This window comes from Oncorhynchus masou, chromosome 11 (genome assembly GCF_036934945.1).
Source record: "Oncorhynchus masou masou isolate Uvic2021 chromosome 11, UVic_Omas_1.1, whole genome shotgun sequence".
In the NCBI taxonomy this organism is placed as follows: Eukaryota; Metazoa; Chordata; class Actinopteri; order Salmoniformes; family Salmonidae; genus Oncorhynchus; species Oncorhynchus masou.
In genome coordinates this window covers 18,009,707-18,145,690 of record NC_088222.1, presented here as the reverse complement: position 1 = coordinate 18,145,690, position 135,984 = coordinate 18,009,707, and the positions used below count along the sequence as shown (strand labels likewise).

The following is a 135,984-nucleotide window of genomic DNA, read 5'->3' as shown; positions in this document are numbered from 1 at the left end:
AGCGAGTAAACTCCCACTGCCATCCGTTCTTCTTGCTAACGTGCAATCATTGACCTACAATTAAGATTATCCTACCAACGGGACATTAAAAACTGCAATATCTTATGTTTCACCGAGATGTGGCTGAACAATGATACGGATAATATAGACCTGGCAGGATTTTCAATGCACCGACAGGACCGAGAAGCTACGTCTGGTAAGACAAAGGGCGGGGGGTGTCTATTTGTCAGTAACAGCTGGTGCGCAATGTCTAATATTAAAGAAGTCTTGAGGTATTGCTCGCCTGAGGTAGAGTACCTTATGATAAGCTGTAGACCACACTATCTACCGAGAGAGTTCTCATCTATATTATTCATAGCCGTCTATTTAACACTACAGAACGAAGCTGGCACTAAGATCGCTCTCAACCAACTCTATAAGGCCATAAGCAAAGAAGAAAATGCTCACTCAGAAGTGGTGCTCCTAGTGGCCGGGGACATTAATGTAGGCAAACTTAAATCCATTTTCCCACATTTTTACCAGCATGTCACATGTGCAACCAGAGGGGGAAAAAATCCTAGACCACCTTTACTCCACACACAGAGATGCATACAAAGCTCTCCCCCGCCCTCCATTTGGCTAATCTGATCATAATTCTATCCTCCTGATTCCTGCTTACAAACAAAAACTAAAGCAGGAAGTACCAGTGACTCGCTCAATACGGAAGTGGTCAGATGTCGTGGCTGCTACACTATAGGACTGTTTTGCTAGCACAGACTGGAATATGTTCCGGGATTCATCCAATAGCATTGAAGAGTATACCACCTCAGTCATCGGCTTCGTCAATAAGTGCATCGATGACGTTGTCCCCAGAGTGACTGTATCCCAACCAGAAACCAAGGATTACAGGCAACATCCGCATCGAGCTAAAGGCTAGAGCTGTCGCTTTCAAGGAGTGGGAGACTAATCCGGATGCTTATAAGAAATCCTGCTATGCCCTCAGACGAACCATTAAACAAGCAAAGCATCAATACAGGATTAAGATTGAATCCTACTATACCGGCTCTGACGCTCGTCGGATGTGGCAGGGCTTAAACTATTATGGACTGCAAAGGGAAACCCAGATGCGAGCTGTCCAGTGACGCAAGCTTATCAGACAAGCTAAATGCCTTTTATGCTTGCATTCGAGGCTAGCAACACTGAAGCATGCACAAGAGCACCAGCTGTTCTGGATGACTGTGTGATAACGCTCTCGGTAGCGGATGTGAACAAAACCTTTAAACAGGTCAACATTCACAAAGCTGCGGAGCCAGAAGGATTACCAGGACTTGTACTCAAAGCATGTGCGGACCAACTGTCAAGTGTCTTCACTGACATTTTCCACCTCCCCCTGACCGAGTCAGTAATACCTACATGTTTCAAGCAGACCACCATAGTACCTGTGCCCAAGGAAGCGAAGGTTATCTGCCTAAATGATTACTGCCTGTAGCACTCACGGCGGTAGCCATGAAGTGCTTTGAAGGCTGGTCATGGCTCACATCAACAGCATCCTCCCAGACACCCTAGACCTACTCCACTTCGCATACCACCCCAACAGACGACGCAATCTCAATCACACTCCACACTGCCCTTTCCCACCTGGACAAAAGGAACACCTACGTAGCCTCGTTATTGTTATTCTTATTGTGTTACTTTTTATTATTATTTTTTACTTCAGTCTATTTGGTAAATATTTCCTTTACTCTTCTTGAACTGCACTGTTGGTTAAGGGCTTGTAAGTAAGCATTTCACGGTAAGGTCTACACTTGTTGTATTTGGTGCATGTGACAAATAAAGTTTGATTTGATTTGACTGTTCAGGATGGACCTGAACTCTGGATATTACAGTAGACTGTTCAGACTGGCTGGCTGATTGGGTTAACCAGGCTCTGCTCTGCCAATGGCTGGATAAACAATGAATGACTGTGTGTGTGTGTTTATGTGTGTGTGTGTGTGTGTGTGCTTATGTGTGTGTTAATGTGTTTATGTGTGTGTGTGTATCCATTTGGTGGAGGACCTGTCAGCAAGCCATTTCATTTTGAGAGCGCGTCTATCCATCACCACAACCTTGTGGTCCTGTATGACTCAATTGGTAGCGCATGGCGCTTGCAATGCAAGGATTGTGAGTTTGATTCCCAGGGCCACCCAAACATAAAATGTATGCATGACCTTAAATCACTTTGGATTGAAGTGTCTGCTAAATGGAGAGAGAGAGAGAGAGATCCAACAGTTGGCTGCTGTTATGAATGAAAAGTCTGTTCTCCAATCTCTGGTTTCCTTCTTCCCTCCTAGCCAGGTTGCCAGATCTGGTTGTTCTTTAGCCAACTCGTCTGTCAGTCCTTTCTTGACATGTCGTGTCTGACACGAAAAACAGACATATACATTCAAACATCTGATACATTGAGACATTAGAATTCCATTAAAACATTTATAATCATCTATACACATTTGAAATCATGATAATAAGCATTTCTAAAACAGCATTTACATTGTCTAGGGTGGGATCATTGGGGGTTGTTTGGTGTGACTTGTGAAAATGAATGCATGGATCAGTGATTTGGTAGTCAAAGTGAAAGACCCATGTTGTGATTCAAGGCAGGCTCATTCAAACCCCAGTATGCAATACAACACCCTTGGCCAGGGACACATAATGTTATAGGTACAGTACATTTTTTTTTATAACACCCTGCAGGTAGGAAGTCATTTGGTACTGTGTACTTAGGCTACAGTATGTTTTGCATGTCTTCACCCTATTCCAAACTGACCTCTGCAGTCATGAATAGGTTTTTGAAAGCCTGTACAGTGTGCCTCTGTTTTTTTTAGGAATTCTAGCTTGCTTTTGTTTTACGTGTAGATCGCTGTGTGTGCGTGCTAGTGCGTGTGTGTGTGTGTGTGTGTGAGACTGTGACTGTGGCACTTGAATCAGTCAAGGATTTGAATCAGTTAAAGATTTGAATCAGTAATGGATTTGGATCAGTAAAGGATTTGAATCAGTAAAGGATTTGAATCAGTAAAGGATTTAAATCAGTAAAGGATTTAAATCAGTTTAGATCAGCAAACAACACATATATCCTGTCCTATGAATACCATTACCATGTAACAAATATGGAGAGCAGGCAAGAGATAAACATTCACAGTGAAGAGAGGATGGATGAGAGGGAGAAAAGGGAGAAATGGGGTGAGAAAGATAGAGAAAGAAAGAGGGAGAGAGGAATGAAGGAGTGCAGTAGCGTTGATTAACCAGTGGGCCGTCCCTCGGACTCGATGCATCATAACAACACCGACCAATCACATCACAGCCTCGTGCGTCTCCATGGTAACTGGGCTTCCTAGCTCCAGTTTAGGTGGAGACAAAGGGAGGAATGGAGAAAAAGGGGGAAGGTGAAAAGATGAAGAGCGAGCGAATCGATGTCTTCTGTTTTTTTTCTTTCTCTGATGGCTGTTTTCACACCAAACACTCCTCTCATGCTGCCTTAGTCACCTCACAGCTGATGAGACCACAGACGAACACAACAACAATAACAACAACATCATAACCAGACTACGGCCAGTCGTTGATGGTGATACTGTAGGGATGTCAGTGTAGCAGGCTTTCTGGCTGATGGAGCTGTCGAGAGCTGGGAGATGAGATGACCCTTCAGTCACTGTAGATTGGATCTGCTGGTTATGACAAGCTGTCTAAGTGCCGTCCTGCTTCTGAAAGGTAAAACGCCTTGTTTTGAGAACGCTCTTCTATATCAGCATTAGACCTGCTTTTGTTCTGGACTGTGTCAGTGTATGTGTGTGTATGTTATTGTATCTCTGATGCAGATGAAGGAGAGGATGCCTGTGTTGACTGTTGGGATGAAGCCCTGGAGTATAGCTGGTTTAGGGGAAGCAGGTGGAGTGAGTGGAGTACTAGTCATAGTGCGTAGCCATACACCATATTATCACATTCATTCTTCATCCTAGAACCTCGACTTGTGATGCTAGACTTGGAGGCTGGATGTCGGCTTCAGGTTAGCTACTGTATTGTATGTTTTACTGAACCTGAATTTGTTGAATCTGAATGTGTGCACTGTGCTCTGCAGTAGTTGTTGTTATTGTTGTTGTTGATCCTGTTGTTGTTATTTATGCTGTTGTTGTTGATCCTGTTGTTGTTGTTTATGCTGTTGTTGTTGATCCTGCCACTGAAGCCTGTATTGATTGTATGCTGTTAAAAAACAACATATTGATAAAAGCCTGGCATGTGTGTCTGCCTGTGTGTCTGCCTGTGTGTCTGCCTGTGTGTCTGCCTGTGTGTCTGCCTGCCTGCAGGGCTTCAGGAGGGCAGCAGCCATGTGATTCGGTGGAATGGAGGCTTGTGATGGTAATCATAGAGACCATCACTGGTCCCTACTAGACTGAATACCAGATTTAGATTCTTCATTCTTTTATTAGATTTGGATGTTTAGATTTTTTGACATTATATTATGGCAGTATGGTTCTGCACCCTGACTGCCATCCTAGCATGTGTCCACAGGATGGAATAATAGACTCAGTCTTGTGAAGTGGTGCTCTCACTACGGAAAAGCCATTCTAATAAGTTACAATAGACACATCGTCTGAGTAGAATGGATGGGAGCTGTCCGGTACATTTAGCTGATATAACTTGCCCCCGTGTGAAAGACAAACCCCCATTCATTCAATCAAATGTATTTATAAATCCCTTTTTACATTAGCCAATTTCACAAAGTGCTATACAGTAACCCAGCCTAAAACCCCAAACAGGGCCTCCCGGGTGGCGCAGTGGTTAAGGGCGCTGTACTGCAGCGCCAGCTGTGACATCAGAGACTCTGGGGTCGCGCCCAGGCTCTGTCGTAACCGGCCGCAACCGGGAGGTCCGTGGGGCGACGCACAATTGGCCTAGCGTCGTCTGGGTTAGGGAGGGCTTGGCGGTCAGGATGTCCTTGTCTCATCGCGCACCAGCGACTCCTGTGGCGGGACTGGCGCAGTGCGCGCTAACCAAGGTTGCTAGGTACACGGTGTTTCCTCCGGCACATTGGTGCGGCTGGCTTCCGGGTTGGATGTGCGCTGTGTTAAGAAGCAGTGCGACTGGTTGGGTTGTGTATCGGAGGACGCATGACTTTCAACCTTCGTCTCTCCCGAGCCCGTACAGGAGTTGTAGCGATGAGACAAGATAGTAGCTACTACAACAGTTGGATACCACGAAATTGGGGAGAAAAAGGGGTAAAAAATTTAAAACAACAACAAAAAAACAGCAAGCAAAGCAGATGTAGAAGCAGGCCCCTAGGAAAGGTTTTATTGTTCAGACTGGGCAGCAGCACTCTCAGCTGGACCAAGTAGTGGACATCCCCAAAGTAATCACCAGTCTGGAGCTCTGCCACCTCAGACCCCACGGGGGGTCAAATACAGGGAGAGGACTGGACAGACAGTTGCTGAGGGAACCAGCTGACGACAAAGTCCCTCCGACATTGGTTGGAATAGAGGATGGAATGGAACTGGCCCGGAACACACCCTGACACAATACACACACACGCGCACGCACACTGACTGTGGTGTTAGATATAATTGATGTGGCCTGCTCCCTGCCAAGTTAGACCCTAGCAGTTGGAATGTGTTTGTCTCAAGCCTAAGTGCTCCAACTAATTACTGCAGCCTGACTATAATACATCACAGCTTGGCTTTTCCTGCCTTTGGTCCAGTAATATCAAATCAAATTGTATTTGCCACATGCGCCGAATACAACAGGTGTAGACCTTACCGTGAAATGCTTACTAACAAGCCCTTAACCAACAATGCAGTTCAAGAAATAGTTAAGAAAATATTTAGTAAATAAACTAAAGTAAAAAAGAAATAAAAAATAAAACAATAAAATAACAATAACGAGGCTTTATACAGGGGGGCATCAATGTGCAGGGTAGTCGACGTAGGGGTAAAGTGATAATAAACAGCAAGTAGCAGCAGTGTACAAACGGGGGGGGAGAACAGTCTATGACTTGGGTGACTGGATCTTTTACTTTTTTTGGGCCTTCCTCTGACACTGCCGAGTATAGAGGTCCTGGATGGCAGGAAGCTTGGCCCCAGTGATGTACTGGGCTGTACGCACTAGAGGTCAACCAATTATGATTTTTCAACGCCGAATCTGATTATTGGAGGACCAAAAAAGCCGATACCGGTTAATCGGACAATTGTTTTATTTTTTATGTATTAATTTGTAATAATGACAATTACAACAATACTGAATGAATACTTTTATTTTAACTTAATATAATACATAAAATATATTTAGCCTCCAATAAATAATGAAACATGTTCAATTTGGTTTAAATAATGTAAAAACAAAGGGTTGGAGAAGAAAGTAAAAGTGCAATATGTGCCATGTAAAAAAGCTAACGTTTAAGTGCCTTGCTCAGAACATGAGAACATATGAAAGCTGGGGGTTCCTTTTAACATGAGTCTTCAATATTCCCAGGTAAGAAGTTTTAGGTTATTATAGGAATTATAGGACTATTTCTCTCTATACCATTTGTATTTCATATACCTTTGACTATTGGATGTTCTTATAGGCACTTTAGTATTGCCAGTGTAACAGTATAGCTTCCCTCCCTCTCCTACCTGGGCTCGAACCAGGAACACATTGACAACAGCCTCCCTCGAAGCATCTTTACCCACCGCTCCACAAAAGCCGCGGCCCTTGCAGAGCAAGGAAAACAACCACTCCAAGTCTCAGAGCGAGTGACGTTTGAAACGCTATTAGCGCGCCCCCCACTAACTAGTTATCCATTTCACATCGGTTACACCAGCCTAATCTCGGGAGTTGATAGGCTTGAAGTCATAAACAACGCTGTGCTTCAAGTATTGCGAAGAGCTGCTTGCAAACGCACAAAAGTGCTGTTTGAATGAATGCTTACTAGCCTGCTGCTGCCTACCACCGCTCAGTCAGACTGCTCTATCAAATCAGACTTAATTATAACATAATAACTCACAGAAATACGAGCCTTAGGTCATTAATATGGTCAAATCCGGAAACTATCATCACAAAAATAAAAAGTTTATTCTTTAAGTGAAATACGGAACCTTTTCGTATTGTATCTATCGGGTGGCATCCCTAAGTCTAAATATTCCTGTTACAGTGCACAACCTTCAATGTTATGTCATAATTACGTAAAATTCTGGCAAATTAGTTCGCAACGAGCCAGGCGGCCCAAACTGTTGCATATACCCTGACTCTGCGTGCAATGAACGCAAGAGAAGTGACAAAATTTACCTAGTTTAATATTGCCTGCTAACATTAATTTCTTTAACTAAATATGCAGGTTTAAAGATACATACTTCTGTGTATTGATTTTAAGAAAGGCATTCATGTTTATGGTTAGCTATAGTCGTGCAACGATTATGCTTTTTTCGCAAATGAGCTTTTGTTAAATCATCCCCCGTTTGGCGAAGTTGGCTGTCTTTGTTAGGGAGAAATGGTCAACACAGTTCGCAATGAGTCAGGTGGCCCAAACTGCTGCATATATCCCGACTCTGTTGCACAGAATGCAAGAGAAGTGACACAATTTCCCTAGTTAAAAGAATTTCATGTTTGCAGGCAATATTAACTAAATATGCAGGTGTAAAAATGTTTACTTGTGTATTGATTTTAAGAAAGGCGTTGATGTTTATGGTTAGGTACACATTGGTGCAACGACAGTGCTTTTTTTGAGAATGCGCTTGTTAAATCGCCCGTTTGGCGAAGTAGGCTGTAATTCAATGATAAATTAACAGGCACCGCATCGATTATATTCAGCGCAGAACAAGCTAGATAAACTAGCAATATCATCAACCATGTGTAGTTAACTAGTGATTATTTTTAGATTGATTGTTTTTTATAAGATATGTTTAATGCTAGATAGCACCTTACCTTGGCTCCTTGCTGCACTTGCATAACAGGCAGTCAGCCTGCCACGCAATCTTCTCGCGGAGTGCAATGTAATCGGCCATGATCGGTGTCCAAAAAATGCCGATTACCGATTGTTATGAAAACTTGAAATCGGCCCTAATTAATCAGCCATTCCGATTAATCGGTCGACCTCTAGTACGCACTACCCTCTGTAGCACCTTACGATCAGATGCAGAGCAGTTGCCATACCAGGCAATACCATGCAACGGGTCAGGATGCTCTCGGTGGTGCAGCTGTAGAACTTTGAGGATCTGGGGACCCATGCCAAATCTTTCCAGTCTTCTGAGGTGGGAAAGGTGTTGTCCCCTCTTCATGACTGTCTTGGTGTTTTGGACCATAGTTTGATAGTTTGTTGGTGATGTGATCACCAAGGAACATGAAACTCTCGACCTGCTCCAATATACAGTGCCTTGCGAAAGTATTCGGCCCCCTTGAACTTTGCGACCTTTTGCCACATTTCAGGCTTCAAACATAAAGATATAAAACTGTATTTTTTGTGAAGAATCAACAACAAGTGGGACACAATCATGAAGTGGAATGACATTTATTGGATATTTCAAACTTTTTTAACAAATCAAAAACTGAAAAATTGGGCGTGCAAAATTATTCAGCCCCTTTACTTTCAGTGCAGCAAACTCTCTCCAGGAGTTCAGTGAGGATCTCTGAATGATCCAATGTTGACCTAAATGACTAATGATGATAAATACAATCCACCTGTGTGTAATCAAGTCGCCGTATAAATGCACCTGCACTGTGATAGTCTCAGAGGTCCGTTAAAAGCGCAGAGAGCATCATGAAGAACAAGGAACACACCAGGCAGGTCCGAGATACTGTTGTGAAGAAGTTTAAAGCAGGATTTGGATACAAAAAGATTTCCCAAGCTTTAAACAAGGAGCACTGTGCACGCGATAATATTGAAATGGAAGGAGTATCAGACCACTGCAAATCTACCAAGACCTGGCCGTCCCTCTAAACTTTCAGCTCATATGTTTGAAGCCTGAAATGTGGCAAAAGGTCGCAAAGTTCAAGGGGGCCGAATACTTTCGCAAGGCACTGTAGCTCCATAGATGTTAATGGGGGCCTGTTCGGCCCACCTTTTCCTGTAGTCCATGATCAGCTCTTTTGTCTTGCTCACATTGAGGGAGAGGTTGTTGTTCTGGCACCACACTGCCAGAACAATATAGGCTGTCTCATCGTTGTCAGTGATCAGGCCCACCGCTGTTGTGTCGTCAGCAAACTTAATGATGGTGTTGGAGTTTTGTTTAGGGTTGCAATTTTTGGGGAATATTCAGAGGTGGAAACTTTGTGGGAATCAACAGGAATATATGGGAAAAAACGGAAATATATGCAAATTAATATAAATACCATTTAAATGTAGATGTTTTTTTGTATGGGATATATTTACCATATCATATGGAGACAGAAACATAAACATTTTACCTTATCATAAGTAGACATAATTGCAAATGATTAAATCCTTCCAATAGAAATTTTAAAAAACAATTTAGTTACGAATTGAACTTTAAGTAAGTGAGTTGACTCTTCACACTGAACATCAAAAGAAAGGGAATATTGAATGATCCCCAGTGATCCATCGCATCTCCCAAAAACGTTTTCAACATACATCTGTAAAATGATGGTCTATAAACTAAAGCTTTGGTTGTCTTCCTCTGTCTTCCATGTCTTCTCCCCGGGCCTCCTCAATGTCCACCTCTTGAACATCAGACTCTGAGGCCTCATCTTCAGTCACTTTCCAACCTTGTTGAGGATAGCTCCTTGTCAGGCTCAAAAAGCCTCAAATTTGCCCGGATGGCCACCGATTTTTTAACCCTTGTATTGGTTAGCCTGTTGCGTGCTTTGGTGTGTCTTCCCAAAAAAGGACCAGTTGCGCTCTTACGAGCCTGATGGTGGAATTTGAAGGATGATGGAGGCAACAGTGAAAAGAGCCTCAGATCCACGAAGTCCATTTCCAACAGGTGGCTGATGAGATATGTTGGCACGACTGCCATATTGCATCTTCATCCCAAAGTCCTTGCTTGGAAGTGTACTTCGCCAGACTGCCAAGAACCTTGCCCTCATCCAGGCCAAGGTGGCAACACACTGTAGTGATGACACCATAGGCCTTGTTGATCTCTGCACCAGACAGGATGCTCTTGCCAGCATACTTGGGGTCCAACATGTACCCTGGGGTGTGTATGGGCGTCAGGCAGAAGTCTTCACACTTTTTGATGTATTTCAGAACTGCAGTTTCCTCTACTTGGAGCAACAGTGAAGTGGGCAGGGCATTATGGATTTATTCTCTCAAGCAGAGTCTGAACATTAGACAGGATGGCATTGTCTCCCTCAATCCGTGCAATGGCTACTGCTATAGGTTTCAGGAGTTTCAGGCTGCTTCCCACTCTCTCTCAAAATACATCATCCAGGAGGATCCTCTTGATGGGGCTGCCCATATCGGCAGACTGTGAAATGGACATTTCTTGGAGAGACTCTTTCCCCTCCAGGAGGCTGTCAAACATGATGACAACACCACCCTAACGGGTGTTGCTGGGCAGCTTCAATGTGGTGCGGTGTGTCTATTGTCCCTTGTGTCTGTGCTCTTGTAGAATACTGGTTGAGGGGTGGAGATGTATTTAATTATTCCTTGCCCGCAAACATTCGACCACCCATCAGAGATTATTGCAATACAGTCTTCTTTCTCTATGATTTGCTTGACCTTCACTTGAACTCCATTGTACTTTGCATCCAGCAAATGAGTAGGTAAAGCAAGTCTGTTCGGAGGGGTGTATGCTGGGTGAAGAACATTCAGAAATCTCTTCCAATACACATTGCCTGTGAGCATGAGATGAACCAGTTTCATTCTTTGACTACGTTCCTCCATTGGGTCAAAAAAAACTTCTGGTCCAGCAGGACCATGAGCTGTTGCTATCGATAAGGTGTCTAATTCATAATTTTCACCTCAAATAGAAGTAGAGGGACTTTGGTCAGAGGTTTAACCTTTATTGTTGTGCGTGCTGAGGGAACTTTATGCACTTGGCCAGATGATTCTGCATCTTTGTTGCATTCTTCACATATGATTTGGCACAGTATTTGCAAATGTACACAGCTTTTCCTTCTACATTAGCTGCAGTGAAATGTCTCCACACATCAAATAGTACCCGTGGCATTTTCCTGTAAAGATTAGATAAAAGGAGTAAAAAAAACAAATACAATTCCATGTACAGATAAATAGTTAAGCAGTTAGATTAAACAACTCCTTCGTAAGATAAATGTTTTCAAATGAAACATGTATGTAAACAGGTGAATTAACACTCCTCAGTTAGCAGGCTCAAGCAAGCAAAATCCCACATGGTTGCAAAAACTAACTAGCAGAAAATGTTAACAAGTTAAATAATTTCTAACACTTTTCCATAGGCTATCATACAAAAAAATAATGTATGTCATATAATATATATTCACCCCACCCAGTATCAGGGTGGCAGGTAGCCTAGTGGTTAGAGCATTGGGTCAGTAATTGAGAGGCAGGGAGCTCGAATCCCTGAGCTAACAAGGTAAAAATCTGTTCTTCTGCCCCTGAACAAGTCTGTTAAACCGCTGTTCCTAGGCTGTCATTTGTTTTTAACTGACTTGCCTAGTGAAAGAAAGGTTAAAATAAAAAAAATACACATTTGTAATTAAAACTTACCAGAAAGCATGTAGTCCTTGGCTCAGGCAGTGTAGTAGTGTGAGCTCAATAGCATCTCCATTAGTGTGTAAGATCTTGAGAATCAGCTGTACATGTGATGGAAGAGTGCACTGCACATGTGATGGAAGAATACACTGCACATGTGATGGAAGAATACACTGTGCATGCAGAGGGTTGCAATTCCATTGGATTGGGGATAATTTAACCAAAATATGCCACAAGACCTGGAATTGAATTATGTGTATCCCACAAAAAAGGTTCACTGTTATAAGCCAATAAGCCTTTTATAAGCCTTTTTTGATGAATTTAAACAAAATTCCCAGGCTTAACTGGTGTGGCAGATGTGTTGTTGCCTACCCTTACTACCTGGGGTGGCCCGTCAGGAAGTCCAGGATCCAGTTGCAGAGGGAGGTGTTAAGTCACGGGTTCCTTAGCTTAGTGATGAGCTTTGTGGGCACTATGATGTTGAACGTTGAGCTGTAGTCAATAAACTGCATTCTCACATAGGTGTTCCTTTTGTCCAGGTTGGAAAAGGCAGTGTTGAGATCGATTGAGTTTGCGTCATCTGTGGATCTGTTGGGGTGGTATGCGAATTGGAGTAGGTCTAGATTTTCCAGGATGATGCTGTTGATGTTAGCCATGACCAGCCTTTCAACGCACTTCATGGCTGCCGACGTGAGTACTACGGGGCGGTAATCATTTAGTCAGGTTACTTTCACTTCCTTGGGCACAGGGACTATGGTGGTCTGCTTGAAACATGTAGGTATTACAGACTCGGTCAGGGAGAGGTTGAAATGTAAGTGAAGACACTTGCAAGTCGGTCTACGCATCCTTTGAGTACACGTCCTGGTAATCCGTCTGACTCTGCAGCTTTGTGAATGTTGACATGTTTAAAGGTCTTGCTCACATCGGCTATGGAGAGCGTGATCACACAGTCATCCGGAACAGCTGGTGCTCTCATGCATGCTTCAGTGTTGCTTGCCTCGAAGCTAGCATAAAAGGCAATTTGCTCGTCTGGTAGGCTCCTGTCCCTGGGCAGCTCACGGTTGGGTTTCCCTTTGTAGTCCGTAATAGTTGGCAAGCCCTGCCACATCTGATGAGCATCAGAGCCGGTGTAGGAGGATTCAATCTTAGTCCTGTATTGATGCTTTTCCTGTTTGATGGTTCGTCTGAGGGCATAGTAGGATTTCTTATAAGCGTCCAGATTAGTGTTCTCTCCTTGAAAGTGGCAGCTCTAGCCTTTAGCACACTGTGGATTTTGCCTGTAATCCATGGCTTCTGGTTGGGATATGTACGTACAGTCACTGTGGGGACGACGTCATCGATGCACAGATTGATGAAGCTGGTGACTGAGGTGGTATGCCATTGGATAAATCCCAGAACATATTCCAGTCTGTGCTAGCAAAACAGTCCTGTGGCGTAGCATCCGCATCATCGGACCACTTCCCTATTGCGCGAGTCCTTGGTACTTTCTGCTTTCGTTTTTGCTTGTAAGCAGGAATCGGGAGGATAGAATTATGGTCAGGTTTACCAAAAAGGGCGAGGGATAGCTTTCTATGTGTCTCTGTGTGTGGAGATAAGGTGGTCTCGAGTTTTTTTCCCCTGTGGTTGCACGTGTGACATGTTGGTAGAAATTAGGTAAAACAGATTGAAGTTTGCCTGCATTAAAGTCCCCGGCCACGAGGAGCGCCGCTTCTGGATGAACATTTTCTTGTTTGCTTATCGCCTTATACAGCTCATTGAGTGCAGTCTTAGGCCCAGCATCGGTGTGGTGTTAGACAGCTACGAATAATATAGACGAGAACTCTTGGAAAAGGCTAGTGATAGTGTGGTCTACAGCTTATCTTGACGTACTCTACCTCAGGCGAACAATACCTTGAGACTTTTTTTAAATATTAGACATTGTTACGAATCCCTTTTGGCCCGACAGTCTAGGTGGGATGGTAATGAGACCCATAACATAACTCATGCAAATTATAATTGTGACAAAGTAAAAGTGAGAACGAAATAACCAAGACAACTGAAATCTACCGTCAAACTCAAGGTTTATTTGAAAACACACGGTAATGGGGGGAGCAGGAAAAGGAGCTGAGCTGGACCCAAGGAAAGAAACAATAAGTATTAAAAAAAACCTAAGCTAGACTAGCCTACTTTAACAACAGCTAACTAACTAACCAAAAATACAGTGGGTGGTCCGCCCAGTTCTAACTAGTGTATTTAACAAAGTTTACCTACGGGTAGTGTATGCCCATGGGCGACTTGTCTTGGTTTCCCCTTTTCCCACCAGTAATCAAACACAAACACCATAACCAAAACAATACTCACTGGTGATGACAAAGTGCTATGGAGGTGCTCAAACAAAAGAGGTTAATACACACCGAGAGAGTGAACCACAGAGACCTACAGACATGGCATTTACAGAGAGATTGAGCTCAAGAGCAAACAACTGACAGGGTTTTTAAACCAAGGGAGAGAAACTGTGATAGGGTAGTAAAACAGGAGGAGGTGTGTCTTCTGATTGATGATTGATTGGTGACTGATTGGGGAGTGATGATTATCACCTGTGAGGGGAGAAGGAGAGCAAACACGGGTTACATACACACAAACACACACACACACAGGATACCTGTATCCGTAACAGACATCATGCACCAACTGTTATTGACAAATTATAATAGTGTGTGTGTGTGTGTGTGTGTGTGTTTGTGTTTGTGTGTGTGTGTGTGTGTGTGTGTGAAGCTGTGTGTTATCAAATGTAACCTACGTTATAGCAGCAGCTCTCATAATTAACTGTAATAGGAATCATTTTAAACCAATGACGTATCACATTGTTGGGCCGTGGAATCGTTTTAAACCAATGACATGAAACAATCATGGGGAGAGGCGAATCCTGTTAAGCAAACGACAATAGCTGATGCATTCTTTGGACGGCAATCATTTTAAGCCATTGACGTACTCTATCACATTCTTAGCATCCAGAATGCTCTATACACCCAGCCTTAATCCCAGACCACCTGTTTAACTCTACTCTCTTTCTTTCTTTCTTTCTTTCTTTCTTTCTTTCTTTCTTTCTTTCTTTCTTTCTTTCTTTCTTTCTTTCTTTCTTTCTTTCTTTCTTTTTCTCTCTCCCTATCTCTAGTTCTATACCTCTCTCTCTCCCTCCCTATCTATCTCTATCTCTCTAGCTCTCTCTCTCTGTCTGTCTAGGTCCTCCCATACATGCTCTCCCCCTCGGGCAGCCTTCCACCCCCTCTCTCCCATCTCTCCCTCTTATTCCCTCCCTCCCTCTTATTCCCTCCCTCCTTTCTCTCTCTTACACACACACAAATAACACCTAATTCTGGGTGTAGTGGAGAAAAGCATTGCCACGCTGTTGTTGTGGACAATATGAATGTAACGGAACTCTGTTACTGTTACTACTCCTCAAGAGCAAATCTCACCTAGGACAGTGATTTGACCCCAGGACATAATCCTAGAGGATTATGGGTGATTAGGTCTCCTGGTGGCCCCTAACGGAGTAAACACAGTCTGCTAGACCAACACTTGATGCAGCTCCTACCAAAAGGTCGCCGTTTTGAATAACCAAGCCAGCAAGATGAAAAATCTGTTGATATGCCCCTGAGCAACACACTTAATCCTAACTTGCTCCAGGGGCACCGTGCTACTATGGCTGACCCTGTAAAACAACACTGCACCTATCTGGTGTCTGTGACAATAAAAAACATACAGTATATACTTTGTTAATGTAAACGTAGTAAACCTTACCCACACACACTCCGTCTCTCTATCCATCAGGGTAGCGTCACAGCTGAGCTGCCGATGTCATCAACAGCAGCATGGCAGTCTCTGCCATCAATTGATTGTAGCGAGAAATACTGACTTGGGAGAGAGGGGAGAGTTGGGGGAAGGAGATAGAAGGGGTGGAAGCAGAGGGAAGCGAAAGAGAGACAGAGAGACAGAGAAATATTTTATTTTGTATTGTTTTTAGAGAGTATTTGTATTTGCATTGTGGCTGTAGTCCCTGGGCAGCACTTACCTGCCCAGGGACTACAGGTGCAAATGAGCTCTTGGGTAACCCTGACACATTTACATGGATGTTGCATTACTGTAATATTAATGTTGATTAATGTGCACTCTCCCTGTAAAATAAAAATAAGACAGAGTTGTGTGATGCTGCGTATTTAATCCCTCTTACACTAAGCTCCCTCAGTCATGTGACGTACTAAACTCGTCCCTGTGAGTCTCTCTTTCTGTCTGTGTGTGTGTGTGTGTGTGTGTGTTGTCATGCTGCCTTGTCGCTTGATCAGACTTGTACTGTCTACTGGAGGAAACATTGTTTGGACTTTGTTTGGGCATTACTTTGATTTGATTGGTTGGATGTTGACTGGATGTTTATGCTTGATGCCTGGGACTTGTCGATGGTGGAATCACGTTGTTAGCAGACTGACATTACCTCTACAGTGAATAGGGACTTTGACTATTGGGATTTAGTTTGGACGTTACTGGGAAGTTGCTGGAATGTTTGATGTACCTGGATATAGCGTGTAATAACTTGTAATAAATCACATATTAAATGTAAGTAAAGGTGTTGATATATCTGGTGCAGGGCTGAACGTTGACTGAGGACATACACACACACAGGATTTGGAGAAGAAGTGTTGTCTTCGTTAGAGCGTTGGACTAGGAACCAAAAGGTTGCCTGAGCTGACAAGGTAAAAATCTGTTGTTCTGCCCCTGAACAAGGCAATGTCTTTTCCGAAGCAGTCATTGAAATTAAGAATTTGTTTTGACTTGAGTAAAATATGTCATTCAGTTTTGTATTCACTTTAGATGTAAGTCTCTCTTGTCAAGATTAGCAGTACAGTTTTTTTTTTTACATTTTATTCATTTAGCAGATGCTCTTATCCAGAGAGACTTACTGTTAGTGCATTCAACTTAAGGTAGCTAGGTGGAACAGCTACATATCACAGGCATAGTGAATACACTTTCCTCAATAATGTAGCTATCAGCAAAGTCAGATCTTTAAAAGGGGGAGTCAAGAGCAAGTGTTGGTTCAGAGAAGGTTCGTGTGTCATCACACATCTTCTCACCACATTGACTTGACCCAATCAAGTATTACATGATACGTGTTTCCTCTCACCCAGTGTCAACTCAGGTACGTGTCTCTTCTGTTCACCTACAGGTCTGAACCGTAATGTGTTCCATCCCGTCTGTTTGATGATGCTGCTGCTTGGGTAGAGCGGCTCGTTGAGACGACCCTCTGCCCCCCCCCCCCCCCTGTGCCACCCCATCACCTAGCTACCATGCTGATCAAGGAGTACCGGATCCCCATGCCTATGAGCGTGGAAGAGTACCGCATCGCCCAGCTCTACATGATCCAGGTGGGTGGCTACTGGCTAGCATACATACTGAAATACAACACACGGAATACATGTATGTAGCATAGCATTGCATGGCTAACATGCATCATACAGAATACAGTACCTAGCATAGCATGGCTAACACACAGCAGGCAGAATACATTACCTAGCATAGCATGGCTAACACACAGCAGGCAGAATACATTACCTAGCGTAGCATGGCTAACATACAGCATGCAATACAACTTATGAAGAGTTTATTTCCGAAACACTACAGTGTATATCCACACATTTTTCACATTTGTGTCTTTTCATCAGAAATGATTGCTTAGGAGCACCTTCATGTGTGTGTAAAATATATCTGTTCTCAGATTTTTAAGTAATAGATTTTAGATGTGTATGAAAATGTTGTTTTTTACAAAACGCTATATATCCATTGTTTGGCTGGAATGGAATGTTGGTATCCTGTGTATTTGACTGTGACATGTGATCGTCTCACCTAGCTATCTTAAGATGAATGCACTTACTGTAAGTTTCTCTAGGTAAGAGCATCTGCTAAATGACTAAAATGTCAAATATAAAAGTTTCACATACAGATCTCAAATTACTGTATTGAATTACAAAATATATATACATTACCATTCAAAAGTTTGGACACACCTACTCATTCCAGGGTTTTACTTTATTTTTACTATTTTCTACATTGTAGAATAATAATGAAGACATCAAAAACAGGAAATAACACATGGAATCATATAGTAACTAAAAAAGTGTTAAACAAATCAAAATATATTTTATATTTGAGATTCTTCAAATTAGCCACCCTTTGCCTTGATGACAGCTTTGCACACTCTTAGGATTCTCTCAACCAGCTTCATGTGGTAGTCACCTACAATGCATTTAAATTATTAACAGGTGTGCCTTGTTAAAAGTTAATTTGTGGAATTTTTTTCCTCCTTTATGCGTTTGAGAAAATCAGTTGTGTTGTGACAAGGTAGGGGTGTATACAGTAGATAACCCTATTTTGTAAAAGACCAAGTCCATATTATGGTTAGAACAGCTTCACTTACTTAAGACATGACGGTCAGTCAATCTGGAAAATGTCAAGAACTTTAAAAGTTTCAAAGTGCAGTCGCAAAAACCACCAAGCGCTATGATGAAACTGGCTCTCATGAGGACCACCACAGGAAAGGAAGACGACCCAGAGTTACCTCTGCTGCAGATGATAACTTCAGTAGAGTTAACTGCACCTCAGATTGCAGCCCAAATAAATGCTTCACAGAGTTCAAGTTGCAGACACATCTCAACATCAACTATTCAGAGGAGACTGGGTGAATCAGGCCTTCATGGTCGAATTTCTGCAAAGAAACCACTACTAAAGGACACCAATAAGAATAAAAGACTTGCTTGGGCCAAGAAACATGAGCAATGGGCATTAAACCGGTGTCCTTTGGTCTGATGAGTCCAAATGTGAGATGTTTGGTTCCAACAGCTGTGTCTTTGTGAGGCGCAGAGTAGGTGAACGGATTGTCTCTGCATGTGTGGTTTCCACCATGAAGCATGGAGGAGGAAGTGTGATGGTGTGGGGGTGCTTTGCTGGTGACACTGTGAGTGATTTATACAGAATTCAAGGCACACTTAACCAGCATGGCTACCACCGCATTCAGCAACAATACAACATCCCATCTGGTTTGCGCTTAGTGGGACTATCATTTGTTTTTCAACAGGACAATGACCCAAAACACACCTCCAGCCTGTGTAAGGGCTATTTGAACAAGAAGGAGAGTGATGGAGTGCTGCATCAGATGACCTGGCCACAGTCACGTGACCTCAACCCAATTGAGATTGTTTGGACCGCAGACTGAAGGAAACGCAGCCAACAAGTGCTCAGCATATGTGGGAATTCCTTCAAGACTATTGGAAAAGCATTCCTTATGATGCTGGTTGAGAGAATGTCAAGAGTGTGCAAAGCTGTCATTAAGGCAAAGGTTGGCTACTTTGAAGAATCTAAAATATATTTTGATTTGTTTAACACTTTTTTGGTTACTACATGATCCCATATGTGTTATTTCATAGTGTTGATGTCTTCACTATTATTCTACAATGTAGAAAATAGTAAAAATAAAGAAAAACCCTTGAATGAGTAGGTGTGTCCAAACTTTTCTGGTACAGTATACACAATTAAATATTAATGTCACAAATGTGTCATCTGTAGAACTCTTTGTTAAAAATTGAATTATTTGTTAGATTTGACTGTGTAAAACCTAGCAATACTTCTTATTCCTCTGAGAGTTAGGTGGATATATAGCATTTTGCAAAAAAAAACTGATTATTTGTCTCTCTGAAATGAACAAATAAACAAATACATGTCTGTCATTGAACAGTCCCATGCCATGATTAGATAGTGAAAAAACACACCCATCTCTTTCCTCATTTCTTTTAACAGTAAAAGCTCATTTACCAACATTTCTGAAAATGGATAAATAGCATTTTGAAATAAAATTCTTCATATTGCACACAGTGCATCACGTAGCATATATGGGATATAACATCATCCTAAAACAGCGGTCTAGGTCAGAGTCAGCAGATTGTACCCGTGACCCAAGAGCCCTACTGACCCTGGATTATAGGTGGTGAGTTGAGCTGTGTGTGTGTTTGTGCGTTCTTGCTTGTTTGTGTGTATGTGTGTGTGTGTGTGTGTGTGTGTAACATGGTGTCAGGTTGAGTTCATGTCTTATAGTTCAGGTCACTAGGTTAATGTGAGCTGTCTCAGGCCAGCTGACTCTCCATATGCTTATGGACCATGTTTTATTGAGACTAAACACACACAAATAACACCTAATTCTGGGTGTAGTGGAGAAAAGCATTGCCACGCTGTTGTTGTGGACAATATGAATGTAACGGAACTCTGTTACTGTTACTACTCCTCAAGAGCAAATCTCACCTAGGACAGTGATTTGACCCCAGGACATAATCCTAGAGGATTATGGGTGATTAGGTCTCCTGATGGCCCCTAACGGAGTAAACACAGTCTGCTAGACCAACACTTGATGCAGGTCCTACCAAAAGGTCGCCGTTTTGAATAACCAAGCCAGCAAGATGAAAAATCTGTTGATATGCCCCTGAGCAACACACTTAATCCTAACTTGCTCCAGGGGCACCGTGCTACTATGGCTGACCCTGTAAAACAACACTGCACCTATCTGGTGTCTGTGACAATAAAAAACATACAGTATATACTTTGTTAATGTAAACGTAGTAAACCTTACCCACACACACTCCGTCTCTCTATCCATCAGGGTAGCGTCACAGCTGAGCTGCCGATGTCATCAACAGCAGCATGGCAGTGTCTGTCATCAATTGATTGTAGTGAGAAATACTGACTTGGGAGAGTTGGGGGAAGGAGATGGAGAGGGGAGCAGATAGAGAGGGAGGAGGAGGATTGGGGGAGTAGGTAGAGAGGGAGGAGGATGGGGGAGCAGGTAGAGAGGGATGAGGATGGGGGAGCAGGTAGAGAGGGAGGAGGAGGATTGGGGGAGCGGGTAGAGAGGGAGGAGGATGGAGGAGCAGGTAGAGAGAGAGGAGGGTTGGGGGAGCAGATAGAGAGGGAGGAGGAGGATTGGGGGAGCAGGTAGAGAGGGAGAAGGGTTGGGGGAGTAGGTAGAGAGGGAGGACGGTTGGGGGAGCAGGTAGAGAGGGAGGAGGGTTGGGGGAGCAGGTAGAGAGGGAGGAGGATGGGGTAGCAGGTAGAGAGGGAGGAGGGTTGGGGGAGCAGATAGAGAGGGAGGAGGAGGATTGGGGGAGCAGGTAGAGATGGAGGAGGATTAGGGGAGTAGGTAGAGAGGGAGGAGGGTTGGGGGAGCAGATAGAGAGGGAGTAGGAGGATTGAGGGAGCAGGTAGAGAGGGAGGAGGATTAGGGGAGCAGATAGAGAGGGAGGAGGGTTGGGGGAGCAGATAGAGAGGGAGGAGGGTTGGGGGAAGACAATCAGAAAGAGAGAATGGCAGAGAGACAGAGAAATATACTGATGGAAAGAGACACACAGAGGAAGAAAGAGTCAGAGAAGGAGAGAAAGACAGAATAAGAGAGAGGCAGAGGAAGGCATTGAGATGGAGGGAAACGGAGAATGAGGAGAAGTCACGATGATACAGTCAGTGTTTCCATGACAACGTTATGCTGCTGATTTTGTTATCCTTTCGATTGGATAGGGTGTCTTCCTGTGTGTATGCTATACTGAAACATCATAACACCAAATTAGAGACAAAACACTGGGAGAAAAGCTTGGACAAATGATGCAGCTGGAAGGAGAGCCACCTCATGCTGATCCTATTCAGTATGTCTATGTGAAAGACTGCAGGGCTGCAATGTGGACTGTGCTTCATATACTGTATACTTCATTTACGTACGTATTCATACATTACTGCCACTTATTGGTCACATACTAGGCCCAAACACCCCTGGTTTCCTTGGGCTGAAGTAGGCTGGAAGAGGCTGGAAGAGACTCTGCAGGGTAAACCTTGATAACCAACAGAGTTTTTGCTGTGTGTGTGTGTGTATGTTTTTGTGTCGGTGTGTGTGTGTTTGCTAATCTTGGCGTATCATATAAATGATTCAGGCCAATACATTACTATTTCTGTGACGGTCTGAGTCTCTGCTGCCCTCTCAGCTCTCAGCCCTACATCAGGCCTCAGCCCTCACAGCTTCCAGCCCCACATCAGACCTCTCAGCTTCTAGCCCTACATCAGACCTCAGACCTCTCAGCTTCCAGCCCTACATCAGACCTCAGACCTCTCATCTTCCAGCCCTACATCAGACCTCAGACCTCTCATCTTCCAGCCCTACATCAGACCTCTCAGCTCTCAGCCCTACATCAGACCTCAGACCTCTCAGCTCCCAGTCCTACATCAGACCTCAGACCTCTCAGCTCTCAGCCCTACATCAGACCTCAGACCTCTCAGCTCACAGCCCTACATCAGACCTCAGACCTCTCAGCTCCCAGCACAGCATGCTGCCAAGATTACTTGCACACATTAATTTCTCTTCCCATTTTCTTTCTTTATTTCTATCTTTCTTTTCCATTCAGTCGTTTTAGTTATAATTTCTTTTCTTTCTGCTTTTAGTTATAATTTCTTTTCGTTCTGCCCCCGGGCTGACACTCCCTGCCCCTCCATGCATGTCCCCAGGCTCAGATTCTGTAACCAAGGAACTCTCTTTTGTCTCCCTCGACTTTTTTCTTTTTGTTATTGATCTCTTATTTTTCTAGTTGTCTTCTGGTCCTTGGTGACTGGGCTTCACTCTTCCTCTCAGCACAAAACATTCAATCTTTGAGCTGAGATTCTCTGTTCAATGTTTTCTCTCTTTCAACACTTCTCTGGCTTTCTTTACTCTTACAAGCACTATTTAATAGACTTGGTGCATCTCAGTAGTTTACAGCGGCTTCCTCTTCTCAACTCTCTTTCTTCCCTTTAGATTTATCTATCATGAATGTCCTATTTTTTTAATTGCTGTATGAAATGTTTTTAGTTGTTTCGGAGTGAACTGATATGACGTGGGCAGAGGACAGTTTGAAAGGATTGTTTCTGTTTCATAAGTTGTCAAACTGCAGGACAGGTGGAAGCAGATTCCTAGTAGGCTTCCAACATGGAGCTTTTTTCCACCTATCCTCCTTTTTCAAAGAGAAGACAAGGAGAGAAGACGAGAGGAGCAAACTTGGATCAAATACATGCGTATTTAATTATTTGTTATTAAAATACTTTTTTTCTGTGTAGTTTAATTTTTTTAATATAATGGGACCAAATCTTTAAGTACTACTTTAAGTATTTTAATGTATTTTCCAAAAACCTCATATAAATGGCCGAAACTATTTAAAAAAACATAATTTCAAATACCCCTATAGGACCAAACCTGGGTTAGGGTTAGACCTGGGATCAGATGCATGTAGTATTTCAAAATTCAATATCTGTATTTTAGTATTTTCAAATATATGCCAATAGATGTACCCCGCCTAGACACACCCTTAGTTCCTTGGGCTCTTCATCAATCTCTCACTTTCTGTCCAGTTTTCCCTGGAAGCACTCCTCAGGTCCAGATCTCTCACTCTCTCTCTCTCTCTCTCTGTCTCTCTGTCTCTCTCTCTCTCTCTCTCTCTCTGTCTCTCTGTCTCTCTGTCTCTCTCTCTCTCTCTCTCTGTCTCTCTCTCTCTCTCTCTGTCTCTCTCTCTCTCTCTCTCTCTCTCTCTCTGTCTCTCTCTCTCTCTCTCTCTCTCTCTCTCTCTCTCTCTCTCTCTCTCTCTCTCTCTCTCTCTCTCTCTCTTCCTCTCAGGGTGTGTGTATGTTTGTGGGTAGGTGTGAGTGGGGGTGATTGTGTGTGTCAGGGCAGGCGTGATGTCACCTGGTGTGCTGCTCCTGCAGTAAGAGCAGACAGCGCCGCAGACGTTGTGTGTGTGTGTGTGTGTGTGTGTGTGTTCCAGCATTACAGTTTTTCTCAATTGCTAAAACACAATTTCTGAAACCTTGTTCCATTTCCTGAAAACATTAAACACAAAACCTCATCTTCAAGCAGTATTTACATAACCTCTGACTCCTCTTGCAAAATGAAACATTCGCCTCAAAACAATTTTACCTGTGTTCAAAATCAAACACTGCTCTCAAATCATAAACAAAGTGATCAAAATTATGTACACTCAAGCAGTCAGTGAACAATACACCGAAAAATAGAAAACACATTGTTCAAAACATACAATTCTCAGGGAGAAGTACATTTTTAATCTAAAAAAATATTCATATTTTTCCGACATTGTCTTTTGATGAACGAAAACATGTTCTATCATAGTAGCTCAAAATTGATCAGAAATTACTGCTTTGCTCTTTGCAATTTTGTTTTTTGTTCTTCCTCCTCCTTGTACCCCTATTTTTACAGTACTGTACCCTGCATCTCACAAACTTGTCCTTTGTCTCTGTGATACTGTAATTCTTGTTCTTTGTTGATATGAACCTGCAACCAGTCAAAATCTATTGAGCAGTCAGTACTGTTAATAAATGGAAAGCACAATGTTCAGGGCCATACAATTTGTCCATTGTACAGTATACAGCCTACAATGCACTGTACTACAGTATACAACCTACAATGCACTGTACTACAGTATCCATTCTCAGACTTTCTCCTTCCCACCTTCAACAACCTGTTTGCTCTCTGAACTGGCTTATATTGGTTGTGTCGCATCATTTGAAACAGGTTAAATCTATTTTGAGTGGTTGTGTTCAATCAATGACCTATGTTCTCTATTTGTATTTGATTGTTGCCACTTGTGTTTGCCAGTATGGATGACATGTGCATTAGAGGGCAGAATGGGTTTTGAGAATGTGTTTAGAGTTGAAAAGTCTAAGTGAGATCTGCAAATTGTGTTTTACCATGTGAAATGGTTTAAGGTATTGACAACAGACTGTGTTTTACCATGTGAAATGGTTTAAGGTATTGACAACAGACTGTGTTTTACCATGTGAAATGGTTTAAGGTATTGACAACAGACTGTGTTTTACCATGTGAAATGGTTTAAGGTATTGACAACAGACTGTGTTTTACCATGTGAAATGGTTTAAGGTATTGACAACAGACTGTGTTTTACCATGTGAAATGGTTGAAGGTATTGACAACAGACTGTGTTTTACCATGTGAAATGGTTTAAGGTATTGACAACAGACTGTGTTTTACCATGTGAAATGGTTTAAGGTATTGACAACAGACTGTGTTTTACCATGTGAAATGGTTGAAGGCATAATTAGCTAACTGAGTCCAGGCAACTGAGAACTTTGTTCAGCCAAATGGGTTTTAGTGTTTTAGCAATTGAGAACAACTGTAAACGTCTCCCTTTGAGCTGTCTTAATAGTATCTAACATTTCCTTGTTAAGGTGCCTTTACGCTGTACAGTATAATGACTTACTGACTCCCAAACCGAGCCTTGATGCTCTCTGAGTTTATCATATTAAGCAGCTAATGCTCTCTGTTCCCTGTAGCAGAGCCCTTCAGAGGGGTGGGGAGGATAATGTAAGACCTCTGCTCCTAAACTAGATTACCTGCTAAATTACTGCAATTTCCACTGCCTCTTACGAACTTCACTTCTCACCACTCCCTAAAACCCATCTCATATCTACAGAATGAGAGAAAGGATTCGTCCGAAATGGCACCCTATTCCCTATACAGAGCACTACATTTACAAAAATAGTGCACGATTTAGGAAATAGGGTGCCATTTGGGAAACCTGGCGGCTACATGGTAATAGTGAGACTTATGTGGACCCTCATTCTGCAGTGTGTCTCTGTTACACTCTATTTCTATTCTACTCTATTTCTATACTATTTCTTATAATGATGAATATTTTTAATAGTGCTTTTCTTATGCTCAAGGTATTGTATCAAGTAAGGGTCACAGAAGTGGTTCAGCTGAATATGACCGCGTGACGGGTAACCCAGCTTCAGTTGGATTAATCAGACATGAAAAGGATCCGTCTGCTACAGTTTCCCAAGTTGACCGCGGTATCGTGCCTTCTCACTTCTGGTGCTTTGTCAGACCCCTGTGTCTCCCAAATGGCACCCTATTCCCTACATAGTGCACTACTTCTGTCCAGGGCCTATCAAAAGCAATGCACTAGATATGGAGAGGGTGCCATTTCAGAAGCAGCCCTGTGGTCTCAGAGAAAGCCTTTTTGGTAAGAGTGGCGTGTTACTGTGTATCTAATCCTCTATACCTCCCCCACAGGAGCATAATAATACCATGGACTTATTTACAGGGTCCGCCATCTGTCTCCTAGTCTACCAGAGACCGCTCTTCTCTGTGTCACAGAGGCTCTCCGCACTGCCAAAGCTGACTCTCTCCTCTGTTCTCATCCTCCTAGATCTATCCGCTGCCTTCAACACCGTGAACCATCAGATCTGGTGACATGGAGAGGATCTGTGTCTGCACCACGTACTCCCTAGAACTCGGTTCTAGGCCCTTTCCTCTTTTCTCTATAAGTCACTCGGCTCCGTCATATCATCACATGGTCTCTCCTATCATTGCTATGCAGACACCCCTTCTGACACCCAGGTGGTGACATGCATCTCTGCGTGCCTGGCAGATATCTCAGCTTGGATGTCGGCCCACCACCTCAAGCTCAACCTCGACAAGACCTCGACAAGGCCTGCCCGCTACAAGACCTCTACATCACGGTTGACAACTCCATGGCGTCTCTGGAGTGGCGTGGCGTCCCTGTTGTTCTCTGCAAATGTCAAAGCAGTGACCCGCTCTGACAAATTACTTCCGGCGCCGACAGAGATGGCCGCCTCGCTTTGCGTTCCTAGGAAACTATGCAGTATTTTGTTTTTTTTATGTGTTATTTCTTACATTGTTACCTCAGGTAATCTTAGGTTTTATTACATACAGTCGGGAGGAACTATTGGATATAAGAGCAACGTCAACTCACCAACAATACGACCAGGAATACAACTTTCCCGAAGCGGATCCTCTGTTCGGTCCACCACCCAGGACAATGGATCGGATCCCAGCCGGCGACCCAAAACAACAGCGCCGTCGAATGGAGCGGTCTTCTGGTCAGGCTCCGTAGACGGGCACATCGCGCACCGCTCCCGAGCATACTACTCGCCAATGTCCAGTCTCTTGACAACAAGGTAGACGAAATCCAAGCAAGGGTAGCATTCCAGAGTGACATCAGAGACTGTAAAGTCTTTGTTTCACGGAAACATGGCTCACTCGAGACACTCTATCGGAGTCGGTACAGCCACCTGTTTTTTTTCATGCATCGCGCCGACAGAAACAAGCATCTCTCTGGTAAGGAGAAGGGCAGGGGTGTATGCCTTATGATTAACGAGACGTGGTGTGATCATAACAACATACAGGAACTCAAGTCCTTTTGTTCCCCTGACGTAGAATTCCTCACGATCAAATGCAGACCGCATTATCTACCAAGATAATTATCTTCGATCATAATCGCAGTCGTGTATATTCCCCCCCAAGCAGACACATCGACGGCCCTGAAAGAACTTCATTGGACTCTATGTAAACTGGAAACCACATATTCTGAGGCTGCATTTATTGTAGCCGGGGATTTTAACAAGGCTAATCTGAAAACAAGGCTCCCCAAATTCTATGAGCATATCGATTGTGCTACCAGGGCTGGCAAAACCCTAGACCACTGTTATTCTAACCTCCGTGATGCATATAAGGCCCTCCCCCGCCCTCCCTTAGGAAAAGTTGACCACTACTCCATTTTGTTGCTCCCTGTCTATAGACAGAAACTAAAACAGGAAGCTCCCGCGCTCAGGTCTGTTCAATGCTGGTCAGACCAATCGGATTCCACGCTTCAAGATTGCTTCGATCACGTGGACTGGGATATGTTCCGCATTGCAGCGAACAATAACATTGATGAATACGCTGATTCGGTGTGCGAGTTTAATAACAAGTGCATCGGTGATGTTGTACCCACAGCGTCTATTAAAACATTCCCCAACCAGAAACCGTGGATTGATGGCAGCATTCGGGCAAAACTGAACGTGCGAACCACTGCTTTTAATCAGTGCAAGGAGACCGGAAACATGACCGAATACAAACAGTGTAGCTATTCCCTCCGCAAGGCAATCAAACAAGCTAAGCGTCAGTACAGAGACAAAGTGGAGTCGCAATTCAACGGCTCAGACATGTGGCAGGGTCTACAGTCAATCTCAGACTACAAAAGAAAAACCAGCCCCGTCGCGGACCACGATGTCTTGCTCCCAGACAGACTAAACAACTTTTTTGCTCGCTTTGTGGACAATACAGTGTCACTGACACGGCCCGCTACCAAAACCTGCAGACTCTCCTTCACTATAGCCAACGTGAGTAAAACATTTAAACGTGTTTACCCTCGCAAGGCTGCAGGCCCAGACGGCATCCCCGACCGCGTCCTCGGAGCATGCGCAGACCAGTTGGCTGGTGTGTTTACAGACATATTCAATCAATCCTTATCCCCGTCTGCTGTCCCCACATGCTTCAAGAGGGCCACCATTGTTCCTGTTCCCAAGAAATCAAAGGTAACTGAGCTAAATGACTACCGCCCTGTAGCACTCACTTCCATCATCATGAAGTGCTTTGAGAGACTAGTCAAGGACCATATCACCTCCACCTTACCTGACACCCTAGACCCACTCCAATTTGCTTACCGCCCCAATAGGTCCACAGATGACGCAATCGTCATCACATTGCACACTGCCCTATCCCATCTGGACAAGAGGAATACCTATGTAAGAATGCTGTTCATCGATTACAGCTCAGCATTTAACACCATAGTACCCTCCAAACTCGTCATTAAACTCGAGACCCTGGGTCTTGACCCCGCCCTGTGCAACTGGGTCCTGGACTTCCTGACGGGGCGCCCCCAGGTGGTGAGGGTAGGTAACAACATCTCCACCCCGCTGATCCTCAACACTGGGTCCACACAAGGGTGCGTTCTCAGCCCTCTCCTGTACTCCCTGTTCACCCACAACTGCGTGGCGATGCACGCCTCCATCTCTATCATCAAGTTTGCAGACGACACTACAGTGGTAGGCTTAATTACCAACAACTACAGCGAGGAGGTGAGGGCCCTCGACGTGTGGTGTCAGGAAAATAACCTCACACTCAATGTCAACAAAACAAAGGAGATGATCGTGGACTTCAGGAAACAGCAGAGGGAGCAGCCCCCTATCCACATCGACGGGACAGTAGTGGAGAGGGTGGAGAGTTTTAAGTTCCTCGGCGTACACATCACAGACAAACTGAAATGGTCCACCCACACAGACAGCGTGGTGAAGAAGGCGCAGCAGCACCTCTTCAACCTCAGGAGGCTGAAGAAATTCAGCTTGTCACCAAAAACACTCACAAACTTTTACAGATGCACAATCGAGAGCATCCTGTCGGGCTGTATCACCGCCTGGTACGGCAACTGCTCCGCCCATAACCGGAAGACTCTCCAGAGCGTAGTGAGGTCTGCACAACGCATCACCGGGTGCCAACTACCTGCCCTCCAGGACACCTACACCACCCGATGTCACAGGAAGGCCAAAAAGATAATCAAGGACAACAACCACCCGAGCCACTGCCTGTTCACCCCGCTATCATCCAGAAGGCGAGGTCAGTACAGGTGCATCAAAGCGGGGATCGAGAGACTGAAAAACAGCTTCTATCTCATGGCCATCAGACTGTTAAACATTGACATTAACATTGAGTGGCTGCTGCCAACATACTGACTCAACTCCAGCCACTTTAATAATGGAAACATTTATGTAATCAACTTATCACTAGCCACTTTATATATAATGTTTACATACCCTACATTACTCATCTCATATGTATATACTGTACTCTATACCATCTGCTGCATCTGCCATCTTGATGTAATGTATCACTAGCCACTTTAAATTAATGCCACTTTATATAATGTTTTCATACCCTACATTACTCATCTCATATGTATATACTGTACTCTATACCATAGATCTTGCCTATGCCGTTCGGCCATCACTCATTTATATATTTTTATGTACATATTCATATTCATTCCTTTACACTTGTGTGTATAAGATAGTTGTTGTGGAATTGTTAGGTTATATTACTTGTTAGATATTACTGCATGGTCGGAACTAGAAGCACAAGCATTTCGCTACACTCGCATTAACATTTGCTAACCATGTGGATGTGACAAATACATTTTATTTTATTTTATTTTGACTTTAATTGAGGAAAAAATAAATGTACTTATGACCGTGATATGTGGTTGTCTCACCTAGCTATCTTAAGATGAATGCACTGTAAGTCGCTTTGGATATGAGTGCCATAGGGAATGAGAGGAACGGTGTTAAAATCTACTTACACACACACATACCCACACGCACACGCACGCACGCACTCACACACGAACGCACGCACACACACACACACACACACACACACACACACACACACACACACACACACACACACACACACACACACACACACACACACACACACACACACACACACACACACACACACACACATGCGTGGCCTGGTAGCAGCTGAGACATGTACCAGTGCTAGTAGGTAGTGGAAGAGAATGGTGCATGATAATCAATGTGCAGCCTATTGATTACTGCAGTAGCAGTCAGTACACTGCAGCAGTAGACTAGGACTTCCACCATCCCTCTCTCCTCCTTTCTCTCTTTCTCCCTCCCTCTCTCCTCCTCCTTATCTATGGGAAAAGATAAAAGGTAATACATCACCAGAATGCCAGGACTGCTTAGCGAGTGGAAGAGGAGGAGGGAGGGAGGGAGGGAGGGAGGGAGGGAGGGAGGGAGGGAGGGAGGGAGGGAGGGAGGGAGGGAGGGAGGGAGGGAGGGAGGGAGGGAGGGAGGGAGGTATACATTCGAAGAGAGGAATATTTGGTAGAGGGGAATTTTTTTAAATTGTTCTCCTAACTGAGCACTTTGGTCACCTTTGTGATTATACTACGTTAAACTTTGAGCTGAGGCTAAAGTCTCGAACCCTAACTGTTTGTATGTCTGTGTGTGTTAGTGTGTGTGTTTGTGCGTGCATGTGTGCATGTGTGTGTTTGTGCATATGTGTACGCTGCAAACTGTTCAGCTGAAAAGCAGGCCCTGACTCTCCCCCTTCTTCCTCTCTCCCCTCCTCTTGCAGAAGAAGAGCCGAGAGGAGAGTTGTGGTGAGGGTAGTGGGGTGGAGATCCTAGAGAACAAGCCGTATGAGGATGGTCCAGGCGGGTCGGGTCAGTACACACACAAGGTGTACCACATCGGGAAACACATCCCCTCATGGTTCTGCTCCATCCTGCCTCAGGCTGCTCTACGCGTGGAGGAGGAGTCCTGGAACGCCTACCCATACACACGCACACGGTGAGAGGGAAGACACCCACATAGTAATACAGTATGCATCAACACACACCCTTGCATCAACACACCCTGACATCAATACATCTTTACATCAACACACCTTTACATCAGTACACCCTAACATCAATACACCTTTACATCAACACACCCTTACGTCAATACACCCTTACATCAACACACCCTTACATCAACACACCCTTACATCAATACACCTTTACATCAACACATCCTTACATCAATACTCCCTTACATCAATACACCTTTACATCAACACACCCTTACATCAATACACCTTTACATCAACACACCTTTACATCAATACACCTTTACATCAACACACCTTTACATCAACACACCTTTACATCAATACACCTTTACATCAACACACCTTTACATCAGTACACCCTAACATCAATACACCTTTACATCAGCACACCTTTACATCAACACACCTTTACATCAATACACCCTTACATCAATACACCCTTACATCAGTACACTCTAACATCAATAAACCCTTACATCAGTACACCCTTACATCAATACAGCCTTTCATCAGCACACCCTTACATCAACACGCCCTAACATCAACACACCCTTACATCAACACACCCTTACATCAACACACCCTTAAATCAACACACTCTTACATCAATACACCTTTACATCAACACACCTTTACATCAACACACCCTTACATCAACACACCCTTAAATCAACACACTCTTACATCAACACACCCTAACATCAACACACCCTTACATCAACACACCCTTACATCAGTACACTCTAACATCAATAAACCCTTACATCAGTACACCCTAACATCAACACACCCTTACATCAACACACCCTTACATCAGTACACTCTAACATCAATAAACCCTTACATCAGTACACCCTAACATCAACACACCCTTACATCAACACACCCTTACATCAGTACACTCTAACATCAATAAACCCTTACATCAACACACCTTTACATCAACACACCCTAACATCAACACACCCTTACATCAACACACCCTTACATCAGTACACCCAAACATCAGTACACCCTTACATCAGTACACCCTTATATCAGTGAACACACCCTTACATCAACACACCTGTACATCAATACACCCTTACATCAACACACCCTTACATCAACACACCCTTACATCAGTACACCCTTACATCAACACACCCTTACATCAGTACACCCAAACATCAGTACACCCTTACATCAGTACACCCAAACATCAGTACACCCTTACATCAGTACACCCTTACATCAACACACCCTAACATCAACACACCCTTAAATCAACACACCCTTACATCAACACACCCTTAAATCAACACACCCTTACATCAGTACACCATTACATCAACACACCCTTACATCAACACACCCTTAAATCAACACACCCTTACATCAGTACACCATTACATCAACACACCCTTACATCAACACACTCTTACATCAACACACCCTTATCATCAGTACACCCTTACATCAGTACACCCTTACATCAGTACACCCTTATCATCAGTACACCCTTACATCAGTACACCCTTACATCAGTACACCCTTATCATCAGTACACCCTTACATCAGTACACCCTTATATCAGTGAACACACCCTTACATCAACACACCTGTACATCAATACACCCTTACATCAGTATACCCTTACATCAACACACCCTTACATCAACACACCCTTACATCAACACACTCTTACATCAACACACCCTTACATCAACACACCCTTACATCAACACACTCTTACATCAACACACCCTTATCATCAGTACACCCTTATCATCAGTACACCCTTATCATCAGTACACCCTTACATCAGTACACCCTTACATCAGTACACCCTTACATCAGTACACCCTTACATCAGTACACCCATCAATACATCAGTACACCCTGTGCATCCCTATCAGTACACCCCTACCCTACATCAACCCTACACCCCTACCCTACATCAACACAACCTTATACCCCGACCCTACATCAACACACCCCTAACCTCATCCCTACCCTACACCCCTACCCTCATCAGTACACCCCATCATCAGTACAGCCCTAACATCAGTACACCCCCTAACCTACATCAGTACACCCCAACCTTATCAGTACAGCCCTAACCTACATCAACCTACACCCTACCCTACATCAACACACCTTACATCAACCTTATACCCTTATCATCAGTACACCCTTATCATCAGTACACCCTTATCATCAGTACACCCTAACCTTATACATCAGCCCTTACATCAACACACCCTTACATCAACACACTCTTACATCAACACACCCTTATCATCAGTACACCCTTATCATCAGTACACCCTTACATCAGTATACCCTTACATCAACACACCCTTACATCAATACACATATCACTTTGTGGCCCTGACGCCGGGAGTTGTGCATCCCTATCCTACTCCCCTACCCTACAGCCCTACCCTACACCCCTACCCTACACTCCTACCTTACACCCCAACCTTATACCCCGACCCTACAGCCCTAACCTACACCCCTAACCTACACCCCTACCCTACAGCACTAACCTACACCCCTATCCTGCACCCTTACCTTGCACCCCTACCCCACACCCTTACCTTACACCCCTACCCTGCTCCCCTACCTTGCGCCCCTACCCTCCACCTCTACCTTACACCCCTACCCTACACCCCTACACCACATCCCTGCCCTACAACCCTACTCCACACCCCTACCTTACACCCCTACCTTACACCCTTAACCCACACGCCTACCCCACATCCCTACCCTACACACCTACCTCACACCCCTACACAAGGACAAGATGTGAAAGAGACATGCTCCTAACCCCCCAACCTCCTTCTCCCCTCTTACTACTTTGCTTACTCTCCCTCTCTCCCGCTCTCCCTCTCTCCCGCTCTCCCTCTCTCCCTCTCTCCCGCTCTCCCTCTCTCCCGCTCTCCCTCTCTCCCACTCTCCCTCTCTCCCGCTCTCCCGCTCTCCCTCTCTCCCTCTCTCCTGCTCTCCCTCTCTCTCTCTCCTTCTCTCCCGCTCTCCCTCACTCCCGCTCTCCCTCTCTCTCTCTCTCTGTCTTTCCAGGTATACCTGTCCATTCGTAGAGAAGTTCTCCATAGACATTGAGACGTATTATAAACCTGACACAGGGACCCAAGAGTGCTTCAATCTGTCATCTGCAGACAAAAGAGCGAGGACTGTAGGTATGGTACACACACACACACACACACAAACACACAAACAAACACACACACACACACACACCTCACCTTCTCAAGCATACTGTTCTCAGTCTGTCTGTCTTGGCTTCATGGATTTCGGAGAGCAGTCAGTGATTCACTGTTTCACACACACACACACACACACACACACACACACACACACACACACACACACACACACACACACACACACACACACACACACACACACACACACACACACACACACACACACACACACAGTGACACACTCACAGACTGGGCAGCTGTATACAGCAGGGACTTCTAGTGGCTTCTAAGCCACCTCTAGTGGCTCCTAGCCAGCTGTATACAGCTAGGACCTCTAGTGGCTTCAAAGCCACGTCTAGTGGCTCTAGCGGCTTCTAGCCAGCTGTATACAGCAGGGACCTCTAGTGGCTTCTAGCCAGCTGTATACAGCAGGGACCTCTAGTGGCTCCTAGCCAGCTGTATACAGCAGGGACCTCTAGTGGCTCCTAGCCAGCTGTATACAGCAGGGACCTCTAGTGGCACCTAGCCAGCTGTATACAGCAGGGACCTCTAGTGGCACCTAGCCAGCTGTATACAGCAGGGACCTCTAGTGGCTCCTAGCCATGGTTTTAAAGGTCTATGCTTTTTTTAGTTCTATTCTGGTTCCCTCCAAACCCATTCACTCCAAAAAGTAACCATCCAGAATTCACTACATGGCTCATTGTGGTCTGTGCCCTGTACTGACAGTGTGATTGTGTGTTCATCCCCCAGACCCCATTGATATTGTGAAGGATTACATTGCGCCCCATGAGTACCTGGTTGAGGAGGACCCTAAGCTGTATGTATCGGTGAAAACCCAGCGAGGACCACTGACTGACGACTGGATCGAAATGATCAACCAGAACCCCACCCAGAACCCGGTCATGTGTGCCTACAAGCTCTGCAAGGTGGAGTTCAGATACTGGGGCATGCAGTCCAAGATAGAACGCTTCATACACGATGTTGGTAGGTACTGTGTGTGTGTGTGTGCGTGCGTGCGTGTGCGTGCGTGCGTGTGTGTGTTTTCCTGTACAGTAGCCCATTTAGAGTTAGTTGATTATTGCTGGAGACACCTGGCTAACTTTCCATCTCCTTACGCTCTGCTGCTGGTGTGAGATTTCAAGCCTGACTGATCACTGTTGACTTAGTAGAAGTACATGTTGTGTGTGTGTGTGTGTGTGTGTGTGTGTGTGTGTGTGTGTGTGTGTGTGTGTGTGTGTGTGTGTGTGTGTGTGTGTGTGTGTGTGTGTGTGTGTGTGTGTGTGTGTGTGTGTGTGTGTGTGTACTGTATTGAGTGTGTGACTGATCTGTGTGTTGTTCCTGCATGGTGCTTGATCAGTACATTAGGATTGACAGGTTCATTAGTGTATTTCTAATGATGCATGATTGATGGGTACTGAGAGAAAGAGAGAGGTGAATCATTGAATTGTTTGGAATTGAGAGAAATGTCTGTGATAATGTTATTAATGTCCTGCCCTTCCCTTTCCCCTCCTCCCCCCAGGCCTGTGTAAGGTGATGGATGATTAGTTAGTTAATTAGTTAGTTAGTTATGATACTAACTTGTCCTCTCCTCCCCCCAGGCCTGTGTAAGGTGATGGATGATTAGTTAGTTAATTAGTTAGTTAGTTATGATACTAACTTGTCCTCTCCTCCCCCCAGGCCTGTGTAAGGTGATGGATGATTAGTTAGTTAATTAGCTAGTTAGTTAGTTAGTTATGATACTAACTTGTCCTCCCCTCCCCCCAGGCCTGTGTAAGGTGATGGATGATTAGTTAGTTAATTAGTTAGTTAGTTAGTTAGTTAGTTATGATACTAACTTGTCCTCTCCTCCCCCCAGGCCTGTGTAAGGTGATGGATGATTAGTTAGTTAATTAGTTAGTTAGTTAGTTATGATACTAACTTGTCCTCTCCTCCCCCCAGGCCTGTGTAAGGTGATGGATGATTAGTTAGTTAATTAGCTAGTTAGTTAGTTAGTTATGATACTAACTTGTCCTCTCCTCCCCCCAGGCCTGTGTAAGGTGATGGATGATTAGTTAGTTAATTAGTTAGTTAGTTAGTTATGATACTAACTTGTCCTCTCCTCCCCCCAGGCCTGTGTAAGGTGATGGATGATTAGTTAGTTAATTAGCTAGTTAGTTAGTTAGTTATGATACTAACTTGTCCTCTCCTCCCCCCAGGCCTGTGTAAGGTGATGGATGATTAGTTAGTTAATTAGTTAGTTAGTTAGTTAGTTAGTTATGATACTAACTTGTCCTCTCCTCCCCCCAGGCCTGTGTAAGGTGATGGATGATTAGTTAGTTAATTAGTTAGTTAGTTAGTTATGATACTAACTTGTCCTAGGCCTGTGTAAGGTGATGGATGATTAGTTAGTTAATTAGCTAGTTAGTTAGTTAGTTATGATACTAACTTGTCCTCTCCTCCCCCCAGGCCTGTGTAAGGTGATGGATGATTAGTTAGTTAATTAGTTAGTTAGTTAGTTAGTTAGTTAGTTATGATACTAACTTGTCCTCTCCTCCCCCCAGGCCTGTGTAAGGTGATGGATGATTAGTTAGTTAATTAGTTAGTTAGTTAGTTAGTTAGTTAGTTAGTTAGTTAGTTAGTTAGTTAGTATCATAACTAACTTGTCCTCTCCTCCCTCAGGCCTGTGTAAGGTGATGGATGATTAGTTAGTTAATTAGTTAGTTAGTTAGTTAGTTATGATACTAACTTGTCCTCTCCTGCCCCCAGGCCTGTGTAAGGTGATGGATGATTAGTTAGTTAGTTAGTTTGTTAATTAATTAGTTAGTTATGATACTAACTTGTCCTCTCCTCCCTGCAGGCCTGTGTAAGGTGATGGATGATTATTTAGTTAGTTAGTTAGCTAGTTAGTTAATTAGTTCGTTATGATACTAACCTGTCCTCTCCTCTCTGCAGGCCTGTGTAAGGTGATGGATGATTAGTTAGTTAGTTAGCTAGTTAGTTAATTAGTTCGTTATGATACTAACCTGTCTTCTCCTCTCCCCAGGCCTGCGTAAGGTGATGGTGCGTGCCCACCGGCAGGCGTGGTGCTGGCAGGATGAATGGTACGGTCTGACCATAGAGGACATCAGACAGTTGGAGCTGGAGACCCAGCTAGCCCTGGCCACGAAGATGGCCCAGTACAGCCTCAGTGACATCGAGGAGGGGGTAACAGAGTCCAACAGGACCCCCGTCACACCTGACCAGGACTTGGAGGGGGCCCTGCGGGACGGGGGCGAGGTGGAGGGAGGAGGGGCAGGGCTGGGAGATGCGTTACATACGCGTGGAGAGCTCACCAAGCAGTGGTCAACTTCGTCCAGGTCGTCTAATAGATCCTCGAAGAGAGGAGGTGAGTGGGAAAAGCCTTTAACTTTACAAATCTCAAATCAACCCCTAGACCCGAGTCACTTTTTAAGTGGACAAGGTGGAGCTTATAAACATCACTGCTACTCTACAAGACGTTTCCCTAGCAGGAGTTTCACTTGACCCAACAAACATGAGAGAATAGTGCCCTCACCATAGAGAATGATAGAGGCCTCTAGTGGCCAAAAGGCTGTGTTAGCATGGGCAGCGACATTGAGGGCTTCCACCATTTTAATGTAATCAACTGGGTGGGACTACCAACTTCTTCGGATGATCCCTCCTGGTGACCCTGTTGGAGTCATGTCCAACCAGGTCATCAGGAGGGATCAGCTAATCATGAAGAAGATAATTGACTACTTCAAAATAGAGATTTCCTCAATGGTGCTGCCCATGCTGTCACAGACACTTTAATCTATAATGGCACAGATACAAAGATTAGTCCTCTCTCGCTCCCCCCCTCACACACACACAGGAAGTCCTGTGAACCAGAACATCTCAGAGTGGCGGATGCAGAGTATCGCTCGTGACTCAGAGGACAGCACTGACGACGAGTTCTTCGATGCTCCCGGTATGCTATTACATGTTATTACAAACAGTTATTACAGTGGCTACAGTAACTACTATCAGCTCATACTGATGTTATATCTATCTCATCAGAAGATTTGTCTGACAACAATATGTTATTCCATTATTAAATGTTATTCCATGTGATTAAATGTTGTTATATTACTGTTATTACAACTACAATAGTTACTGATGTTATACTGATGTTATGCTGATATGCTAATGTTGAACTGATGTTGAACTGATGTTATGCTAATGTTCAACTGCTGTTATGCTGATGTTATACTGATGTTGTGCTGATGTTAATTATACTGATGTTATACTGATGTTGTGCTGCTGTTATGCTGATGTTATACTGATGTTATGCTGATGTTATACTGATGTTATGCTGATGTTATACTGATGTTGTGCTGATGTTATACTGATGTTAAGCTGATGTTATACTGATGTTATGCTGATGTTATACTGATGTTATGCTGATGTTATGCTGATGTTAAGCTGATGTTATACTGATGTTATGCTGATGTTATACTGATGATATACTGATGTTATACTGATGATATACTGATGTTGTGCTGATGTTATGCTGATGTTATACTGATGTTATATTGATGTTATGCTGATGTTATACTGATGTTGTGCTGATGTTATGCTGATGTTATACTGATGTTATATTGATGTTATGCTGATGTTATACTGATGTTATGCTGATGTTATACTGATGTTATGCTGATGTTATGCTGATGTTAAGCTGATGTTATACTGATGTTAATGCAATGTTATACTGATGTTGTGCTGATGTTATACTGATGTTGTGCTGATGTTATGCTGATGTTATACTGATGGTATGCTGACGTAATACTGATGTTATACTGATGTTATACTGATGTTAATGCAATGTTATACTGATGTTGTGCTGATGTTATACTGATGTTGTGCTGATGTTATGCGGATGGTATGCTGACGTAATACTGATTTTATAGTGATGTTATACTGATGTTGTGCTGATGTTATACTGATGGTATGCTGATGTTATGCTGATGTTAAGCTGATGTTATACTGATGATGTTCTGATATTATATTGATGTTATACTGATGTTATACTGATGTTAAGCTGATGTTATACTGATGTTATGCTGATGTTATGCTGATGTTAAGCTAATGTTATACTGATGTTGTGCTGATGTTATACTGATGTTGTGCTGATGTTATACTGATGTTATGCTGATGTTATACTGATGTTAAGCTGATGTTATACTGATGTTATGCTGATGTTATACTGATGTTATGCTGATGTTATGCTGATGTTAAGCTGATGTTATACTGATGATGTTCTGATATTATATTGATGTTATACTGATGTTATACTGATGTTATACTGATGTTATACTGATGTTGTGCCGATGTTATACTGATGATGTAGATGATATACTGATGTTATGCTGATGTTGTGCTGATGTTATACTGATGATGTAGACGATATACTGATGTTATACTGATGTTGTGCTGATGTTATACTGATGATGTAGACGATATACTGATGTTATACTGATGTTATACTGATGGTATGCTGATGTTATACTGATGTTATACTGATGTTGTGCTGATGTTATACTGATGTTATACTGATGTTGTGCTGATGTTATACTGATGTTATACTGATGTTGTGCTGATGTTATACTGATGGTATGCTGACGTAATACTAATTTTATAGCGATGTTATACTAATGTTATGCTGATGTTATGCTGTGTCTGTCTCTTCAGAGGACTTCTCTGGAGATGAGGAGATGTCATTACATGCCAAGGAGATGAACAAGTGGAGTTCCAACGACCTGATGGACAAGATAGAGACTACAGAGACAGACGAAGGCCAGGGTAGGAGCACACACACACGCACACACACGTTCCGTTCCTCATTTATATTTCAGATCTTCATATCCAATCTCGTCCTTCAGGAAGTTAATTTGTTTAATAAAAGTTAATTGTGTGTGTGTGTGTTTTCACATGTGTTTGTCTTCGTGTCTGTCTGTGTGTGTGTGTCTGTCTGTCTGTGTGTGTCTGTCTGTCTGTGTGTGTGTGTCTGTCTGTCTGTGTGTGTATGTGTATTTACAGAGAGCCTGTATCAGGAGTCGGGTGAAGACTATATAGTAACCAGTAGTGAGGAACGACTGATTGAGGTATGCTTCCACTGTAGCTACAGTATGAAGACTGTATGAGAGTATTCATGAGGTTCTCACAGACCTGGTAAACAACGACATGAGGTTCTCACAGACCAGGTAAACAACGACATGAGGTTCTCACAGACCTGGTAAACAATGACATGAGGTTCTCACAGACCTGGTAAACAACGACATGAGGTTCTCATAGACCTGGTAAACAACGACATGAGGTTCTCACAGACCAGGTAAACAACGACATGAGGTTCTCACAGACCTGGTAAACAATGACATGAGGTTCTCACAGACCTGGTAAACAACGACATGAGGTTCTCACAGACCTGGTAAACAACGACATGAGGTTCTCACAGAACTGGTAAACAACGACATGAGGTTCTCACAGACCTGGTAAACAACGACATGAGGTTCTCACAGATGTTAGATTCTAATTATTAGAGTAAGAACTCAACGGACACTGTGAAAGCTTAAACCAAGTTTATTCTTCCCAAAGGATCGAACAGCTGAATCGACAAAGACATGGTTACAATAATGGTGGTAAATGTACCCCACTTTGGGTGGAGTCTCCTCCTCGCTAATTGCTAGGCAGGAAAATACTTGATACGGGCAATACACTTTTTCTTCTCCCTTAACGTGACCTGACCTGACCTCGACCCCCTTCATCACTAATCCATGGCTCTCTCCCTTTATCAATGCCTGCCACATGTGATCGCTTTCCCTGCACTCGTTTAAGAGTTAGTACCCAGAATCCATCACAGACAAGAGTAAACATCATTGTGAGGTTCTCACAGACCTGGTAAACAACGACATGAGATTCTCACAGAGGATTACTTACTATAGAATCACAAGTTCTTAACAACATTTCATAACAATACATGAACAGCAATGTTTGCAGTTGAACTGTACGTCTTTGGTACTGGAACAGTTGACTTGGTAAAGTTGTCTGAAGCTGATCCCAGGGGGAGAGAGAACGTCACAGTGTCTCTGGGATCACACACACACATATTAAATGAATGTTTGTTGTTGCGCTTTGTGTTCAGCGGCACGTCTCTCTGATACAGACACGTAGACACCACACAGGCACACACACAAGTACACACAGACACACACAAATACACACAGACACACAGGCACACACAAGTACACACAGACACACACAAATACACACAGACACAAAGGCACACACAAATACACACAGACACACACAAATACACACAGGCACACACACAGGCACACACGCACACACACAGACACACACACACATACACAAACAGGCACACACATCATCTCAGTGTGTTATCCACTCTGTGTCCAGCGTCACGTCTCTAGTAAACGGAGACGTCGTTCCACTGTCAGGTCCCACAGACGACCAGCTGTAAGTCTGACCTTTAACCTCTGAGGTTCAGAGGTAGCCTTTAGAACTCCAATGCCCTGTGGTGTGAGTAGGTTCCCAGTAGTACAAGGTAAAACAAATCCTGTTGTGTTTATGGTAACTTACTGGAATCCAGTTACTTGTAAGTTATTGTCAACTGTTAAACCAAAGTTTCTTTGGAAATTACAGTAACATTCTGTACTTTTTATACAGAAAATTGCAGGTAAATGGCTGCCAGTAAGTTACCGGAAAAACAACTGGATATTTTTGTTCGTGTAGGGTGTTGTGTTAGGTCACTCAGATCATACTGTAGGCCAATGTTCCCTCTAACCTGCGCCCGTGTGCGGGTGCTCAGTAGCCCAGAGACTGGTGTGCAGGGCGCAGAAGAAATATCAGCCAACAGAGACAAGCCCAAGATTGAACTTCACTTAACTTTGTAGAGTTTTCCCAGTTTTTTAAAACTATCAACCTTTCCCTTTACTGTGGCAGACTGTTAAACAGCCACCACTAACATTGAGTGGCTGCTGCCAACACACTGACACTGACTCAACTCCAGCCACTTTAATGGGAACTGATGGGAAATGATGTAAATATATCACTAGCCACTTTAAACAATGCTACCTTATATAATGTTACTTACCCTACATTATTCATCTCATATGCATACGTATATACTGTACTCTATATCATCGACTGCATCCTTATGTAATACATGTATCACTAGCCACTTTAACTATGCCACTTTGTTTACATACTCATCTCATATGTATATACTGTACTCGATACCATCTACTGTATCTTGCCTTGCTGCTCTGTACCATCACTCATTCATATATCCTTATGTACATATTCTTTATCCCCTTACACTGTGTATAAGACAGTAGTTTAGGAATTGTTAGTTAGATTACTTGTTGGTTATTACTGCATTGTCGGAACTAGAAGCACAAGCATTTCGCTACACTCGCATTAACATCTGCTAACCATGTGTATGTGACAAATAACATTTGATTTGATTTGATTTGAAAGACAAGGTCCTGAAAAGGGGATGTTTCTTTTTTTGCTGAGTTTATATAATTTGTAGTGAGCAATATGGGAGTGCTTTTTTTAGTAACATTTATTTAACTAGGCAAGTCAGTTAAGAACACATTCTTATTTACAATGATAGCCTAGGAACAGTGGGTTAACTGCCTTGTTCAGGGGCAGAATGACAGATTTTTACCTTGTCAGCTCAGGGATTCAATCTTGCAACCTTTCGGTTACTGGACCAACACTCTAACCACTAGGCCACCTGCCGCCCCAGCTGATTGCTTCCTACAGGAGCACAAAACGGGTACAGTGCATTTGGAAAGTGTTCAGACCCCTTGACTTTTTCCACATTTTATTACGTTACAATTTTATTCTAAAATCGATTAAATCGTTTTTTCTCTCATCATTCTACACACAATACCCCATAATGACAAAACGAAAACAGGCTTTTAGAAATGTTTAGAAATGTATTAAAATTAATAAATGGAAATATCACATTTACATAAATACACATAAGTACACAGACCATTTACTCAGTACTATGTTGAAGCACATTTACATTTTACATTTAAGTCATTTAGCAGACGCTCTTATCCAGAGCGACTTACAAATTGGTGAATTCACCTTCTGACATCCAGTGGAACAGCCACTTTACAATAGTGCATCTAAATCATCAAGGGGGGGGGTGAGAAGGATTACTTATCCTATCCTAGGTATTCCTTGAAGAGGTGGGGTTTCAGGTGTCTCCGGAAGGTGGTGATTGACTCCGCTGTCCTGGCGTCGTGAGGGAGTTTGTTCCACCATTGGGGGGCCAGAGCAGCGAACAGTTTTGACTGGGCTGAGCGGGAACTGTACTTCCTCAGTGGTAGGGAGGCGAGCAGGCCAGAGGTGGATGAACGCAGTGCCCTTGCTTGGGTGTAGGGCCTGATCAGAGCCTGGAGGTACTGCGTGCCGTTCCCCTCACAGCTCCGTAGGCAAGCACCATGGTCTTGTAGCGGATGCGAGCTTCAACTGGAAGCCAGTGGAGAGAGCGGAGGAGCGGGGTGACGTGAGAGAACTTGGGAAGGTTGAACACCAGACGGGCTGCGGCGTTCTGGATGAGTTGTAGGGGTTTAATGGCACAGGCAGGGAGCCCAGCCAACAGCGAGTTGCAGTAATCCAGACGGGAGATGACAAGTGCCTGGATTAGGACCTGCGCCGCTTCCTGTGTGAGGCAGGGTCGTACTCTGCGGATGTTGTAGAGCATGAACCTACAGGAACGGGCCACCGCCATGATGTTGGTTGAGAACGACAGGGTGTTGTCCAGGATCACGCCAAGGTTCTTAGCGCTCTGGGAGGAGGACACAATGGAGTTGTCAACCGTGATGGCGAGATCATGGAACGGGCAGTCCTTCCCGGGAGGAAGAGCAGCTCCGTCTTGCCGAGGTTCAGCTTGAGGTGGTGATCCGTCATCCACACTGATATGTCTGCCAGACATGCAGAGATGCGATTCGCCACCTGGTCATCAGAAGGGGGAAAGGAGAAGATTAATTGTGTGTCGTCTGCATAGCAATGATAGGAGAGACCATGTGAGGTTATGACAGAGCCAAGTGACTTGGTGTATAGCGAGAATAGGAGAGGGCCTAGAACAGAGCCCTGGGGGACACCAGTGGTGAGAGCGCGTGGCGAGGAGACAGATTCTCGCCACGCCACCTGGTAGGAGCGACCTGTCAGGTAGGACGCAATCCAAGCGTGGGCCGCGCGGAGATGCCCAACTCGGAGAGGGTGGAGAGGAGGATCTGATGGTTCACAGTATCGAAGGCAGCCGATAGGTCTAGAAGGATGAGAGCAGAGGAGAGAGAGTTAGCTTTAGCAGTGCGGAGCGCCTCCGTGATACAGAGAAGAGCAGTCTCAGTTGAATGACTAGTCTTGAAACCTGACTGATTTGGATCAAGAAGGTCATTCTGAGAGAGATAGCGGGAGAGCTGGCCAAGGACGGCACGTTCAAGAGTTTTGGAGAGAAAGAAAGAAGGGATACTGGTCTGTAGTTGTTGACATCGGAGGGATCGAGTGTAGGTTTTTTCAGAAGGGGTGCAACTCTCGCTCTCTTGAAGACGGAAGGGACGTAGCCAGCGGTCAGGGATGAGTTGATGAGCGAGGTGAGGTAAGGGAGAAGGTCTCCGGAAATGGTCTGGAGAAGAGAGGAGGGGATAGGGTCGAGCGGGCAGGTTGTTGGGCGGCCGGCCGTCACAAGAAGCGAGATTTCATCTGGAGAGAGAGGGGAGAAAGAGGTCAGAGCACAGGGTAGGGCAGTGTGAGCAGAACCAGTGGTGTCGTTTGACTTAGCAACGAGGATCGGATGTCGTCGACCTTCTTTTCAAAATGGTTGACGAAGTCATCTGCAGAGAGGGAGGAGGGGGGGGAGGATTCAGGAGGGAGGAGAAGGTGGCAAAGAGCTTCCTAGGGTTAGAGGCAGATGCTTGGAATTTAGAGTGGTAAAAAGTGGCTTTAGCAGCAGAGACAGAGGAGGAAAATGTAGAGAGGAGGGAGTGAAAGGATGCCAGGTCCGCAGGGAGGCGAGTTTTCCTCCATTTCCGCTCGGCTGCCCGGAGCTCTGTTCTGTGAGCTCGCAATGAGTCATCGAGCCACGGAGCGGGAGGGGAGGACCGAGCCGGCCTGGAGGATAGGGGACATAGAGAGTCAAAGGATGCAGAAAGGGAAGAGAGGAGGGTTGAGGAGGCAGAATCAGGAGATAGGTTGGAGAAGGTATGAGCAGTGGGAAGAGATGATAGGATGGAAGAGGAGAGTGTAGCGGGGGAGAGAGAGCGAAGGTTGGGACGGCGCGATACCATCCGAGTAGGGGCAGTGTGGGAAGTGTTGGATGAGAGCGAGAGGGAAAAGGATACAAGGTAGTGGTCGGAGACTTGGAGGGTTAGTGGAAGAACAGCATCTAGTAAAGATGAGGTTGAGCGTATTGCCTGCCTTGTGAGTAGGGGGGGAAGGTGAGAGGGTGAGGTCAAAAGAGGAGAGGAGTGGAAAGAAGGAGGCAGAGAGGAATGAGTCAAAGGTAGACGTGGGGAGGTTAAAGTCGCCCAGGACTGTGAGAGGTGAGCCGTCCTCAGGAAAGGAGCTTATCAAGGCATCAAGCTCATTGATGAACTCTCCGAGGGAACCTGGAGGGCGATAAATGATAAGGATGTTAAGCTTGAAAGGGCTGGTAACTGTGACAGCATGGAATTCAAAGGAGGCGATAGACAGATGGGTAAGGGGAGAGAGAGAGAATGACCACTTGGGAGAGATGAGGATCCCGGTGCCACCACCCCGCTGACCAGAAGCTCTCGGGTGTGCGAGAACACGTGGGCGGACGAAGAGAGAGCAGTAGGAGTAGCAGTGTTATCTGTGGTGATCCATGTTTCCGTCAGTGCCAAGAAGTCGAGGACTGGAGGGAGGCATAGGCTGAGATGAACTCTGCCTTGTTGGCCGCAGATCGGCAGTTCCAGAGGCTACCGGAGACCTGGAACTCCACGTGGGTCGTGCGCGCTGGGACCACCAGATTAGGGTGGCCGCGGCCACGCGGTGTGGAGCGTTTGTATGGTCTGTGCAGAGAGGAGAGAACAGGGATAGATAGACACATAGTTGACAGGCTACAGAAGAGGCTACGCTAATGCAAAGGAGATTGGAATGACAAGTGGACTACACGTCTCGAATGTTCAGAAAGTTAAGCTTACGTAGCAAGAATCTTATTGACTAAAATGATTGAAATGCTACAGTACTGCTGGAGTAGGCTAGCTGGCAGTGGCTGCGTTGTTGACTTTGTAGGCTAGCTGGTAGTGGCTGCGATGTTGACACTACACTAATCAAGTCGTTCCGTCGAGTGTAATAGTTTCTACAGTGCTGCTATTCGGGGGCTAGCTGGCTAGCTAGCAGGTTGATTGCGTTACGTTACCTTAAAAGAACGACAATAGCTGGCTAGCTAACCTAGAAAATCGCTCTAGGCTACACAATTGTCTTAGATACAAAGACGGCTATGTAGCTAGCTAGCTACGATCAAACAAATCAAACCGTTGTACTGTAATAGTTTCTACAGTGCTGCTATTCGGGGGCTAGCTGGCTAGCTACGTTAAAGAACGACAATAGCTGGCCAGCTAACCTAGAAAATCGCTCTAGACTACACAATTGTCTTAGAAACAAAGACGGCCATGTAGCTGGCTAGCTACGATAAAACAAATCAAACCGTTGTACTGTAATGAAGTGAAATGAAAATGTGATACTACCTGTGGAGCGACGCGGAATGTTGACCGGGTAGTTGAAGTTCAATTCGGTAGAGGTTGGCTAGCTGTTGGCTAGCTAGCTAGCAGCATCTCCTACGTTAAGGACGACAAATAGCTGGCTAGCTAACCTCGGTAAATTAAGATAATCACTCTAAGTCTACACACTCTAAACTACACAATTATCTTGGGTACGAAGACAGCGAAGACAGCGAAGACAACTATGTAGCTAGCTGACACTACGCTAATCGAGTCGTTCAGTTGAGTGTAATAGTTTCTACAGTGCTGGTGGACAGTGGATGTTAGCTAGCTGCTTAGCTAGCTGCTGGGCAGATACGTTAGGACGACGAAATACGATAATTATGCAATTATCTTTGATACAAAGACAGCTATGTAGCTAGCTAAGAAGAAATTGCTAAGATTAGACAAATCAAACCGTTGTACTATAATGAAATGTAATGAAAATGTAATGAAAAGTTATACTACCTGCGGACCGAAGTGTAGATGCGACCGCTCGCTCCAACCCGCTCGCAAGCACCTTTGGCAGCGATTGTAGCTTTTAGTCTTCTTGGGTATGATGCTAGAAGCTTGGCACACCTGTATTTGGGGAGTTTCTCCCATTTTTCTCTGCAGATCCTCTCAAGCTCTTTCAGGTTTGATGGGGAGCGTTACTGCACAGCTATTTTCAGGTCTCTCCAGAGATATTCGGTTGGGTTTAAGTCCGGGCTCTGGCTGGGCCACTCACGGATATTCAGAGACTTGTCGCGAAGCCACTCCTATGTTGTCTTGGCTGTGTGCTTAAGGTCATTGTCTTGTTGGAAGGTGAACCTTCGCCCCAGTCTGAGGCCCTGAGCGCTCTGGAGCAGGTTTTCATCAAGGATCTCTCTGTACTTTGCTCTGTTCATCTTTCCCCTCGATCCTGACTAGTCTCCCAATCCCTGCCGTTAAAAAAAATCCCACAGCATGATGCTGCCACCACCATGCTTCACCGTAGGGATGGTGCCAGGTTTCCGCCAGACGTGATGCTTGGCATTCAGGCCAAAGAGTTCATTCTTGGTTTCATCAGGCCAGAGAATCTTGTTTCTCATCGTCTGAGAGTCCTTTAGGTGGCTTTTGGCAAACTCCAACCATGCTGTCATGTGCCTTTTACCGAGAAGAAGCTTTCGTCTGGCCACTATCATAAAGTCCTGATTGGTGGAGTGCTGCAGAGATGGTTGTCCTTCTGGAAGGTTCTCCCATCTCCACAGAGGAACTCTGGAGCTCTGTCAGAGTGACCATAGGGATCTTGGTCACCTTTCGCTGACCAAGGCCCTTCTCCCCAATTGCTCAGTTTGGCCGGACGGTCAGCTCTAGGAAGAGTCTTGGTGGTTCCAAACTTCATCCATTTAAGAATGATGAAGACCATTGTGTTCTTGGGTACCTTCAATACTGCAGATATGTTTGGGCACCCCTCCCCAGGTCTGTGCCTCGACACAATCCTGTCTCTGAGCTCTAAGGAGAATTCCTTCAACCTCATGGCTTAGTATTTTCTCAGACCTGCACTGTCAACTGTGGGACCTTATATAGACAGGTGTGTGCCTTTCCAAATCATGTCCAATCAATTGAATTTACTACAGGTGGACTCCTATCAAGTTGTAGAAACATCTCAAGGATGATCAATGGAGCCCGATTTTGAGTCTCATAGCAAAGGGTCTGAATACTTATGCAACATTTCAAAAAACCTGTTTTCGCTTTGTCATTATGGGGTATTGTGTAGCCTAGAGCGATTTTCTAGGTTAGCTGGCCAGCTATTGTCGTTCTTCTAACGTAGCTAGCCAGCTAGCCCCCGAATAGCAGCACTGTAGTACTATTACAGTACAACGGTTTGTTTTGTTTGATCGTAGCTAGCTAGCTACATAGCCGTCTTTGTATCTAAGACAATTGTGTAGCCTAGAGCGATTTTCTAGGCTAGCCAGCCAGCTATTGTCGTTCTTTTAAAGTAACGGAACGCAATCAACCTTGCTAGCTAGCCAGCTAGCCCCCGAATAGCAGCACTGTAGAAACTATTACACTCGACGGAACGACTTGATTAGTGTAGTGTCAACATCGCAGCCACTACCAGCTAGCCTACTCCAGCAGTACTGTTTCATTTCAATCATTTTAGTCAATAAGATTCTTGCTACGTAGCTTAACTTTCTGAACATTCGAGACGTGTAGTCCACTTGTCATTCCAATCTCCTTTGCATTAGCGTAGCCTCTTCTGTACCCTGTTAACTATGTGTCTATCTATCCCTGTTCTCTCCTCTCTGCACAGACCATACAAACGCTCCCCACCGCGTGGCCGCGGCCACCCTAATCTGGTGGTCCCAGCGCGCACGACCCACGTGGAGTTCCTGGTCTCCGGTAGCCTCTGGAACTGCCGATCTGCGGCCAACAAGGCAGAGTTCATCTCAGCCTATGCCTCCCTCCAGTCCCTCGACTTCCTGGCACTGACGGAAACATGGATCACCACAGATAACACTGCTACTCCTACTGCTCTCTCTTCGTCCGCCCACGTGTTCTCGCACACCCCGAGAGCTTCTGGTCAGCGGGGTGGTGGCACCGGGATCCTCATCTCTCCCAAGTGGTCATTCTCTCTCTCTCCCCTTACCCATCTATCTATCGCCTCCTTTGAATTCCATGCTGTCACAGTTACCAGCCCTTTCAAGCTTAACATTCTTATCATTTATCGCCCTCCAGGTTCCCTCGGAGAGTTCATCAATGAGCTTGATGCCTTGATAAGCTCTTTTCCTGAGGACGGCTCACCTCTCACAGTCCTGGGCGACTTTAACCTCCCCACGTCTACCTTTGACTCATTCCTCTCTGCCTCCTTCTTTCCACTCCTCTCCTCTTTTGACCTCACCCTCTCACCTTCCCCCTACTCACAAGGCAGGCAATACGCCGACCTCATCATCTTTACTAGATGCTGTTCTTCCACTAACCTCACTGCAACTCCCTCCAAGTCTCCGACCACTACCTTGTATCCTTTTCCCTCTCGCTCTCATCCAACACTTCCCACACTGCCCCTACTCGGATGGTATCGCGCCGTCCCAACCTTCGCTCTCTCTCCCCCGCTACTCTTTCCTCTTCCATCCTTTCATCTCTTCCCTCTGCTCATACCTTCTCCAACCTTTCTCCTGACTCTGCCTCCTCAACCCTCCTCTCCTCCCTTTCTGCATCCTTTGACTCTCTATGTCCCCTATCCTCCAGGCCGGCTCGGTCCTCCCCTCCCGCTCCGTGGCTCGATGACTCATTGCGAGCTCACAGAACAGAGCTCCGGGCAGCCGAGCGGAAATGGAGGAAAACTCGCCTCCCTGCGGACCTGGCATCCTTTCACTCCCTCCTCTCTACATTTTCCTCCTCTGTCTCTGCTGCTAAAGCCACTTTCTACCACTCTAAATTCCAAGCATCTGCCTCTAACCCTAGGAAGCTCTTTGCCACCTTCTCCTCCCTCCTGAATCCTCCCCCCTCCCCCCTCCTCCCTCTCTGCAGATGACTTCGTCAACCATTTTGAAAAGAAGGTCGACGACATCCGATCCTCGTTTGCTAAGTCAAACGACACCGCTGGTTCTGCTCACACTGCCCTACCCTGTGCTCTGACCTCTTTCTCCCCTCTCTCTCCAGATGAAATCTCGCTTCTTGTGACGGCCGGCCGCCCAACAACCTGCCCGCTCGACCCTATCCCCTCCTCTCTCCTCCAGACCATTTCCGGGGACCTTCTCCCTTACCTCACCTCGCTCATCAACTCATCCCTGACCGCTGGCTACGTCCCTTCCGTCTTCAAGAGAGCGAGAGTTGCACCCCTTCTGAAGAAACCTACACTCGATCCCTCCGATGTCAACAACTACAGACCAGTATCCCTTCTTTCTTTTCTCTCCAAAACTCTTGAACGTGCCGTCCTTGGCCAGCTCTCCCGCTATCTCTCTCAGAATGACCTTCTTGATCCAAATCAGTCAGGTTTCAAGACTAGTCATTCAACTGAGACTGCTCTTCTCTGCATCACGGAGGCGCTCCGCACTGCTAAAGCTAACTCTCTCTCCTCTGCTCTCATCCTTCTAGACCTATCGGCTGCCTTCGATACTGTGAACCATCAGATCCTCCTCTCCACCCTCTCCGAGTTGGGCATCTCCGGCGCGGCCCACGCTTGGATTGCGTCCTACCTGACAGGTCGCTCCTACCAGGTGGCGTGGCGAGAATCTGTCTCCGCCACGCGCCTCACCACTGGTGTCCCCCAGGGCTCTGTTCTAGGCCCTCTCCTATTCTCGCTATACACCAAGTCACTTGGCTCTGTCATAACCTCACATGGTCTCTCCTATCATTGCTATGCAGACGACACACAATTAATCTTCTCCTTTCCCCTTCTGATGACCAGGTGGCGAATCGCATCTCTGCATGTCTGGCAGACATATCAGTGTGGATGACGGATCACCACCTCAAGCTGAACCTCGGCAAGACGGAGCTGCTCTTCCTCCCGGGGAAGGACTGCCCGTTCCATGATCTCGCCATCACGGTTGACAACTCCATTGTGTCCTCCTCCCAGAGCGCTAAGAACCTTGGCGTGATCCTGGACAACACCCTGTCGTTCTCAACCAACATCATGGCGGTGGCCCGTTCCTGTAGGTTCATGCTCTACAACATCCGCAGAGTACGACCCTGCCTCACACAGGAAGCGGCGCAGGTCCTAATCCAGGCACTTGTCATCTCCCGTCTGGATTACTGCAACTCGCTGTTGGCTGGGCTCCCTGCCTGTGCCATTAAACCCCTACAACTCATCCAGAACGCCGCAGCCCGTCTGGTGTTCAACCTTCCCAAGTTCTCTCACGTCACCCCGCTCCTCCGCTCTCTCCACTGGCTTCCAGTTGAAGCTCGCATCCGCTACAAGACCATGGTGCTTGCCTACGGAGCTGTGAGGGGAACGGCACCGCAGTACCTCCAGGCTCTGATCAGGCCCTACACCCAAGCAAGGGCACTGCGTTCATCCACCTCTGGCCTGCTCGCCTCCCTACCATTGAGGAAGTACAGTTCCCGCTCAGCCCAGTCAAAACTGTTCGCTGCTCTGGCCCCCCAATGGTGGAACAAACTCCCCACGACGCCAGGACAGCGGAGTCAATCACCACCTTCCGGAGACACCTGAAACCCCACCTCTTCAAGGAATACCTAGGATAGGATAAGTAATCCTTCTCACCACCCCCCCCTTAATGATTTAGATGCACTATTGTAAAGTGGCTGTTCCACTGGATGTCAGAAGGTGAATTCACCAATTTGTAAGTCGCTCTGGATAAGAGCGTCTGCTAAATGACTTAAATGTAATGTAAATGTATTGTGTGTAGATTGACAAGGGAAATTTAAAAATATATATATTTCAGAATAAGGCTGTAATGTAACTAAATGTGGAAAAAGTCAAGGTGTCTGAATAGCTTCTGAAATCTCTGTACATTTCTAGACATCTTTGAAAGACAGTCAGGTAAAGAGTTTTTTTGTCTTAAAGAGGCAGTGTTGTATTTTGAGAAAGGCTTGAATAAAATAAGTAGCCAATAGACAGAGGGTAGCATAATGTGTCTGGTTCTCTGTAATTATGGTGTGGGAATAATGACACATTTTATTTTGTAAAGTGGTTTCTTGCATCGAACAACACAACATTTTCAGTCACCTCCTTGTCTAAAGGACAAGTGGATAAACAGGTTAATGTCAAGCCCTGCATGTTTTTTTCAAAAGTCTCATGGAATGGGCTCCTGATTAGCGCAGGGGTCGAAGACACTGCATTACAGTGCAAGAGGTGTCACTGCAGTACCTGATTCGAATCCAGACTGCATCACATCCGGCCGTTAAAATGTTGTGGGATGCATTTTCTCCATTATTTTTGATGGTAGGCCACTCTGGTAGGCTTACATTATGATCAAATAGCCACGGTTGCGTACTTGGTCACTGTTAAAACTGTACTTTAAAGTGGGTACAGGCTCCATGTTCACAGTAACTTCAAGTGTGTACAGCCTCAGTGTTCACAGTAACATCAAGTGGGTACAGCATCAGTGTTCACAGTAACTTCAAGTGGGTACAGCCTCAGTGTTCACAGTAACATCAAGTGTGTACAGCCTCAGTGTTCACAGTAACTTCAAGTGTGTACAGCCTCAGTGTTCACAGTAACTTCAAGTGGGTACAGCCTCAGTGTTCACAGTAACATCAAGTGTGTACAGCCTCAGTGTTCACAGTAACTTCAAGTGTGTACAGCCTCAGTGTTCACAGTAACTTCAAGTGGGTACAGCCTCAGTGTTCACAGTAACTTCAAGTGGGTACAGCCTCAGTGTTCACAGTAACTTAAAGTGGGTACAGCCTCAGTGTTCACAGTAACTTAAAGTGGGTACAACCTCAGTGTTCACAGTAACTTAAAGTGGGTACAGCCTCAGTGTTCACAGTAAAAGCACGCTAGACGTTGCACAGAATTTCCACAATGTTGAAGTTTGCGCCCATCAGACCAAAAATTTGCTCAATGCTGAAAAAAATTAGAGGGAACATTGCTGTAGGCTGTGAAAATATGTTGTTTTAGTTTTTCTTTTAAAAATCCATGCCATTGTTTACTTCATTGTGCTCCATTGTGCTCCTTCACATATATACTCTATATGCCATTTAGCAAAGTGTGCGTACAGTAGAACCCACTACCATGGCGTTACAAGCACCATGCTCTACCAACTGAGCTACAAAATAATAATAATGATCAGTGTCTCTCCTCCTCTTTATCCTGTAGGATGGGTCGTCTCAGCAGTGTCTGACGCCCTCCAAGATCCACGTTCTGGTTCTGGTTCTTCACGGGGGTAACATATTAGACACTGGAGCAGGTATACAATATAATAACTATTTTTATAAAGTGGTCAGCACTTAAACAGTTACAGTAAACACTTAAACAGTTACCATAAACACTTAAGCAGTTACCTTAAACACTTAAACAGTTACCTTAAACACTTAAGCAGTGTTCTCACTTTGTTTATTCTTGTAAAGACAATGTAACAATTTTGTATTTACTCATAATTACTCCCAGGTGAGCCAAGTAGTAAGCAGGCTGACGTCAACACTCTGAGTGGAGCATTTGAGACTGTGATGAGAGTGCATTACCCAGCAGCCCTAGGACGCATTGCCATCCGCATGGTTCCCTGCCCGGCGGTGTGTGCCGACGCCTATTCACAGGTTTCCAAGTGAGTACACAGGTTTCCAAGTGAGCACACGCACGCACACACACACACACACACACACACACAAACACACACTCTAACCCTCGCTCCTCTCTCTCTGGTCCAGTCTCAGTCCCTATAGTTTTGATGAGGGCTGCCTTTCCAACAGTCAGGACCACATCCCTCTGGCTGCACTGCCTCTATTGGCCACTTCCGCTCCGCAGTACCAAGACGCCGTGGCAACCGTCATCCAAAGAGCCAATCAGGTGTATGGAGACTTTATCAGGTCCTTGGAAGGGGCATCCTTCTCCGGACAGGTCAGTGCAGGAGTCAGGGGTCAAAGTTTAGGGGTTAGTGATTTTTGCTGATTATACAATACAGTGAGCTCCAAAAGTGTTGGGACAGTGGTAAATATTTGTTTTTGGATTTGTACTCCAGCATTGAAATGATACAATGACTGTGCAGTTAATGTTCAAACTGTCAGCTTTAATTTGAGGGTACTTTCATCCTTATTGAGTGATCCGTTTAAAAATGACTTTTTGTACATAGTCCTCCCCCCCAAAGTATTGGGACTAATTCACTTATATGTGTATTAAAGTAGTCAAATGTTTAGTATTTGTTGGATGCATTTGCTGTTTGTTTTGGTTGTGTTTCAGATTATTTTATGCCCAATATAAATGAATGGTAAATAATGTATTGTGTCATTTTGGAGTCACTTTTATTGTAAATAAGAATAGAATATGTTTCTAAACACTTCTACATGAATTTGGATGCTGCCATGATTATGAATTGTCCTGAATGAATCATCAATAACGATGAGTGAGAAAGTTACAGAGGCATAAATATCATACCCCCCCAAAAATGCTAACCTCCCCTTTTACTTTATAGTAATGGTGAGAGGTTAGCTTGTCTTGGGGGCATGATGTTTGTGCGTCTGTAACTTTCTCATTCATCAATATTCATGATAACCTCAACGCTACTGTATCATTTCAAATCCAAAGTGCTGGAGTACAGAGCCAAAACAACTAAACATGTGTCACTGTCCCAATACTTTTGGGGCTCACTGTATGTACTGTATGTATTCAATTTAAATCTGTGTATTCTCTCCTCCTGTAGGTGTGTGTGATCGGGGACTGTGTAGGTGGTATCCTAGGGTTTGATGCGCTGTGCAGCAGTAACGTCATCGTTTCAGAAAGCCAGAACAGCAGTAGACGAGGCAGCACCGTCAGCGTACAGGTACCTCTGTCTCCTTTAATTCCATCCCACAGGGCTACTCGAGGACTAAAAAGCACTTTCAATGTAACTCTCTTAATCTCTGTCTGGGAAACCGGTCCTATCTGTTGCATAGATCTGACAGCTACTAACTATGTGTGCCCTCTCTCTCCCCCTCTCCCTCTCTTTCTCTCCCCCTCCCCTCCCCCTCCTCCTCCGTCTCTCCAGGACACAGACCTCCTCTCCCCTGGCATCATAATAAACAGTGTCTCTCTGTCTTCTCCGTCTTCTCCGACTCTGGAGGGCAGTCGCCATCTTAGTCGCAGTAACATTGACATCCCTCGCAGCTCAGGGCCTGACGACCCCAAGAGAATGCTGCCTCGCAAACGCAGCGACTCCTCCACCTACGAACTAGACACCATCAAACACCACCAGGCATTCCTGTCCAGGTCAGACACACACGCACATTCAAGGTATAGCTACATTGACCGACCTTTGTTATCAAATGTTAACTTTTCTACTGTTTATTTTTCCCCCCACTCTTTTGCCGTCCCATCTCTCTCCCCCCGTCTCTCCAGTCTCCATAGCAGTGTATTGAGAACAGACTCAGGTTCGAGGCGCTCCAGCGGGAGTACCATGCTAGAGGGAGGGAGGCTGGACTTCGAGGTGGCAGACTTCTTCCTCTTTGGTTCACCTCTGGGGCTGGTGCTGGCACTGAGGAAGACTGTGGTGCCGTCCATAGATGGTGAGGGACACCTTCATCAGTGGTTGATCTCACTAGCCTGGGTGTGAATATATTACTGCTGCAGCCAACAGTCTTTGCCATGCATGGAGTTGACTTTTTAAGGAGTTGGCTTAAGCAGAAATAGACTATTTGCTAAGTTGGCACTTTTCATGATTGCATTCATGTGTGCAGTCTTTGATTTTGCGTTCAGCCAATTCAAACATTCAGCCGATTCAAACATTCAGCCAATTCAAACATATCAAACATTCATCCAATTCAAACATATCAAACATTCAGGTAATTCAAACATATCAAACATTCAGCCAATTCAAACATATCAAACATTCAGGTAATTCAAACATTCAGCCAATTCAAACATATCAAATATTCAGGTAATTCAAACATATCAAACATTCAGCCAATTCAAACATAATAAACATTCTGACTTTTTAAACATATAAGTGAGAATTTGTAAACTAAGCCACTCAGCATCTGTGTGATGAGAGTGACGTTTCCTGCAGCTGTGGGGTCCGGCTCTGCCGGGACATGGCTAAGTGAGGTCACATCATAGTTCAGAGATTAGAGGTCATGTTTTACTCTGATGCCAGACATCCATTAGCTGTGACATTTAAGACACAACATGGTCCAAAGTAAACTAAGAACTAAGATAAATAGAAGGTTTAGGAAGGAGCTGAGAGGCAGCAGAGGAAACAGACGGGGTTGTGACACAGATTCTTCAGGGGTTCCATGGAGTTCTAGAGAGTTCCAGAGACATGACTCATCAGCAGTTGCCTTTGTCACTTCTGGACCCTGGAGACAAGAAGCTTTGATTGAAGTTGTCCATAGTTCCGCAATTGTTTGGTCAAATGATTTTCAATATGTGAGCTTTGGAAATAACTTGGATGGCTGTTGTTCTTTTTCACTGCTCTTTTCCTCATCTCTCTCTCTCTCCCCCATCTTTCTCTCTCCATCTCTCTCTCTTTTTCTCTCAATTCAATTCCATTCAAAGGGCTTTATTGGCATGGGCAACATGTTTACATTGCCAAAGCAAGTGAAGTAGAAAATAAATAAAAGTTAAATAAACACTTAAGAGTAAACATTACACTCAAATGAATATTTCAAATGTCATGTTATGGCTATATACAGTGTTGTAACAATATGCAAATAGTTAAAGTACAAAAGGGAAAATAAATAAGGGTTGTATTTTTAATGGTGTTTGTTCTTCACTGGTTGCCCATTTTCTTGTGGCAACAGGTCACAAATCTTAATGCTGTGATGGCACACTGTGGTATTTCACCCAGTAGATATGGGAGTTTATCAAAATTAGATTTGTTTTCAAATTCTTTGTGGGTCTGTGTAATCTGAGGGAAATATGTGTCATACATTGGGCAGGAGGTTAGGAAGTGCAGCTCAGTTTCCACCTCATTGTCTTGGTAGTGTGCACATAGCCTGTTTTCTCTTGAGAACCAGGTCTGCCCACGGTGGCTTCTCTCAATAGCAAGGCTAAGCTCACTGAGTCTGTACATAATCAATGCTTTCCTTAATTTTAGGTCAGTCACAGTGGTCAGGTATTCTGCCACTGTGTACTCTCTGTTTAGGGCCAAATAGCATTCTAGTTTGCTGTTTTTTTTGTTCATTCTTTCCAACTATCTTTTTGTTTTCTCATGATTTGGTTGGGTCTAATTGTGTTGTTGTCCTGGCGCTCTGTTTGTGTTTTTGAACAGAGCTCTATTACCAGCTTGCTTAGGGGACTCATCTCCAGGTTCATCTCTCTCTAGGTGATGGCTTTGTTATGGAAGGTTTGGGAATTACTTCCTTTTAGGTGCTTGTAGAATTTAACAGGTATTTTCTGGAGTTTGATAATTAGCCGGTATCGGCCTAATTCTGCTCTGTATTGTTTGGTGTTTTACGTTGTCAATTTGTTTTGCAGAATTCTGCATGCAGTCTCAATTTGGTGTTTTTTCCATTTGGTTAATTATTGGTTGATGAGCAGATCCCTGACCTCACAACCATGAAGGGCAATGGGTTCTATAACTGATTCAAGAAGTTGGCATGTCGAATTTGATGTTCCTTTTGGTAGCGTAGAAGGTCCTTCTTACCTTGTCTTTCAGATCGTTCACAGCTTTGTGGAAATGACCTGTGGCACTAATGTTTAGGTCGATGTGTGTATAGTTTTTTGTGTGCACTAGGGCAACGGTGTCTAGATGAAATTTGTATTTGTGGTCCTGGCAACTGGCCCTTTTTTGGAACACCATTATTTTTGTCTTACTGAGATTTACTGTCAGGGCCCAGGTCAGACAGAATCTGTGCAGAAGATCTAGGTGCTGCTGTAGGGTCTCCTTGGTTGGGGACAGAAGCACCAGATCATTAGGAAACAGTAAACATTTGACTTTAGATTGTAGTAGGGGAGGCCTGGTGCTGCAGACTGTTCTAGTGCCCTCACCAATTTGTTTATATATACAGTTGAAGTCGGAAATTTACATACACCTTAGCCAAATATATTTAAACTCATTTTTTCACAATTCCTGACATTTAATCCAAGTAAAAATTCCCTGTTTTATGTCAGTTAGGACTTTATTTTAAGAATGTGAACTGTCAGAATAATAGTAGAGAGAATGATTGATTTATTTCAGCTTTTATTTCTTTCATCACATTCCCAGTGGGTCAGAAGTTTACATACACTCAATTAGTATTTGGTAGCATTGCCTTTAAATTGTTTAACTTGGGTCAAACGTTTCAGGTAGCCTTCCACAAGCTTCCCACAGTAAGTTGGGTGAATTTTGGCCCAGAGCTGGTGTAACTGAGTCAGGTTTGTAGGCCTCCTTGCTCGCACATGCTTTTTCAGTTCTGCCCACAAATTTTCTATGGAATTGAGGTCAGGGCTTTATGATGGCCACACCAATACCTTGACTATGTTGTCCTTAAGACATTTTGCCACAACTTTGGAAGTATGCTTGGGGTCATTGTCCATTTGAAAGACCCATTTGCTACCAAGCTTTGACTTCCTGACTGATGTCTTGAGATGTTGCTTCAATATATCCACATAATTTTCCTCCCTCATGATGTCATCTATTTTGTGAAGTGCACCAGTCCCTCACAACATGATGCTGCCACCCCCGTGCTTCACGGTTGGAATGGTGTTTTTCGGCTTGCAAGTGTCCCCCTTTTTCCTCCAAACATAACGATGGTCATTATGGCCAAACAGTTCTATTTTTGTTTCATCAGCCCAGAGGATATTTCTCCAAAAAGTATGATCTTTGTCCCCATGTGCAGTTGCAAACCGTAGTCTGGCTTTTTTATGGCGGTTTTGGAGCAGTGGCTTCTTCCTTGCTGAGCGGCCTTTCAGGTTATGTTGATATAGGACTCGTTTTACTGTGGATATGGATACTTTTGTACCTGTTTCCTCCAGCATCTTCACAAGGTCCTTTGCTGTTGTTCTGGGATTGATTTGCACTTTTCACACCAAAGTACGTTCATCTCTAGGAGACAGAGCGCATCTCCTTCCTGAGCGGTATGACAGCTGCGTGGTCCCATTGTGTTTATACTTGCGTACTATTGTTTGTACAGATGAACGTGGTACCTTCAGGCATTTGGAAATTGTTCCCAAGGATGAACCAAATTTGTGGAGGTCTACAATTTTTTTTCTGAGGTCTTGGTTGATTTCTTTTGATTTTCCCATGATGTCAAGCAAAGAGGCACTGAGTTTGAAGGTAGGCCTTGAAATACATCCACAGGTACACCTCCAACTGACTCAAATTATGTCAATTAGCCTATCAGAAGCTTCTAAATCCATGACATCATTTTCTGGAATTTTCCAAGCTGTTTGAAGGCACAGTCATATTAGTGTATTGTAACTTCTGACCCACTGGAATTGTGATACAGTTAATTATAAGTGAAATAATCTGTCTGTTAACAATTGTTGCAAGAATTACTTGTGTCATGCACAAAGTAGATGTCCTAACTGACTTGCCAAAACTATAGTTTGTTAACAAGAAATTTGTGGAGTGGTTGAAAAACGAGTTTTAATGACTCCAACCTAAGTGTATTTAAACTTCCGTCTTCAACTGTATGTTGAAGAGGATGGGGCTAAAGCTGCATCCCTGTCTCTTGATTTTATAATGTTGAATGTTTTTCTCCCAACACTGCTTTCCATCAACTTGTATAGCAGACCCTCGTGCTCAAATTGAGTCAAAAGCTTTTTTGAAATCAACAAAGCATGAGAAGAATTTGCCTTTGTTTTGGTTTGTTTGTGAATTAGGGTGTGGAGGGTGAATACGTGGTCTATCGTACGATAATTTGGTTAAAAGCAAATGTGACCTTTGCACAGTACATTGTTTTCACTGATGAAATGTACGAATCTTCTGTTAATGATAATGCAGAGGATTTTTCCAAGGTTGCTGTTGCTCTTGACACATATCCCACGGTAGTCTTTCTCTCTCTCCCTCCAGTCTCATCATTGCGTCCGGCCTGTCAGCAGCTATATAACCTGTTTCATCCAGCGGACCCCTCTGCCTCCCGCCTGGAGCCCCTCCTAGAGAAGAGGTTTCACCAGCTGCCCCCCTTCTGTGTCCCCCGATACCAACGCTTCCCTCTGGGGGACGGACACTCTGCTCTGCTGGGTGAGGATAGATACACACACACACACACCAGAAGTATGTATTTATGAGAGCAAGCACTCAAATCAATCCCTCCAAAAGCAAGCACTCAATTGGCTGTGTGGTTTGCTTTCCATGTCCATATGCTGTCATGGTAGCGTATCTGTGTGCATGTGTTATCAGATATAATGTACTGTGCTTTACATCCGTTCAGTCAGTCTTATTTTTTATTTTTTTAAATTGAACCTTTATTTTTCTAGGCAAGTCAGTTAAGAACAAATTCTTATTTTACAACGATGGCCTACCCCGTCCAAACTCTCCCCTGACCCAGATGATGCTGGGCTAATTGTGCGCCGTCCTATAGGACTCAGCAGTTATTACGCACTGAACCTGTCTGTAGTCTGTTACATACATTTATTTCTGCCTCTCTGTCCCACCCACCCCCCCATGTCTCTTCTGCCTCCCCTGTCCCCATCTCCCTCCCCTGTGTCTCCCCCCTCTCCACATCTCTCGGTCTCCCTCTTGCCCATCTCTCTATCTTCCCCTCCTCATTCCCCAGTGGAGACTATGCAGAGTAACCCCCATCTCCTGTTGGAGTCAGTACCCCTGCGTTGCCAGGAGGGGGGCGTCAGTGAGACCTCCATCCCCGTCCCTGTACGCAGCTGGCCCCAGCAGGCATCACAGCTCAACGACAGTGTGTACCCTTTCTCTGTCTCTGTCTGTCTGTCCACTGCTTGGTTCCCTTTCGCTGTTGCTCTGTCTGTCTGTCTGAGTGTCTGTGTCTCTAACTCTCTTTGTCTTTAAAATGTAAATGATTGCCTGATCAAAACTCTCTCCCTCTCTTCCTCCTCTCTCTCTCTCACTCACTCACTCACTCACTCACTCACTCACTCACTCACTCACTCACTCACTCACTCACTCACTCACTCACTCACTCATTCCCTCCATAGCGGACATGCTTGTGGACACCCAGTACCCGTCCTCCCCGCTGACTGGACCCCCCCACTCCAGGGGCCCCCGTAGGTCCAGTGAGGCCAGCATCGCTAGCCAGGTGTCAGGCTTGGCCGACTCATACACCGCCTCCAACATCACCAACAGTCAGTATGGACTTTATACTGTTTATACTGTTAACAGCAGTGTTTGTGGCTCAGAGAGAGATGAAATGTTTCACACTTTGTTTATTTCTTCTTTTGTACCGTCTGTTTTGTTGTTCCGTAGCTACTAAATGCTATAGCAGTTCATCTAAGAAGCTGGGTCTCCTCTCCCAGCTTGCGCTTTCTAAACTCCCCTCGAGGAGCCCCTCTCCACGAGCCAGGAAGAAGATACGACCCTTCCTCACTCTCAGACACACCGACTCAGAGCAGGGTGACGATGATGTCACCTCTGACATCACTTCCTCTGATGTCTCCTCAGACCTGCCCTCTGACTTCACTGATGTCACCTCTGACATCACCGATACGAACTCTGACCCTCCGTCGCCAGATATGCTGATGGACATAGAGCAAGGTAGTCTGGGTACTGTAGTTTTCCTGGAAGGATGAAGGTTTGAATCCTGTGTGACCCCCAGGACACTCATCTGTGTGCCCTGTCATTGGTCACCTTCCAGCTACAGTTGAACCATCACACTGTATTAGATGTCCTCTCCCTCCTTTTCTCCTCTACAGCATTTACCCTGTACTGTACTGCAGTGGTTCCCAAACAGGAGTTATGGCAATGTCCTCAATCAAGGACCGGATTAACCCTATCAGTCCCGAGACCCCAGCAAAAATCGTCTTTTTATTTATCTGACTTTCATTGATCTGCATGTCCAGACCTCATATTTAACCATTTTCTTTTCAGGACAAAATTTGACATAAACAGTTGCATTCATGAGTTTTATTGACTAATGTCAATAAAACAAATAAGGTCTGCCAAAGCAAACACCTGATAAAAATGAATTTGAATGAATGCTGTAAGTACAGAATTTGTTTGCTTAGTGGAAAATTAATATCCGACTAGTCAATGACAACTGTGTGGAGTTTGTGAAAACAACTATATGAGCCTATTACAGCATTATAGGCGTTTTTGTAGAAAGACCCCAGGCCCCTTGGGGATCCACCCTTGTCTCACAAACACCCTTGTCTCACAAACAATGCTCTAGCTCCGCCCCCGTTAATCACACAGACTAATCCAATGACACAACCTGTAGTCTGTAGCTCAAACGCACTATGTTTAAAAGGAATTAGAAGTCCAAATTGCACCGGCATCACGGTGGGACTCATTGTGTTAAAATGAGGGACCACTGTTTGGAAATCGCTGATATTGTATGTTACCCTGTCCTTCCTCCTTCCTCCAACCAAATCTGTCCCTCTACTCCAGTTTAATCTGTCCCTGGCCTGAAAGTCCATTCTTCTCCTGTGTGGACTGTGACTCTCCGTCTGTAATATACAGCCTCTCCCTTGTGCTGTACATCTCTGGATGAGCACACTTCCCTCTACTGTGGAACCCCTCTTTGTCTGGAACTATCATTGACCAGAAATATGTCGATCTCTTTTTCTAACACTATCTTCTTTTCTCAACCGTGATTACCTATCGCTTGTTTTATGCCAGGACTGTTTCTTCTCTCTCACTCTCTCTCCCTAGTTGCGTCTCGGTGGTGGGGCAGCAAGCGGATGGACTTTGCCCTGTACTGTCCTGATGCCCTCACAGCCTTCCCCACTGTAGCTCTGCCTCACCTCTTCCATGCTTCATACTGGGAGTCCACTGACGTTGTCTCCTTCCTACTCAGACAGGTACTGGTTATGAATGCCCTATGAATGTTTACAGCATAATAAAGGCATTGCCTCCTTTGACCTGTTATAAGGGCTCATGTATTCTATATGAATGCTTATGTAACCATCTCTGTCTGCTTCTCCAGGTGATGAGGCATGAGAACTCTAGTATTCTGGAGCTGGATGGTAAAGAGGTGACCGAGTTCAAGCCTTCTAAACCCAGAGAGAAATGGCTGCGCAAGAGGACACACGTCAAGATCAGGGTGAGCGCAGGCCCCTTCCTAACTGTTAACTCGAAATGACACAATGACAAGGTTCCAGTTTAACAAGGTTTACTATACCGTATGAACACCCACAAAGGTAGCCGTTACACTCAAGGCCAGGTCCATCAACGACTAGACTTCCTGCACATGCTCACTCTTGACTGAGTGATAGCCCCATAATAACAGAAATATAGGGATACATAAAACATGAACTTAGCACTAACCACTTTTAGCCATTAGTGATATCTCAAGTTAATGCATTTATCAGGAGTTTACTAGTTTCTGTATCAGTACAACAATGGTAAATATGTGTGTGTGTGTGTGTGTGTGTGTGTGTGTGTGTGTGTGTGTGTGTGTGTGTGTGTGTGTGTGTGTGTGTGTGTGTGTGTGTGTGTGTGTGTGTGTGTGTGTGTGTGTGTGTGTGTGTGTGTGTGTGTGTGTGTGTAGAACGTTACGGCCAACCACCGTGTGAATGATGCTGTGTTTACTGAGGATGGAACACAGCTGGTGATGGGACGCTTCATGTACGGACCTCTGGACATGGTCACTCTCACTGGGGAGAAGGTAAAGCATCACATTGGGACAAACTTGAGTTCTGCCACTGATTGCAAGACACTGGGATAGAGCCAAACCCTAACTTGAGATACTTCCATGCAACTCAATTTTTGTTTGCATAAATAATTTATTTCTGTCAATGCAACATATGGGCGTGTAATCCGTAACCTCCTCTTGCTCCTCCTCCAGATTGACATCCACATCATGACCCAGCCCCCCTCAGGAGAGTGGATGTACTTTGACACCGAGCTGACCAATAGCAGCGGACGCATCTCCTATGTCATCCCAGAGAGCAAGAGGCTGGGCATTGGAGTTTATCCTGTCAAACTGGTTGTCAGGTAGGTTACAGGATTAATCTGATTAGCTGATTTTCATGGTGTTTTTGAGTATTAAAACAAGCTTTGAATTAAGTGTATTTTTTACAATTCCTCTTTCCTGCACCTCTCCTCCTCTCTCTCTCTCTCTTTTTTGGCCTCCCGTTCCCTTCCTCCCTCTCTCTCTCTCTCTCTCACCCCCTCCCTTCCTCCCTCTCTCTCTCTCTCTCTCGACCCCTCCCTTCCTCCCTCTCTCTCTCTCTCGCCCCCTCCCTTCCCCACTCTCTTAGGGGTGACCATACATTTGCGGACAGCTACCTGACGGTGTTGCCGCGGGGAACAGAGTTTGTAGTGTTCAGTATTGACGGCTCGTTTGCTGCCAGTGTGTCCATCATGGGAAGTGACCCCAAGGTCAGAGCTGGAGCTGTAGATGTGGTCAGGTAGGAACATGATCAGTTTTATTGAGTTTTATTTAATGTGGTTGTAGCTATATGTTTCTGCCCAGGAGTCACACTAGCTAATGTTGACATACAAGTTGTCAATAGTCCCTGGCAATCATCAAATTAATAAATGAATAGACAAGACACCCAACCCTTTGGGCTTCTACTTGTTCACCCACATCCTCGTCTCCCTCCCTCCCTCCCCCAGACACTGGCAGGACCTGGGCTATCTGATAGTGTATGTGACAGGTCGTCCAGACATGCAGAAGCAGCGTGTGGTGGCCTGGCTGTCTCAACATAACTTCCCTCATGGCATCGTGTCCTTCTGTGACGGCCTGGTCCACGACCCCCTCAGACACAAGGCCAACTTCCTCAAGGCCCTCATCTGTGAGGTACAGTAACGGGGGCAGAGATGAGGGTGTAGGGGTAAGGGGTTCGGGCAACACTGGGTGTGAGGAAGGGTAAGTGGGTTGTTCAGGGTGAGGGGACTAGGCGAGGTAGGTTTCTACTGTCAAAATACAATGTGATAGAAACAACAAAACTATCCCTACTGATGTAGTGTTTTTAACTGTCCATTTGTTTGTCTGTCTGTCTGTCTGTCTGTCTGTCTGTCTGTCTGTCTGTCTGTCTGTCTGTCTGTCTGTCTGTCTGTCTGTCTGTCTGTGTGTGTGTGTGTGTGTGTGTGTGTGTGTGTGTGTGTGTGTGTGTGTGTGTGTGTGTGTGTGTGTGTGTGTGTGTGTGTGTGTGTGTGTGTGTGTGTGTGTGTGTGTGTGTGTGTGTGTGTGTAGACCCATATGAAGATCTTTGCTGCTTACGGCTCTACTAAGGACATTTCAGTGTACTCCTCAATAGGCCTGCCCCCGTCACACATCTACATAGTGGGGCGGCCCACCAAGAAGATGTCCAGCCAGTGTCAGGTACTTAACTAGCTCTTAGAAAATACACTGTCCCCTAAAAATAAGTCATACATTCAAGTGTATAATAGGCAGAATCTACCACACACCCAGAGCTGATGAGTTAAGGTGCTGAATCTACCACACACCCAGAGCTGATTAGTTAAGGTGCTGAATCTACCACACACCCAGAGCTGATTAGTTAAGGTGCTGAATCTACCACACACCCAGAGCTGATTAGTTAAGGTGCTGAATCTACCACACACCCAGAGCTGATGAGTTAAGGTGCTGAATCTACCACACACCCAGAGCTGATTAGTTAAGGTGCTGAATCTACCACACACCCAGAGCTGATTAGTTAAGGTGCTGAATCTACCACACACCCAGAGCTGATTAGTTAAGGTGCTGAATCTACCACACACCCAGAGCTGATTAGTTAAGGTGCTGAATCTACCACACACCCAGAGCTGATTAGTTAAGGTGCTGAATCTACCACACACCCAGAGCTGATGAGTTAAGGTGCTGAATCTACCACACACCCAGAGCTGATGAGTTAAGGTGCTGAATCTACCACAAACCCAGAGCTGATTAGTTAAGGTGCTGAATCTAAAACACACCCAGAGCTGATTAGTTAAGGTGCTGAATCTACCACACACCCAGGGCTGATTAGTTAAGGTGCTGAATCTACCACATACCCAGAGCTGATTAGTTAAGGTGCTGAATCTACAACACACCCAGAGCTGATTAGTTAAGGTGCTGAATCTACCACACACCCAGGGCTGATTAGTTAAGGTGCTGAATCTACCACATACCCAGAGCTGATTAGTTAAGGTGCTGAATCTAAAACACACCCAGAGCTGATTAGTTAAGGTGCTGAATCTAAAACACACCCAGAGGTGATTAGTTAAGGTGCTGAATCTAAAACACACCCAGAGCTGATTAGTTAAGGTGCTGAATCTAAAACACACCCAGAGCTGATTAGTTAAGGTGCTGAATCTAAAACACACCCAGAGCTGATTAGTTAAGGTGCTGGAGGCAAAAGGCAAAACTGGATGAACAGGACATAATAAGTGCAAGTGTATAAACAGTCATCTTCCAACTTCCCTTATGAATAAATAGAATGCATAAATGTATCCCTATAGCTGGATAGTTTAGTAGATACATAAAGTGATTGATCTGATCTCTCATCCATTCCTTCCCCTTCTGTCTATCTGATCTCTCATCCATTCCTTCCCCTTCTGTCTATCTGATCTCTCATCCATTCCTTCCCCTTCTGTCTATCTGATCTCTCATCCATTCCTTCCCCTTCTGTCTATCTGATCTCTCATCCATTCCTTCCCCTTCTGTCTATCTGATCTCTCATCCATTCCTTCCCCTTCTGTCTATCTGATCTCTCATCCATTCCTTCCCCTTCTGTCTATCTGATCTCTCTCAGTTCATCCCAGATGGCTATGCGTCTCATCTCTCCCAGCTGGAGTACAGTCAGAGGTCTCGTCCTGCCAAGACCGCCAGTGCCCGTATCGTCCTCCGTAAGGGCAGCTTTGGACTGGGCGCAGCCGGGGGGGACTACCTCCGCAAGCGCAACCACATCCTGCGCTCAATCAACCCAACTGGGGGGGGGGTTTCTAGCTCCTCTGGCCAACCAGGACGTACGGAACGCACGCTGAGCCAATGCGAGGTGGAGAGGGAGAAAGCAGCGGGGACCCAGAGGAGTATGAGTATAGCAGCTGGGTGTTGGGGTCGCACCGGGAGCACCAAGGAGGAGTCAGGAGGGTTACTCAGCCCTAAGTAGGGCTCACCAGACTGGGCTACAGGGGGAGGGGACCCTGCCTGACTGGACATGAGCACCATCTCTGGACTGGCCCTGAGAGAGAGATGGAGAGAGGAGGAAATATGGTGAGAGAGAGAGAAAAAGAAAATTATGTGATGAAAGAGGGGAGGAATAGGGTTAACAGAGGGATGGAAGAGAGGGTCTCTGGGGAAGTGGATATAAAGCCAGAAAGATGGGTGTTGCTCTAACTTTTATGTACATTTTCTAAAGACGTTTCTACCTTATCATGAGAGTCTCACAGTCAAGACTTTTATATTACCTATCTTGGCCACGAAAAGAACTGTAAGGAAAAACGAAACATTTAAACAAACTATCGTAAGCCTTAATCGTTGCCCCCTTGGGGCCTGGAAGGCCCACCCTGGTCCGAGGAATGGTTGAATTTACTCTCTGCATCTAAAGGACAATGGGAATTCACAACCACCCCAGCTCAGGACAGGCCCAGACAGTGGAGCCACCAAAAGAAGTGTCAATGGTGACCTGGAGGTCAGGGTGGTCAGTTTGTAGCCATGGCAACAAGCCAACAACTTCACCTCTGATTTGATCCCTTTATCTTCACTGAGATACTGTCAACAAAGAAGCACCATTTCCCTGAAGAAAGATTGAGGGAAGAGGAGAAGAAAGAGGGAGAAGGATACATGGAAAGAGGGTAGATACAGAGAGAGATGCAAGGCAAAAGGGAGGGAGGGGCAAGGTTATGGATGAGGTGTAGAATTTCCCTCTCGTCTCTATTTTTCTCTACTGTTTCCAGTGTGGTACTACACAGTGATTTGTACTGTCAACGTTGGCTCCACTCCAGTCCTTTTAAGTCAATAACAGAGTAGCTGCAGTACCAGTACCATGTATCTCAGTTTGACCTGTGGGCTGTCCCAGGCCTTAAACACCAACGACATGTTTATGAGTCAGACTCTGAAGGAACCCAGGACTGAGCTTAACAAGGATTGGCTTTGATATAACAGAAGACATTAGTGACACATTTCCTCAGACAGATAACAGCAACAATCCCTTTACCAGACCATTTGCTTGCAATACCTTTGAGCCACCAGTGGTGGGCACTCTCCCACTCTGTTTTCCATAAGCATGATGCTGTTGGTAGTCATCAGTCCATCATGCGGCGCCCCCTAGCGCTCAACGTTTGTCATTACACACAATTCAGTGACCACTGGACTTGACTATGATACTCTGAGGAGTCTGAGCTCTTTCATTCTTGAGGGATGGGATGAATGCTATTCATTAGACATTACTACATTTCAGTCTGGATAAAGACATGCTTTGATTACACTTTATTTTATAGTTCCCCTATCCTGTTTTAGTTTACCTGGTAGTAATACCTCATGATAGACGCCTGCTGATACCAAGTTGTTTCCAACTGTGATTAATTATCTGAAGTACCAGAGAATATACAATGTTATTCCTTAGCAAATACCAGCTGTCATAGGACTATAGAATAATGTGTTACTGATACTTTGACTAAATCTATGGCAACCTGGACACAAAATGAAAGATGAACACCTAACAGAGAAGCAGTAGTAGGGTTGCACCCTTTTCTATCATACTGCCCTGTTGTCTGGCTCCTACTGGTTAGATATTGACATTGATATGAGAGAGTGTTCCTTTATCCTACACTTCAAATATATAGTCCCATTACTAATCACACAAAGCCAACGCAGGGCCAAAACAGCAATCTCTCTCTTAACGGCTGCAGTATCTCAACCTGTTCAACCTTGTTGTTCTTAGCACTAGTTTATGGCGGAGAATCTAGTTACCATCTCATGTAGCTACATATTGTTACCTTTGTAGTGCATGATATAATACCTATTCATTATTGCAGGGTTTGTGTGCTACAGTACTTACACTCGTGTACATTTTTTAAATGTCAGGATTACTTAATAATGTAAGTAAATGTGCCAAGAACAAGACAGTTGTTGGTTAGGTGTGGAAAGATAATGTACCAGGCTGTATCCAACCTTTCCTTTGTGCTGTGTATGGTGAAATGAGTTGGAGCTTGTTGCATTGAGATCATGGCGGCATGGCTTTAACTAAAAGGCTGTGCTGTTATATACTGTATTTTACAGATGTAAATCAGATTAGATCTATGAATTTGTAGATATGTTTTAATCCAACATATTGTCCATATCTAAGTAAAGGACATAATTGCTGATATAGGATGTGGTTATGGATTCACTTATGACTTGAGCGCTTGTAAGCTCCAGCATGTTGCTTTGATTCTAGGGACACTATTGTCATCTACAGTAGGGTGGCAGGTAGCCAAGCTGTTAGAGTATTGGACCAGTAACTGAAAGTTTGCTGGTTTTAATAACCCTGGCTGACAGAGTGAAAAAAATCCCTTATAAAACAACTAATTTGACCAATGTGGTGGGATGTAGGGATACCTAGTCAGTTGTCCAACTGAACATAGCTTCCACATTATCCCAACTCCTCTGAATCAGAGAGGTGCGAAAGGCTGCCATAATTGACATCCATGTCTTCAGCACCCGGGGAACAGTGGGTTAACTACCTTGCTCAGGGGCACAAAGACAGATTCTTACCTTGTCCGCTCAGGGATTCAATCCAGCATCCTTTTGTTTACTGGCCCAACACTCTAATCACTAAACTACCTGCCTCCCTTTGTATGTGGCAATAAAACACCCTTGTATTGTCAACCTAAATGGAAGGTTTGATTTATTGCTATCTGTTATACAACGGGTGGGTCTAATACTGAATGCTGATTGGTTTAGGTGAGGATTGTTCATGTGATTAAAGCAATAGTTTTTGTCAGACATTGATCAGACCAAAAAAATAATAATCTAGTATAATGTCAAGTCCATTTGTTGTGTATGGTAGTTCTAGTTACCTAAGGCCACTTTTGAGGTCTTTAAAAAAAAAAAACGGTTGGAATTTGGTTCTGCAGTGAACTACGATTTTAACTAAGGATGTAGACTAGAGCTGTAGCTGATTGGCTGGAAGGCACTGTGAGGTTTTAGATACAGCCATACTGTCCCCCTCTGGCCTGTGGGTTGGTGATGATGAGCTCGTGGAATGTCCTCCTGCTACAGAGCTGGAGAGCCCAGCCTGTACAGGATCCATGGATGTCTGTCAGTCAGTGTAGATAAGGTGATACTGTATATGTAGGAATATAATGGTTGAGAGGTATTTATTTACATAACTCATGTGGTTACTTAATATGATGGATCTTTCAGGTGAATAGCGCTTTGTTTATGATGATGATCTAGTTGTGAATAGGAGGACCAACAGTCAGTGGAAGGTGTTTGTTTTCTTAGCCAGTGCAATATTATTATTGTTCCAGTCGCAGAACCACAAGCAGACACAGACAGTCAGAGACCACAGCAGAGACAATCTATATATTGTATCTAACATGCACGAGCATAGACAACATAGACAACATCTCGTTCTACTGTCCCGCCCCTTCACACTTCTACTGTCCCTTTACAAAGGTTAACTGTTACGATTTTATAGTGCAAACAAAACTATTTTTCAAACCGGACCATTTTACAAAGTCTTTGACAGAATACTGTATTGCTTCCTATCGTGTGTGAAGGTAGATTTTTTTAGTCAGAATGAAGAAGTGGTTGAATGTGAACATGTGAACGTGAAACTCCATCCGCTATTTGAATTGTATTAGGTGGTGTTCATCATTCAGACTGAGTTAGCCTTCAATACTGTATACAGTATGTATATATCAGTTATGTTAACCACTTAACCGTACAGTATGTCTTGAAATAGAAATGTATGTCAGAAAAAACGTTTATATTTGAGAATATTACAATTATTGCCACTTTAGTAGCAGTCTTGCATGTACTCCTATTAGAGGTCAGTGTACACAATGTACAGGACATGTTCTACTGTATGGGGCTGAAATCTTATTAATAGTTCTACACCGTGTAGAGTTACAGGTACAAGGAGAACTATATAACAATGTGTTCCGTCTGTTCTGTACTAGCATTCCACTCCTTGTCATGACAACATTTTTTTATGGTTGGCATGGCAAGGAGTAATGTAAACCTTTTTTGGGGGGAGGGGGGTCAGTTAATGCTTTTTACTAAGGAGTGTAATATTAGCACAAACAGACTGCATTTCAGGCTAACAATGTGTACTTACACTGTACCTGCTTATGTAGCTACCAATTAAATACATAGATTTCTGAATACTTAATATGCTGTAAAGTGGGACCAATATATTTAGCTACAATACAGTACATACATCAAATGTATGTAATTTACTCAAATATTAATAATATAAAATGTACACAAGCTTAACATGATTATATCCATTAACAGATTGGGAATGTTTTGTACAGTATTAGTACAATACAGTAATGGCATATACTATCACTCTAAATATATAGCTATATAGGGGTAACATATACTGTTTGAGGTGGCAATAATTTAATTATATTTTGATTATATGCAGTTTATTGGACATAAATGTAGAATAGTAGTCATATAATGCATATTTGAATTTGAAGGCATGTACATAAATGAAATAGTGTTCTGTACCTCTTACAATCTCATCCATTTCCCTTTGTAGCAGGTCTGAATTTCAAATGGTTTCAGATAGTTTTTATATTTGACAGTTTATCATGGTTTTCTTTTACAGAAAAACAAAACATCATCATCAGCATTATTAGGCAAGGCCGTAAGACGTATACTTATGTACTTGAAGTGACACATATTTGAAACACCTCCAACAGCAGATCTGTATGCAGATCCCTCACTGTTCGCTCTCTCTCTCCTCTGGTTCATAGCTCACTTTGAACCTTCGAGGGTGAGAGCTCGCTGTATCATTGTCTCTGTACTGTGGAATAAATACAATTGGAAAACAGCACTCTCTCCTTGTAGATTTTATGGTTTATGTGGGATCATTTTATAGCAAAGTATTATTTGTACATGTAGTGTTTTGTTTATGATGATCATTCTATTGTATTAATTGGAGGACCAACAATAATATTGACATAGAGAAACAGACACAGCAGAGGCAACAAATCACACCCAGATCCAGATTTAGTTACCATCATTCCAGAGAAAACATGTGAGTACCTACACTCGTATTACAATCTACTTATGCAACTACTGTATACTACAAAAACATGTATACATCATGTCACAAAACTTTTATTTAAAAAAAATAGCTACATTTAAGCTACAAAGCTGTCATAACTTTGTTGTATAGGCCTACAGAACACCTTTATGAAACAGTCATAACACCTTTATAGTGTTGCAGTATTATTCATAAACATCAAAACACATTTATTCAACATCATTAATAAGTAGTTTTCTAACTAAATACAAACATTAAAGTTGATATTTCTACTGTCACAGTACCAGGCAACAGGCTGGGAGCAGCCTTACAGCATTACCCTGGTAGCAGTTTAGGGGTAAAATGTCTTGCTCAAGGCCACGATGGTAGTAGGGGATGGAACCAGCCCTGGGGAGGAAGCTGGAGAGAGAGGCTGGTGATGGCAGACAACACAATGCCAAAGTGCTTAGAGTTCCACCTAACCAAATATCTACCCCAATCTCTCACATGTTTTTTCCCCCTTTTTTTAAAAACTCTGTTTATTAAGTTTTACACACACACACACACACAAACAAGACAACACAAAGCAATATAAATAATATACTTAACTAGAAAAAAAATACAAATAAAAAGACAAATAAAAAAATAGCTTTAAAGATACCATAATGAGTGCTTGATGTGTGCCCAGAAGTCTGGAAAGAGTCAAAGGTTATTCCACTACCTATGGATAAAAAGCTACATTCACTGGTCCTAATAATCATCATATAAGCTAGCTGACTGTGTTAAGTAAATTATTGAAAAAAAATAGCATCTGTACAAATCAAGGATTATTTCTCATGTAATGGTCTGATAACGGGTTTCCAGCATGCATACAAAGAAGAGCATTCTACGAGTACGGCCTTAGCACAAATGACAGATGTGTCACGCCCTGGTCGAAGTATATTGTGTTTGTCTTTATTTGGTCAGGCCAGGGTGTGACATGGGTTTATTGTGGTGTGTTTTGTCTTGGGGTTTTGTTAGGTATTGGGTTTGTGGTTTAGTGGGGGTATCTAGCATAGTCTATGGCTGTCTGGAGTGGTTCTCAATCAGAGGCAGGTGTTTATCGTTGTCTCTGATTGGGAACCATATTTAGGCAGCCATATTCTTTGAGTGTTTCGTGGGTGATTGTTCCTGTCTCTGTGTTTGTTGTTCACCAGCTAGGCTGTATAGGTTTCCACGTTCCGTTTGTCGTTTTGTATTGTTAGTTATTTCATGTCGTTCGAGTACTCTGCAAAACACTACATGTACAAATAATACTTTGCTAGTACTCTGCTGCCTGTGACTGGAACGAATTGCAAAAATCGCTGAAGTTGGAGACCTTTATCTCCCTCACCAACTTCAAACATCAGCTATCTGAGCAGCTAACCGATCGCTGCAGCTGTACAAAATCTATTGGTAAATAGCCCACCCATTTTCACCTACCTCATCCCCACAGTTTTTATTTATTTACTTTTCTGCTCTTTTGCACACCAATATCTCTACCTGTACATGATCATCTGATCATTTATCACTCCAGTGTTAATCTGCAATATTGTAATTATTCGCCTACCTCCTCATGCCTTTTTCACACATTGTATATAGACTCCCCTTTTTTTTCTACTGTGTTATTGACTTGTTAATTGTTTACTCCATGTGTAACTCTGTGTTGTCTGTTCACACTGCTATGCTTTATCTTGGCCAGGTCGCAGTTGTAAATGAGAACTTGTTCTCAACTAGCCTACCTGGTTAAATAAAGGTGAAATAAAAAAAATAAAAATAAAAATGTCGAGTTCCCTTTCATTAAAGAACATGAATAACCACCACGCTGCATTTTGGTCCGCTTCTCCTTCGACAGACGAGAACCGTTACAGAATCACCCACCACAACAGGACCAAGCGGCGTGGTAACAGGCAACAGCAACAGCAGGAGCAACAAAGAGAGGAATGGACATGGGAGGACGAATTGGACGGAGAAGGACCCTGGGCTCAGCCTGGAGAATATCGCCGCCCCAAAGAAGAACTGGAGGCGGTGAAAGCTGAGAGGCGCTGGTATGAGGAGGCAGCACGGCGACGCGGATGGAGGCCTGAGAGTCAGCCCCAAAAATTTCTTGGGGGAGGCTCACAGGGAGTATGGCGACGCTAGGTAGGAGACCTACGCCAACTTCCTGTGGTTACCGGGGGGCTAGTGAGACCGGGCAGGCACCGTGTTATGCTGTGGTGCGCACGGTGTCTCCAGTGCGAGTGCATAGCCCGGTGCGGTATATTCCAGCTCCGCGTATCGGCCGGGCTAGATTGAGCGTCGAGCCAAATGCCATGAAGCCGGCTCTACGCATCTGGTCCCCAGTGCGTCTCTTTGGGCCGGCTTACATGGCACCAGCCTTGCGCACGGTGTCCCTGGTTCGCCTACATAGCCCAGTGCGGGCTATTCCACCTCGCCGCACTGGCAGAGCGACCGGGAGTATTCAACCGGGTAAGGTTGGGCAGGCTCGGTGCTCAAGAGCTCCAGTGCGCCTGCACGGTCCGGTCTACCCAGTACCACCTCCACGCACCAGCATTCCGATGGGTGCCAGCTCCCCGCACCAGGCTTCCTGTGCGTGTCCTCGTCCCAGTACAACCAGTGCCAGCACCACGCATCAGACCTACAGTGCGCCTCGCCTCTCCAGCGCTGCCGGAGCCTTCCTCCTCTCCTGCGCTGCTTGAGTCTCCCGCCTGTTCAGCGCTGCCAGAGCCTTCCTCCTCTACAGCGCTGCTGGAGTCTCCTGCCTGTTCAGCGCAGCCAGAGCTGCCAGCCTGCATGGAGCAGCCAGAGCTGCCAGCCTGCATGGAGCAGCCAGAGCTGCCAGTCTGCATGGAGCAGCCAGAGCTGCCAGTCTGCATGGAGCAGCCAGAGCTGCCAGTCTGCATGGAGCAGCCAGAGCTGCCAGTCTGCATGGAGCAGCCAGAGCTGCCAGTCTGCATGGAGCAGCCAGAGCTGCCAGTCTGCATGGAGCAGCCAGAGCTGTCAGTCTGCATGGAGCAGCCAGAGCTGTCAGTCTGCAAGGAGCTGCCAGTCTGCAAGGAGCTGCCAGTCTGCAAGGAGCTGCCAGTCTGCAAGGAGCTGCCAGTCTGCAAGAAGCCGCCAGAGCTGTCAGTCTACATGGAGCAGCCAGAGCCGCCAGTCAGCATGGAGCAGCCAGAGCCGCCAGTCAGCATGGAGCAGCCAGATACGTCAGTCTGCCAGGATCCGCCAGTCAGCCAGACTCTTCCAGATCTGCCAGTCAACCAGACTCTTCCAGATCTGCCAGTCAGCCAGACTCTTCCAGATCCGCCAGTCAGCCAGGATCTGTCAGAACCGCCAGTCAGCCAGGATCTGCCGGATTCAACTACCTGCCTAAGCTTCTTCTCAGTGCTGGGCTTCTTCTCAGTGTTGGGCTTCCCCTCAGTGCTGAGCTTCCCCTCAATGCTGAGCTTCCCCTCAGTCCCGAGCTACCCCTCAGTCCCGAGCTGCCCCTCAGTCCCGAGCTGCCCCTCAGTCCCGAGCTGCCCCTCAGTCCCGAGCTGCCCCTCAGTCCAGTGGGGTTCTGGGTGAGGACTACTAGGCCATGGTCGGCGGCGAGGGTGGGCTATCCTAGGACGCGAGGAGGAGGGACTAAGACATTGATAGAGTGGGGTCCACGTCCCGCGCCGGAGCCGCCACCATGGACAGACGCCCACCCGGACCCTCCCCTATTGTTTTGATGTGCGTCCGGGAGTCCGCACCTTAGGGGGGTGGGGGGTTCTGTCACACCCTGGTCGAAGTATATTGTGTTTGTCTTTATTTGGTCAGGCCAGGGTGTGACATGGGTTTATTGTGGTGTGTTTTGTCTTGGGGTTTTGTTAGGTATTGGGTTTGTGGTTTAGTGGGGGTATCGAGCATAGTCTATGGCTGTCTGGAGTGGTTCTCAATCAGAGGCAGGTGTTTATCGTCGTCTCTGATTGGGAACCATATTTAGGCAGCCATATTCTTTGAGTGTTTCGTGGGTGATTGTTCCTGTCTCTGTGTTTGTTGTTCACCAGATAGGCTGTATAGGTTTCCACGTTCCGTTTGTTGTTTTGTATTGTTAGTTATTTCACATCGAGTTCCCTTTCATTAAAGAACATGAATAACCACCATGCTGCATTTTGGTCCGCTTCTCCTTCGACAGACGAGAACCGTAACACAGATGATTGGTTAAAGAGTATGGATGACAGGAAGTAAGATGGTGCAGTGTTGCTAGATTTAAGTGCTGCTTTTGATGTAATTGATCATGAACTGTTACTTGGTAAACTCAAATGTTATGGTTTTAAGTCTGCAATTCTATCCTGGATAGAAAACTATCTATCCAGGAGAAGGCAAAAAGTGTTCTTTGATGGTAGCTTTTCAAACATTTAAGATATACACTGTGGTGTTCCTCAAGGAAGTTGCCTAGACCCACTTCTCTACTCTATCTGTACTAATGATTTGTATTCAGTAATGAACAAAGCAGGAGTGGTCATGTATGCTGATGACTCTACAATGTATAGCGCAGCATCAGAATGTAATGAGCTAACAGATGTACTGAGTAGTGAACTTGTCACATCTGCTCCTGCTACGCCCTCTGGTGTTCATCCGGTGTGTTCTTGACCTGCAGTTACTCACCCTGTACACTCTCTCTCCCTCTCTGTGTGGTTGGAGACAGGTGTGCTGGAGTCAGAGCAGACCCATACCAGCTGCATCCCGTTCCATAATCAAGACCTCTACAAATACTCAGTCCTGCCACTTCACTCTGCCAGATTGTAATCTCAGCCCAGTCAGTTCATGAGACTAGTCATTTAGGATTATTCAAGATCCTGTTACTCTGCTGTGCCTGTTTCCCAGCCTGACACAGTTTATCCTCTCATTGCAGTTACCTCTCTGGCTCCACATCTCACCACCCAACTACCTTGCTCTGGATTTTACTCACCACCCCTACCTTGGATTCCCCTTGGGACCTGGTTACCCTGTTCTACTCAGCTAACTCCAACCTCAGTCTCCACATCTGGTGTTGGTCTGGTTAACAGAACTAAGAATGGTGTCTGAGTAGGTTGATCCCCAGTTGAATTTGTTGATGAATATAACACATGTAGAGCACGCGAAAAAAAACGAATCTACTCGGTGTCATGTTGGACGCAGCTTTATCATGGTCAGAAAACATAGATAATATTATTAAGATGGGTAGGACAATTGCTGATGGGTAGGACAAGAATATGGTCAGAGTATGTAACATCTAGCACACTGAATTTGACTTGTTGGGGAGGGATTAATAGTCAACAGTACACACCTTGAATTGCTATCAAGCACCTGAGCAAAAATGCATCACGTGACATGTCTCTTCTTGGTTTCAATCAAATTCAGGCGTGGCAGCTTGTGTCCTGATATGCAGGATGAACAGGTAAATACAGATTATTCTGTTTGCATTTGTTCCTTTTAAATCAGCTTGACTGACTTTCTTGTACTGCTCATCTATTGTGGTGTATATTTGAGTTATCTTCAGTTTCCCTTGATGTAAGTCATGGACATCACTCAACCTCTTATCTTAATTTTTTTCTGCATGGTCGTCAAGTCAAGCCCCCCTTGGAAGTCAAGTCAAGCCCCCCTTGGAAGTCAAGTCAAGCCCCCCTTGGTAGTCAAGTCAAGCCCCCTTGGTAGTCAAGTCAAGCCCCCTTGGTAGTCAAGTCAAGCCCCCTTGGTAGTCAAGTCAAGCCCCCTTGGTAGTCAAGTCAAGCCCCCTTGGTAGTCAAGTCAAGCCCCCCATGGTAGTCAAGTCAAGCCCCCCTTGGTAGTCAAGTCAAGCCCCCTTGGTAGTCAAGTCAAGTCAAGCCCCCCTTGGTAGTCAAGTCAAGCCCCCCTTGGTAGTCAAGTCAAGCCCCCCTTGGTAGTCAAGTCAAGCCCCCCTTGGTAGTCAAGTCAAGCCCCCCTTGGTAGTCAAGTCAAGCCCCCCTTGGTAGTCAAGTCAAGCCCCCTTGGTAGTCAAGTCAAGTCAACCCCCTTGGAAGTCAAGTCAAGTCCCCCCTTGGTAGTCAAGTCAAGCCCCCCTTGGTAGTCAAGTCAAGCCCCCCTTGGTAGTCAAGTCAAGCCCCCCTTGGTAGTCAAGTCAAGCCCCCCATGGTAGTCAAGTCAACCCCCATAATGAATGTACGAATGGTGTACATATTTTTCCCAAGGCCTATTATTATCATGTTTGGTAACATTTGTCCATGTATTTATTTTCAGAGTTTCAATGAGTTTTAAAAATGTCTCAGAACTCTGCTGAATTCCCTCAATTGAAGGTCAGCTAACTTAACCTAGCTCGGTATTTTAAGTTGTTATATTATCATTAGTAGTCTACTATCAGGTAAAAGCATCTGCTTATTATTCAGAATTTCTCAAATATTTATTAGCTAATCATTCAGTTGAATACACTATGCTACAGTGTCTGTATCTTAACCTTTTATTGGCTAGTCTGAGATATGGCTTTTTCTGTGCAACTCTGCCTAGAAGGCCAGCATCCCGGAGTAGCCTCTTCACTGTTGACGTTGAGACTGGTGTTTTGCAGGTACTATTTAATGAAGCTGCCAGTTGAGGACTTGTGAGGCGTCTGTTTCTCAAACTAGGCTCTCTAATGTAAGTCATTGACATCACTCAACCTTTTATCATGTTTTTTTCTGCATGGTAGTCAAGTCAAGCCCCCATTGTAGTACTCTTGCTCAGTTGTCCGCTGGGGGCCTCCCACTACTTTCTATTCTCGTTAGAGACAGTTTGCACTGTTCTGTGAAGGGAATACCGGAAGAAGAATCATCATTTAACTTACCATAGTGAATTGTTGTAATGTTTGTTTGTGTCAATTAATCCCATAAGTGATGGGTTGCCAATTAGCAATTAAACATTTCATTCAGACATTTTATTCATTACATTGTTACTACACAGGTACAAGAGTAACTTTAATGTAAAGTGATGCCTCTGAAAACAATAGGACCCCTGCAGCTGTGCTGAGAATCAGAATACTGTATAAACAATTTATTGGGATGAAACTAACTGCAACATCTGTTCTTCAGCACAATACACTTCGATCACTTTGACTACTAAGTAAAGACACTCAATGATCAGAAGTGAAGGAATTTCAACATGGCCAAACAGAGTGCATCAAAGGTATTTATCACATATTTATCCTACACTCTTATAATTAATTTGACTTCATTATCCTTGAAAATGTTTATCATATTAATTTCAGATCAGTCTACAATTGAAAATTTAAATATCAAGGAATTTAAAACATAACATTGAATATCTATTCTCTTAGATTAAAAAGAAAGAAATTCCAGCTGGTCAGCTTGAAAAACCACAGGATGTGAAGGAATGGAAAAAAGATAATGTAAATCAAATCAAATTGTATTAGTCACATGCGCCGAATACAACAGGTGTAGGTAGACTTTACAGTGAAATGCTTTCTTTACGAGCCCTTAACCAACAGTGCAGTTAAAAAAAATAAGGACAAGAATAAAAGTAACAAGTAATTAAAGAGCAGTAGTAAAAAATAACAATATATACAGGGGGGTGCCGGTACAGAGTGACCGGTTAGTTGAGGTAGAATGTACATGTAGGTTGAGTTAATTAAAGTGAATATGCATAGATAGTGAGGGGCAACAGAGAGTGGCAGTGGTGTGGAGAGGGGAGGGGGCCAATGCGAATAGTCTGAGTAGCCATTTGATTTAATGTTCAGGAGTCTTATGGCTTGGGGGTAGATGCTGTCCAAGTCTAGTCTTGGACCTAGACTTGGCACTCCGGTACCGCTTGCCGTGCGGTAGCAGGGAGAACAGTCTATGACTTGGGTGGCTGGAGTCTTTGACAATTTTTAGGGCCTTCCTCTGACACCGCCTGGTGTAGAGGTCCTGGGTGGCAGGAAGCTTGGCCCCAGTGATGTACTGGGCCGTACGCACTACCCTCTGTAGTGCCTTGCTGTCAGAGGCCGAGCAGTTGCATACCAGGCAGCGATGCAATCAGCTCTCGATGGTGCAGCTGTAGAACCTTTTGAGGATCTGAGGATCCATGCCAAATCTTTTCAGTCTCCTGAGGGCGATTAGGTTTTGTCGTGCCCTCTTCACGACTGTCTTGGTGTGCTTGGACCATGTTAGTTTGTTGGTGATGTGGACACCAAGAAACTTGAAGCTCTCAACCTGCTCAACCTACACCGCTGTCGATGAGAATGGGGGCGTGCTCGGTCCTCTTTTTCCTCTATTCCACAATCATCTCCTTTGTCTTGATCACGTTTAGGGAGAGGTTGCTGTTCTGGCACCACCCGGTCAGGTCTCTGACTTCCTCCCTATAGGCTGTCTCGTTGTTGTCGGTGATCAGGCCTACCACTGTTGTGTCATCTGCAAATGTAATGATGGTGTTGGAGTCGTGCCTGGCCGTGCAGTCATGAGTGAACAGGGAGCACAGGAGGGGCTGAGCACCCACCCCTGAGGGGCCCCTGTGTTGAGGTTAAGTGTGGCGGATGTGTTGTTAACTACCCTTGCCACCTGGGGGTGGCCCATCAGGAAGTCCAGGATCCAGTTGCAGAGGGAAGTGTTTAATCCCGGGATCCTTAGCTTATTGATGAGCTTTGACACTATGGTGTTGAACGCGGAGCTGTAGTCAATTAATAGCATTCTAAAACAGTGGGCTCTGGAGGTTATCATAGACTCTGCACATGCAGATATTTTGGATGAAAATTATATTACTGGGTATTGCCTTCTGGATTTTGAGAAATTGGAATTTATTCAATTGGGTAATAAGTTCTTGTAAGTAATAAGGTCTTGCAATAAGACTATTCAAAAGACAAAGGAACTTATAAAACAGAGGGGCACCATTCTTCAAGCACTGATAAGACTCTAAGATAATGCATGACGTGTCCTTTTCATTGACATCACGATGCCTACAGATCCAAGTCTAGCTTTGTCCTGAATGTGACAGTCAGGTACGTTGAACTTAATAGCGCCCTGCCATGAATATAAAGCCTTCACCAACGCAGATAAAGCAACTAAAGAGGAGAAAATTACAAAGATCCCTGGTGAGGTTATTCGTTTCACGGCAGCCTGTATGAACAGCTGCACACATGGCACCATACATTTTGGTGTGGGTAACGAGCCAGATTTCTGCCATGGGCAAGTTTTGGGAGTGAGTGTCCAGGACAAAGAGTATTTTGTGAAAAGCCTGCCTCTTGTCATTGAGAAACATTTTGATCATAAACATAAAGAAGCAGCCAAGAAATGCATCAAGACACCGTGGTTCATTGAGGTTCTCAACCCCAACATGACATTACCTGAAAAATATGTGATTGAGGTTGACATAGTGTCAGACTAGGTGACCTGGAAAGAAGCATCTACCATGTATATAACGTGGCCAAAAATGCGAAATAGAAAAAGGCCAAGATGAATATGGACAATGATGCAGAGATGGAAGAGACAGCAGGAATCTACTGCACCCCAATACCATTCCAGAATATTCTATATTTACAAACATCCTGTCTATTCAAAATCTTTCTGGTCAAAGAAAAAAAGTAGAGAAGTCTTCAGTCAAAAACGACATCCTGGGCTCCAGACTCAGCAATCTGATAACAGGTGATTCATGTCTTTAGACAAGTCCCACTATAAGCAGTATGTACAGTGGCAAGAGAAAGTATGTGAACGCTTTGGAATTACCTGGATTTCTGCATAAATTGGTCATCAAATTTATCTATTATCACAATAATAGACAAACATAGTGTGCTTAAACTAATACACACAAATTATTGTATTTTTCTTGTCTGTATTGAATACATCATTTAAACATTCACAGTGTAGGTTGGAAAAAGTATGTGAAACCCACCTAATGGGAGTCAGAAGTCAGCTAACACGGAGTCCAATCAATGAGACGAGATTGAAGATGTTGGTTAGAGTTGCCTTGTCCTATAAAAAACACGTACAAAATTTGAGTTTGCTATTCACAAGAAGCATTGCCTGATGTAAACCATGCCTCGAACAAAAGAGATCTCAGGAGACCTAAGATTAAGAATAGTTGACTTGCATAAAGCTGGAAAGAGTTATAAAAGTATATCTAAAAGTATTGATGTTCATCAGTCCACAGTAAGATAAATTGTCTATAAATGGAGAAAGTTCAGCACTGTTGCTACTCTCCCTAGGAGTGGCCGTCCTGCAGAGATGACTGCAAAAGCACAGAGCAGAATGCTCAATGAGGTTAAGAAGAATCCTAGAGTGTCAGCTAAAGATTTACAAACATCTCTGTTGATGAGTCTACGATACATAAAACACTAAACAAGAATGGTGTTCATGGGAGGACACCACGGAAGAAGCCACTGCTGTCCAAATAAAACATTGCTGCATGTCTGAAGTTTTCCAAAGTTCACCTGGATGTTCCACAGCACTACTGGCAAAATATTCTGTGGACAGATGGAACTACAGTTGAGTTGTTTGGAAGGAACACAACACTATGTGTGGAGAAAAAAAGGTACAACACATCGACATCAAAACCTCATCCCAATTTTAAAGTAAGGTTGAGGGAGCATCATGGTTTGGGGCCTGCTTTGCTGCTTCAGGGCCTGGACAGCTTGCTATCATCAAAGGAAAAACAGAGAACTGTATCCCAGAGTGTTCACAGGAGAAGGGAAACTGCAGGGGGAGTACAAGACAAAGTTGAAAGATTCAGCCACACCCTTTGCCTTGTCGGTGCCTTGCCGTGTCCCACTACCCCTGTTGAAAAAAGTGTAGATATGACACATCTGAATGAGAATGTGTGTAGGGAAAACACATCCTACCCGCAGTGGATGAGATGAAACTGTCAGGAGCAACAGTTTTCTCCAAGCTAGACGCTAGCAGGGTTCTGGCAGATCTCCCTACACAAAGACCCACACGCCACCTTCAGGACACCTTTAGAAAGGCAAAATCAAAGCCATGACTGAGATGCCAGTGCCCAAAGACATTGCAGATATTTAACTCTTCATGGTGAACTACGTCGGCAAGTTTTCCCAAATGCAAGTCAGGTGAATGGAGGCCCATGGCCTTCATTTCACACATCATGACAGAGACAGAGCATAGATACGCTCAGATTGAGGAGGCGCTTGCTGCTACATGGACCTGTGAGCATTTCCAGACTTACCTGCTAGGGTTGGACTTTGTGATCAGAACAGACCACAAGCCTTTGATTTCACTCCTGGGCACAAGAGTGCTGGATGACCTACCTCTTCGCATACTGAGACTCAGACTCCTATCGGATCATGTATGTCCCTGGCAAGAATCTGGTGACAGCTGATGCTCTCTCAAGAGCTCAGCTCCCAGGGGAGCCTACAGAGGATGACATTACATGGGGTCCCCGAGACCCTAGTGACAGAAACTGGGGCCCAGTTCTCAGCCTCTGAATTTGTTGTTTTTGCAAAAGAGTAAAACTTTGTGCATGTGACAAGTAGTCCATCTCAACTCAAATCCGAGTGGCCAGATCTCAAGTCCTTTGAGGGGAAGAATAGGGAAATGAAGGACAAACAAGTTGCCTGGTACACCAGATGATGGAGAATGCAGGAACAACACGTCTGGATCAAGGACGTCCCCAGCAACAATTATGCATGAAAATACAATATGCAAACACAATTTTTTATGTTTTGGTAAATGTTGTTTATTTTACATTGAAGAAAAAATTGTCTTTTAAGTGTAATTTATCACACTGCTGAGGTGGGTGGGGTGGAGTACTTCTGTAAACAAATGTGTCATGAGAATTATTGTTGCATATGGGATGTAAAACTAAATAATGGTGTGATTGGAGATCATTGGTGTGATTGAAGATCATGGTCTCTACGGATGTCAATGTCTGAATAATTATTGTCAGAACAAGCATAGCAAAAGGTGCAGTATGTCCAGTCAGTCATGTGGTTCTTTATTCTTTACGCCAGGCAGCGTTACATCTGATGCACACATATATTATCATAAGGTACTGTAGTCAAGTCCCAGTTCCACCGCAGCAGCTAGAACCAAACTCAGTCCTCACTATACATCTATCTTCCCTTTATAAACAACTTTCAAATGGGATGGTGGGAGAAAACAGAGACTTTTTACAAGATTCATAGTACCAGGGGATCTGTTCAGTTAATAGCATATTCATTGCCTTGTAAACAGAATGGACAGGATACAACTGAGACTGGGCTTGTTAAGAGGCAGGTTGGTACATAGAAATATTTATCCTGGCAAGAAACACATATAGCAGTCTTCTACAAGCTAGTCATTAGAAGCATTTGTAAGACAGTGTTTCCGAAATATTTATTCTTTGGCGAGGCGCAACGCTCCCCAAAAGCAACATCAGAAGGTTGAAGACACTGAACATTTCAAATCAGCCTTTTTAGATGTGGGGGGCAACAGTGCTGATCAGGCAGGCCACCTTGCCTAAGAAATGGTAGGAGGAAACACTGGAGGAGAACACGGTCCTAAAGAGTAATGGATTTATGTACATTAGACACAGGAGGGTACAGTTAGATCAATGGAGGTTTATAGTACAATCAGAGCTGGTTTGTGCATGCATGCATCTGGTTGGCTCCCAGACCAACACCTGATCACTTCCTTAACCCATATAGGCTACATGATCAGAAGAGGTGGTCAGAAAGGTATTTCTTACTAAATCAGTGTTCGTTGCTCTTGGTCCTGGAGAGATGAATGCAGTGTGTGCAGGCTTACCCTAACACATCTTATTCAGCTGCTCACAGGCTTGGGGTTTAGTTGATTTCTTGAATCAGGTGTGTTAGTGCTGGACTGGAAAGAAAGCCTGCACATACTACAACTCTCCAGGAGCAAGATCTAATGAATTACTTCATAGTTACTAAATAAGTGATTTTAATTCTTTAAAAAAACAAAAAACGATCATATCTCACATTTTAATCTTATAAAAAGGTGCTTAAAATAAATCCTTCCGTCTTTTCTTTGTTTAAATGAGAAGCGGTCGATAGTCGTTACACCACACAGATACATTACCCATGTACATACAGTCTACAGGGGGATGGAAAGGAGAGGGAATCTGCCCTCGCTTTTACAGATGGATGGATGGATCATATTAACAAGCAGCAATGGGAGGAGCCTGTACATAGAAAATGGTGCAGCACCTCATAATCCTTCAATCATAACTTACATTATAGCACTTTGTTCAGGTCTAAACAAGGGTATAAATCAGTTGCTTGTCAACAGTGGTTTCCAGATGTTTTGTGCTGTAAAGCCTTTCACTATACCCCTCTGGACAAATCAAACAATGCTTTATGCCAACACCCACATTTACAAATATACGACCATCGATCAGGGACAATTAACTTATGACATCAGTTATGTCATGCTTATGACAGTCTTAAGTATCCTTTACGCCAGAGGGTTCCAGTTAAGTGTTAGGATTAGTGTGTACGCGCGTGTGTGTACGTGTGACATGTCTAAAGAGCGCGAGGCCTCTTGGGGTTGATCTGTTTGCTCGCCTGCTCCTCTTCCTGGAGTGTAGAACGGAAACCCTTCACTTTGTCTGAGAGAGAAGGAGAGAAAGGAGGAGAGAAAGGAGGAGAGAGGGGAGGAGAGAAGGGATGCTAAGATAAAAATCTGAAAAATATACTTGCTAATTACTTGCAAATAATGTGACTTATTCTGATCTCGAATCAGTTATAGAATACCCCATTACCTCTGAGCTCAGTGAGGATGTCTATCTTTTGATCCAGGATCTGTTCTAGCTGCGTGGCGTAAGAGTCCACATCATAATCCACCTCTTCTGTCATCTCCAACAACACCTTCTCATCCTCCAGCCAACGGATAGACTCCTGCACCGGACACACACAGAGAATTAAAGACACACCCTGAATAATATGTGTGTGATTGTGTATGTGTGTATGTACTTGTGTGTGTGTACCTGGAACACAGCTCGGTGGTCCTCCAAGACCTGTTCCTCCATCTCCACCAGCTGAGACACAGCCTCATGGAAGGTAAAGAGCTGAGGAGACACCTCCTCTTCCTGGGGAGAGAGAGGGGAGATAGAGGAGAAGGAGAGAGAGAGAGAAAAAGGGATGAGAGGGAGGGGAAGGAGAAAGAAATGAGATAGAGGGAGGGGAGAGAGAGCACAGGAGAGGGGAGAGATTAAGAGTATCAGAGGGAAGAGTGTCAGAGGGAGGGAGGGAGGGAGGTGTTATGCTGAATTATGAAATCATTCCTATTCCTATATTGAATTTTATCTGACAGTAAAATAAACTGATATTCTTTCATTAGTTGAGAGAGGCAGATTAGAGTACTAGTCAGTACATAGAGAGGTGACTGTATGGAAGGAGTGTGCGTATGTTCTTACGTTCTGTTCACAGAGCAGTTTGAGGTCATCCCTCTGAGGTGAGCTGCCGACCCCCCACTGAGCCTCCAGGACTTCCAGCTGGGTGACGCTGTGACCCCCTCCTCCCCCCCGCCCCTCCATCATCACCCCTGGGTCCACCGTTAGCTCCTTCACCCTGTCGACACACACACATTTTTTGTCATTTAGCAGACGCTCTTATCCAGAGCGACTTACAGGAGCAATTAGGATTAAGTGCCTTGCTCTAGGGCACATTGACAGATTTTTCACCTAATAGGCTAAGGGATTTGAGCACACACCACACTCACATTAGTAGGATTCAGTTTTCCCTGACCATGTGATCTGACTGATCTGATTGGTTAAAACAGTCAATGAACCAATGGCAATGAATGGACATCTTATTGGCAGACTCAACAGCCTTGGTTTTTCAAATGACTGCCTCGCCTGGTTCACCAACTACTTCTCTGATAGAGTTCAGTGTGTCAAATCGGAGGGCCTGTTGTCCGGACCTCTGGCAGTCTCTATGGAGGTACCACAGGGTTCAATTCACGGGCCAACTTTTTTGTATAAATCAATGACGTCGCTCTTGCTGCTGGTGATTCTTTGATCCACCTCTACTCAGACACCACCATTCTGTATACATCTGGCCCTTCTTTGGACACTGTGTTAACAAACCTCCAGATGAGCTTCAATGTCATACAACACTCCTTCTGTGGCCTCCAACTGCTCTTAAATGCAAGTAAAACTAAATGCATGCTCTTCAACTGATCGCTACCCGCACCTGCCCACCCATCTAGCATCACTACTCTGGACGGTTCTGACCTAGAATATGTGGACAACTACAAATACCTAGGTGTCTGGTTAGACTGTAAACTCTCCTTCCAAACACCCATTACGCATCTCCAATCCTAAATTAAATCTGGAATCGGCTTCTTATTTCATAAAACTGACTATCCTACCGATACTTGACTTCGGCGATGCCATTTACAAAATAGCCTCCAACACTCTACTCAGCAAATTGGATGTAGTCTATCACAGTGCCATCCGTTTTGTCACCAAAGCCCCATATACAACCCACCACTGTGACCTGTAGGCTCTCGTTGGCTGGCCCTCGCTTCATATTCGTCACCAAACCCACTGGCTCCAGGTCATCTATAAATTTTTGCTAGGTAAAGCCCCGCCTTATCTCAGCTCACTGGTCAACATAGCAGCACCCACCCGTAGCACGCGCTCCAGCAGGTATATTTCGCTGGTCATCCCCAAAGCCAACTCCATCTTTGGCCGCCTTTCCTTCCAGTTCTCTGCTGCCAATGACTGGAATGAATTGCAAAAATCACTGAAGCTGGAGTCTTATATCTCCCTTACTAACTTTAAGCATCAGCTGTCAGAGCAGCTTACAGATCATTGCACCTGTACATAGCCCATCTGTACATAGCCCATCTGTAAATAGCCCATCTGTACATAGCCCATCTGTACATAGCCCATCTGTAAATAGCCCATCTGTAAATAGCCCATCCGTAAATAGCTCATCCGTAAATAGCCCATCTGTAAATAGCCCATCTGTAAATAGCCCATCTCTAAATAGCCCATCTCTAAATAGCCCATCTGTAAATAGCCCATCTGTAAATAGCCCATCTCTAAATAGCCCATCTCTAAATAGCCCATCTGTAAATAGCCCATCTCTAAATAGCCCATCTCTAAATAGCCCATCTCTAAATAGCCCATCTCTAAATAGCCCACCCCAACTACCTTATTCCCATATTATTTATTTTTTACTCCTTTGCACCCCAGTATCTCTACTTGCACATCTATCACTCCAGTGTTTAATTGCTAAATTGTAATTATATCGCAACTATGGCCTATTTTTTGCCATTCCTCCCTAATCTTACTACATTTGCTCACACTGTATATAGACTTTTCAATTGTGTTATTGACTGTACGTTTGTTTATCCCATGTGTAACTCTGTGTTGTTGTTTGTGTCTCGCTGCTTTGATTTATCTTGGCCAGGTCGCAGTTGTAAATGAGAACTTATAGCTCAACTGGTCTACCTGGTTAAATAAAGGTGAAATATATATATTTTTTAACATTCTCAGGCACAAGAGTGAAGGACAAGCTGGTAATGAAAAACATTAAAAACAAAACACCGCTTCTGAAAGAAAGAGTTAAACATAGATGAAATGCAATAAATAAATGAAAGAAAGAGTTAAACATAGATGAAATGCAATAAATGAATGAAAGAGTTAAAGATATAATCATGCCACAACTCAGTTCTGACAAACTGAAACTGAATGACCAATGCTGGTTAAATAAATGACATAAAACAAGCTGTAAAATGTGAGGCCGTGCAAGTTTGGAGCCATCCCTTACTAATATGGACACCAGACATTAGCTTAAGATGATGGTTCATAGAAAAGAAAGGGGTTAAAAAGGGAATGAAAGGAGTAGATAAAAGTTACCCCTGGTCCAGGATCAGATTAATATCATTTTTAATCACCTGATTGGCCTTATAGTTATTATACGGTTACAGTTCATTTGATCCTAGGTCTGTGTTTAGGGGTAACCTCTTCCTGGAGTGAAATGAGAGAGGACAGGTACATGATGGTAGCTAGTAGAAGTCGTAGAGAGGAGAGACCTGGTGGGAGAGTTGGGAAAGTCATCGTACTCGTAGGTGTTAGTGGGGGAGAGTTCAGCACGACCCCCCCCTCCACCACCCTGCTGCTGGGAGAAGGGGATGTCTGACGGGCTGATCCCAAACTCCTTCACTCTGTTTGGAGAGGAACACACAGATCGATACACACACACACACACACACACACACACACACACACACACACACACACACACACACACACACACACACACACACACACACACACACACACACACACACACACACACACACACACACACACACACACACACACACACACACACAAGGTAGAGGATCCGGTCAGGATAAGGGTTAATGTTTTGGCTCGTATCAAGAAGGGGGATTGAGGAGAGGAAGAATATTCTGCAATGACAACTTGAATTAATTAAACTTCTCCCCATTGACTAACAGTCTTAGTAATTAGTAGTAGATGAGATGTAGTCTGTTAGGTTGAGGTTAGGCAGGTGAATGTCTCACCTGTTGGCGTATCTCAGAGTGTTTAGAGTGTTTTCACAGGAAGCCATTCCAGGAGATATAGTGGCAATCTGTGGGGGGATTAGCAGTTGGTACATCATTAGAAAATCATTATCGTAGGTGCTTTGTGGATAAACAGCAAACCAGGCCAGTATGTGTTAAAGGAGGTGTATATTATGTCACCATGCATGTCCTGGAGTTCTCCCCGATGAAGGAGTCTCTGAGGACCTGGGTCAGCTTGCTGGCTCTGAACGGGGTGTGGGGCTTGTTCCGACCCAGAGCCCTGATACACTCCTTGAGTGCCAGCAGACTCTTGTTGATCTCGGCCCCCTCCAGGCGAGTCTGGCGGTCAGCGCTGGACGTGTCGGCCCCCCTCTCGTTCCCCGCCAAGTCAATCAGCGAGAACTTGCCGTGCATCTTCCCTCGCCGCCGCAGAATGATCTGGAACACAGCGTGGCTACGAGACGAGTGGGCATTGGCCGAGGTCTGACCTGACGTCCTGGGAGAGAGATGTTGGAGAGAGAGATCAACAATAAACAGCAGGAAGAGAGACAAAATTAGGAGAAATTAGACGATTTTTAAAAATCTTTTAGAACATAAAATGGCAATCTATTAAATAATCCCTCTCTTCCTTCGTGGTTTTACCTGCAGCTGTTTCCGACCTCTATGAGTTTGAGGACGTCTTCAGTACATTTGACGTCTCTCTCCTGCAGCCCCACCACCTGCACCTGCTGCTTCCCATCCTCCAGAACCCTCAGCTTGGCTTTCCGGTTCAGCAGGTCAAACACCTAGACAACCACAAGACAACGACAACACAACAACGCTGCCAGGTTAACACAACCACAACCACGCAGCTTGGCTTTATGTTCATACAAATAGGTAGAACACTTAAATAACTACAACCACGAGATAACCATACACGGTCATATAAACACGGTCGACACATCCTCCAGGGGGTTTGAAGATATATTGGTCACTTCACTTGCCTTCCCGCTGTAGATCTCAAAGAAGGTGGCGAAGACATTGAGGTCTAACTTCTTGTAGTTTGGCTTCTTCAGCATGAGAAACACATCTCTCGCTGCACAGAGAGAAAAGGGTTTCACTGAAGAGACAACTTTACACAGAAGGAACACATTTTAACTCAAGAAAAGCAACTTTATCCGTAGAGAGAGATATGGTGTAGTGTTCGTACCAGCCAGCGCGTAGACTCCTTTAGAACAGTCCTGGTTCTTCCCAGAGAAGTCTCCTCCCATTGTCTGAAAGGGAAAGGGGTTGAGTCTCCTCTCAAACAAAGGCAATGTGACAAAAAAAGAAAGACTAGAGAGTGTGTGATAACAAACATACAGTATATGCTTTAACAAGTTAGGCCAGACAAAATGTATATATTTTTAAAACCTTTTACTGCCGTGGGCAAAATCAGGGTCACACAGTGTGTTTCTTGGTAGTCTTAAACACTTTTTATGCTTAATACAATGAATACAATGCAATAATGTTTATTAATTCTGAAATTCTGAAAAATATAAATAATATTGCACCCATGAGGCCACTAGAGTGCGATTTGGTCATCTGACTGCAGGTAAGCCCAGCTTCACATAAAAACAACAATGAAGAAGGGTTGAATAAAGACTTCAAGATGAATAGAAGCTGAAGCAGCTTTATTACAGTAAGATGCCTCTAGTAGACTGCTATATATTTCAGATAGCACATCCGTTATAAAAAACTATGTCTCCAGAAAATGTCTAAAACTCAGCCGGGACATATCCAACTGCTGACAGCAATTCTTTACCACTCGGCCATCAGATGTGCCACCAATGCTCCTTATAGGACACATCACTGCACTCTATACTCCTCTGTAAACTCGTCATCTCTGTATACCCGTCGCAAGACCCACTGGTTGATGCTTATTTATAAAACCCTCTTAGGCCTCACTCCCCCCTATCTGAGATATCTACTGCAGCCCTCATCTTCCACATACAACACCTGTTCTACCAGTCACATTCTGTTAATTGTCCCCAAAGCACACACATCCCTGGGTCGCTTGTCTTTTCAGTTCGCTGCAGCTGACGACTGGAACGAGCTGCAACAAACACTCAAACTGGACAGTTTTATCTCCATCTCTTCATTCAAAGACTCAATCATGGACCCTCTGACTGACAGCTGTGGCTGCTTTGCGTGATGTAATGTTGTCTCTACCTTCTTGCCCTTTGTGCTGTTGTCTGTGCCAAATAATGTTTGTACCATGTTGTGCTGCTGCCATGTTGTATTGCTACCATGCTGTGTTGTCATGTGTTGCTGCCTTGTTATGTTGTTGTCTTAGGCCTCTCTTTATGGTGTTACGGTGTTGTGGTGCTCTATTTTTATTTTTAATCCCAGCCTTTTGGTAGGCCGTCATTATAAATAAGAATTTGTTCTTAACTGACTTGCCTAGTTAAATAAAGGTTAAATAAAATAAATAAATACATGTATTTAATAGGGGTAACATGACCAGGACCCAAACTTTAGTCCCTGTGACTGTCATTCCAAAACTATTATACCAAAAGTGTAAAATATTTTGTTGTACTAAGGTTGTTTAGTATTTTTGTAAGTGGCTCAAATAGTATTTCATTTTAATTTGTTTTTATCTTTTATTAGCTTGCCTCACTTTTCAAAAAATTAAATCCGTTAAACAGTAAATAAACTTTGTAAGGCCTTAGCATTAAAAATCCAACACACATTGAAAGTGTTCAACTCACATGTGTTTTCCCACTTCCTGTCTGTCCATAGGCGAAGCAGGTGGCCATGCCCCTCTCAAAGATGGTCTCAACCAGTGGCCGGGCAGTGAACCTTGGGAACGAGGGAAGAAATGCTTTAGATAGGTCAACCAAATCACAGTAAAGATAATTTAAAATTACAATATTATACACTACCAGTCAAAAGTTTTAGAACACGTACTCATTCAAGGGTTTTTCTTTATTTTTACTATTTTCTACATTGTAGAATAATAGTGAAGACATTAAAACTATGAAATAACACGTATGGAATCATGAAGTAACCCAAAAAATATATTTTACATTTGAGATTCTTCAAATAGCCACCCTTTGCCTTGATGACAGATTTGCACACTCTTGGCATTCTCTCAACCAGCTTCATGAGGTAGTCACCTGGAAGGTATTTCAATTGCCTTCTTAAAAAATTTGTGGAATTTCTTTCCTTCTTAATGCGTTTGAGCCAATCAGTTGTGTTGTGACAAGGTAGTGGGGTATACAGAAGATAACACTATTTGGTAAAAGACAAAGTCCATATTATGGCAAGAACAGCTGAAATAAGCAAAGAGAAACAACAGTCCATCATTACCTTCTTCAAGTGCAGTTGCAAAAACCATCAAGCGCTATGATGAAACTGGCTCTCACAATGTAGAAAATAGTAAAAACAAAGACAAACCCTTGAATGAGGTGTTGTAAAACTTTTGACCGGTAGTGTACTTTGGAATAAATGATGCATTTATCTCAATGGAAGATTTGACTCATACGCACAAGAATTTGGCCCAGTTCACACGATTCTTTTTGTTCTTGAAATGTACCTGTAGACCATGTCGTTGTCGGTGCTGTCGTCAAAGGCGTAGTCGAAGCGGAAGGTCTGATTCTCCAGGTACCTGGTCAGGTCAACCTTCTGCTTGGGCTCATGGACCATCACCACGTCCTTACTGGGGATGGTGATCACATCCAGGTCCTTCATCGTCAACTCTGAGGGGTGAGGTGAAAAGGAGTTCTGAATAACCCACTTTTGAAATAGAAAGAATGTTCTCAAGTGAAAGAGTGAGGAGTGTGATGCTTACGATGCTGTTAAATCTCTGCATGTAAAAGACCATCTGACCATGAAACAGTTGGTGTGCCTGTGTTGGATTTATGAAATTCTGATACTTACCTTTTTTATTAAGGGGCCGTGCTCGTACACACACACATATCCTGTGCTCCTCATCGATCTGAAAGGTGAAACAATATCATACGTACAAGATGTGATTCAGCGAGCGGCGAATGAAGTCGTGTCACCACTCTATCTATGAAAGTAGATCTACAGCTAACATATACATACCAGATCAGCAGTGGTTAGAGGCCTGTAGTCAAGACTGGCTCTGAAGTCTCTGATCATACACATGATCTCATAGTTTGGTACAGTCACATCTACCTCCTGGGAGAGAATGGCACACGGTTAAAAGTGTGTGTGTGTGTGTGTTGGTGTGTGTGTGACGGTGTGTGTTCGTGTGTGTGACCCTGCCTGTGCTTTCTTCTCTCTCAGCTCCTGTTGTTGTAGTCGCCTCCTCTCTCTCTTCTCCTGCAGTTTCTCCACCTCCTTCACACAGTTGGATTTCCGCCGCGCTGAAACAGTTCAGAGAAGACAATAATCGAAAATAATCTAGTACAAACGTAGAATAGTGATCCCTTTTGTTTGTACCGTCTGTCCTTTTTCAATACACTTCAACGCTCTTTAGAGACAAATGCACAAGACAAGCAAAAGATAAAAGCATGAGCGCTAAGCAACACATTCAAAAACATTGCAATAAAAGTGAAGCCCACCCCTCCAGGATAGTGGATATACAGAGATAAATTACAACAGCTCAGTGAAAGAGCTATTCTCTGGCTGCCTCTCTGTTCTTTCAGCAGTACAGCATGGCTAATAGGCCTATCAGTGTCTTTCTGCCTGGGAACATTATATCACTGGTCATGTGTCCCATCGTAACCCACCAGGGGGAACAACACATCTCAACACACAGCAGAGAGCTCTGAAACCAGGGTTTACACCAATAGGAAATGAAAACGACTGGCCGTTAGCATGGCAATGTATTTAGCAATAACCAGGACTATTTAGCAATACTCAGCTGGAGTGTGTGTATGTGTGTGTGTGTGTGTGTATTACCGTTCTGCTGTTGTTGTAGTGTCATCTGCTGTGTCTGTAGGGCTGTGAGTGCTGCAGGTGGGGGTGGTTCTGGTTGGCTTTGCTGGTGCTGTATTTGACTGGGTCTGGCTCGCGTAGTCCCTACTGCTGCGGCTGGAGACACACAACATCATTCACAATACAGTTTAGTCATTGTTAGTACATTGTTGAGTAAATGCACATTGAGTACATATTATCTTTGGACACAACGCTTTCATCTTGTTTAATGGTGTGTATTATAAATTCAGAATATGAGTAATGACTGTCACATATCTGCAGTGTCATCAACAGGTTATTATATATTTTCAATTACTAAGCTAGCTATCTCTCCCCAGACCCTCTCTCTCCTTTCCATTACTAAGCTAGCTATCTCTCCCCAGACCCTCTCTCTCTCCTTTCCATTACTAAGCTAGCTATCTCTCCCCAGGCCCTCTTTCTCTCCTTTCCATTACTAAGCTAGCTATCTCTCCCCAGACCCTCACTTTCTCTCCTTTCCATTACTAAGCTAGCTATCTCTCCCCAGACCCTCACTTTCTCTCTCTCCTTTCTATTACTAAGCTAGCTATCTCTCCCCAGACCCTCTCTCTCCTTTCTATTACTAAGCTAGCTATCTCTCCCCAGACCTTCTCTCTATTATTATCTATCTCTCCCCAGACCCTCTCTCTCCTTTCCATTACTTATCTATCTCTCCCCAGACCCTCTCTCTCCTTTCCATTACTAAGCTAGCTATCACTCCCCAGACCCTCTCTCTCCTTTCCATTACTAAGCTAGCTATCACTCCCCAGACCCTCTCTCTCCTTTCCATTACTAAGCTAGCTATCTCTCCCCAGACCCTCACTTTCTCTCTCTTCTTTCTATTACTAAGCTATCTATCTCTCCCCTTTCCATTACTAAGCTATCTATCACTCCCCAGACCCTCTCTCTTCTTTCCATTACTAAGCTAGCTATCTCTCCCCATACCCTCTCTCTCCTTTCTATTACTAAGCTAGCTATCTCTCCCCAGACCCTCTCTCTCCTTTCTATTACTAAGCTAGCTATCTCTCCCCAGACCCTCTCTCTCCTTTCTATTACTAAGCTAGCTATCTCTCCCCAGACCCTCTCTCTCCTTTCCATTACTAAGTTAGCTATCACTCCCCAGACCCTCTCTCTCCTTTCCATTACTAAGCTATCAGTCCCCTCTCTCTCTTTTCCAAATGTGTATTTGTATATTTAGACTATTACTAAAGATATCATGGTCTTTCTCGATCTCTGCCTTGCTCTCTACAGATATCGTGGTCTCTCCAGATATCACGGTGCCTGAGGGCTATTTTCCCCATGTATTCACAGTTTCTGCTTCTTTTGAAACAGAAACTAAGAGTTTCAGAAATATTTGTGTTATAACACTTACTCATTCAAGGGTTTTTCTATATTTTTACTATTTTCTACATTGTAGAACAATAGTTAAGACATCAAAACTATGAAATAACACATTTGGAATCATGTAGTAACCCCAAAAAAGTGTTAAACAAATCGAAATATATTCTTCAAATAGCCACCCTTTTCCTTGACAACAGCTTTGCACACTCTTGGCATTCTCTGAACCAGCTTCATGAGGTAGTCACCTGGAAGGCATTTAAATTAACAGGTGTGCCTTGTTAAAATTTAATTTGGTGGAATTTCTTTCCTTCTTAATGCGTTTGAGCCAATCAGTTGTGGAGGTAGGGGGGTAATACCGAAGATAGCCCTATTTGGTAAAAGACCAAGTCCATTTTATGACAAGAACAGCTCAAATAAGCAAAGAAAAACAACAGTCCATCATTACTTTAAGACATGAAGGTCAGTCAATAAGGAAAATTTCAAGAACTTTGAAAGTTTCTTCAAGTGCAGTCGCGAAAACCATCAAATGAAGTTCTATTGGTCACATAAACATGGTTAGCAGATGTTAATGTGAGTGTAGCGAAATGCTTGAGCTTCTAGTTCCGACCATGCAGTAATATCTAACAAGAAATCTAACAATTTCACAACAACTACCTTATACACACAAGTGTAAAGGAATGAATAAGAATATGTACATAAAGATATATGATTGAATGATGGCCGAAAGGCATAGGCAAGATGCAGTAGATGGTATAGAGTACAGTATATACATATGAGATGAGTAATGTAGGGTATGTAAACATTATATAAAGTGGCATTGTTTAAAGTGGCTCGTGATAAGTTGATTAAGTTGACCCTCTGCCGTTTCCTGAAGTCCACGACCATCTCCTTTGCTTTGTTAAATGTTTCCATTATTAAAGTGGCTGGAGTTGAGTCAGTATGTTGGCAGCAGCCACTCAATGTTAGTGATGGCTGTTTAACAGTCTGATGGCCTTGAGATAGAAGCTGTCTCAGGGTCCCCACTTTGATGCACCTGTATTGACCTCGCCTTCTGGATGATAGCGGGGTGAACAGGCAGTGGCTCGGGTGGTTGTTGTCCTTGATGATCTTTTTGGCCTTCCTGTGACATCGGGTGGTGTAGGTGTCCTGGAGGGCATGTAGTTTGCACCCGGTGATGTGTTGTGCAGACCTCCCTACCCTCTGGAAAGACTTCCGGTTATGGGCGGAGCAGTTGCCGTACCAGGCGGTGATACAGCCCGACAGGATGCTCTCGATTGTGCTTCTGTAAACGTTTGTGAGTGTCTTTGGTGACAAGCCAAATTTCTTCAGCCTCCTGAGGTTGAAGAGGCGGTGCTGCGCCTTCTTTACCACGCTGTCTGTGTGGGTGGACCATTTCAGTTTGTCCGTGATGTGTACGCTGAGGAACTTAAAACGTTCCACCTTCTCCACTACTGTCCCGTCGATGTGGATAGGGGGCTGCTCCCTCTGCTGTTTCCTGAAGTCCACGATCATCTCCTTTGTTTTGTTGACATTGAGTGTGAATTATTTTCCTGACACCACACGTCGAGGGCCCTCACCTCCTCCCTGTAAGCGTCTCGTCGTTATTGGTAATCAAGCCTACCACTGTAGTGTCGTCTGCAAACTTGATGATTGAGTTGGAGGCATGCATGGCCACACAGTCATGGGTGAACAGGGAGTACAGGAGAGGGCTGAGAACGCACCCTTGTGGGGCCCCAGTGTTGAGGATCAGCGGGGTGGAGATGTTGTTTCCTACCCTCACCACCTGGGGGCGGCCAGTCAGGTAGTCCAGGACCCAGTTGCACAGGGCGGGGTCAAGACCCAGGGTCTCAAGCTTAATGATGAGTTTGGAGGGTACTATGGTTTTAAATGCTGAGCTGTAGTCGATGAACAAGGGTATCAGGTACGGTGGAGGTGATATGGTCCATGACTAGTCTCTCAAAGCACTTCATGATGACAGAGGTGAGTGCTACGGGGCAATAGTCATTTAGCTCAGTTACGTTAGCTTTCTTGGGAACAGGAACAATGGTGGCCCTCTTGAAGCATGTAGGAACAGCAGACTGGGATAAGGATTGATTGAATATGTCCGTAAACACACCAGCCAGCTGGTCTACGCATGCTCTGAGGACGTGGCTGGGGATGCCGTCTGGGACGGCAGCCTTGCGAGGGTTAACACGTTTAAATGTTTTACTCACGTTAGCTGCAGTGAAGGAGAACCCGCAGATTTTGGTAGCGGGCCGTGCCAGTGGCACTGTATTGTCCTCAAAGCGAGCAAAGAAGTTGTAAAGTTTGTCTGGGAGCAAGACATCGTGGTCTGCGACGGGGCTGGTTTTCCTTTTGTAATCCGTGATTGACTGTAGACCCTGCCACACACCTCTTGTGTCTGAGCTGTTGAATTGCAACTACTTTATCGCTATACTGACGCTTAGCTTGTTTGATTGCCTTGCGGAGGGAATAGCTATACTGTTTGTATTCAGTCATGTTTCCGGTCACCTTGCCATGATTAAAAGCAGTGGTTCGCGCTTTCAGTTTTGCGCGAATGCTGCCATCAATCCACGGTTTCTGGTTGGGGAAGGTTTTAATAGACGCTGTGGGTACAACATCATCGATGCACTTGCTAATAAACTCGCTCACCGAATCAGCGTATTCATCAATGTTATTGTCCAACGCTATGCGGAACATATCCCAGTCCACGTGATCGAAGCAATCTTGAAGCGTGAAATCCGATTGTTCGGACCAGCGTTGAACAGACCTGAGGACGGACGCTTCCTGTTTTAGTTTCTGCCTATAGGCTGGAAGCTACAGAATGGAGTCGTGGTCAGAATTCCTGAAAGGAGGGCGGAGAAGGTCTTTGTATGCGTCACGGAAGTTAGAATAACAATGATCCAGGGTTTTGCCAGCCCGGGTTGCGCATTCGATATGCTGATAAAATTTAGGGAGCCTTGTTTTCAGATTAGCCTTGTTAAAATCCCCAGCTACAATAAATGCAGCCTCGGGATATGTGGTTTCCAGTTTACATAGAGTCAAATGAAGTTCTTTCAGGGCCGTCGATGTGTCTGCTTGGGGGGATATGCACGACTGTGATTATGATCGAAAAGAATTCTCTTGGTAGATAATGTGGTCAGCATTTGATTGTAAGGAATTCTAGGTCGGGTGAATAAAAGGACTTGAGTTCCTGTATGTTGTTATGATCACACCACGTCTCATTAATCATAAGGCATACACCCCTGCCCTTCTTCTTACCAGAGAGATGTTTGTTTCTGTCGGCGAGATGCGTGAAGAACCCAGGTGGCTGTACCGAATTTGATGACGTATCCCGAGTGAGCCATGTTTCCGTGAAACAAAGAACGTTACAATCTCTGATGTCTCTCTGGAAGGCAACCCTTGCTCGGATTTCATCTACTTTGTTGTCAAGAGACTGGACATTGGCTAGTAGTATACTTGGGAGCGGTGCGCGATGTGCCCGTCTACGGAGCCTGACCAGAAGACCGCTCCGTCTGCCCCTTCTGCGGCTCCGTTGTTTTGTGTCGCCAGCTGGGATCCGATCCATTGTCCTGGGTGGTGGACCAAACAGAGGATCCGCTTCAGGAAAGTCCTATTCCTGGTCGTAATGTAATGTTGGCGAGTTGACTTTGCTCTTATATCCAATAGTTCCTCCCGACTGTATGTAATAAAACTTAAGATTTCCTGGGGTAACAATGTAAGAAATAACACACATCAAGCGCTGTGATGACACTGGCTCTCATGAGGACCTCGACAGGAAAGAAAGACCCAGAGTTACCTCCGCTGCAGAGGATAAGTTCATTTGAGTTACCAGCCTTAGAAATTGCAGCCCAAATAAATGCTTCACAGAGTTCAAGTAACAGACACATCTCAACATCAACTGTTCAGAGGAGACTGTGTGAATCAGGCCTTCATGGTCGAATTGCTGCAAAGAAACCACTCTAAAGGACACTAATAATAAGAAGAGACTTGCTTGGGCCAAGAAACACGAGCAATGGACATTAGACAGGTGGCAATAGGTCCTTTGGTCTGGAGTCCAAATTGGAGATTTTTGGTTCCAACCACCGTGTCTTTGTGAGACGCGGTGTGGGTGAACGGATGATCTCCGCATGTATATTTCCCACCGTAAAGCATAGAGGAGGAGGTGTTATGGTGTGGGATGCTTTGCTGGTGACACTGTTGGTGATTTATTTAGAATTCAAGACATATTTAACCAGCATGGCTACCACCGCATTCTGCAGCGATACGCCATCCCATCTGGTTTGGGCTTAGTGGGACTATCATTTGTTTTTCAACAAGACAATGACCCAACACACCTCCCGGCTGTGTAAGGGCTATTTTACTAAGAAGGAGAGTGATAGAGTGCTGCATCAGAGGATCTGGCCTCCACAATCCCCCAACCTCAACCAAATTGAGATGTTTTGGGATGAGTCAGACCACAGAGTGAAGGAAAAGCAGTGCTCAGCATATGTGGGAACTCCTTCAAGACTGTTGGAAAAGCATTCCAGGTGAAGCTGGTTGAGAGAATGTCAAGAGTGTGCAAAGCTGTCATCAAGAAAAAGGGTGGCTATTTGAAGAATCTCAAATATATTTAGATTTGTTTAACACTTTTTTGGTTACTACATGATTCCCCATATGTGTTATTTCATAGTTTTGATGTTTTCACTATTATTTTACAATGTAGAAAATAGTAAAAATAAAGAAAAACCCTTGTTCTAAAACATTTGATCGGTAGTGTATATCCATACCCAGTGCATTCATCTTAAGATGGCTAACCACATATCACAGTCAAATATAAAGGATACCATCATTCCATTATAGATAAACAATGGATATGTAGCATTTTGTTAAAAATATTTAAAAATATATATAATTCACATTTAAATCTGAGAACAGCAATATTTTACACACACACATGAAGGTACTCATTACCAATCATTACTGTTGAAAAAACACAAATATGAAAAACTAGTGATTATAGCATTTTGGAAATAAACTCTTCAAATAGAGATCTACTATCATTACTTTCATGGTACAGTGGATCAGTAGGATGTTATGTAGCAGCCTGGTTGAATCCAGTGTTACATTGTGTCCAGACTGTGGAACACGAGGAATCTTGGAGACCAATGTTCTGTTGAAGCTTTCTTACCTCTGTTTGCTGGGGTTTCAGTCTTGGGGGGCGCTATTGTTCGTCGGTTCTACAAGAGACAAATGAATACAACATGAACTTAAAGAAGAAGATGTGACACATACTATACTTAAAACTATACTGTACAGCCACAGGAGATTGGTGGCACCTTAATTGGGGAGAACGGCCTTGTGGTAATGGCTGGAGCGGAATTAGTGGAATGGTATCAAATAGAAACACATGGTTTCTATGTGTTTGATGCCATTCCATTTGCGCCGTACCAGCTATTATTATGAGCCGTCCTCCCCTCAGCAGCCTCCACCGGTACAGACATATGGCTATTGGCCACAGTATAGGACATTATAATTGAATGACCTTGGGTGGCTTGATTTGTTTAGCAGCGGAGGAGATGGAGGAAGCAGGAGGAGGGGTTTCAGGACTCTGTACTACCTCCTCTTCAGGAGCCACGTCTGGGTTCAGAGCAAATATGCTCTCCAGGTCTATCTGCATGGGGAGAGAGTACAACATGTTAAAACTCTGTTCCAGCCTCTCCAACCTAATGTGTGTTTGTATGTATATACAGTGGGGTCTGGACTTATTGAATCCCTTACTGTATAAAATAAATAAAACAAACACTGAGCTTTTTACAATGGATGGTTTGGAATTCCCATTGTTAGAGCCTATCCTGCCCATGACATACTAGGCAACACACATGGCCAGTACATTCATTAAAAGTGCCATTGTTTACATCGTTACCTAGCAGCGTACTACCACTACCACCGGTAACTCATCATGGATGATTTAAAAGTAACTTTTGACATTTATTTATTTTTACATTTGAAGAATGGTGCCAACAAGAAGAGGAGGAGATTATGAAAGAAATGAAACAAGAAGAAGAGGAAGTGGACCAGGAACCGAAGCCAAGAGAAAGAGATTTTGTTTAACATGTAATTCCCCAAAAATCTGATAAAGATAGGGGTCAAAATGACTGGATCCCCTGTTTTCAATACTCCAGCACCCTCCCCTTGTGAGGATAATGACAATGAGCCTTTTTCTAAAATGTTTTATGAGATTGGAGAACACATTGGGAGTGATCTTAGACCATTCCTCCATACATAATCTTTCCAGATTCTTGATATCCTTTGTCTGCTCTTACGGCAGTGTCATTAAATAGTACCCGCAAAAACCAGTCTCAACGTCAAGAGTGAAGAGGCGACTCCGGGATGCTGGCCTTCTAGGCAAAGTTCCCCTGTCCAGTGTCTGTGTTCTTTTGTCCATCTTAATCTTTTATTTTGATTGGCCAGTCTGAGAAATGTCTTTTCCTTTGCAACTCTGCCTAGAAGGCCAGCATCCCAGAGTCGCTTCTTCACTCTTGGCGTTGAGACTGGTGTTCTGCGGATACTATTTAATGAAGCTGCCTGTTGAGGAATTGTGAGGCATCTGTTTCTCAAACTACACCACTGGGCAGAGGCAACCAGGTTTTTGGCTAAAATGTCCTGGTACCTGGTAAAGTTCATGATGTTGTTGACATTAACAAGGGCCCCAGGACCAGTGTAAGCAAAACAGCCCCGTAACATCAAAGATCCACCACCATAACCATATTTAACAGTAGGGATGAGCTATGTTCTGCATATGCATTGTTCTTTCTAAGGCCAAACCCACCATTAGTGTATGTGGCCAAAGACCTATATTTTCATGTCATCTGACAATAGCACTGCCTGGACTTAACTAAACAGCATTGGTACTTGGATTGGAACCGGTGCTATGGTCATATGACACGAAAATATAGGTCTTTGGCCACACACACCAGCGGTGGGTTTAGCCTTTGATGTTATGGAGATGTTTGCTTCCACGGGTCCTAGGGCCCTTATTAAGGTCAACGGCATCATGGACTTTACCAAGTACCAGGAAATTTTTTTGCCAAAAACCTGGTTGCCTCTCCCAGGAGGCTGAAACTTGGTCGCAAGTGGATCTTCCAGCAAGACCATAACCCCAATATGGCACGACTGCTATATTGTATCTCCATCCCAAAACCCTTTTTTGGAAGAGTACTTCGCCAGACTGCCAAGAACCTTGCCCTCATCCAGGCCAGAGACACAGTAGTGATGACACCAAAGGCCTAGTTGATCTCTGCACCAGACAGGATGCTCGTCACCATACCTGGGGTCCAACATCTACACTGCGGCATGTATGGGCTTCAGGCAGAAGTCTTCATGCTTTTTGATGAAGTCGCAGGGCAGTATGAATTTCTTCTCTTACATCTGCAAGCAGAGTCTGAACATCAGACAGGATGGCATTGTCTCCCTCAATCCGTGCAATGGCTACTGCTACAGGTTTCAGGGTTTTCAGGCTGCTTCCCACTCTCTCTCAAAATACATCATCCTCTTGATGGGGCTGTCCATATCGGCAGACTGTGATATGGCCATTTCTTGGAGAGACTCCTTCCCCTCTAGGAGACTGTCAAACATGATGACAACACCACCCCAAAGGATGTTGCTGGGCAGCTTCAATGTGCTGCTCTTATTCTTCTCACTTTGCTTGGTGAGGTAGATTTCTGCTACAACTTGATGACCCTTTCATACCTAACCAATTCCTTGGCTCTCTTGTAGAGTGTATCCATTGTTTCAGTGCCATGATGTCCTTGAGGAGCAGATTCAATGCATGAGCAGCACAGCCAATGGGTATGATGTAAGGGTAGGACTCCTCCACTTTAGACCAAGCAGCCTTCATGTTCACAGCATTGTCTGTCACCAGTGAAAATACCTTCTGTGGTCCAAGGTCATCGATGACTGCCTTCAGCTCATCTGCAATGTAGAGACTGGTGTGTCTGTTGTCCCTTGTGTCTGTGCTCTTGTAGAATACTGGTTTAGGGATGGAGATGATGTAGTTAATTATTCCTTGCCCACGAACATTCAACCACCCATCAGAGATGATTGCAATACAGTCTGCTTTCTCTATGATTTGCTTGACCTTCAGTTGAACTCTTTTGAACTCTACAGCCAGCAAATGAGTAGATAAAGCATGTCTGGTGGGAGGGGTGTATGCTGGGCGAAGAACATTCAGAAATCTCTTCCATATCTGGTGGAGGGGTGTATGCTGGGCGAAGAACATTCAGAAATCTCTTCCAATACACATTGCCTGTGAGCATCAGAAGTAAACCAGTTGCATACACAGCTCGAGCAAGACATTCATCAGAATTTCTCTGACTACATTCCTCCATTGAGTCAAAAAAAACTTCCGATTCCAGGAGGACCATGAGCTGTATCGATAAGGTGTCTGACTCATCATTTTCACCTTGAATAGAAGTAGAGGGACTTTTGTCTGAGATTGCTTTTTGTCAGCTCTGAAGAAACTTTATGCACTTGGCCAGATGATTCTGCATCTTTGTTGCATTCTTCACATATGATTTGGCACAGTATTTGCAGATGTACACAGCTTTTCCTTCTACATTAGCTGCAGTGAAATGTCTCCACACATCAGATAGTGCCTGTGGCATTTTCCTGTAAAGATTAGGAAAGAAATGAGTACAATTCCATGTGAAGATAAATAGTTAAGCAGTTTGATTAGACAACAACTTTGTAAGATAAATGTTTTAAAAAGAAACACGTATGGAAACAGGTGAATTAACATTCCTCAGTTAGCGAGCTAAAACCCACATGGTAGCAAAAACTAACTAGCAGAAATTGTTAACAAGTTAGAAATTATTTAAACACACTTGCTGTAGGCTACTATTTACTAGTTAAACAAAAATTATGTTTGTCATATAACATATATTCACCCCACCCAGTATTGTAATAAAAACTTACCAGAAAGCATGTAGTCCTTGTCTCAGACAGTGTAGTAGTGTCGGCTCAATAGCATCTCATTAGTGTGCAAGATCTTTAGAATCAGCTGCACATGTGATGGAAGAATCCACTGTGCATGCAGAGGGTTGCAATTCCATTGAATTGGGGATAGTTTAACCAAAATATGCCACAAGACCTAGAATTGCCTTATGTGTATCCCACAAAAAAGGTTCACTGTCATAAGCTAAATTTTTTGATGAATTTAAGCAAAATTCCCCAAATTACCTTCCCATGGAAAATGTCAGGAAAAATTATGGAAATTTACCGAAAAGTTTCCGACCCTTTGCAACCCTACCTCAAGCACACATCAAAATCCACAAAAAAAATAGTTACTTGACCACACAATCAACATTTTGAAATAGACATCTCAGTCTCTGGACTTGAAAACCTGTGGTTTGAATTCAAGAGGGCAGTTCATAAGCGCAGACAAAGAATATAAAAGATCTGGAAAGATTATGTATGGAGGAATGGTCTTAGATCCCTCCCAATGTGGCAGGGTAGCCTAGTGGTTAGAGTGTTGGACGAGTAACCGAAAGGTTGCAAGTTCAAATCCCCGAGCTGACATGGTACAAATCTGTCGTTCTGCCCCTGAACAGGAGGTTAACCCACTGTTTCTAGGCCGTCATTGAAAATAAGAATTTGTTCTTAAGTGACATGCCTAGGTAAAATAAAAATCTCATAAAACATTTGAGAAAAAGGCTCATGGTCATTATCCTCACAAGGGGAGAGTGTTGGAGTATTGAAAACAGGGGATCCAGTCATTTTGACCCCTATGTTTTTTTTAAATACAATATAGGCTCAGTACTATTTTATACTGTATTTTTTCCTAATCTTTATCATGGTATCCAATAATGGTAAGGTTAGTAGTATAAGTAGTGTTAGTAGTGCGTTGCTAGGCAACAACATAAACAATGGCACTTTTATATGAATGTACTGGCTATGTGTGTGTCGCCTAGTATGTCATGGGCAGGACAGGCTCTAACAATGGGAATTCCAATCCACCCGTTGTAAAAAGATCAGTATTTGTATTATTTATATTATACAGTCTTTTTTGCTAATCTTTATCAAGGGATCCAATAATTCCAAAGCCCACTGTATTGGTGGTGTTGGGTGAAAAAAAGCTGAAGACAAATGTTTGTCTTGTATGGACTAATAAAGTCATCTCGATAACTCAGGAAGACAAGAAAGTCACACTTTTTCGCTTCATGTGCAGTGAGGTTGATTAACCAGTGACATTTAAGAAGAGAAATAGGCTATGTTTTAAAAAGACGTGTGATGGAGCTCGCTCACGCGCACACACCAAGGGCTGCACAATGAATCTAATTCACATCGAAATCTAAATATTGACAGGTGCAATGTCTATATCGCAAGAGAGCCACACAGCAGCATGTAACGTCTGTTTTTATAGTTTACTCTGTTTGTTGTCTCTCTCTCTCCCTCTGTCCTCTTGAGGCTGCTTCCCACACAAAAGCCCCACCCCTGTCAATCAAGCATGCCAGTTCCTCCTTGATGAAGGAATCACAGTAAATATACCAAACTTTAGGAACACCTTCCTACCATTGAGTTGCCCTCAGAACAACCTCAATTTGTTGGGGCATGGGCTCTACAAGGTGTCGAAAGCGTTCCATAGGGACGCTGGCCCATGTTGACTCCAATGCTTCCCACAGTTTTGCCAAGTTGGCTAGATGTCCTTTGGATGGTGGTCCATTCTTAATACACACAGGAAACTGTTGAGCGTGAAAAACCCAGTAGCTTTGCAGTTCTTGACACTAACTGGTGCGTCTGGCACCTACTACCATATCCTGTTCAAAGACACTTACATTTTTTTGTCTTGCCCTTTCACCCTCTGAATGGCACACATACACAATCCATGTCTCAAGGCTTTAAAAAACAAACATATTTAACCCATCATCTCCCCTTCATCTACACTGATTGAAGTGGATTTAATAAGGGACATCACTAACGGATCATAGCTTTCACCTGGATTAATCTGGCCAGTCTATGTCATGGAAAGAGCAGGTATTCTTAATATGTGTATACTCAGTGTAAGTTTACATGCTGTTCAGTCAAATGCAGTCAACAGATTGTTCCAAACAAGACAACTCTGCTTTCCACTTTGCTTCTTAATATAAATCATTTTATTTCTATGATTCCAACAGTTCACCTATCTAAAGAGTTATGATATATATGTCTAGGCTGTTTACATGTTATCTAGACGTTTGTGACTAACTATTTGTTTTTGACTCCGGTCATATTGACTTGCCTAGTATGAACGACTTGTCGGTCATACTGACTTGACTAGCTAAATAAAGGTTAAATAAGAAATTAACATTCACCCGGTGTTTTGTGCGTGTTCGTAAATTCATTCGTTACCCTACGCTCTGGCAAACTCAGACGAGAGTGTTCTGAAATCGGAGTAGATAGCCAGAGTTAACTTGTGAATGCAAGATATGTTAATTAATTGAATAAGCCGTTCAAGTTCTTGCTAGCTAACCAAATGACACCTGCATCTCTAGCTGTGTAGCCACCAAAAAACGATATGAGGGGAAAACGTCAGTCACTCACCCACTCCTTCAATGACTTGACATCCTCCTAGCAGCTAGCTACCTAGTTAACGTTAGGCTCCACGTTTTTAGCTTGCTACATAAATAGATACTCTTGAATGTCATTGTATGCTGTAGTGTTAATATTTCTCTTCAATGGAACTAAGGAGCACAAACCATGAAAAACTGCACCAGAACATAATTCCTCATCCACCAACCTTTACAGTTGGCACTATGCATTCGGGCAGGTAGCGTTCTCCTGGCATCCGCCAAAACCAGATTAGTCTGCTGGACTGCCAGAAGGTGAAACGTTTCTACTGCTCCACAGTTCAATAGTGGCGAGCTTTACACCCCTCCAACTGACGCTTAGCATTGACAATGGTAATCTTAGGGTTGTGTGCGGTTGCTCAACCATGGAAACCCACTTCATGAAGCTCCCGACGAACAGTTATTTTGCTGACGTTGCTTCCAGAGGCAGTTTGGAACTCTGCAGAGTGTTGCAACCGAGGACAGATGATTTTCACTTGGCGGTCCCGTTCTATGAGCTTGTGTGGTCTACCACTTCGCGGCTGAGCCGTTGTTGCTCCTAGACTTTTCCACTTCACAATAACAGCATTTACACTTGACCTGGGCAGCTCTAGCAGGGCATAAATTTGACAAACTGACTTGTTGGAAAGGTGGCATCCTATGACGGTGCCATGTCGAAAGTCACTGAGCTCTTCAGTAAGGACATTCTATTGCCAATGTTTGTCTATAGAGATTGCATGGCTGTGTGCTCGATTTATATACTTGTTTATATACCTGTCAACAATGGGTGTGGCCGAATCTACTCATTTGAAGAGGTGTCCGCATACTTTGTATATGTAGTGTATTACGATTGTCTGTTTGTTTCATATCTACAAAGTAGTTAAAACATTGTTAGTTCCACTTTAAGGGCATCTATAGTAAAGCTGATTTGCAGTAAATCCTCTTTCTGATACAAGCTGATAGGGGGTCAGACATGAATGCGTAACACACACACACACACACACACAGTACCTCTTTCCCTTTCGTGTCTCCATTCTCTATCCACTCCACCGTGACACTCTCGTTGTCTTCATTCAGCGACGTCACCATGGCCTGGTGGATTCGACCTGCAAGATACATGTTATAAACATATAGATAACATCTGTATTGTAGACTACTACAGGCTATAGAACCAGAAAATCTTCATTCAGCCATGTGACCACGTCATGATGAATTCGTCCTGGCTGCCATAGACAAGAGAAAACACTTGTAGACTCATACAGTTATTTTTTATTTTTTTGTTTTTTTATACACTCTTGACTATTGAAATGCAGCCATGACCAACATACATTAGATCACACTGACCAAAGAGGAGGATGAGACCAGACAGAATCTGCCAGGATGGGCAAGAGGCCTTCAGTGACAGATGTGTCAATATCCCTGGATCTGATTGGTTGTCAAAAGCTTTTATGCATGTCAACATTAGATTGTTTGCCTTTCGTTATGTTACTGTACATGCAAAATGGTTTGTTTCCATAAGGTCTCATTCTAAACAGCTACAGCTCTTCTCTTTGCGATGAGTCCAAATTACAACAAACAAACAAAAATACAGTCACATACAGTTGCTTGATAAGAAATAGTCATACAGTTGGAGATAATAAAACAATGAAGACATATTAATTGCTGCTGAAACACTAACAGAGCATGTATTTTGCTAGTCCTTCCACAGAGCAAGAACAGGCGGGAATGAAATAAATAGCAACCAAGTACTTTTCACTTTAGACTAACAAGCCCTATAAAGTAGTAGCTAGTAGGCTGTATTCAGTGGCTACTGCCAGCTACAATAGTTGGCTACTATGCGCAATGGGCGTGGTCCTGATGTTTGATTACATGTGTCTACTGCTAGCACAGATCCGAGCAAAGACAACAGTCACAAATCATCATCATCATCATTCTGGAGATGCTCTTAGATGTATCCACCATACACCATATCACCCCATAATATCACACCCAGGGAATGAAGTGGATATGATAGGCCATTGTAATCTAATCACAAAGCAATGAAATCAAGATGATCACCCGATATTTGTTCAATGAGAGTGTAAGCTACTGTAATGACAAGCGCATGCATGCTAGAGCTGAACAGTCTACTGTGACTATTCCCACTTTGCCTGTTAGCTAAATGCTATAGCGGATGAATGGAGTATCATTGCCAGCCAGCCAGCACGGCCTATAACCGCACAGGTGGATGCATCCTCCCTGCTACTAGCTAGCCGGCGAGCCTTATCCACTAAAGGCTACGTCATTCAGGTAATAACCCATTTGATTGACAGCCGCTATGTCAGACAGGGACGCTATGTCAGACAGGGACATGGCAATAGCGCCGAACACAGATCTCCATGCCATTGCTACGCTAGTTATCCAACTCAGCATCCTGCCTGCCAAGGCGCTGCCTGGAAGCAACAAAGATGATGTAGCTAACGCGACAGCGCCTCAATGAAAAATGCATCTTCACCCAGCTAGCTAGCTAGCGGTCGACAAGGGGAGATCTCTGTCTTACCATCACTCCGTTTGATTTCCACGTAAATGCCGATTAGAATCTTTCCGAAGACAGCGACGGCCATCCCTCATGTGTGTAGTATGTGTGTGTATGGTTGTAATATGGGGGTGTAGTTGTTCAATTGGAGGGGGACCAAGTTGCGCCGCAGAGAAGAGAAATCGGGAGGAGGTCAGGAGGATAGAGGGAGAAACAGAAGTGCGCACGCGCCAAGACAACCTTCCCTCCGCCAGAACCGAGAAAACGCTAAAAAAACCGAAGCATCCAAGAAGCCAGTTGGCTGCTATTTGTGCTTTTGTCTTCTAGCTACAATTATAATATTTATGCAATGTTCTGTTGATGTGCATTTGAGTGAAAAAGCAGCACGCTTACTATATTGCAAGATAAGAGGCTTATGTGGACTTGGCTAATTCTATAAATGCGTATAATTCCCCATTTATAACCAAGGATTGAGAGTATAATAGTCTATAAGTATGTAATATTGTTATTTTAAAGGTTTACAATCTAAATAATTATGATATGCACATATATTATTATATGCATATCGTATATATGCTAAATTGGTCAACATGATTGTTAAATGCTCTGTTTAGATTGTGATATTATTATTGTACTAGGCTAAATGTTAATCTCCTCTTGATTTCACATGCACTTTATTATTCTGAAAAACAAATCTGGATGATATTAACTGTGTGCCTCTCCATAGCTGCATCGGAAGAACAGTCTGTCTGCATCTCAATCAGTGATGCAGTTGTCATTACAGACATAGTCGTAGAATGCACCCTTGGAAATCTACAAATAATCACATTGTAGAAGAAGCAAAACACCAGTACCACAACTCTGTCATCAAGTTTGTAAAAAGTTGTTTTCTAGATCAAGTTGTTCCCAACCTCACTTATACATTAAGATCTCCACAGAACATTGACTATTGGAATTGATAAGTAAGTACTTATTTTCATCAAGCCCAACAGAAGAGAAAGTTGATTGGGGCCACTATACACTGACTATACAGTATGTTGTGCAGGTTGATGTTTATTGTCACGAGTCTTGTCCTGGAGGCAGAACTGTTAGCCTTAGACCAACTGCAAAGTCAAAATAAGCTAAATTCATGAAAACAAAAATGTGCTTTTTGGTTGTAATTCAAATTTAGGGTTAGGAATTACGGTTTTCAGTGTGGTTAGGGTTAGGTTTAAAATCAGACATTATTACTTTGTGGCTGTGCCAGCTATTGACCACACTGCAGAGCTGTCTCCAGAACAAGATTCAGGACAAGAAACACTAACCTGAGAGAGGTATAGTCCCATCTTGTCATTCCCACCTTGAACCATACCATGGCAGCAGAGGGCCATCTAGTACGCATCTCTAACATGGGGCCTATTTTAATATTTTATAAACGCATCCTAATCTCACCTATTTGATTGGAAGATTCCGGCAAGGAAGTGAGAACGGAGGGATGTATATTTAACTTTTTAAAACAGGTCCTTCATTTGTATTTCTCATGTGGTATTTTACGTTTCACTTTTTGTTGCTGAAGAAAGGTATAGTTTGGTGAGTTGTTGGATAGTTTTGTGCTGTTCTAAATCTAGTACAACTCATTAATATAGGTCAAACACAAGTTAATCCCAGTCAGACATCCATACAGTCAGTCAGAACACGACACACTGTTAGTCACTCTGTGGATGGTGAGGATGATGATGAGGATGATGATGCATTCACAGTGTCTCACATATGCAGAGGCATCTGTCAGGGAAACTAACAGCAGTAACACTGTCCCTCCTCTACCCAGCCCTGAGCTGCAGCTGTCACTCCTACACAGACAGAACCACAATCCATTCCAAAAGATGAATGAAGCTGCCTGCCTCTCTTCTCTCTCGCTCTCTCTCACGCACAAATGCACGCACGCACACACACATACCCTGCATCTCTCTTCCTGTCAATCCAGAGGGCCCATCCATTCCCCAAGGTGTCGGCCATCGTTGTCTGGCCTATCTGTTTCCCCAGCAACCACGTCCCTTGCTGTCAGCTGTGAGGGACTACCTTCTGTCTGTCTGCTTTGTCTTCTACTGGATTAAGGAGGACATAGTACAGCTTGATGGTGTTTGATGATTGTTCTTTGTTTGTGTGTATAGGGGTGGATGCGTATGGGGAGAGAGACTGTGTGTGTGTGTGCGTGTTGGGGGGGATGTGTGTGTGTGTGTGTGTGTGTATGGAGTGTGTGGGTGTACAATATCCAAAATAGACATGATTTTCCCTACGATCAAAGGAAGTACTTAACAAATAGCCCCATTGGCACCAAGTCATATTTATTACATTATCATTGCCATAGAAATACCTCTTCCCCAAACTGATTGGTCAGTCGGACACAGTGACTGAACTGTAAGCCCATAAGCCCAGAGCAGCCTGCCATGCATAGGCAATATGGAGATCATTCGCATTATTTTACATACCAATATCTCATGTAATGTAGGCAGCGATTGCTGGGAGTCTATTTTGCCGTCATGGATAATTCAGGATGCGAGCAGACCGTGCATATGGAGATCCTTTGTAGGGGGCTGAGGAGGATTTGGAGATTGCTCAATTCACCCCTCATTCAGCCTCCTCTCCACTCCTCACTCCCCACTGTAATAGCACAGGCCTCGCTTCCAAGCCGTAATAAGGAAATGTTGTATACCGGTACCTCCATCCATCCCTCCAGGGCTGCAGTCATGTCTAAGTTTATGGTCACTAACCCTGGCATGTCCAGTATTGCCATTACCACTGTGCAGCCAAGACTGAGTGAGTGTGTACGCTCTCACAAGCTAAAGCAATGCTTTCTACTTATTTGTCTCCCCCCCTCTCTCTCACAGAATGGCCATCTAAATGAAAGCATGTCAGCCCTGCTTAGGCCTGCGTAGCTCTAATGGTGAATCCTCATTATTAATTTCCTTAGAGACTCTGCTTTTCAACATGGCTGCAACTGTAGAAAGGCCTGTCATGCCGTTCCACTGTCTGTCCATGGTTTGGCATGCAGATAGCTGGCTCCACATTCCATGTGTGTGTGTGTGTATGTGTGTGTGTGTGTGTGTGTGCTGTGACATGGCAGACATCCCAGGACTGATTACCATTGTCATGGAAGTAGATCAGAGTTGGACAGAACAGTCAGGAGGGAGGAGCATTACAACCAACATTCAGTGTTCTGTGTTCTTAGTGGACAGTGTGAGCCATAGAAATAGAATGACTACTATGCACATACCGGCCACAGAACCTTGATTACAATCGGAATGTCCATTCTAATGTAGTTCTATGTTGGGAGCAGAGGCAGGGGAACAGATTCTGTGTCTAATGGTTTCTGGCAGCAATGGGCCCTTAGTCCTGTTCACTGGAGCCGCAACATCCCCCCAGGGATACACCGGCTGTTAGAGCTACCCCTCCTCTATATTCTATCACTCTATCGCTCCTGTCCTCCCTTTGTTACACAGGTCATTAAAAAGAAGAAAGTTTTGCATATATCTGATGTACTCTTATAGCTAGACTACATATCCTCTATATCCCCTCAAATCCTATACCCATCCATCTTTTTAATAGGAAATTATTTTCAACCAAACTCTATGGAGTCCAATTTTCAGGGTAGAAGTTCTAAATTGGGATTTATATGTTTTAGTATTTATGTAATCTTGGGAATCACATATGAGTAGTTGAACTGTTTTCTTGTCTTGGGCTAAGGTTTTGCTAGGGTTAGGCTGGGGTGTGGACATCAAGCTAAGGTTAAGGTTTTGACTAGGGTTAGGCTGGGGTGTGGACATGAAGCTAAGGTAAGGGTAGGGGTTAGGGTTTTGGCTAGTTTGGGTTGAGTAGGGGTGTAGACATGAAGCTAGGGTTAGGGTGGTGTTTAGGGTTTTGGATAGTAGTCTATTAGTTCACCAAGACACAAAGAGGAGAGGGAGGAGGAGAGAGGGTAGGAGGAGAGGTGGGGAGGAGGATAGGTATGGGGGCGAAAAGGAGGAGGAGCGTGAAAGGGGAAACGGGTGAGGAGACCTCTCGGGACAGGATGCATCACTTTGAAGTGCATTCTGGGATAGCTTGCTGCATTCTGGGATAGCAGTGCAGCCAGACGTTTCACATATCCCATATCAGCTACATAAACTATAAACAGTGGTCTCTCGCTCTCTCTCATATAAAATGTTAATTTGACTACTGAGACTTGTCAACTGCTGGAAAATATATATCTTGTCAGTTGATCTTCCTTGTGTTTCTCAACATGTTACAATCATTCTTTTGTCCGAGAGGCAGCAAATGTCCTTTATCTTTCAGACAGAGTGTTCCTGTGTTCTTCATGCCCGGCCTGCCATATTGCTTCTTGTCATTTATTTCAATATGGCCACTTCATGGTTAGATGATAAAGCCATTATCTGAGCTATTCAATATCTGTCACACACCGTCACCATACGGGTAGCAATTAATTTTCTCCCGTGATGATGCAGGAGCCATCCCCTGAACACAGATGACATTTCTTTGTCAATTTTTATTTGAAAATATATATTTCACCAAATGGGCGTGCCATTCAGATTGTCACGCAGGGCCACGCTCAGAACCTATGTGAATCTCTGTCAGTGGAGCACAGAGCTGTCACAATAGGAATCAATGAGATGGTGTGATGGTGACAAACTGCTGGGGATGACAGCAAAAAGAGGGGGGACTGGGAGGAAGAGATGTGTGCGAGTAGTGTGTTTGTAGTGGGGAATCTGTCATGAACGTTACCATCACCAGATGCTATTATATTGCCACATTAATAAATTAAGCAAGAAGGCACGAGGGGATGTGGTATATGGCCAATATACAGTGGGGCAAAAAAGTATTTAAATCAAAATCAAATCAAATTTTATTTGTCACATACACATGTTAATGCGAGTGTAGCGAAATGATTGTGCTTCCAGTTCCGACAATGCAGTAATAACCAACAAGTAATCTAACTAACAATTCCAAAACTAATTTCTTATACACAGTGTAAGGGGATAAAGAATATGTACAAAAATATATGAATGAGTGATGGTGCAGAGCAGCATAGGCAAGATACAGTAGATGGTATCGAGTACAGTATATACATATGAGATGAGTATGTAAACAAAGTGGCATAGTTAAAGTGGCTAGTGATACATGTATTACATAAGGATGCAGTAGATGATAGAGTACAGTATATACGTATACATATGAGATGAATAATGTAGGGTATGTAAACATTATATTAGGTAGCATTGTTTAAAGTGGCTAGTGATATATTTTACATCCTTTCCCATCAATTCCCATTATTGAAGTGGCTGGAGTTGAGTCAGTGTGTTGGCAGCAGCCACTCAATGTTAGTGGTTGCTGTTTAACAGTCTGATGGCCTTGAGATAGTAGCTGTTTTTCTGTCTCTCGGTCCCAGCTTTGATGCACCTGTACTGACCTCACCTTCTGGATGATAGCGGGGTGAACAGGCAGTGGCTCGGGTGGGTGTTGTCCTTGATGATCTTTATGGCCTTCCTGTAACATCGGGTGGTGTAGGTGTCCTGGAGGGCAGGTAGTTTGCCCCCGGTGATACGTTGTGCAGACCTCACTACCCTCTGGAGAGCCTTACGGTTATGGGCGGAGCAGTTGCCGTACCAGGCGGTGATACAGCCCGCCAGGATGCTCTCGATTGTGCATCTGTAGAAGTTTGTGAGTGCTTTTGGTGACAAGCCGAATTTCTTCAGCCTCCTGAGGTTGAAGAGGCGCTGCTGCGCCTTCTTCACGATGCTGTCTGTGTGAGTGGACCAATTCAGTTTGTCTGTGATGTGTATGCCGAGGAACTTAAAACTTACTACCCTCTCCACTACTGTTCCATCGATGTGGATAGGGGGGTGTTCCCTCTGCTGTTTCCTGAAGTCCACAATAATCTCCTTAGTTTTGTTGACGTTGAGTGTGAGGTTATTGTCCTGACACCACACTCCGAGGGCCCTCACCTCCTCCCTGTAGGCCATCTCGTCGTTGTTGGTAATCAAGCCTACCACTGTTAGTCAGCCACCAATTGTGCAAGTTCTCCCACTTAAAAAATGAGAGAGGCCTGTAATTTTCATCATAGGTACACTTCAACTATGACAGACAAAATGAGAAGAAAAAAATCCAGAGAAACACATTGTAGGATTTTTAATGAATTTATTTGCAAATTATGGTGGAAAATAAGTATTTGGTCACCTACAAACAAACAAGATTTCTGGCTCTCACAGACCTGTAACTTCTTCTTTAAGAGGATCCTCTGTCCTCCACTCGTTACCTGTATTAATGGCACCTGTTTGAACTTGCTATCAGTATAAAAGACACCTGTCCACAACCTCAAACAGTCACACTCCAAACTCCACTATGGCCAAGACCAAAGAGCTGTCAAAGGACACCAGAAACAAAACTGTAGACCTGCACCAGGCTGGGAAGACTGAATCTGAAATAAGGTAAGCAGCTTGGTTTGAAGAAATCAACTGTGGGAGCAATTATTAGGAAATGGAAGACATACAAGACCACTGATAATCTCCCTCGATCTAGGGCTCCACGCAAGATCTCACCCTGTAGGGTCAAAATGATCACAAGAACGGTGAACAAAAATCCCAGAACCGCACGGGGGGACCTAGTGAATGACCTGCAGAGAGCTGGGACCAATGTAACAAAGCCTACCATCAGTAACACACTAAGCCGCCAGTGACTCAAATCCTGCAGTGCCAGACGTGTCCCCCTGCTTAAGCCAGTACATTGGGAGAATGTCATATGGTCAGATGAAACCAAAATATAACTTTTTGGTAAAAACTCAACTCGTCAGGTTTGGAGGACAAAGAATGCTGAGTTGCATCCAAAGAACACCATACCATACATGTGAAGCATGGGGGTGGAAACATCATGCTTTGGGGCTGTTTTTCTGCAAAGGGACCAGGCCGTCTGATCCGTGTAGAGGAAAGAATGAATGGGGCCATGTATTGTGAGATTTTGAGTGAAAACCTCCTTCCATCAGCAAGGGCATTGAAGATGAAACGTGGCTAGGTCTTTCAGCATGACAACGATCCCAAACACACTGCCCGGGCAACGAAGGAGTGGCTTCGAAAGAAGCATTTGAAGGTCCTGGAGTGGCCTAGCCAGTCTCCAGATCTCAACCCCATAGAAAATCTTTGGAGGGAGTTGAAAGTCTGTGTTGCCCAGCAACAGCCCCAAAACATCACTGCTCTAGAGGAGATCTGCATGGAGGAATGGGCCAAAATACCAGCAACAGTGTGTGAAAACCTTGTGAAGACTTACAGAAAACGTTTGACCTCTGTCATTGCCAACAAAGGGTATATAACAAAGTATTGAGATAAACTTTTGTTATTGTCCAAATACTTATTTTCCACCATAATTGACAAATAAATAAATAAATGTGATTTTCTGGATTTTTTTTCTCATTTTGTCTGTCATAGTTGAAGTGTACCTATGATGAAAATTACAGGCCTCTCTCATCTTTTTAAGTAGGAGAACTTGCACAATTGGTGGCTGACTAAATAATTTTTTGCCCCACTGTACCACGGCTAAGGGCTGTTCTTAGGCACAACGCATCGCGGAGTGCCTGGATACAGCCCTTTGCCATGGTATATTGGCCATATACCAAAAAAGAACATATGCCTTATAGCTATTATAAACTGGTTACCAACATAATTATAACAGTAAAACAAACGTTTTGTCATACCCGTGGTATAAGATCAGATATACCACAACTTGCAGCCAATCAGCATTCAGGGCTCGAACCACTCAGTTTATAACATTAAATAGATACAGGTATATTGAAGAAATTATTTTGTGTTCAGTCAGCCTGTGAAGGGTTCCAACCAGGTTTCAAAAAAGTTGGGGTGGCAGGTAGCCTAGTGGTTAGAGCGTTGGGCCAGTAACTGAAAGATCGAAACCCTGAGCTGACAGGGTAAAAATCTGTCATTCTACCCCTGAACAAGGCAGTGTTCCTAAGCCGTCATTGTAAATAAGAATTTGTTCTTATTTAAATAAAGATGAAATAATCAAACTTTATTTGACATCTCTGGTCAAGTTGTCTTAGACTAAAGAGTACTTCTCTCATGCAAAACTCAGTCAAATCAAATCAAATCAAATTGTATTTGTCACATGCGCCGAATACAACAGACCTTACCGTGAAATGCTAACTTACAAGCCCTTAACCAACAATGCAGTTTTAAGAAAATATTTACTAAATAAACAAAAGTTTTTTTTTAAGTAAAACAATAAAATAACAATAACGAGGCCATATACAGGGGATACCGGTACAGAATCAATGTGCGGGTATGGTTAGTCAAGGTCATTTGTACATGTAGGTAGGGGTAAAGTGACTATGCATAGATAATACACAGCGAGTAGCAGCAGTGTAAAAACAAAGGGGGAGGGTCAATGCAAATAGTCCAGGTGGCCATTTGATCCATTGTTCAGAAGTCTTATGGATTGGGGGTAGAAGCTGTTAAGGAGCCTTTTAAGGAGCCTTGAATTGGCGCTCTTGTACCTCTTGCCGTGCGGGAGCAGAGAGAACAGTCTGACTTGGGTGACTGGAGTCTTTGACAATTTTTTAGGCCTTCCTCTGACACCGCCTGGTACAGTAGACGATACAATACAGTAGGCCTGTATAACAGATGGCCCATTGAAAACTGTACTGCACTGACACCGCCTGGTATGACGATACAATACAGTAGGCCTGTATACAGATGGGCCAATGAAAACTGCAAATGGTCCTCTCAGCTGAACAAGATCACATTCTCACATCTTACAGCGGTAGAACGCTTCTTGATTGCTCCCAGATCCTCGGCGAGCATGCATCCACAAAGCTGCTGGGGAGGCGACTGCTTTCTTGATGAGATATGCATGGTGTGTATTCAGCGCAAAATATGTCACCTCCGTCTCACTCCGAACAGCGTTCTTGCGATCTGTCTTTATTAAAAACGTATGTGTTGTTGTGTTAGGAAACGTCAGCATAGCAAACTTCAGACCGATTAAGAAGAAATCAAAGTGCAGACCGTCACTGAGGAATAATTCATTACCTTTTCAAGTGCATTCGGTTGCCACAAACTCACATAACACAGAGAAGCGTCGCTATTGGAGTGTGGAAGAGTCTGTGCTGGCAACGTCACACACATCCCACAGCTCCATGTGCATTATAAGAATCAGGACTCAAACAAAGTTACACTCATAAAACAAGTCATGATAAATAACACACAGAACCTCAAACTAATGCACCGGGTATGAAAACACATGAATAAAACAATGAAATAGGGAAAAGGGAGACAACGGCACATCCAACATGAGGTCTATGGGAGGATAGCGGTTACACAACAGAGTTACAGAGACCTGAGTTTATGATTAAAAAAGCAGAAGTCTGTAATCCAAGTTAAAAGATGATCTCCAAAGAATGACTGACGATCAGACAGAGGGCCGTCAACCCATGGCCTGTCTGTCTCTCTGTATTTATGGCTAATGGGCTTCTCAGGGCCTTGTCCTCGGAGTCAGAGAGTCACCCATGAATTACATATACCCAGATTAAAGATGGCCACCTACTGTAATTAATAACCAACCAGCTCCCTACCTCTCCTCTTAGCAGAACCAGGAAGTGATGAAGTGCACTGAACCATCTGGTGCCACTGGCTTCCTGCAGTTGCAGTGCATGACCTACAGAGGATGCTCCTAACCACACTGACTGATTTCCCCACACAAATGCACACACACACACACACACACACACACACACACACACACACACACACACACACACACACACACACACACACACACACACACACACACACACACACACACACACACACACACACACACACACACACACACACACACACACACACACACACACACGCACGCACACACACAGCTCCTCAAAGGTTTTCTACACTACAGAGGGGCCTTCATACCAAGTGAAAAAGTGCTGACCACAGATGTAAATGCAGCACCAGTCATATGGTAAGAAAACAGTAGAATTGAATTGTGAGCCATGGCAAAGTGATAAGGGTTTTCAATTTGTTGCCAATGGCTTGGCAGTTGGCACTGAAATGTTCTGTTTCAGACAAAGCCAGACTATAAATAGTCACACAACAGACACCACTCGTCAGGTAGGCTATGCACACATGCTATTTCAACTCATCAAGTTCCTTCCTTCCTCTCTCTACCTCTCCCCCCTCCTTCCTGCTCTGTCCGCCTACCCCATCTATCTAAATCTCGTCAAGCCCGCTGTGAATATGCACAGCTCATCTTACATGAGATCCATCTATCTCCTGCTATACAACCGTCCCTCCCATTCATATCCACAGCACATTAAAGAGAATAGAATATCAATCTAACATGACGACTGTAATCCTATGAATCCACCTATCTCTCCCCAGGCAGTCCCCAAGGAGGAGCATATAGAATCCAGAGAAATATCATTCTAATTATATTATAAATATGATAGAATGTCTAGAATACTCAGGGAATCTCTCCCTCCTGTACTGTAGATCCAAGGTTGATTTGATGACACTGTGAACAGAGCCCACGGCAGGTGTGCTTGTAGGCATTAGCATGTATGGTTAGCCCTGACAGCACTACCCAAGATGGATATTACAGATAGAGGGAGGAGAGATGGATTTTATTCTACTGAGGATCTCTATTGAGAAAGTATAATGTCCTCTTCATGTGGTGCAGCAGCCATTTTCCAACTCCTCTCTAGCGGAACCAGACACACTCCACAATTGGCATGACAGTTTCTGCTTTTAAATGATTTATAGTTTTAAGTGGTAGGAAGAGACCTGTTGTAGTAAAGTTTACATGACACCCGGGAGAATGTTCTGGACTTTATTCTAGACTATTGCTTGACAAGGGAAGGTTTTGGGGGGGACAGGATTGAGATATTGCAAACTGTCAGTGTTGCTAAATGCAGAAAGGCAGCCAGAGCCATCTACCTTCGAGAGTTTTCTGGTGACTCAGTATGTAATAAAAAGCAACAGTATGTTACCGGGTATATTGTAGTAGACATTCATATACAGATGTAGGATCTTCTTTTGACCTATATGTTACAGCAGAATAATCCTACAGCAACAGGATTTTAAAATGTTGTCCATAATGTTGCTTGACTGGTGATTAGGTTATTAGCTGGCCAAAAGTAGGCTACATGAAAAGTGAAATGCTGTGTGATCAACTTAAGATCCTACATCATGTTGAAGAAATTGCCACAATACGCCACTTCATGCAGAAACCAATGACATCAGTATATCTCAGTGGAACATCAGTCTTCAGTCTCCCAGGGGACAGCTCCTGTTGATCCAGTCTGCAGGTGAAAAGGTTTCTGACGTGCTGATCTGTTCACTCTGTGTTCATCTATGCTGCTCACGTTTGGGCCCAGGCTCAGCTCAGCTCAGCTAACCCTCCAAAATGTAATCGCTGGCCGGGGCAGGCAGAGAGGTTGTCATGGAAACACAGCCCCCCATCCACCATCTTTTATTTGGATTGAGGCCAAGGTTGTGAATATGATTAGCTTCCTCTCCTTTCTTTCCCCCATGTTTTTACCAGTGCTGCTCCTCTCCTCGTTGCTCCTCTCCTCGTTGCTCCTCTCCTCGTTGCGCCTCTCCTCGTTGCTCCTCTCCTCGTTGCTCCTCTCCTCTCTGCTCCTCCTCTCCTTGTTGCTCCTCTCCTCGTTGCTCCTCTCCTCTCCTCATTGCTCCTCTCCTTATTGCTCCTCTCCTCGTTGCTCCTCTCCTCTCCTCTCCGCTCCTCTTCTAAGTTCTGAAATTGTGCTGAATGAGGACAAAGAGTCTTCTCGTCCTGAAATAGGATGCTATGCACTTGTAAAAAATGGGACTTCTGTTAATGTGACTCCGTGCAGCCAATGGCAATGTGCGCTTTAGGTAAAATGCTGGGAGCATTTGACAGCTCTAACGCAGTTCTACCTCTATCAAAACAACCGCTATGCGGATGTTGGCTAAAGCGGATCTGATTGAAAGGAACACTTAAGTTACTTTACACTGTGACACATGCACACACACACACTATACTGGCCGTGGCTGCAGTGTGAACCGTGGTGTCTAGACATCCATTAGCAGCCAGGTCTTAAAACACAGGATCAATACCATCCCAGAGAGTCATAATGACCCAATTACCATCTGGAGGTTTGTCAAGGCCACCTCTCGGGAGAAAGCTGTGCATGTGTGTCTGTCTGTGTGTGTGTGTGTTTGTTTCACTGCAAGTCACTGACGAAGACTGGGAAATGCCACACATACACACAACGAGCCCAGGAGAAACCCCATACATTTTGATCATTGTGTGTGTGAGTTCACCTTCTCCCATTCCCCACCACACAGTGGCATTTCAGAGGAAATGGTGGACTGGCAGACCAATACAATCCCGTTTCTGTTGTTGTGTCCTTGTATATGGTTCTGACAATGTGGTTCACACTTAGATGCATGCTAATGTTATGACGTCCTATAATGATATTTACGTGTGCTTCTAAAGGTTAGTGGGTGAACCACAACCTAAGGGGAATAGGTTAGATCACATACAGAACCAGGTTACATCCCATACAGAACCAGGTTACATCATATACAGAACCATGTTACATCCCATACAGAACCAGGTTACATCCCATACAGAACCAGGTTACATCATATACAGAACCAGGTTACATCCCATACAGAACCAGGTTACATCATATACAGAACCATGTTACATCATATACAGAACCATGTTACATCATATACAGAACCATGTTACATCCCATACAGAACCAGGTTACATCATATACAGAACCAGGTTACATCATATACAGAACCAGGTTACATCTCATACAGAATCAGGTTACATCCCATACAGAACCAGGTTACATCCCATACAGAACCAGGTTACATCATATACAGAACCAGGTTACATCACATACAGAACCAGGTTACATCATATACAGAACCATGTTACATCATATACAGAACCATGTTACATCATATACAGAACCATGTTACATCCCATACAGAACCAGGTTACATCATATACAGAACCAGGTTACATCCCATACAGAACCAGGTTACATCATATACAGAACCAGGTTACATCATATACAGAACCAGGTTACGTCACATACAGAACCAGGTTACATCATATACAGAACCATGTTACATCCCATACAGAACCAGGTTACATCATATACAGAACCAGGTTACATTCCATACAGAACCAGGTTACATTCCATACAGAACCAGGTTACATCATATACAGAACCATTTCACATTCCATTCAGAACCAGGTTACATCATTTAGAGAACGAGGTTACATTCCATACAGAACCAGGTTACATCATATACAGAACCATGTTACATCATATACAGAACCATGTTACATCATATACAGAACCATGTTACATCATATACAGAACCATGTTACATTCCATACAGAACCAGGTTACATCCCATACAGAACCATGTTACATCATATACAGAACCATGTCACATTCCATTCAGAACCAGGTTACATCATTTAGAGAACAAGGTTACATTCCATACAGAACCAGGTTACATCATATACAGAACCATGTTACATCCCTTACAGAACCAGGTTACATCATATACAGAACCATGTTACATCATATACAGAACCATGTTACATTCCATACAGAACCAGGTTACATCATATACAGAACTATGTTACATTCCATACAGAACCAGGTTACATCATATACAGAACCATGTTACATCCCATAAAGAAACATGTTACATCATATACAGAACCATGTTACATTCCATACAGAACCAGGTTACATCATATACAGAACCAGGTTACGTCATATACAGAACCATGTTACATCCCATACAGAACCAGGTTACATTATATACAGAACCAGGTTACATTCAATATAGAACCAGGTTACATCATTTACAGAAACAGGTTACATTCCATACAGAACCAGATTACATCACATACAGAACCAGGTTACATTGCATACAGAACTAGGTTACATCCCATACAGAACCAGGTTACATCATATACAGAACCAAGTTACATCACATACAGAACCAGGTTATATCCAAAACAGAACCAGGTTACATCATATAAAGAACCAGGTTACATCATATACAGAAGCAGATTATATCACATACAGAACCAGGTTACATTGCATACAGAACAAGGTTACATCCCATAGAGAACCAGGTTACATCATATACAGAACCAGGTTACATCCCATACAGAACCAGGTTACATCATATACAGAACTATGTTACATTCCATACAGAACCAGGTTACATCATATACAGAACCATGTTACATCCCATAAAGAAACATGTTACATCATATACAGAACCATGTTACATTCCATACAGAACCAGGTTACATCATATACAGAACCAGGTTACGTCATATACAGAACCATGTTACATCCCATACAGAACCAGGTTACATTATATACAGAACCAGGTTACATTCAATATAGAACCAGGTTACATCATTTACAGAAACAGGTTACATTCCATACAGAACCAGATTACATCACATACAGAACCAGGTTACATTGCATACAGAACTAGGTTACATCCCATACAGAACCAGGTTACATCATATACAGAACCAAGTTACATCACATACAGAACCAGGTTATATCCAAAACAGAACCAGGTTACATCATATAAAGAACCAGGTTACATCATATACAGAAGCAGATTATATCACATACAGAACCAGGTTACATTGCATACAGAACCAGGTTACATCCCATAGAGAACCAGGTTACATCATATACAGAACCAGGTTACATCCCATACAGAACAAGATTACATCACATACAGAACCAGGTTATATCCAAAACAGAACCAGGTTACATCACATACAGAACCAGGTTATATCCAAAACAGAACCAGGTTACATCACATACAGAACCAGGTTATATCCAAAACAGAACCAGGTTACATCACATACAGAACCAGGTTATATCCAAAGCAGAACCAGGTTACATCATATACAGAACCAGATTATATCACATACAGAACCAGATAACATCACATACAGAACCAGGTTATATCCAAAACAGAACCAGGTTACATCATCGTGCATAACCAGGTTACATCAAATGCAGAACCAGGTTACATCACCATGCAGAACCAGGTTACATCACTATGCAGAACCAGGTTACATCACCATGCCCAACCAGGTTACATCAGATACAGAACCATGTTACATCCCATGCAGAACCAGGTTACATCCCATACAGAACCAGGTTACATCCCAGACAGAACCAGGTTACATCCCATACAGAACCAGGTTACATCACATACAGAACCAGGTTATATCCAAAACAGAACCAGGTTACATCCCATAAAGAACCAGGTTACATCCCATACAGAACCAGGTTACATCATATGCAGAAACAGGTTACATCATATACAGAACCAGGTTACATCCCCATGCAGAACCAGGTTACATCACCGTGTAGAACCAGGTTACATCACCATGCAGAACCAGGTTGCATCACCGTGCAGAACCAGGTTGCATCACCGTGCAGAACCAGGTTACATCACCGTGCAGAACCAGGTTACATCACCGTACAGAACCAGGTTACATCCCATACAGAACCAGGTTACATCCCATACAGAACCAGGTTACATCCCATACAGAACCAGGTTACATCACCATGCAGAACCAGGTTACATCACCATGCAGAACCAGGTTACATCACCATGCAGAACCAGGTTACATCACCATGCAGAACCAGGTTACATCACCATGCAGAACCAGGTTACATCACCGTGCAGAACCAGGTTACATTATGGTGCAGAACCAGGTTTCATCACCGTGCAGAACCAGGTTACATCACCATGCAGAACCAGGTTACATCACCGTGCAGAACCAGGTTACATCATGGTGCAGAACCAGGTTTCATCACCGTGCAGAACCAGGTTACATCACCATGCAGTGCTTTAGGAAACTAATATCCGCTAGACATACAGGAGCATTGACAGGACTAAAATGGAGACTTATCATTTTGTCAACAATAGATCTGTTTATCTGGGATTGTTCCATTCTCGTGATGGATTTCATCAATTACACTGTATTCTTATCCCCCGGCGGATATTCATGTGATCAGGAGTTATAGACCAGGTGGATATTCATGTGATCAGGAGTTATAGACCAGGTGGATATTCATATGATCAGGAGTTATAGACCAGGTGGATATTCATGTGAACAGGAGTTATAGACCAGGTGGATATTCATGTGATCAGGAGTTATAGACCAGGTGGATATTCATATGATCAGGAGTTATAGACCAGGTGGATATTCATGTGATCAGGAGTTATAGACCAGGTGGATATTCATGTGATCAGGAGTTATAGACCAGGTGGATATTCATATGATCAGGAGTTATAGACCTGGTGGATATTCATATGATCAGGAGTTATAGACCTGGTGGATATTCATGTGATCAGGAGTTATAGACCAGGTGGATATTCATGTGATCAGGAGTTATAGACCAGGTGGATATTCATATGATCAGGAGTTATAGACCAGGTGGATATTCATATGATCAGGAGTTATAGACCAGGTGGATATTCATGTGATCAGGAGTTATAGACCAGGTGGATATTCATGTGATCAGGAGTTATAGACCAGGTGGATATTCATATGATCAGGAGTTATAGACCAGGTGGATATTCATATGATCAGGAGTTATAGACCTGGTGGATATTCATGTGATCAGGAGTTATAGACCAGGTGGATATTCATGTGATCAGGAGTTATAGACCAGGTGGATATTCATATGATCAGGAGTTATAGACCAGGTGGATATTCATATGATCAGGAGTTATAGACCAGGTGGATATTCATGTGATCAGGAGTTATAGACCTGGTGGATATTCATATGGTAAGGAGTTTTAGACCAGGTGGATATTCATATGATCAGGAGTTATAGACCAGGTGGATATTCATGTGATCAGGAGTTATAGACCAGGTGGATATTCATATGATCAGGAGTTATAGACCTGGTGGATATTCATATGGTAAGGAGTTTTAGACCAGGTGGATATTCATATGATCAGGAGTTATAGACCAGGTGGATATTCATGTGATCAGGAGTTATAGACCAGGTGGATATTCATATGATCAGGAGTTATAGACCAGGTGGATATTCATATGATCAGGAGTTATAGACCAGGTGGATATTCATGTGATCAGGAGTTATAGACCAGGTGGATATTCATATGGTAAGGAGTTTTAGACCAGGTGGGCATCATACTCAAACCCTCTAGTTCTACATTCCTGCTGGTTTCTGTCTCGCCCTGGTTCTCAATGGAGGTTCCTGATTGGATTGGCCAAGCAGGTAGAAATCAGCAACAGCATTGAAGAATGGTCTCATGCAGAGTACACCCATCAACACCCAGAGATGTTGGTAGAGAGAAAGGGAGATTTTGAAAATGCAATCCAATCTCTTTTACTGGTCACAATGCTACAGCACCAAAACATCTTTGAGCTTGCGATCTTTTGTCCTCCTTCACTCCCTCCGTCCATGGTACTGGGACGCTATCGGAGTCGGTGAAGCCAGCGGGTTTCTCCACGCATCGCGCCGACAGAAACAAACATCTTTCTGGTAAGAAGAGGGGCGGGGGCGTATGCCTTATGGCTAACGAGACGTGGTGTGATCACAAAAACATACAGGAACTCAAATCCTTCTGTTCACCTGATTTAGAATTCCTCACAATCAAATGTCGACTGCATTATCTCCCAAGGGAATTCTCTTCGATTATAATAACAGCCGTATATATTCCCCCCCAAGCAGACACATCGATGGCTCTGAACAAACTTTATTTGACTCTTTGCAAACTGGAATCCATACATCCTGAGGCTGCATTCATTGTAGCTGGGGATTTTAACAAGGCTAATCTGAAAACAAGACTCCCTAAATTGTATCAGCATATCGATTGCGCAACCAGGGCTGGCAAAACCTTGGATCATTGCTATTCTAACTTCCGCGACGCATATAAGGCCCTGCACCGCCGTTCTTTCGGAAAAGCTGACCACGACTCCATTTTGTTGATCCCTGCCTACAGACAGAAACTAAAACAAGAAGCTCCCACGCTGAGGTCTGTCCAACGCTGGTCCGACCAATCTGATTCCACACTCCAAGACTGCTTCCATCACGTGGACTGGGATATGTTTCGTATTGCGTCAGACAACAACATTGATGAATACGCTGATTCGGTGTGCGAGTTCATTAGAACGTGCGTTGAAGATGTCGTTCCCATAGCAACGATTAAAACATTCCCAACCCAGAAACCGTGGAATGATGGCAGCATTCGCGTGAAACTGAAAGCACGAACCACTGCTTTTAATCAGGGCAAGGTGATCGGAAACATGACCGAATACAAACAGTGTAGCTACTCCCTCTGCAAGGCAATCAAACAAGCTAAGCGTCAGTATAGAGACAAAGTAGAATCTCAATTCAACGGCTCAGACACAAGAGGTATGTGGCAGGGTCTATAGTCAATCACGGATTACAAAAAGAAAACCAGCCCCGTCACGGACCAGGATGCCTTGCTCCCAGTCAGACTAAATAACTTTTTTGCCCACTTTGAGGACAATACAGTGCCACTGACACGGCCTGCAACCAAAACATGCGGCCTCTCCTTCACTGCAGCCGAGGTGAGTAAAACATTTAAACGTGTTAACCCTCGCAAGGCTGCAGGCCCAGATGGCATCCCCAGCCGCGCCCTCAGAGCATGCGCAGACCAGCTGGCAGGTGTGTTTAAGGACATATTCAATCAATCCCTATTCCAGTCTGCTGTTCCCACATGCTTCAAGAGGGCCACCATTGTTCCTGTTCCCAAGAAAGCTAAGGTAACTGAGCTAAACGACTACCGCCCCGTAGCACTCACTTCCGTCATCATGAAGTGCTTTGAGAGACTAGTCAAGGACCATATCACCTCCACCCTACCTGACACCCTAGACCCACTCCAATTTGCTTACCGCCCAAATAGGTCCACAGACGATGCAATCTCAACCACACTGCACACTGCCCTAACCCATCTGGACAAGAGGAATACCTATGTGAGAATGCTGTTCATCGACTACAGCTCGGCATTTAACACCATAGTACCCTCCAAGCTCGACCCTGGGTCTCGACCCCGCCCTGTGCAACTGGGTACTGGACTTCCTGATGGGCCTCCCCCAGGTGGTGAGGGTAGGCAACAACATCTCCACCCCGCTGATCCTCAACACTGGGGCCCCACAAGGGTGCGTTCTGAGCCCTCTCCTGTACTCCCTGTTCACCCACGACTGCGTGGCCACACACGCCTCCAACTCAATCATCAAGTTTGCGGACAACACAACAATGGTAGGCTTGATTACCAACAACGACGAGACGGCCTACAGGGAGGAGGTGAGGGCCCTCGGAGTGTGGTGTCAGGAAAATAACCTCACACTCAACGTCAACAAAACTAAGGAGATGATTGTGGACTTCAGGAAACAGCAGAGGGAACACCCCCCTATCCACATCGATGGAACTGTAGTGGAGAGGGTCGTAAGTTTTAAGTTCCTCGGCATACACATCACAGACAAACTGAATTGGTCCACCCACACAGACAGCATCGTGAAGAAGGCGCAGCAGCGCCTATTCAACCTCAGGAGGCTGAAGAAATTCTGCATGTCACCAAAAGCACTCACAAACTTCTACAGATGCACAATCGAGAGCATCCTGGCGGGCTGTATCACCGCCTGGTATGGCAACTGCTCCGCCCACAACCGTAAGGCTCTCCAGAGGGTAGTGAGGTCTGCACAACGCATCACCGGGTGCAAACTACCTGCCCTCCAGGACACCTACACCACCCGATGTTACAGGAAGGCCATAAAGATCATCAAGGACAACAACCACCCGAGCCACTGCCTGTTCACCCCGCTATCATCCAGAAGGCGAGGTCAGTACAGGTGCATCAAAGCTGGGACCGAGAGACTGAAAAACAGCTACTATCTCAAGGCCATCAGACTGTTAAACAGCCACCACTAACATTGAGTGGCTGCTGCCAACACACTGACTCAACTCCAGCCACTTTAATAATGGCAATTGATGGGAAATGATGTAAAATACATCACTAGCCACTTTAAACAATGCTACCTAATATAAATGTTTACATACCCTACATTATTCATCTCATATGTATACGTATATACTGTACTCTATATCATCTACTGCATCTTTATGTAATACATGTATCACTAGCCACTTTAACTATGCCACTTTGTTTACATACTCATCTCATATGTATATACTGTACTCGATACCATCTACTGTATCTTGCCTATGCTGCTCTGTACCATCACTCATTCATATATCTTTATGTACATATTCTTTATCCCCTTACACTTGTGTGTATAAGACAGTAGTTTTGGAATTGTTAGTTAGATTACTTGTTGGTTATTACTGCATTGTCGGAACTAGAAGCACAAGCATTTCACTACACTCGCATTAACATCTGCTAACCATGTGTGTGACAAATAAAATTTGATTTGATTTGATTTGGGTAAGGCAGGGACACAGGCAGGGACATGTTATAATCAGGCAGATGTAATAAGCAGGCAGTAAGACGGTGGTTTTAGGGCCATTAGTCAGAGACTGGGGCCCAGTGAGAGGTGGTTTGATTACAACAGTACTGTGGGGTATTCTTCCCTCCAGACCTCACTACTCCTCTTCTTCATTCATATTCTACTCTTTAAACAACCCATTCACCAGTTACCACTGCTGCTGCTGCAGTCCTACACACACACTGACAATATGATTCTCTCTCACACACACACACACACACGCTCGTGCACACACACACTCTTAATTAAGAACATACCCACAGTCGCACACACAAACGTGTACACAAAATACAGACTACAAACAAACATATTCACATTTGTATTTTTCATACATACATACACTATATATACAATAGTATGTGGACACCACTTCAAATTAGTGGATTAGGCTATTTCAGACACACCCGTTGCTGACAGGTGTATAAAATCGAGCACACAGCCATGCAATCTCCATAGAGAAACATTGTCAGTAGAATGGCCTTACTGAAGAGCTCAGTGACTTTAAAAGTGTCATCGTCATGGGATGCCACTTTTCCAACAAGTCAGTTTGTCAAATATCTGCCCTGTTAGAGCTGCCCCGGTCAACTGTAAGTGCTGTAATTGTGAAATGGAAGCATCTAGGAGCAACAACAGCTCATTTGAGAAGTGGTAGGCCACACAAGCTCACAGAACAGGATCGCCGAGAGTTCCAAACTGCCTCTGGAAGCAACGTCAGTACAAGAACTGTTCGTCGGGAGCTTCATGAAATGGGTTTCCATGGCCGAGCAGCCGCACAGAAGCCTAAGATCACCATGCTCAATGCCAAGCGTCGGCTGGAGTGGTGCAAAGCTCGCCGCCATTGGACTCGAACAGGGGAACCACGTTCTCTGGAGTGATGAATCTCGCTTCACCATCTGGCAGTCCGACGGATGAATCTGGGTTTGGCAGATGCTAGGAAAACCCTAACTGCCCAAAAGCATAGTGCCAACTGTAAAGTTTGGTGGAGTAGGAATAATGGTCTGGGGCTGTTTTTTAGGGTTCGGGCTAGGCCCTTTAGTTCCAGTGAATGGAAATCTTAACACTACAGCATACAATGACATTCGAGATGATTCTGGGATTCCAACTTTGTGGCAACAGTTTAGGGAAGACCCTTTCCTGTTTCAGCATGACAATGCCCCCATGTACAAAGCGAGGTCCATACAGAAATAGTTTGTCGAGATCAGTGTGGAAGAACTTGACTGACCTGCACAGAGCCCTGACCTCAACCCCATCGAACATCTTTGGGATGAATTGGAACGCCGACTGTGAGTGCCCAACCTTACTAATGCGCTTGTGGCTGAATGGAAGCAAGTCCCTGCAGCAATGTTACAACTTCTAGTGGAAAGCCTTCCCAGAAGAGTGGAGGCTGTTATAGTGGCAAAGGGGGGGATCAACTCCATATTAATGCCCATGATTTTGGAATGAGATGTTCGACGAGCAGGCGTTCCCATTCTTTTGGTCATGTAGTGTATATACATACAAGCACAAAGGGAAACACAAAGCAAGACTCTTTCCGTCTCCCACCCACACATTGCATAAACAATAACAGACACTTACAGAGCTAATGCACAGAGCTTCTCAAATCCTGGCACACACACATACACTCACACAGCCCTACAGTGAAGCTCTCTTTCTATCTGACTCTTGCTCTCTCTCCCATAGGAATTATACTCTTTTTCACACATGCATACATGTACACAATGCAGATAATCTCTCTCTCTCTCTCCCTCTCTCTCTACGTTTGAGTAGATCTTTTTGTGTCCAAAAGGGCGAGGAACAGAACATATGATATTTCTATTCAAGCTGTGAGAACATACATGAACAAAAAAAAAAAAGAGTGTTAGCTAGTGTGAGCCACATAGCCAGCTACGTGTGTGTGGTTCATTCCTGTTGTCTGGTATGCAGGAGACATTAACATATGCATGATATGTACATGAGGGATGGCTGAACCCTGCAGGGCCTTGCCTGGTGCTGTATTAGTATACATTATGTGTCACACCCCTCATTGACTTCACAAATTGGATTCTGTGGGATGTTGTTGTCGAGCTGTGGCCGCTGTAGACACACACACACACTCTCTCATTCCTCTGTCTCGTGGTAAATAGCTATATTCCCTGAGATGAAAGCCATGTGTGTTAAATGTGTGTATAATATATTATAGTGACCGGAGGTGGCTCAGTGAATAGAAGAGAAGAAAGGGAGGAGAGGAGGAGAAAGGAGAGGAGAACAGAGAGGAGAACAGAGACGAGAAATGAGAGAGCCGAGTGCTTGTTCTGCAGAATGAAAAGGCAAAAGCTCAGACGTGAGAGAGAAAGAGAGAGAGAGAGAGAGATCGACAGAAACAGAAACAGAAACAGAAACGAAGAAAGAGACAAGGATTGATCTATTCTAAAGCAAACAGTAAAAGTCACAAGGATTAGAGAAGAGGGAGGAGAGGAGGAGAGAGAAGAGGGAGGAGGGGAGGAAAGAGGAGAGAAAAGGGAAAAGAGGAGGAGAGAGAGGAGAGAAGAGGGAGGAGGGAGAGGAGGGAGGAGGAAAGAGGAGAGAAGAGGGAGGAGAGGGAGGAGAGGAAGAGAGAGAGGAGGAAAGAGGAGTGAAGAGGGAGGAGAGGAAGAGAGAGAGGGAGGAGGCGAGGAAAGAGGAGTGAAGAGGGAGGAGAGGAAGAGAGAGAGGAGGGAGGAGGTGAGGAAAGAGGAGAGAAGAGGGAGGAGAGGAGGAGAGAGAAGAGGGAAAAGAGGAGGAGAGAGAAGAGGGAAGGAGAAGAGGAGGAGCGAGAAGAGGGAGAAGGGGAGGGAAGGGAGGAGAGGAAGAGAGAAGAGGGAAAAGATAAGGAAAGAAAGGAAGAGGAGGGAGAAGAGAGAGAAGAGGGAGGAGGAGAGAGAATAGGGAGGAGAGGAGGAGAGAGAAGAGGGAGGAGAGGAGGAGAGAGAAGAGGGAAAAGAGGAGGAGAGGAGGAGAGTGAAGAGGGAGGAAAGGAGGCGAAAGAAGAGGGAGAAGAGTGAAGAGGGAGGAAAGGAGGCGAGAGAAGAGGGAGGAGAGGAAGAGAGAGAAGAGGGAAAAGAGAAGGAGAGAGGAGGAGAGAGAGAAGAGGGAGGAGAGGAGAGAGAAGAAAAAAAATCTGACTTCTCACACTTGATCAGGAATTGTGACTATTGGTCTTCATAGCAACTGAATAGTAGATATGGCCTAATTTGCTCCCTGAAGCTATGAGTATTTGTATTTTTTATTTGTATTTATTATGGATCCCCATTAGTTCCTGCCAATGCAGCAGCTACTCTTCCTGGGGCCCAGCAAAATGAATGCAGTTTACTGCTGCTCTTTATTACTTGTTATTTTTATTTCTTATTCTTATCTGTATTTTTTAAAACTGCATTGTTGGTTAGGGGCTTGTAAGTAAGCATTTCACTGTAAGGTCTACACCTGTTGTACTCCTAAATCCTATTTTGTGGCAACTGACCACACGGTGAATGAGTACATGCACGCTAGTGTGCGTGCGTGTGTGTGATGTTAGAGGTTCGGAGCTGCAACTCACTACAAAGAGGTTTAAAGGCTGTGTCTTTATCATGAAGTTTCTCAGCCAGTTCACTTCGGTCAAGTTACCAACAATGATTACTCACCAGAGATTACTGTGTTCCCGTGTTCAAATCAGACGATTGGTCGTGGCAGGTGTCGGACGCTAACGTTGCCTTCTCAAAGCTTCTTTTGTCTTCTTGCCCTCCTATGACACTGAATGTTACCATGAGCCACTCCCTCAGAGCAGACGGGAGCTTCAGCCCATCTCGACAAAATCCCACGTATTTGTCTCTGTGTCATTGTCGCAATGGATTTAAAACCCTACCAGACAGGCATGTCAACATTTGTACAATCAGCAGCAGCACTTGTTCCATGGAGAGTGTCATGATTGATCTGAGGTAAACAAAATACTTTAGGGGGCTGGTCAAGGAGCTGCACGCACATACTGTACGCTTCAAGCCCCCGAGCCATGCCGAGCCATGCCGAGCCATGCCCGAGCCCTGCACCAGCCATGCCCGAGCCCTGCCCGAGCCCTGCCCGAGCCCTGCACCAGCCATGCCCGAGCCCTGCCCGAGCCCTGCCCGAGCCCTGCACCAGCCATGCCCGAGCCCTGCCCGAGCCCTGCACCAGCCATGCCCGAGCCCTGCCCGAGCCCTGCCCGAGCCCTGCACCAGCCATGCCCGAGCCCTGCCCGAGCCCTGCCCGAGCCATGCCCGAGCCCTGCCCGAGCGCTGCCCGAGCGCTGCCCGAGCCCTCTCTCGGCTCATGACATTCCCGTTGCTAATGTGAATAGAAAAGCTTATGTACATATTATGTTAATTGACATTTTGTCCAGATATTTCCACTCCAAGTCTCTTTAATGAGAATAGCGCATTTCTATCTCACCAGAGGGGAGCCAGGATAGTTTAGTGGTGGTATAATCTAACCTAGAGACATACAATAAAATGATCCTAGATCCCCTCTGGTAGAAAGGCCTCTCTTTTAACTAAGGTTTTTCAATGAACTGTATGAATGTATGAATGTCTTTCTATCTCCCTCCATCTGTCATAATTCTTACAAGGTATGTGTCAGTGGAGAGGGGGGGTCTAACAGTGTCTGGTGGGGGGCCATTTTTAATTTAAATACACCCCTCCTTTCTTTGTGTGAGATAATGAGTTGTAGAGGACTGATCTGTTAATCATGGTGGCGAGCTGCCTATAGGCTCCTCAGGTTACTTCAGAAATGGATGAATGAGGATCAGAAATCATGGGACTGGAGAGATTTGTAATAAGGCATGCTGCAACCCGGCACTAAAGGTATTAATTAGTATTTAATTATAAACCCTTCACCATAAATAACAATAAAAGTGAGGGATTC

General features: G+C 44.2%; 2 protein-coding genes across 2 annotated transcripts; one reads left to right on the top strand and one right to left on the bottom strand.

Annotated features, from left to right (window-relative positions):
- The first annotated feature begins 16,919 nt into the window (after positions 1 to 16,919).
- On the top strand, positions 16,920 to 72,484 carry LOC135548234 (membrane-associated phosphatidylinositol transfer protein 2-like). The gene is made up of 26 exons (XM_064977607.1): positions 16,920 to 17,004; positions 30,666 to 30,880; positions 33,987 to 34,105; positions 34,883 to 35,116; positions 37,155 to 37,496; positions 37,983 to 38,078; positions 39,839 to 39,949; positions 40,187 to 40,251; positions 53,654 to 53,744; positions 53,945 to 54,098; positions 54,202 to 54,391; positions 55,191 to 55,310; positions 55,515 to 55,735; positions 55,865 to 56,031; positions 60,459 to 60,629; positions 61,165 to 61,299; positions 61,556 to 61,702; positions 61,824 to 62,111; positions 63,228 to 63,376; positions 63,502 to 63,618; positions 64,066 to 64,182; positions 64,363 to 64,511; positions 64,778 to 64,927; positions 65,136 to 65,319; positions 65,716 to 65,844; positions 67,256 to 72,484. The coding sequence occupies exons 1-26, from the start codon at positions 16,927 to 16,929 to the stop codon at positions 67,610 to 67,612; spliced, it is 4,296 nt and encodes a 1,431-aa protein (XP_064833679.1). The 5' UTR covers positions 16,920 to 16,926; the 3' UTR covers positions 67,613 to 72,484.
- A 12,093-nt stretch (positions 72,485 to 84,577) lies between these two features.
- On the bottom strand, positions 84,578 to 110,680 carry LOC135548233 (kinesin-like protein KIF2A). Its single transcript, XM_064977606.1, has 20 exons — positions 110,512 to 110,680; positions 108,984 to 109,078; positions 101,933 to 102,061; positions 101,579 to 101,627; positions 95,035 to 95,166; positions 94,396 to 94,496; positions 94,213 to 94,308; positions 94,045 to 94,102; positions 93,701 to 93,863; positions 92,874 to 92,964; positions 91,334 to 91,397; positions 91,128 to 91,219; positions 90,787 to 90,929; positions 90,325 to 90,640; positions 90,145 to 90,212; positions 89,650 to 89,781; positions 87,020 to 87,173; positions 86,591 to 86,692; positions 86,366 to 86,501; positions 84,578 to 86,212 (listed from the first exon to the last, which is right to left on the bottom strand). Exons 1-20 carry the CDS (start codon positions 110,573 to 110,575, stop codon positions 86,127 to 86,129), a joined length of 2,271 nt encoding a protein of 756 aa, XP_064833678.1. The 5' UTR covers positions 110,576 to 110,680; the 3' UTR covers positions 84,578 to 86,126.
- Positions 110,681 to 135,984: the final 25,304 nt, after the last annotated feature.

Excerpts from the sequence above, each read along its gene's own strand:
- LOC135548234 (XM_064977607.1), top strand. The coding sequence starts at position 16,927 with ATGCTGATCAAGGAGTACCGGATCCCCATGCCTATGAGCGTGGAAGAG. Across the intron at positions 34,106-34,882 it reads CAAAAGAGCGAGGACTGTAG|ACCCCATTGATATTGTGAAG; the intron begins GTATGGTACACA and ends TTCATCCCCCAG. Across the intron at positions 39,950-40,186 it reads AGAGACAGACGAAGGCCAGG|AGAGCCTGTATCAGGAGTCG; the intron begins GTAGGAGCACAC and ends GTGTATTTACAG.
- LOC135548233 (XM_064977606.1), bottom strand. The coding sequence starts at position 110,575 with ATGGCCGTCGCTGTCTTCGGAAAGATTCTAATCGGCATTTACGTGGAA. Across the intron at positions 93,864-94,044 it reads ACGGCCCCTTAATAAAAAAG|AGTTGACGATGAAGGACCTG; the intron begins GTAAGTATCAGA and ends CTCACCCCTCAG. Across the intron at positions 90,641-90,786 it reads GAGGTCGGAAACAGCTGCAG|GACGTCAGGTCAGACCTCGG; the intron begins GTAAAACCACGA and ends TCTCTCTCCCAG.